The following is a 144,179-nucleotide window of genomic DNA, read 5'->3' on the forward strand; positions in this document are numbered from 1 at the left end:
GTGAAGGAAGATCCACGGCGGAGCTCCTGGTTTCTCAGGGGCACAAACTGGCTGAGAATTGGGGGAAAGGTCACCTCTCTGATTTGGGGAACAAGATGTGAGGACCAATGAGTGGTAAATTGGGAAGAAAATAACATAAGTGCATTTAAATAAAAGTGGGCGGCAGCACGGTGGCACAGTGGTTAGCACCGCTGCCTCACAGCGCCAGGGACCCGGGTTCGATTCCTGGCTTGGGTCACTGTCTATGCAGAGTTTGCACATTCTCCCCGTGTCTGCATGGGTTCCCTCCGGGTGCTCCCAGTTCCCTCCCACAGTCCAAAGATGTGCAGGTTAGGTGGATTGGCCATGCTAAATTGTTCCTTAGTGTCCTGGGATGTGTGGATGAGGGTGATTGGCCATCCTAAATTGACCCTAGACTAAATTGACCCTACTGTCTGGGGGATTAGAAGGGTAAATGTGTGGGGGTATGGGAATAGGGCCTGGTTGGGATTGTTGTCAGTGCAGACTCGATGGGCCGAATGGCCTCCTTCTGCACTGTACAGATTCTATGATTCTACGATTCTAAGTTAATGACTAGAGCTAAACAACTGTCCCTCACCCTTGAATCTATTCAAGGTGGCCCAGAATCTCTCTTTAACATTCCCTTCCACTATCAGTGCCGCACAGTGCCAGCTGCATGCCATCCACAGAAAGCAGCAACTCACCAAACCTCCAACAGCACTTCCTGAACCCGCTGCTTCTACCATCTAACAGGAAGAAGCTCACTAATCTTCAGCTGCATCATCAATGACCTTCCCTCCATCAATCTAGTATCAAGGGTTAATGTTAAATGTGTAAATATATATATATATGAGCACAGTGGCACCATGGGCAGCGTGGTGGCACAGTGGTTAGCACTGCTGCCTCACAACGCCAGGAAGCTGGGTCCGATCCCCGGCTTGGGTCACCATCTGTATGGAGTCTGCACATTCTCCCCATGTCTGCGTGGGTTTCCGCTGGGTGCTCCGGTTTCCTCCCACATTCCAAAGACATGTAGGTTTGTTGGCCATGTTAGATTGTCCCAAGATGTGTAGGTTAGGAGGGTAAATACGTGGGGTTCCGGAGATTGGGCCTGGCTAAGATGGTCTGTCTGAGACGCGATGGGCTGAATGACCTCCTTCTGCACTGTAGGGATTCTATGATATAGTTTACATCAGCAGAAATGTAAGATCCTATGATAACAGAGCATGGTGAGTGATAGTTCTATGTAGAGCCTCGTGCTGAATCTGCACTGTCCATAGTTACTATAATGTTCAATAAAAGGTAGAGTTTAACAACAGAATCACAGAACCAGAATCACAGAATATTACAGTGCAGAAGAGGCCCTTCAGCCCATCGAATCTGCACCGACGCATGAAAGGTCCCGACCTGCCCACCTAATCCCACTTGCCAACACTTGGCCCATAGCCTTGAATGTTATGATGTGCCAAGTACTCACCGGGCACTTTTTAAAGGATGTGAGGCATCCCGCCTCCACCACCCTCCCAGGGGCAGCTCATTCCAGACCCTCACCACCCTCTGAATAAAAAGGTTTTCCCTCAAATCCCCCCTAAACCTCCCACCCCTCACTTTTAACTTGTGTCCCCTCGTAACTGACCTTCAACTAAGAGGAACAGCTGCTCCCTATCCACCCTGTCCATGCCCCTCATAATCTTGAACACCTCAATCAGGTCGCCCCTCAGTCTTCTCTGCTCCAGAGAAAACAACCCAAGCCTATCCAATCTTTCTTTATAACTTAAATGCTCCACCCCAGGCAGCATCCTGGTGAATCTCCTCTGCACCCCCTCCAGTGCGTTCACGTCCTTCCTATAATGTGGCGACGAGAACTGACCATCGTACTCCAGCTGTGACCTCACCAAAGTTCTATACAACTCCATCATGACCTCTCTGCCTGGCCTCCATTAGTATCTGTAAGTCAAGATCATGAACAACTCCATCTAAGGCCCACAACGATAGCAACAGGTGGTGACAGTGGAAAACACAAAAACAACAACGAGTGAAGAGACCAGCAGCTGGAAGAAGCAGCAAGAGAAACAACGGCAGGACAAGAGGCGGCACGGTAGCACAGTGGTTAGCACTGCTGCTTCACAGCTCCAGGGACCTGGGTTCGATTCCCGGCTTGGGTCACTGTCTGTGTGGAGTTTGCACGTTCTCCTCGTGTCTGCGTGGGTTTCCTCCGGGTGCTCCGGTTTCCTCCTACAGTCCAAAGATGTGCGGGTTAGGTTGATTGGCCATGCTAAAATTGCCCCTATGTGTCCTGAGAGGCGTAGATTAGAGGAATTAGCGGGTAAAATATGTAGGGATATTGGGGTAGGGCCTGGGTGGGATTGTGGTCGGTGCAGACTCGATGGGCCGGATGGCCTCTTTCTGCACTGTAGGGATTCTATGATTTCTAAGGAGGGCCTAGGGAAATCTTCAATGGAACTCCAGTCAATGACATGGAACGCTTGGATCAAGCTGAGACCATACTTTCACTGTCGCTGAATCAAAATCCTGGAAATCCCTCCCTAACAGCACTGTGGGTATACATACACAGTAAGGAGTCTAACAACACCAGGTTAAAGTCCAACAGGTTTATTTGATAGCAAACGCCACTAGCTTTCGGAGCGCTGCTCCTTCGTCAGATGGGGGGAAGACTCCTTACTGTGTTTACCCCAGTCCAACGCCGGCATTTCCACATCATGTGTACCTACACCACAGGGACTTCAATAGTTCAAGAAGGCAGCTCACCGCCATCTTCTCCAGGGTAATTAGGGATGGCTGGCCTAGCTACTGATGCCCACATCCTGTAAATGAATTAAAGAAAACTGAATCATAAGGACTGAAGTAGGAATGGTCTCTGATAATTACACAGGTTCAGTCCTGTTCCCATCTCCTTCGACTGTGAGGCAGCCCTGCAGCAAGACCTGGACAAAATTCCCAGCTTGGACTGACAAATCGCAAGTTATAAAAGCTAAGAAGTCTCACAGCACCAGGTTAAAGTCCAACAGGTTTATTTGGAATCACAAGCTTTCGGAGCGCTGCTCCTTCCTCAGGTGAGTCAGTCAGTCTCCTTCCCTCTATCAGTGCCACCAAACTTTTGCCTTCCAGTTTGAAAGCATTGACCAGCTCCCTGACAGTAAGATCCTGCCGGTTGCTCACCTGATGCAATGCCTTTGCCTGAAGTTGGGGCTATTGTGCTGCGCTTTCCCCTTTTGTTAGCTCAGTTGGCTGGACGGCTGGTTCGTGATGCAGGGCGACACCAACAGCGTGGGTTCAATTCCCGTACCGGCCAAGGTTACTCATGAAGGCGCCGCTTCCTCAACCTTGCCCCTTACCTGAGGGTGTGGTGATCCTCAGGTTAAATCACCGCCAGTCAGCTCTCCCCCTCAAAGGGAAGAACTGCCTACAGTCATCTGGGACAATAATGACTTTACCTTTTATCTATTTACTCACTTTGGGCCCATTTCCAATGGGTGAGTGGGGGTTTGAGTGAGTTAAAATCAGGCCCAGAACAAGTCCTGTTGTATGTTGGCCCACAGGGGCTAGCTATCCCTTGGAGTCCCGAACGTGCAGCCACACTGGGCGGCACGATAGCACAGTGGTTAGCACTGCTGCCTCACAGCACCAGGGATCCGGGTTCGATTCCCGGCTTGGGCCACTCTCTGTGTGGAGTCTGCACATCCTCCCCGTGTCTGCGTGGGTTTCCTCCGGGTGCTCTGGTTTCCTCCCACAGTCTGAAAGACGTGCTGGTTAGGTGAATTGGCCGTGCTAAATTCTCCCTCAGTGTACCTGAACAGGTGCCGAAGTGTGGCAAATTGGGGATTTTCACAGTAACTTCATTGTAGTGTTAATGTAAGCATATATGTGACACTAAAAAAAATAAACTAAACACTTAATTTCTGAGTGCAGACAGTGATTACATTCGGGATATTTGACTGTGGATGGCCTCACGAATGAATGGATAAAAATGTCTTCTCAAACTGGGATCCTGGAATAGGGGCTACAGCTAGCAGTTGCTAAAGGAGAAAACCTCTTCACACAGAACACCGGTAGATTGGGCACAGCTGCCTCAGGGGTAAGGTGCAGGATGTACATTTGCCGCCTTAATTCAATGAATCAGGCAACTTGTTGGTTGGGGTAACTGTCAAAGACAGGTGGTCTATTATAAGAAAAATACAAGTGTTCAGTGTCAGCCCTGTTCTGAGTAACTCAGTCAGAAAGTCCCACTCCAAATACTTGAGCACAAAATCTAAGTTGACACTTTCGTGCGGTACTGAGGGAGTGCTGCACTGTTGGAACTGCCGCTGTTTGGATGAGATGTTAAACTGAGGCCCGTTAACCCTGACAGATGGATGTAAAGCAAGATCCCACCACACGGTTCAATGAAGGACATGGAGTTCTCCCGGGGCTTCCTAAACGAGTTTGACCAACACAGATTATATACAGTAAGAAGTCTCACAACACCAGGTTAAAGTACAACAGGTTTATTTGGTAGCACGAGCCACTAGCTTTCGGAGCGCTGCTCCTTCATCAGGTGAGTGGGAGTTGTGTTCACAAACGGGGCACATATAGACACAAACTCAATTTACAAGGTAGTGGTTGGAATGTGGGTTGGAATCATCAGGCAGGAGTGTTCTCTTCCTGTTGGGGAGCACTTCAGCGGTCACGGGCATTCAGCCTCTGATCTTCGGGTAAGCGTTCTCCAAGACGGCTTTCATGACACACGACAGCGCAGAATCGCTGAGCAGAGACTGATAGCCAAGTTCCGCACACATGAGGACGGCATCAACCGGGATGTTGGGTTCATGTCACACTATCTGTAACCTCCATGACTTGCCTGGACTTGCAAAATCTCACTAACTGTCCTGTCTGGAGACAATACACATCTCTTTAACCTGTGCTTAACCCTTTATCCACTCACATTGTCTGCACCTTTAAGACTTGATTACCTGTAAAGACTCGCATTCCAACCATTATCTTGTAAATTGAGTTTGTGTCTATATATGCCCTGTTTGTGAACACAACTCCCACTCCCTTGATGAAGGGGCAGCGCTCCGAAAGCTTGTGCTGCCAAATAAACCTGTTGGACTTTAACCTGGTGTTGTGAGACTTCTTACTGTGCCCACCCCAGTCCAACGCCGGCATCTCCACATCATAGATTATATAATCATGGGGGATCTTGCTGTGGATAAATTGGCTGCCGCATTTCCTACATTCAAACTTTGACCACATTTCAAAAGTAATTAATTGTCTGTAAGGCGCTTTGGGATATCCTGAGGTCATGAAAGGCGCTGTAGAAATGCAAGATCTTTCTGTGTGGAGTCTGCACGTTCTCCCCGTGGCTGCGTGGGTTTCCTCCGGGTGCTCTGGTTTCCTCCCACGGTCCAAAGGTGTGCGGGTTCGGTGGATTGGCCATGATAAATTCTCCCTTAGTGTCCCAAGATGTGTAGATTAGATGGATTAGCCATGGTAAATGTGTGGGGTTATGGGGAGAGGGCAGAGAGAGGGCCTATGTAGGATACACTGCCAGAGAGTTGGTGTAGACATGATGGGCCAAATGGCCTCTACTGCACTGCAGGGATTCTATGATTCTTTATCCCACCATCTGTGTTGCCCACATTACAGGAACAATTTCCTTTTAATCCTGAAAATCCGTTGCTGAACTCAATCACGCCATTTATATGTCAAGAGGCATAAGGGTTGAAGATTCTCTGGTGCTCCAATGCTGAACCCAGAATTGTTTTGTGCACTACATTGGCACAGCCATTAACCAATTTAAACAGAAGCGGCTCAGTCGCGGGGTTCAACTCTGCGGAAACAAAGAGCTGACACCAATCTGTCAGGCAGTGCCCTGCCGAATGAATTCAACTTCCGACGTGACCACTGTGCCAGTTTGAGAATTGAAGACAGATTATTACTGGCAACCCCTCGACTGCACACACATCTCAGGCATCAGCTGTTCTCTTTTGGCTGTTGTGCACCTCACCCGCTCTCGATGCCACACACTTAAAGAGCAGCACGCGAGTCTCATTAGACCAGATGTAAGGGAGAGCTGCCATCCATTTCTCTGCAAGTCCTGTACGGTTACAAGATCTGACACTGGGACATGTAGAGCCGTATAGTATTGGACAGGCAAGAACTGTTTCCCTTTCCCTCTTGTCTAGTGTACACAGGCAGAGATTCGGCACTCAGACAGATACGAGTCTTAGAGTGCCGGATCTGAGAGAGCTGTTATGTTTCATCTTGTCTGTCCCTTTCATTCAACATCCAGCCTCTGACTTAAATTGGTTTTGCGAGATCTTTCGGTTAAGTTTTGTGTTCCTCCCACCGCTTGCACTCCATTTTAATCTTATTTTCTCTATCCGAGTCGCTGCTGCAAAGGTGCATCATCGGGTTTCCATTCACAGAGCCAGGTTAACGAGCTGTCACAGAATTTGCTTCTTGGCTTCCCACGGACAACAAGGATTCTGAAACCCTCTGGTCGCCTCGCATGGCAACATCCCTCGCTAGCTCAGCTTAATATTCCGACCCACCTGAGGAATTATTATCCCCAGGGATTGGAATATTCCAGAACCCATTCTTATTACGTAGGATATCCAGTGCAGAAACAGGCCATTCGGCCCAACCAGTTGACACTGGCATTAATGTTCTGCTTGATCATCCTTCCATCTTTCCTCATCTAAATGTCATGCGGACATTATAGTTAAGAAATTATAGTTCATGTCACACTATCTGTAACCCCCACGACTTGCCTGGGCTTTCAAAATCTCACTAACTGTCCTGTCTGGAGACAATACACATCTCTTTAACCTGTGCTTAACGCTCACTCCACTCACATTGTCTGTACCTCTAAGACTTGATTATCTGTAAAGACTCGCATTCCAACCATTATTTTGTAAGTTGAGTTTGTGTCTTTATATGCCCTGTTTGTGAACAGAACTCCCACTTACCTGACGAAGGAGCAGCGCTCCGAAAGCTAGTGGCTTGTGCTACCAAATAAACCTGTTGGACTTTAACCTGGTATTGTGAGACTTCTTACTGTCAGCTACGACTCTCACCAACTTTTACAGATGCTCCATAGAAAGCATTCTTTCTGGTTGTATCACAGCTTGGTATGGCTCCTGCTCTGCCCAAGACCGCAAGGAACTACAAAAGGTTGTGAATGTAGCCCAATCCATCACGCAAACCAGCCTCCCATCCATTGACGCTGTCTACACTTCCCGCTGCCTCGGAAAAGCAGCCAGCATAATTAAGGAACCCAGGCACCCCGGACATTCTCTCTTCCACCTTCTTCCGTTGGGAAATAGATACAAAAGTCTGAGGTCACGTACCAACCAACTCAAGAACAATTTCTTCCCTGCTGCTGTCAGACTTTTGAATGAACCTACCTCACACTAAGTTGATCTTTCTCTGCACCCTAGCTATGACTGTAACACTACATTCTGCACTCTCTCCTTTCCTTCTCTATGAACGGTATGCTTTGTCTGTATAGCGCGCAAGAAACAATTCTTTTCACTGTATGTTAATACATGTGACAGTAATAAATCAAATCTATTGTTCTAACCCACTATTACCTTTTCCCTCATATGTTTTTCTATCCTCTTAAATGCATCCATACCATTCATTTATACCATTCCACAGGTGGCACGGTGGCACAGTGGTTAGCACTGCTGCCTCACAGCGCCAGGGACCTGAGTTCAATTCCAGCCTCGGGTCACAGTCTGTGTGGAGTTTGCACATTCTCCCCGTGTCTGCGTGGGTTTCCTCCGGGTGCTCCGGTTTCCTCCCACAGTCCAAAGATGTGCGGGTTAGGTTGATTGGCCACGATAAATTGCATAGGGGACTAGTAGGGTAAATATGATGGATTATGGGAATAGGACCTGGGTGGGATTGTGGTTGGTGCAGACTCGATGGGCCGAATGGCCTCCTTCTGCACTGTAGGGATTCTATGACTTCAACTATTCCCAGTGGATCCAGTTCCACATTCTCACCACTCTTTGGGTAAAGAAGATTCTTCTGAATTCCCAATTGATTTCTTGGTGAACGTCTCATACTGATGGCCTCTAATTAGGGTCTTCTCCACAGCAGAAAATATCCTCTCTGTATTCTCTCCATCTAAACCTTTCAGAAGATTCAAGAACTATTTCAGGTCACCCCTCAACCATCCTTTACCAAGACAAAAGAGACCCAGCCAATCAATCCTTTCCTCATACATCTACCCACACATTTCTGATATCGTTCTTGTAAATCTTCTCTCCAGTGCCTTCTTATCCTCTTTACAGCACGGGGGTTAGCACCGCTGCCTCACAGCGCCAGGGACCCAGGTTCAATTATCGCTTGAGTGACAGTCTGTATGGAGTTTACACCTTCTCCCCATGTCAGCGTGGGTTTCCTCCGGGTGCTCCAGTTTCCTCCCACACTCTAAAGATGTGCAGGTTAGGTGGATTGGCTGAGCTGTCCCTTAGTGTCCCAAGATGTGCATGTTAGGGGGATTAGTGGGGTAAATATGTGGAGTTAAGCGAATAGGGCCTGGGTAAGATGCTCTGTCAGAGAGTCGGTGCAGACTCAATGGGCTGAACGGCCTCCTTCTGCACTGTAGGAATTCTATGATACAGAACTGCCAGAACTGCAACAGGACTCTAAGGGTGGTCTAACCGAGGTTCGATGAAGGTTTAATGCAGCTTTCTAATTTTTCAGTTCTCTAATGAGAAAGCAGTGCTTCCAACAATGCAGCACTCCCTCAAAACACTGGAGTGTCAGCCTGATTTTTGTACTCAACTTGTGGAGTTGGATTTGAACTCCATAGCCTTGCAACTCGGAGGTCTTACCAACCAAGGCACAGCTGGCACCCTTCCACATTCATTTACCTTGCTCCACCAGTGGGCCGAGGCATCAGTGCTAAATGTGTCCGCCTCTTTAATCCTCACTTCCTCTAAAACGCCCCTAAAAAAACTATCTCTTTGACCAAGCTTTTCTTACCTTATTCATTATTAATTTGTGGGACATGGGCGTCGTTGGCTGGCCAGCATTTATTGCCCATCCCTAGTTGCCCGAGGGCAGTTAAGAATCAACCACATTGCTGTGGCTCTGGAGTCACATGTAGGCCAGACCAGGTAAGGACGGCAGATTTCCTTCCCTAAAGGAGATTAGTGAACCAGATGGGTTCACTAATTTTGATCTCCTGTCCTAACACCTCCTTACCTGCCTTGGTATCAAAACCTGTTAACACTTCAGCAACCTGCCTTGGAACTGTGCTAAAGGTGCTATACAAATGCAAACTCTTGATTTTGTTAACGCCCAGGTGAGAGACCAATTAAAGTCACCGCTCACTGTGACTCAGTACAAGACTAATCATCTTTCCATCAAATATAAATCACAGCGTCCGCCTCTCACCATTGTAAAGCGCTCAAAACCTCTTGCACAAAGAATAGTAAATAATAGTTATTGTCGATGATTATGCGAACAAAAGATGTTAATTTCTGCATTGCCGTTCCTGTATCCTTCACCCTACGCTGCCACATTACACACTGAACAATGTAAGAATACACGTGGCGTAACTGCAACCAGAGGTGGCAATTCTGGGGGGAATTGCTTTGAACATTAAAGTGCTTTACACTGCGATGAGTTCCTCTGAGTTTTGAAAAGGTTTGTGCGATGGATTTTCTGTTGAGCTTATGTGTTTGACAATGAGCTCCTCTGAGCACCCCCGAGGATTGCCACTGACAAGTCACACAGTAGGGGGGCAGTCACACTGCTTCAATCTCCAAGAACCGCAAGCAAACATTGCTACCATTTAGGTTTAACCACAGTTCTTTTCTGCTGAAGAAAAGCTAAGCAACAAAAGATAGGGAGGAAGTTCGAGATGTTACGATCCCAGTTGATGATACATAGCTTTTTAAAATTTGATTTGATTTATTATTGTCCATTGTTATTGTTTAAGGGGCATTTTAGAAGAAGCGAGGACTAAAGATGCGGACACATTTAGGAAAGGAATTTCTTGTGCTGAGGCCGAGGCACACAGTCCAGAGATGTGCGGGTTAGATGGATTGGCCATACTAAATTGCCCCTTAGTGTCAGGGGGATTAGCAGGGTAAATGCATGGGGTTACGGGAATAGGGCCTGGGATTGTGGTTGGTACAGACACGATGGGCCAAATGGCCTCCTTCTGCACTGTGGGGATTCTATGATTCTATTCATCTATCCTATGATTGTCACATGTATTAGGATGCAGTGAAAAGTATTGTTTCTTGCGCACCATACAGACAAAGCATACCATTCATAGAGTAGATTTGGGCAGAAGGAAAGGAGAAAGTGCAGAATGTAGTGTTACAACCATAGCTAGGGTGGAGAGAAAGATCAACTTAATATAAGGTAGGTCCATTCAAAAGTCTGACGGCAGCAAGGAAGAAGCAGTTCTTCAGTCGGTTGGTACGTGTCCTCAGATTTTTGTATCTTTTTCCCGAAGGAAGCAGGTGGAAGAGAGTATATCCGGGGTGGGTGGGGTCCTTAATTATGCCGGCTGCTTTTTCCGAGGCAGTGGGAAGTGTAGACAGAGTCAATGGATGGGAGGCTGGTTTGTGTGATGGACTGAACTACATTCACGACCCTTTGTAGATTCTTGCGGTCTTGGACAGAGCAGGAGCCATACCGAGCTGTGATACAACCAGAAAGAATGCTTTCTATGGTGAGAGTTGTAGCGGACATGCCAAATTTCCTTAACATCCTGAGAAAATAGAGACATTGGTGGCTTTCTTTACTATAGTGTCGGAGTGGGGGACCAGGACAGGTTGTTGATGATCTGGACACCTAGAAACCTGAAGCTCTCGACCATTTCCACTTCATCCCCGTTGATGTAGACAGGGGCATATTCTCCACCATGCTTCCTGTTATAACTGGATGGGGAGATCCCAGCATGGGAACCCTAACTCAAAAGACTGTAACTTTTACTTTTTTTGGAAAACATGGAGGAACAGATCACTGGACTGCAAATTAGTTTTTAAACATCAAGAAAAAAACATTTATTAAACATGAAAAGTTTAATTATAATACAATACTTCGTAGCTTCACAAACATACACCGACTTTAAGGTTAGCACGGGTTTCAAAGTATATCTTAGGTTATAATGGTCTCAGTCACACAAAGTCCCTTTAAGCACACAGGCTGCCTGTGGTCAGACACATTCTGCTTTGAACCTGAGTGCATTTCTGTGGACTTCTCCTCAAAACCCCCCAGATGATTCTTATACCATGAGCCACTTTGTCTCACTGAACTCTGACTTTCACACGAGTGATTTCAAATTCAGCTTTTAAAAGGACACACTTTCAAATCTTCTTTTGAACAATGTTTTCCTTCAGCTGCTTCCATTGTGTTTCACTTCCAGTTTTTACACCTCCATCTTCAGAGTTTCCTTTGACTTGAGTTGAACAAACTCTTCACAATTGCTTTAACTATTGATTCCCAGAGAGTATTATGATGGCACCAAACTTTTGAGTTACCTCTGAAGTCTGCTTTTCCACTTTAAGTGTGGCTACTGCACCTGTCTCTTTAACTTACAACACTTCACCTGCTTGAATTCCCTTGAATTCTCCTCTGAACAGTACCTTGTTCCACTTCTTGATCTCTGTTCCCTTAACTTCAGTCTTCCTGAAACACCCTGTCCAAATTCCCTGGTTGTCTAGACTGTATCTGGTTGTCTGCACCGACCACAATCCCATCTAGGCCCTATTCCCACAGTCCCTCACATTTATCCTGCTAATCCCCCTGACCCTAGGGTTAATTTAGTATGGCTAATCAACCAACATCTTTGGACTGTGGGAGAAAACCAGAGCACCCAGAGGAAACCCACGCAGACACGGGGAGAACATGCAAACTCCACACAGACAAGGTTTTAGGTGTCCAGATCACCAACAACCTGATCTGGCCCTCCCATGCCGACACTATAGTTAAGAAAGCCCACCAACGCCTCTACTTTCTCAGAAGACTAAGGAAGTTTGGCATGTCAGCTACGATTCTCACCAACTTTTACAGATGCACCATAGAAAACATTCTTTCTGATTGTATCACAGCTTGGTACGGCTCCTGTTCTGCCCAAGACCGCAAGAAACTACAAAAGGTCGTGAATGTAGCCCGATCCATCACGCAAACCAGCCTCCCATCCATTGACTCTGTCTACACATCCCGCTGCCTCGGGGAAAAGCAGCCAGCATAATTAAGGACCCCACACATCCCTGACATTCTCTCTTCCACCTTCTTCTGTCGGGGAAAAGATACAAAAGTCTGAGGTCACTGTGGTCAGACACATTCTGCTCTGAACTGCTTCTTCCCTGCTGCTGTCAGACTTTTGAATGGACCTACCTCGCATTAAGTTGATCTTTCTCTACACCCTAGCTGTGACTATAACACTACATTCTGCACTCTCTCCTTTCCTTCTCTATGAACGGTATGCTTTGTCTGTATAGCGCGCAAGAAACAATACTTTTCACCTTAAGTTAATACATGTGACAATAATAAATCAAATCAAGACAGTGACCCGAGGCCGGAATCGAACCCGGGTCCCTGGCGCTGTGAGGCAGCGGTGCTAACCACTGTGCCACCGTGTCGCCCAGTTTAATGTGCGGCAAAGTCTGGAGCAGGCAGCAAGTGGGTTTACCTCATTACAGGGTCACCTCTTAATGCACCGAAGTTCACCTTTAACCCAACAAAACAGAAAATGCTGGAAATACTCAGCAGGTCAGGCAGCACCTGTGGAGGAAGGAACAGTTACTGCTTTGAATTGATTATGACTGCTTCTGAAGAAGGATTCTGAAGAAGCATCATGTTGTACTTGAACGATGAACTGTTTCTCTCTTCACAGATACGACCTGACCCATGGGGTATCTCCAGCCCTTTCTGCTTTTATTTCAGATTTCTGACACACCAGCATCCACAGGATTTTGCTTTTATTCACTTTTAACCCAGTGAAGACTCAGCTTTAATCCCATCACCATTGGTTACCAGGCCATTGGGAGCTGACTTTTTCCTATTCTTCCTCTTCAACCCCTTTGTCAGGAAACAGTGGTAGTTTTAAAGGATCTGTATTTAAGCTATATTTATATTAAGAAGGCTCGCAACACCAGGTTCGAGTCCGACAGGTTTATTTGGAATCACGAGCTTTCGGAGCGCTGCCCCTTCATCAGGCGAGGCAAGCTCGTGATTCAAAATAAACCTGTTGGACTTTAACCTGGTGTTGTGAGACTTCTTACTGTGCCCCACCCCAGTCCAACGCCAGCGTCTCCACATCATATTTATATTGTTCAGTAGCAGCAATAAGTTTCAGCTTTAAGTGGGTTTAATCTAGTGTTTCTGAGTAAGGAAGAGGAAACCTGTAGTTAGATTCATGCCAGGTTGCACGGTGGCACAGTGGTTAGCACTGCTGCCTCACAGCGCCAGAGACCTGGGTTCAATTCCTGGTTTGGGTCGCTGCCTGTGTGGAGTTTGCACATTCTCCCCATGTCTGCGTGGGTTTCCTCCGGGTGCTCCGGTTTCCTCCCACAATCTGAAAAATGTGCCGGTCAGGTGGATTGGCCATGCTAAATTCTCCCTCAGTGTACCCGAACAGGTGCCGGAGCGTGGCGACTAGGGGATTTTCACAGTAACTTCATTGCGGTGTTAATGTAAGCCTACTTGTGACACTACTAAATAAATTAATAAAATAATTAATTAATAGAATAAAGTGATAGGGAGGGGGTGAGGCTATGGAGGGATTTGAAAACAAGGAAGAGAATATTAAAATCAAGACTTTAGTTAACTCGAAGTCTGTAACAGCAGTGAGAAGCTACAAGGCAGATAAATGAACGGGGGTTTATTTGGGGGAAAATAACTCAATACAGGATAGAGATCAGAATGCTTCCAATCTCCACGACTCCCGAACTCCAAATGCCAGAAAGCCCAAGGTCCCACTTTCAATTCACACGCCTCAGCACGATTGGCCCTCATGAACCCCCCCCCCCCTCCCCCACCCCCGATAACCCTGCCCCTTAAAGGGGCTCGCTCCCACATAGCCAGTGTCAGTCTGCGAGTACAGGGCTGACAGGAGAATGGACCTGGTTCATGTAAATATAACCTGCTACAGATGTTGTTGCTTTTCATGGATTCAGTTTATTTTGCAAGAGGTTGGGACCAATTCCCTTGGTACCCATGCTAAAATTATTTGATTTCTTAACACTCTGTGCGTTTTCCACCCTCGTATCCTGGTAATCACTTTATGATGCAGTTTATAAAAAAAACACGACAATTAAAAGCCCCAAGATGTGTTCGGTGTTTGATTGTAATCGGTAAAATGGAGCAGAGTTTCCAGACTGGCGTTCAGCCCATCAGTGCAAGCAACTGGGAAAACACCACGAATTATCATCAGGACTGAAGCTGCCCGTCCATTACCCTCAGAGATTCACCATCCAGTGCCAGCAGGCAGTTATGAGAAGCCGCCTCTCCCTGACGCACAGACAGTATTGCATCATCGGTCCGCAACAAATAAGCTTTTACCAGACGTCTGGCAGCAGCCAATAGCCTGGCACTATAAGCCAACCAGCAACCAATAGCCTGGCACCAGGACCCAGTCCGCAGCCAATAACCTGCCACTTGAAGTTAATGAGCAGCCAATAGCCTGCCACCTGAAGTTAACGATCAGCCAATAGACTGCCAACTTTTTTTTATTCAATTGTGGGACACGGGCGTCACTGGCTGGCCAGCATTTATTGCCCATCCCTAGTTGCCCTTGAGAAGGTGGTGGTGAGCTGCCTTCTTGAATCGCTGCAGCCCATGTTCTGTGGGTTGACCCACAATGCCGTTAGGGAGGGAATTCCAGGATTTTGACCCAGCGACTGTGAAGGAACGGTGATTTCCAAGTCAGATTGGTGAGTGGCTTGGAGGGGAACTTGCAGGTGATGGTGTTCCCATGTATCTGCTTGTCCTTCTAGATGGGGATGGTAGTGGGTTTGGAAGATGCTGTCTAAGGATCTTTGGTGAATTGCTGCAGTCTTGTAGATGGTACACACTGCTGCTACTGAGCGTCGGTGGTAGCGGGATTGAATGTTTGTTAGTAACCTAAAGTTAATGAGCAGCTAATAGGCCAGCACCTGAAGCCAACCAGCAACTAAGAGGAGCCCATATTCCCTCCCCCTGCAGCATAAATATCTCCCACTTTCTCTGCCTTTTAGCTTTGACAAAGGGTCATCGGGACTCGAAACGTCAGCTCTTTTCTCTCCTTCCAGATGCTGGCAGACCTGCTGAGATTTTCTCTTTTGGTTTCAGATTCCAGCATCCGCAGTAATTTGCTTTTATGAAGAGAAGCCTATTATCCAGCCTATCAAAAACCAGCCACCCTTGCAACAAGCCACAAGAAACCAATCACAGAGGGAGAGAATGATTCTTCTAAACCTGTATTGAAGCCTAGTTAGCACAGGTCACAAGGAGAGAATTTACGCATTCCAGCTTCCATATTACAAAAGAACACAAGAAAAAATACAACAATGGCAAGAATGATTTCAGAATTGATAGGTTCGAGCTTTTCAGAAAGGATGAACAGACTTGGCTTCTTTCCTCTAGGAAAGAGAAGGCTGAGGGTTGACAGGTTGTCGGGCTTTAAGATTATGAAAGGGGCTGACAGGTTAGACACAGAGATGGTTCACTCGTTGGGGAGGGAGCCTGAAGCCGGGGGGGGGGGGGGCCATAAGTATAAGATAATTGCTAATAAATCCAATAACAAATTTGCAAGAAACTTCCTTACCCAGAGAATGGTGAGAATGTGGAACTCCCTGGAAATGTGGAAATCCCATAGAATCGGCACATTTAAGGGGAATTTGGATAAACACATGAAGGGGAACAGGATAAGTTGATGGGATGCGGTGAAATAGGATGGGAGGAGGCTCAGGTAGAGCAAAGTCACTGGCATGGAGCAGTTAAGCCAAATGGCCTGGTTATGTGCTGTCATTACTGTACAATCCCGTGAATGAGCTGGTGGGGGTGGGGGGGGGGATGGGGCTGGACTGGAGGGGGGGAGGGGAAGGAGGGGGGGGAGGGGCTGGAGGGGGGGGAGGGGCTGGAGGGGGGGAGGAGGGGGGAGGAGGGGGGAGGGGGAGAGGCTGGGGGGAGGGGCTGGGTGGAGGGGGAGGGGAGGGGCTGGGGGGAAGGGAAAGGGGAGGGGCTGGTGGGGACGTGGGGAGGGGGAGGGGATGGCGGGGAGGGGCTGGTGGGGAGGGTTGGGGGTGGGGGAGGGGCTGAGGGGGAGGGGATGGTGGGAGGGGAGGGGGAGGGGATGGTGGGGAGGGGGAGGGGATGGTAGGGAGGGGGAGGGGTGCAGGTGGGGGAGGGGAGGGGAGAGATTGGTGGGGAGGGGGAGGGGCTAGTGGGGAGGGGAGGGGTGCAGGTGAGGGAGGGGAGGGGAGAGATTGGTGGGGAGGGGGTGGAAGAGGGGAGGGGGTGGAAGAGGGGAGGGGGAGGGGCTGGTGGGGAGGGCTGGTGGGGAGTGGGAGGGGATGGTGGGGAGGGGTGCAGGAGGGGGAGGGGTGCAGGTGGGGGAGGGGAGGGGAGCGATTGGTGGGGAGGGGGTGGAAGAGGGGAGGGGGAGGGGCTGGTGGGGAGGGGGAGGGGCTGGTGGGGAGGGGAGGGGGTAGAAGAGGGGAGGGGGAGGGGCTGGTGGGGAGGGGGAGGGGCTGGTGGGGAGGGGGAGGGGCTGGTGGGGAGGGGAGGTGGTGGGGAGGGGCTGGTGGGGAGGGAAGGGGCTGATGGGGAGGGGCTGGTGCGGAGGTGCTGGTGGGGAGGAGGAGGGGCTGGTGGTGAGGGGGAGAGGCTTTTGGGGAGGGGGTGGAGTGGGGAGAGGTGGGTGGGGAGGGAGTGGGGGGAGGGGTGGGGCTGGTGGGGAGGGGGTGGGAGAGGTGGGTAGGGAGAGAGTGAGGGGAGGGGTGGGAGAGGGGGTGGGGCTGGTGGGGGAGAGGGTGGGGCTGGTGGGGAGGGGGTGGGGTTGGTGGGGAGGGGCTGGGGCTGGTGGGGAGGGGGTGGGGTTGGTGGGGAGGGGGTGGGGCTGGTGGGGAGGGGGTGGGGCTGGTGGGGAGGGGGTGGGGTTGGTGGGGAGGGGGTGGGGCTGGTGGGGAGGTGGTGGGGTTGGTGGGGAGAGGGTGGGGTTGGTGGGGAGGGGGTGGGGCTGGTGGGGAGGGGGTGGGGTTGGTGGGGAGGGCGTGGGGCTGGTGGGGAGGGGGTGGGGCTGTTGGGGAGGGGGTGGGGCTGGTGGGGAGGGGTTGGGGCTGGTGGGGGAGAGGGTGGGGCTGGTGGGGGAGAGGGTGGGGCTGGTGGGGAGGGGGTGGGGCTGGTGGGGATGGGGTGGGGTTGGTGGGGAGGGGGTGGGGCTGGTGGGGAGGGGGTGGGGTTGGTGGGGAGGGGGTGGGGCTGGTGGGGAGGGGGTGGGGCTGGTGGGGAGGGGGTGGGGCTGGTGGGGAGGGGTTGGGGCTGGTGGGGAGGGGGTGGGGCTGGTGGGGAGGGGGTGGGGCTGGTGGGGAGGGGTTGGGGCTGGTGGGGAGGGGGTGGGGCTGGTGGGGAGGGGGTGGGGCTGGTGGGGTGGGGGAGGGGCTGCAGGGGGAGGGGCTGCACGGGAGGAGGGGGGGAGGGGCGGGGTGGGTTGGGGCTGGAGAGAGTTTGTCCCGTAGGAAGAAAGTGAAGGAGGGAGCATCCAAGAAATAATTAGACTTGCACGGTTAATTGTTCCTGAACGAGGCTGTCGGAAGCGGGCTGGTGGTATTTCCCCAACTGAGTGTTAGACGACCCTTCAACACCGTTACCTGTCGCAACATCTGAGCTTTCACTGCAGAACGCACCCAGGGAACAGGCTGGGCTGGAGTTGCTGCCTTGGTGAAGCCAGCAGCAATAAACGGCAATGTTCCTGGCTCCCCAGAATGAGAATACATACCCATAGAGTGGGATAGGCTCCATATCTGTGCACCGTCCCCCGAATAAGCTACGCATCAGGCATGTGCCCGCCGGGAGATACAGTGATAAGTGGGCACACAAGAATTATAAAGAGACTGAAGAAAACTAGCTGTGCAAGGCAAATACGTTTTAAAGGGAACTTTGTCTATGTGTCCAGCTTTGGAACTACCACCGCCACCCCCCCCAAACCTGTCCTCCTTTAAGAAGCTCCTTAAACTCTACCCCACTAAGCAAGTGTTAATCACACGAGCAAATATCTTCCTATGTGACTTGGTGGCAAAATATTTTCCTAACGCTCCGAAAGAAGCAGCATGGGACGCTTTGTTGCATTAAAGGCACAAAATCATAGAATCCCTAAGTTTAAGTTTATTTATTAGTGTCACAAGTCGGCTTACATTAACACTGCAATGAAGTTACTGTGAAAATCCCGTAGTTGCCGTACTCCGGCGCCTGTTCGGGTACACTGAGGGAGAACTTAGCCTGGCCAATGCACCCTAACCAGCACGTCTTTTAGACTGTGGGAGGAAACCGGAGCACCCGGAGGAAACCCACGCAGACACGGGGAGAATGTGCAAACTCCACACAGACAGTGACCCGAGGCAGGAATCGAACCCGGGTTCCTGGCGCTGTGCGGCAGCAGCGCTAACCACTGTGCCACCATGCCGCCCTCAGAATGAGGCCATTCAGCCCATCGAGCCTGCACCGATAACGATTCTATCCAGGCCTTATCCCCGTAACTCCATGTATTTTACTCTGCTGCTCCCTCTGACACTAAGGGGCAATTTACCATTGCCAATCAACAGAACCCGCACATCTCTGGACTGGTGCCCTCAGTGCAGAATGCAAGTTAGAATCATAGAATCCTACAGTGCAGAAGGAGGCCATTCGGCCCATCGAGTCTGCACCAACCACAATCCCACCCAGGCTCTATCCCCATAACCCTATGCATTTACCCTAGCAAGTCTCCCTGACACTAAAGGGCAATTTAGCATGGCCAATCCACCTAACCCGCACATCTTTGGACTGTGGGAGGAAACCGGAGCACCCGGAGGAAACCCACGCAGACACGGGGAGAACATGCAAACTCCACACAGACAGTGATCCAAGCCGGGATTCGAACCCGGGTCCCTGGCGCTGTGAGGCAGCAGTGCTAACCACCGTGCCGCCCCAAGTTGTTCCTTATATCTCACATTCGCCCGACCGACACCCAGCTGGAATGTAGAGGAAGATAAGAAGGAAAGGGAAGGGAAGGGAGGGAGGGAATTTATTGAGCACATTTCAGGAGGTTCTGAAATGTTTTACAGCCAAAGTATTCTTAAGGTCTTGGCTGGGATTTTCCGACCTCGCCCGCAGCTGGGATTTTCCGGTCCCGCTGCAATGAATGGAGATTTGGTTGAGTGCGAGACCAGAGGATTCTGGCCCGAGTTACTGTTGTAATATAAGAAAAAACTGGGTGCCTAAAGTGAAGAGCATGTTTGCATTTTTGCACTGACAACTCAGAAATCTGCTCAGCTTCCTCCCCCCTCCCCCCTCCAAGAAATTGTTATTCGCAATCATGTTTAAAAACAGCACACGCGTCACTGTGAGATGCGCTTGATGTCTCGAGTCTCCCGTCTCAGGTCTTTCTGTCAATGTGAGAGCTGTTGACAACCCCAGGATCAAACAAATGAATATCTCCGCCGAGCAGAGTTCACTCGCAAACAACCCATCAGTTGTGATAATTAGAATCCACTGCCTTAGTGCCCTGGTTTAGGGTCTCTGGAAATAAGCTGAACTCCCATCTGGTTTACGGAATGCTGGCATTGGAATTAAATTTTAATAATGGAGCGGGGTCACTGGAGAGAGGCAGATAGTTACGCTTGCGTACATTAATGGCTGAGAGACAGACTGTGACCTACATACATGACTACAAAAAGGTACACAACACACAGACAGACACACACACATGTACAGACACACACAAACACAGTCATTCATACACAGATACTCACATAAATACAGACACACACAGATATACACAAACATGTACACACACTCATTCACGTGCAGATACTCATACATACAGACAGAAACATGCACACACAAAACACACTACACACACAGATGGACAGATATACACACTCTCAGACAGACACACACACTGAAACCCATACAGATCCAGACACGTACCTTTATGCAGATACAGCACAAATGCACAGACACACACATGTCCACACAAACTCACACAAATACACACGCAAACAAACTGGCACACAGACAGACAGATAGACACACACACACACAAACACCCACAGACAGACACATTGACACAAACACGCAGATGCCTTCAAATGTCACATATTAACAGAGAGCACTTGACAATAGTGAGCAGCAGAACTGTCCTGAAGTGATTTATTCTCTCCTTATTGCCATCCTGCTCATATAAATAACAACCTGCATTTAAATAGCGTCTTCACTGTAAAACGCCCCAGTGAGTTTTACAGGATAGTTATTAGGCAAAACCTTGACATTAAGCCAAAGGAGACGTCACGCCCAGTGACAGTCCTGTTCTGTACGGTTCAGTATTTCCAATCACCAACTCATACAACAAGGAGGCCATTCAGCCCACTGTACCTGTGTCAGTTCTTTGAAAATATTGTCAAACAAACATGGCCGGAGTCTAGGTTCAGCGGCGGGCGGAGCGGTGAGAGTGGTTTGTGCTGGGGGTTGGGACACGGGTTCTTGCGTTGTGCCACGCATCCACACCGTGTGTAAAGGGCAACCGGACAGTCTGCACCATCCCACCCACCGTGGCCACTGCTCCAGCCTTCCCTGCTAACTCTTCCTTGGTCATCCTCCACCCATCGGGCACTGCCATCGCCTGGCCTCGAGCGCAGGCTGGTATTACTGACAATCCGCCAAGAGGACCATGCAGCCACATGTCACTGTTAATCAGGGACGAAATCTCCCTCGTCTGGGCCGTGCCACTCAGGCGCAGTCGTAAAGGTGAACGTTGTAGTTTCTCACTGGCAGTGAATTTAATATTGAGGGGAAATTAATTCCTGCAAGTGGGTCTTTTAATGAGGATGTTTGATTAGCGAATGTGTGCGAAAGGGTTTCCGCTCACTGTTCATCTGGAAACTCGACCTGACTTTAAAGTTGCGTCAACAGAATTGGAACAGTGAATCCTGGCAGCGGGAAATTGATCAAGATTCCCATTGCCGCTGGATCCGGAAGATTCCACCTGTGGAGAGAGACAGACACTCACTCACTCACTCACACATGCATTCGCTCACTCACTCACTCGCACTCGGACTCACTCACTCACACGCACACACACTCGCACTCACTTACTCATTCACTCACGCACTCACACTCGCACTCGCATTCGCTCACTCACTCACTCGCACTCGGACTCACTCACTCACACACTCGCTCACTCACTCGCTCACTCACTCGCTCACTCACTCGCTCACTCACTCGCTCACACACTCGCTCACTCACTCGCTCACTCACTCGCTCACTCACTCGCTCACTCACTCGTTCACTCACTCGCTCACTCACTCGCTCACTCGCTCACTCACTCGCTCACTCACTCGCTCACACACTCGCTCACTCACTCGCTCACTCACTCGCTCACTCACTCGCTCACTCACTCGCTCACTCACACGCTCACTCACTCGCTCACTCACTCACTCACTCACTCACTCGCTCACTCACTTACTCACTCACTCGCTCACACACGCTCACTCACTCGCTCGCTCACTCGCTCACTCACTCGCTCACTCACTCGCTCACTCACACGCTCACTCACTCGCTCACTCACACGCTCACTCACTCGCTCACTCACTCGCTCACTCACACGCTCACTCACTCGCTCACTCACTCGCTCACTCACACGCTCACTCACTCGCTCACTCACTCGCTCACTCACTCGCTCACTCACTCGCTCACTCACTCGCTCACTCACTCGCTCACACACCCGCTCACTCACTCGCTCACTCACTCGCTCATTCACTCGCTCACTCACTCGCTCACACACTCGATCACTCACTCATGCACTCACTCATTCATGCGCTCGCTCGCTCACACACACACGCAGAGATACATAGACACCATTTCCACCAACTCCAGCATGACATCATCACCAGCTTCCTCTTCCCTCCCCTATCAGCATTCCGAATGGACCACTCCCTCTGCAACACCCTGGCCTATTCCTCTATCACCTCCAAGACGGGCGGCACGGTAGCACAGTGGTTAGCACTGCTGTCTCACAGCGCCAGGGACCCGGGTTCAATACGCGGCTTGGGTCACTGTCTGTGTGGAGTTTGTACGTTCTCCCCGTGTCTGCATGAGTTTCCTCCGGGTGCTCCGGTTTCCGTCCACAGTCCAAATATGTGCGAGTTAGGTGGATTTGCCATGATAAATTGGCCATTAGTGTCAGGGGGATTATTAGGGTAAATATATGGGGTTACAGGGATAGGGCCTGTGTGGGATCGTTGTAGGTGCAGGATAAATGGGCCGAATGGCCTTGTTCTGCACTGTAGGGATTCTATGATTCTAGCACCTCATCCACTTCTCATTGCACCTTCCCATGCAATCACAGGAGGGCTATCACCTGCCCCTCTGCCTCCTCACTGTCCAAGGCCCCAATCACACCTCCCAGGTGAAGCAGTGATTTACTTGTAATTGTTTGAATTGAGCTGCTGTATTCGCTGCTCAGAATGTGGTCTCCTCTACACTGGAGAGATCAAATGGAGATTACATGACTGCTTTACAGAGCACTTCCGTCAGTGACCCCAACCTTACTTACCATTTCAATTCACCATCTTGCTGCCAGCTCAAATCTCTGTCCTTGGCCTGCTACAGTGTTCCAGTGAAGCCCAATACAAACTTGAGGAACTACACCTCATCTTCCGAGTAGGCATTTTACAGCCTTCAGGACTCAACATTGAGCTCAACAACTTCAGACCATGAACACTCTCTTCGGTCTTTTATATCTTTTTCCACTAGTGCCAGTTTGTATCTTGTTCTCATGTTTTGCTTTCAGACAGTGCTGACCTTTATTCTGTTATTAACACATTCTGCTATTTTGCTTTCAGACAGTGCTGACCTTTATTCTGTTATTAACACATTCTGCTATTTTGCTTTCAGACAGTGCTGACCTTTATTCTGCTATTAACACCTACTCTGGACCGATGCTTTGTTCATTCGCTCCTGCCATTCCCACTCATTTTGCCTTTTGTTCCATGGGGATTCTCCGGTCTCATTCACCCCGCCACCGCTGCCAACGCGAACAGAGAATTTGGCGCTCAGCCAAAACTTCATTCACCACGGCGGGATCGGAGAATCCCAGCCACGGGCGAAGTTGGAGAACTCCGGCTGACATCTTTGTAATTTAATCTCTCCTGCCCCCTTACCTATCGCTGACCCTTCACCTTTGCTCATCTAACCCTTCCCCTTCCTCAACATGAACGAACCCACCCTCTTTCTGCCTTTCTTCACTTCTGAAGAAGTCATATTCAACTCAAAACATTAACTCGGGATGGGATGGAACATTTAAGTACAGGGTTTGGAGAGGCTTGGGTTGTTTTCGTTAGAGCAGAGAAGACTGAGGGGCGACCTGATCGAGATGTACAAGATTATGAGGGACATGGACAGAGTGGATAAGGAGCAGCTGTTCCCCTTAGTTGAAGGGTCAGTTACAAGGGGACATAAGTTAAAAGTGAGGGGTGAGAGGTTTGGGGGGATTTGAGGAAACCCTTTTTTACCCAGAGGGTGGTGATGGTCTGGAATGTGCTGCCTAGTTGGTGGGGAGGAGTGGGGGGGTGGTGGAGGAGGGTTGCCTCACATCCTTTAAGAAGTACCTGGATGAGTACTTGGCACACCATAACATTCAAGGCTATGGGCCAAGTGCTGGCAAGTGGGATTAGATGGGCAGGTCAGGGCATTTCATGTGTCGGTGCAGACACGATGGGCCGAAGGGCCTCTTCTGCACTGTAGTGATCCGTGATTCTGTGAACTCTGCCTCTCTCTCGCACAGACACTGACAGACCTGCTGAGTATTTCCAGCACATTGTGTTTTTATGTCAAATCTCCAGCATCTGCGGCATTTTACTTTATAATAAAATTCTACTCTATCTGTGCTTTCAACTGTCTGCGCCCCAAGGCTCTGGAATTCTTCCCTCAATCTTTCCACCTCCCTCTGTCACGATTAAGATGACATTTGATCTTTAGCTCCACCTGCCTTAACATCTGGGGCTCAGTGTCCAATTCTGTCCAATAACACTCTGGAGAGACAGCTTGAGATGTTTTACTATGTTAAACATGTGATGAAAGAAGGGGAAAGAGAGAAGGAAGCAGAGGGGAAAGAGCGAGAGAGAGAAGGGTGGGAGAGGAAGAAACAAAAAGACAGAAGGAAACGATAGAGAAGTGGGCAGGGGGAAGTGAAAGGAGAAGGAGAGCAAGGAAAACAGACACACTGAGAAAGAAAAACCAAGGGAAAAGGAAAAAAGAGATCAGTTTAACTTTATTTATGAGTGTCACAAGTCGGCTTACATTAACACTGCAATGAAGTTACTGTGAAAATCCCCTAGTCGCCACACTCCTGTGCCTGTTCGGGTACACTGAGGGAGAATTTAGCATGGTCAATGTACCCAACCAGCACGTCTTTCAGACTGTGGGAGGAAACCGGAGCACCCGGAGGAAACCCACGCAGACACGGGGAGAATGTGCAGACTCTGCACACCGACAGTGACCCAAGCCAGGAATTGAACCCGGGTCCCTGGCGCTGTGAGGCAGCAGCGCTAACCACTGTGCCCCCCATGAGAAAAGGGGAATGAGAGAGCGAGAAATGGAGACAAAGAGATGAAAAAGGAAATAAAGAGAGGGGAAAGATAGAAAGAGAAAGAAGAAATAAAGAGATAGGAAAAACGAAAGTGCAGAAACATTGAGAGAAAAGGGAAAATGGAAATAGATTGGGAGATGGAGAACCGAAAGGGAGAAGAGTTAATTTGGAAAAAGGAGGGAAAATGAGAGAGTGGGGAAAAGAGGATTGAGAAATGGAAGAAATGGAAATAGAATAAAAGGGGAAAAGGGAAGCAGAGTAATGGAATGAAAGAATGAGAGGAGGAAAGCAAGAGATTGTGTTTCTCCACTCACCGCAGCGGGACTGGAAAATCCCAGCCGTGGGCGAGGTCAGAAAATCCCAGCCCAGAACTCAAAAAGACCTTGGCTGTAAACAGCGCCTTGATACCTGAATAAGGGCCGGAATTTTCCGACCCTCCCCGCCAGTGGGATTTTCCCATCCCGCTGCAGTGAACGGGGATTTGGCTGGCTGTCAAATTCCCCATCTTTGCTGCAGCGGGAGCGTGGCGTGAACGGGCGGGAAGATCGCGCCAGAAGATGCCCAATTTTCTCTCGGCCACGTTTGAACAGTAAAACCCTCACCCAAGGGTGATGGGTATCGTGTCACCCATTCAGCTCTGCTAACTTGTGTCACTGGAGACTTGCTCAACCCGCGTCTCCCCATTCCGATGTCCTCCAGCTAACTTTACCTGCTCAAAGGCAATTTGATAAGTAAAAACAAATGCTGCAGTTTGGGCTTCACAAATTCATGCCTGTGTGTTTCCGTGGCAACAATTAAGAATCTTAATTACAATCATAAAAGAGGGCAATGACCTCATCACTGGAGTCATAATTCATACCATTTATAAACGGACCACATAGTCATCTCTTTTCCAGTAAAAGACTGACTCCTAGTGTTGGAGTATTGTCAGAACACTCATGTTCTCATCAGAGGAGTCTGGTTTCCTGGTACTTAAGTTTAATCTGTGATCGAGTCCTATGTATATATAGGGCCTTTGCCCCAAATCCTTTAATACCCTGGTTAACAAAAATCTATCAATCTCATCTTTAAAAGTGCCAATTCATTCAGCATTAATTGCTAGTTTAAAGTTCATTTATTAGTGTCACAAGTAGGTTTACATTAACACTGCAATGAAGTTACTGTGAAAATCCCCTAGTCACCACACTCCGGCACCTGTTCGGGTACACTGAGGGAGGATTTAGCACGGCCAATGCACCCTAACCAGCACGTCTTTCAGACTGTGGGCGGAAACCAGGACACCCAGAGGAAACCCACGCAGACACGGGGAGAATGTGCAGACTCCGCACAGACAGTGACCCAAGCCGGGAATAGAACCCGGGTCACTGGCGCTGTGAGGCAGCAGTGCTAACCACTGTGCCACCGGTACTTTGGGATAAGACTGGACATACAGATATTATGTGGCGATGCCGGCGTTGGACTGGGGTAAGCACAGTAAGAAGTCTCACAACACCAGGTTAAAGTCCAACAGGTTTATTTGGTAGCAAATACCATAAGCTTTTGGAGCACTGCTCCTTCGTCAGATGGAGTGGATATCTGTTCTCAAACAGTGCACAGACACAGAAATCAAGTTACAGAATACTGATTAGAATGCGAATCTCTACAACCAGCCAGGTCTTAAAGGTACAGACAATGTGGGTGGAGGGAGCATTCAACACAGGTTAAAGAGATGTGTATTGTCTCCAGACAGAACAGCTAGTGAGATTCTGCAAGATCAGGGGGAAAGGGTTACTGATAATGTGACATAAATCCAACATCCCGGTTTAGGCCGTCCTCATGTGTGCGGAACTTGGCTATCAGTTTCTGCTCAGCGACTCTGCGCTGTCGTGTGTCGTGAAGGCCGCCTTGGAGGACGCTTACCTGAAGATCCAAGGCTGAATGCCCGTGACCGCTGAAGTGCTCCCCCACAGGAAGAGAACAGTCTTGCCTGGTGATTGTCGAGCGGTGTTCATTCATCCGTTGTCGTAGCGTCTGCATGGTTTCCCCAATGTACCATGCCTCGGGACATCCTTTCCTGCAGCGTATCAGGTAGACAACGTTGGCCGAGTTGCAAGAGTAGGTACCGTGTACCTGGCAGATGGTGTTCTCACGTGAGATGATGGCATCCGTGTCGATGATCCGGCACGTCTTGCAGAGGTTGCTGAGGCAGGGTTGTGTGGTGTCGTGGTCACTTCTCCTGAAGGCTGGGTAGTTTGCTGCGGACAATGGTCTGTTTGAGGTTGTGCGGTTGTTTGAAGGCAAGAAGTGGGGGTGTGGATATTTACAGGAGTGCAATAGAATTGATAAGATCCACTCTTATCAGTGAATCATCTTTGCAAAGACTTACAACTCCCCGGGCTATCACCTTTCAATCTACAAACAGGTTCAGATTGCCGATCATTAGACCCTGATCTCACCCCCATCGAACAATACAAACACTGATATTGTCAGACACGGTGACATCAGACAGGAACAGCCCATTGTTGGAGGGGGAGGGGAGACTATTTCCATCACTCTGCATCGCTCCCAATATTCCAGACGGCCCGCCCCTCGACCTGTTGACTAAGATCAAGCATCAGACCAAGCCCAAGATGGGCCGCAGTGCCTTATCTTGTCATCTTGGGTCTTGCTTCCCTCTCCTGTGAGGATCATGAATTGAATTCCATTTGAATTTGTTTTTTGGAGGAAGCAAAGAGATGGATTCGGGTTTGCCCGGTCCAACCTGAACATTGGCTTTGGAACTTGAAGAATGGAGTAAAAATTTAAAAAAACACCAGCCTAAGCCTCCTAAATATCACAATCAATTGTAATGATCAGCTGGAGTGTCGATTCTCTCTCTCAGATGCTGTCTGGTCTGCTGAGTGCTTTTTTTCCCCAGCATGTTCTGCTTTTATTTCAGATTTATATAGCGCTTTGCTTTTGCATTAGATTAGATGTCTTGTGTTATTCAGGGTACTTTTAGTTGGAAGGGTGTTGCCTGAATCCCTCCAGCAACGAGGGAGCAGGACACGCTTGCAGCCACTCGAGCGAAACACAGCAAAAAATAATAATAAAAATCATCACCAAATGGAAGCGGGTGATGAGGGAGTTGAACAAAGGCTGCAGACACCTGGAGGAACCGAAAGAAAACCACCAAATATTTGGAAAATAACTTGAGAGGGAAGCTCATCCCGTGCTCCACCCAAAACAAACTGGATAGCCGTGGGCAGCAACTACTAATAGAGGCATACAAGATGATCAGAGGATTAGATCGGCTGGATAGTGAGAGCCTTTTTCCTCGGATGGTGTTGGCTAGCACGAGGGGACATAGCTTTAAATTGAGGGGTGATAGATATAGGACAGATGTCAGAGGTAGGTTCTTCACTCAGAGAGTAGTAAGGGCGTGGAATGCCCTGCCTGCAGCAGTAGTGGACTCGCCAACATTAAGGGCATTTAAATGGTCATTGGATAAACATATGGATGATATTGGAATAGTGTAGGTTAGGTGGGCTTTAGATTGGTTTCACTGGTCGGCGCAACATCGAGGGCCGAAGGGCCTGTACTGCGCTGTAATGTTCTATGTTCTATGTTCTACCCTGCAACAACACAGTTCAAGCTGGGAGCTGCAGTAAAACACAAAAGGTCGGGTTGCGTCTCGATTTGGGAGAAAGGAAGCTAGGTGGTGTTAAAAGTTTGTGGCATGTTGTGCACACGCTGATCCTTCCATAGAAAAAAATGGTGGGAGTGTTTGGTGCCATGGATCCATTGGATGAGAATACAGAGTGTTGGAACTTATACACGGAACGATTTGACTATTTTGTCCAAGCTGACAAGATAACAGAGGATATAAAAGTTCCCATATTCCTGAGCATCTAACCTCCTTAGGGGTCTGGTACAACCAGGCACAAAAACAGGCAAGGAAATGGTAGGATTTTTCCAGGGCTACTATTCACCGAGACCCCTAATCACCGCAGAAAGGCTTAGGTTTCATAAGTACAACTATGGCGGCACGGTGACACAGTGGTTAGCACTGCTGCCTCACAGCTCCAAGGGACCCGGGTTTGATTCCCGGCTTGGGTCACTGCCTGTGTGGAATTTGCATGTTCTCCCCGTGTCTGTGTGAGTTTCCTCCGGGTGCTCCGGTTTCCTCCCACAGTCCAAAGATGTGTGGGTTAGGTTGATTGGCCAAGTTAAATTGCCCCTTAGTGTCCTGGGATGCAGAGGTTAAAGGGATTAGCGGGGTAAAAATGTGGGGTTAATGAGATAGGGTCTGGGTGGGATTGCTGTCGCTGCAGGCTCGATGGGCCGAATGTCCTCCTTCTGTACTGCAGGGATACTATGATTCTATGAAGGCGAATCAATTGCAATGTTTGTCGCTGCACTGATACGATTGGCTGAATTCGGGGCTGTATTGCAGGATACCATCCGAGATAGACTAGTGTGTGGTTTGAGTAACAAGGTCATTCAAAAGTGGTTGTTAATTGAAAGCAGCTTGACTTTGAAGAAAGCTTTGGCAGTTGCAGCGTCAATGATATTAGCAGCCTAAGAGGCTCAACAGTTGAGTTCAAACGCAAGAATTTGCAAGATGTTGGCTGAAACTCGAACGCAAACACAGACTCACAATTGCCTTCGGTATTCTAAAACCGGATACTCCGCAGCAGATTGCTGGCACAAGGGTATCATGTGCAGGAATTGTGCAAGAAAGAGCCACATTGAACGCACTTGTTGGAAAAAGAAACAAGTGCCAGGCAAAAGTTGCAAAAAAATAAGATCCGAATAAAAGAAATGGCAAACAGAATAAAGGAGATTGCGTCCATGTCGACAAAAAGAACATGGGGAAAGACGCGATTCGCAATCCAAAGATGAGTTGTTGTTAAATGTAGTTGTGGTGTAGCAAATCAGTACTGGGTCACTCCAGCTGGTGAAGATGGAGGTGGACATTGGGGTAGCAATCTCGCTGGTTCCAGAGACTGTTTAGAAAGAAAAACTCTGATATATCTCTCTGAAACCCTTGAAAACAGTGTTAAAAACCTCCACTGGAGAGATGGTTCCATTTGAGGGGCCGCATTGGTGTAACAGTGCAATTGAATGATTTGATTTATTATTGTCACATGTATTAACATACAGTGAAAAGTATTGTCTCTTACGCGCTATACAGACAAAGCATACCGTTCATAGAGAAGGAAAGGAGAGATTGCAGAATGTACTGTTACAGTCATAGCTCAGGTGTAGGGTGTAGACAGACAGACAGATGGCAGACCTGTCCTTCCACAGGGTCAAAAGAAATTATTCGGCACTGATAGGAAGAAATTCATTGGAAGAGATCAGATTAAATTGGACCGATGTAAACCTCATGACAGATTCTGAATCAGGCCATACCAAAATCGTAAAGAAACACGCTATTGTATTCAACGGTGGTCTAGGAAACATGAAGAATATCTCAGTAAAGTTAAAGATTAAAGAAGGGACCCAGGCAAAATGCTTGAAGGCAAAGGTCAGTGCCTTACACAATCAGATCTGAGGTCGAGGCAGAATTAGAGTGACGAGTCAAACCCACGAGTCCTAGAACCTGTTAACGGGAGTGAGTGGGCTACACCCATTGTACCAGTAATGGAAAAAGACAAGTACGTATGGATTTGTGGTGATTTCAAAGTAACTATTAATCCTTTGCTCCGTACGGAATAATACCATCGACCCCTGATTGGTGACCTGTTTGCAGCGTTGGCTGGAGGTCAACACTTTTGTAAGCTCGACCTCTGTCAAGCATATCTGCAAATTAACGTGAAGCGGGATTCACAACAGTTCTTGACGAGTGTGACACACAAAGGGTTATTTTGACACAAGAGACCATTTGGCATCATTTCAGCTCCAGCATTGTTCCAATGAGCCCTGGACCATATTTCATGGGGGTAAACAGAGTCCAGTGTTATCTGGATGACATCATGGTGACTGGGAAGAATGAGGAAGAACATCTCCGCAACCTAGATGCTACACTCTAGAGATTAGATTATGGATTAAGAGTCCAAAAAGACAAATGTACATTTTTCCACTCTTCAGTCGAATACCTGGGACATGTCATCGACGCCAAGGGACTGCATAAGTCTTCTTCGTAAGTCAAAGTTATTACCCAGGCATCCACACCTCAGAATGTGAACCAACTTCGATCTTTCTCAGGCTTAATAAATTACCAAGGAATGTTTGTCCCCAATCTGGCAACTATTCAAAACCCTTGCATAATCTACTGTCAAGTATCATCAGTCAAGTCTTCATGGTCAGGCAGATGGGTTTTCCCAAATACCCTTACCAATGAGTTTGTCAATGAGTAGTTTGTGTGGAAACGTACTTTGAGCAGTTAGATAATACTCCCATTACCACAGGGCAAGTGAAGAAATACACCCAAAATGATCCAGAACTTTCCAAGGTAGTGAACATGGTTCTTCAAGGCAAGGCCTCAGGAGTAAACCCTGAGTTAAAACCGTATTCCACTCACAGGCTTGTGTTTCCTGTACAGGCAGGATGTCTCCTCTGGGAAATGCGAGTCATCGTTCCACCACTATTTAAAAAATGCTTTGGTGATGGGGTAGGAGATCCATACTCTTTCAAGGCCTATTGTTCCGGCTGTGGCTTTGGAGACAAGTTGGTCCATTAGAGTGTAGAACATATCATTACAGAATCACAGAATTGTTACCGTGCAGAAGGATTCCATTTGGCCCATCGTGTCTGCACCAGCTCTCCAAACAAGCATCATGACTAAGTGCCATTCTCCTGCCTTTTTCCCCTGTACCTCTGCACATTGTTTCTATTCAAATAATCATCTAACACCCTCTTGAATGCCTCGATTGAACCTGCCTCCACCACACTTCCAGACAGTGCATTCCAGACCCCAAACACTCGCTGTGTAAAAAAACTTTTCTCACATCACATTTGCTTCTTTTGCAAATCAAATAAATCTGTGCCCTCTCATTCTTGATCCTTTTACGAGCGGGAGCAACCTCTCCCTTTCTGCTCTGTCCAAACCCCTCATGATTTTGAATATCTCCACCAAATCTCCTCTTAGCCTTCTTCTCTCTAAGGAGAACAGTCCCAACCTCTCCAATCTATCCTCATAACTGAACAACCTCAATCCTGGAACCATTCTTGTAGACCTCTTTTCCACTCTCTCCAATGTGTTCACATCCTTCATATAGTGTGGCACCCACAATGTACACAATGTACCAGCTGAGGTCTAACTAGCATCTTATATAAGTTCAGCATTACCTGCTTGTTCTTCTACTTTATACCATTAATTAAGCCTAGGATAGTATATGCTTCATTAACTGCTTTCTCCCCTTATTCTGCCACCTTCAGTGACTTATGCATATGTACACCCAGATCCCTCTGCCCCTGCACCCTCTTTAGAGTTGTGTCCCTTATTTTATATCCACATTATATGTTCTTCCTACCAAACTGCATCACCTCACACTTCTCTGGAATGAACTTTACCTGCCACCTATCTGCCCACTCCACCAACTTGTCTATGTTCTTTTGAAGTTCTGCACTGTCCTCTTCACAGTTTACAATACTTCCAAGTTTTGTATAATCTGGAAACTTTCAAATTGTCCCCCACACAACAAGATCTAGATCATTAAAATATATTAGGAAATGCAAGGGTCCCAATAGCGAACCCTGGGAAACATCACTACAAACCTTCCTCCAGCCAGAAATATATCCATTGAGCATTACCGTCTGCTTGCTATTATTCCATGTTTTGTGTCCATGTTGCTGCTGTCCCTTTTATTCCATGAACTACAACCTTTCTCACAAGTCTGTTGTGTGGAACTGTAACAAATGTCTTTTGGAAGTCCATGTACGCCACATCAACAGCATTACCCTCATCAACCCTCTCTGTTACCGCTTCAAAAAACTCCAGCGAGTTAGTTAAACATGATCTTGCCTCAAGAAATCCATGTTGACTCTTTCTAATCCACCCACATTTTTCCATGTGACTATTAATTTCTATCCTAACTCATTCTTTCTAGAAACTTCCCACCACTAACGTTAAACGAACTGGCCTGCGATTCCTAGGGGTATCCTTACATGGTGAGCTGCCTTCTTGAACGGTTGCATTCCATGGGGTGTAGGTACACCCACAGTGCTGTTAGAGAGGGAGTTTCAGGATTTTGACTCAGCAACAGTAAAAAGAACGGCTCCCACATTGGCTTTTGGGAGCTTGCAAATTGGTAGCCATGTTTCCTACATTACAGAATACCCACTTGGCCCATCGAACCCACGCCGACAACAATCCCACCCAAGCCCCACCCTCATAACCCCACATAATTACCCTACTAATCCCCCTGACATCCCCCTAACACTAAAGAGCTATTTAGCCTGCCCAATCAACCTAAAACAAAGGCTATATTTCCAAAATATTCAATTAGTAAGGAAAGGCATTATATAAATAGATTTTCCCTACATAATAGGCTGGAATATGAAGGGAAAAGGAATGCATTGATAGGATTAAAAGAAGTAGAGTTGGAGAAGGCTTGTGTTGAGTACAGATGATGTGGCCACATCATGGCTACCATTGACACCGCAAACTGCCGGCTCCAAGTGGAGAGGATCTCCAAGAAGATCGCGCATATCGACACAGAACTTGCAAAATCTCACTAACTGTCCTGGCTGGAGACAATACACATCTCTTTAACCTGTGCTTAACCCTCTCTCCACTCACATTGCCTGTACCTTTAAGACTTGATTACCTGTAAAGACTCGCATTCCAACCATTATTTTGTAAATTGAGTTTGTGTCTTTATATGCCCTGTTTGTGAACTGAAATCCCACTCACCTGACGAAGGAGCAGTGCTCCGAAAGCTAGTGGCTTTTGCTACCAAATAGACCTGTTGGACTTTAACCTGGTGTTGTGAGACTTCTTATTGAGTATAGATACCAGTGTAGATCAGTTGGGCCTTTGGCCTATTTCTGTGCTATATAAAAATAATTGTCATAAATAATCGTCAGCGATAAATAAATCTGCCATTCCAGAACAGCGCTCTGCTGGGGTTCAGAAGCTATTCAAGCATTACATTCCGCTGTTTACAAAGTCATCACACTCGTTCAACTGGATTGCGCACCATGTCAGAACCGAAGCCTTTTCTGCTCAACAGGTGTTGTCACAATCCAAGCCCAGATGTTGAAGCTCAGCTGTGAGCCAGGGAGATTGTAGGCGAGTGCAAGGCACATTTCTTATGGAAATGCACTGGAGAGAAAGCCAACAGCACCAACTGAGAGTCAGTGCCAGAATCATGAACATCATAAACCCTTGGCCTCGACATAGTGAGCAAATACACATAGAAACATAGAAGATAGGAGCAGGGGGAGGCCATTCAGCCCTTCGAGCCTGCTCCGCCATTCATCACCATCATGGCTGATCATCCAACTCAATAGCCGAATCCTGCTTTCTCCCCATAACCTTTGATCCCATTCACCCCAAGTGCTATATCCAGCCGCTTCTTGAATACATTCAATTTTTGGCATGGTGGCACAGTGGTTATCACTGCTGCCTCACAGCACCAGGGACCTGGGTTTGATTCCCAGCTTGGGTTACTGTCTGTGTGGAGTTCACATGGAGTGCACATTCTTCTCGTGTCTGTGTGGGTTTCCTCCGGGTGTTCTAATTTCCTCCCACAGTGCAAAGATGTGCTGGTTAGGTGCATTGGCCATGCTAAATTCTCCCTCAGTGTGCCTGAACAGGCACCAGAGTGTGGCAACTAGGGGATTTTCACAGTAACTTAATTGCAGCGAAAATGTAAGCCTACTTGTGACACTGATAAATAAACTTTAAACTTGAAACTACTTCCTGTGGTAATGAATTCCACAGGCTCACCACTCTTTGGGTGAAGAAATGTCTCCTCATCTCCGTCCTAAATGGTCTACCCTGAATCCTCAGACTGTGACCCCTGGTTCTGGACACCCCCCACCATCAGGGACATCCTTCCTGCATCTACCCTGTCTCGTCCTGTTAGAATTTTATAAGTCTCTATGAGATCCCCCCTCTTTCATCTGCACTCCAGCGAAAACAATCCTAACCTAGCCAATCTTTCCTCATACGTCAGTCCCGCCATACACCTTGAGAAATCTTTCACAAACTGGACATGTGTGTTAAACTGTGCCCACCCCAGTCCAACGCTGGCATCTCCACCTCGTGTGTGAGAGGCTGTCAATGAGCCAGTATAAACGTCACCCACTGCCCTCTTAAACCATGCCCGCTATGCCAAGAGGGCCAAGTAGGAGGAATGACTTTACGCCCACAATCCGTCAGATATGACTGTATGTGCTAACAGTACCTGCAGTGACTGAGCATTGTGCACGTGTTAGAATAACTCTTTCAATTTCCTTGCACATTATCCCCCCCACCACCAGGGGCAGGCTGCACGGATGTCTCTGACTCAGGCATCTCCTCCTGTACTCGAATGTGGTCCCCTTCACCACATCCTAAACACACACCACATCTCTCCAATGCTTTAGTATCTGTGTTAGCAGAGCGTGGGCTAGTCGGATGTGAAGCTGCCCTCCAGCCCCCCCCCCGGACATCTGGTCCATCTCCTGGTGCCTGGCGGACGACATGGCATTGGGGTGGGGGAGGGGGCAAGTGAGCAATACTGGGACCAGTGTGAGATACACAAAAGGAGGTAAGGAGATTTAGTATTTACATTGTGAGAGCACGCTCTGATACACACCATTGCCTTTAATCTCTAACCACCCAACCTTCGCACTCCCTCTCATAGCAACGTCCCCTTCCACTCAGAGAATGAACTGCATCACCTCCACCAATACCACCATGTTCCAAACTGCCTTTGCCAGCACCTTTACCACCTGTAATGGGTGATTCTCCATCCCTGACCATCAGGCAGACACCAAGCCAACCTCCAAGGCTGTCCCCTCCATTGTTCCTGATCAGCCGTGGCCTGGTGGACCCAGCCCCAGACCGTACTATCTCCCTGGCAACATGGGCCCTCGTGTCCTGGAGACACAACATATGGAGTGACATTAGCCTAATACACTGTGCCACCAGGGACAAATCACAGTCCACATTTCCCCTCCACTATGTGCACCTACAGGGGGCAGCTTGGTACACAAGTCCCCATGCTATAGGACGGGTATGTGCCAAGTCTCCCACCGTCAGTGCAGTATTTGGATGGGGACCATCGCTCAGACCCCTGTGTACTTGTGCGGAACATCTCACCTAGCCAGGTCATGGAACCGCTTCCTACATTGAATCTACGAGCAGCCATAGTCCCCTTTTGCACCCACAGTGGAGACTGTCCTCTTTAATGTCCGCTTGGTCGCTGGGGGCGGGTTCTAAGGTGCTGTGGGGTCTCTGTGTCTCCTCCACCAGGATTTGAAGATCCAGGTCACATATGCACAGTGCAGCCTCTGCTGCCCCTTCCCCACTCATCCTTGAACTTGATTCTCTGCCGCATCAATGCCTAATGTTCAGGGAGGGGCGGTTGGTGTTGGACAAATGCAGGGTGGCTTTTGTTCAACAAAATGAAGGAGATTGTCATCGACTTCAGGAAGCATAAAGAAGAACATGCCCCTGTCTACATCAATGGGGATGAAGTAGAAAGGGTCGAGAGCTTCAAGTTTTTAGGTGTCCAGATCACCAACAACCTGTCCTGGTCCCCCCATGCCGACACTATAGTTAAGAAAGCCCACCAATGCCTCTACTTTCTCAGAAGACTAAGGAAATTTGGCATGTTAGCTATGACTCTCACCAACTTTTACAGATGCACCACAGAAAGCATCCTTTCTGGTTGTATCACAGCTTGGTATGGCTCCTGCTCTGCCCAAGACCACAAGGAACTACAAAAGGTCGTGAATGTAGCCCAATCCATCACGCAAACCAGCCTCCCATCCATTGACTCTGTCTACACTTTCCGCTGCCTCGGCAAAGCAGCCAGCGTAATTAAGGACCCCACGCACCCGGACATTCTCTCTTCCACCTTCTTCCATCGGGAAAAAGATACAAAAGTCTGAGGTCACGTACCAACCGACTCAAGAACAGCTTCTTCCCTGCTGCTGTCAGACTTTTGAATAGACTTAGCTTGCATTAAGTTGATCTTTCTCTACACCCTAGCTATGACTGTAACACTACATTCTGCACTCTCGCATTTCCTTCTCTATGAACGGTATGCTTTGTCTGTATAGCGCGCAAGAAACAATACTTTTCACTGTCTGTTAATACATGTGACAATAATAAATCAAACCAAATCAAATCAAAGTTCGTGTCACCATCAAATGATATAGAATCACTACAGTGAAGAAGGAGGCCATTCGGCCCATTGAGCCTGCCTGCACGGACAGCAAAATCCGGAACTCCTGGCTTGCGGTGAGTGAATGGCTGACTGTCCTATAAATATGGCGGCCAGATCTTCAACCCCGTGAGATAACAGCAGGGATGGAGGCATCCTGAGATTAGGTAAACTCACAAATGCGTAGGAAATTAGCTAAACAGTGCACGATCACATGGGAGGTGATGGCCTAGTAATATTATCGCTAGACTATTAATCCAAAAACTCAGCTAATGTTCTGGGGACCTGGGTTCGAATCCCTGGTGGAATTTAAATTCAATTTTTAAAAATCTGGAATTAAGAATCTACTGTTGGCCAGGAAACCGTTGTAGATTGTCAGAAAAACCCATCTGGTTCACTAATGTCCTTTAGGGAAGGAAATGTCCTGTCCTTACCTGGTCTGGCCATGCATGTGATTCCAGAGCCACAGCAATGTGGTTGACTCTCAACTGTCCTCTGACATGGCCTAGCAAGCCACTCGGTTCAAGGTCAACTAGGGATGGGAAACAAATGCTGGCCCAGCCAGCAAGGGCCATGTCCCACAAATGAATAAAAAACATTAGAAAACATAACAGTATAAAACATAACAGTATAAAAAATAGAAGCAGGAGTAGGCCATTCTGTCTTTGGAGCCTGCTCTGCCATTCAACGGGGAGGTGATGGCCTTGTGGTATTATCGCTAGATTATTAATCCAAAAAACTCAGCTACTGTCGATTGTCGGAAAAACCCATCTGGTTCATTAATGCCCTTGAGGGAAGAAAATCTGCCACCTTGCCTGGTCTGACCTACAAGTGAATCCAGAGCCACAGCAACGTGGTTGACTCTTAACTGCCCTCTGAACAAGGACAACTAGGGATGGGCAATAAATGCTGGCCAGCCAGCGACGCCCATGTCCCACAAATGAATTTTTAAAATGTGATTGGGTTTCCCACCCCACAGAGGGAATCACCAATTTCTGTGGCCACCACCAAGTTTAGATTCCAGAACAGAAGATTCCGGCCATTATGTTTGTACTAGAATTCACAAAGGGTTAACCATGGACTAGTCACAAAGTTAATTATCCAATATATTTCTTAAGAACTCAGCAATCACGAGTTTGGAGCAAAATGCCACTAATTGACTGCCAGTCTTGTGATCAAAACCTTTTTCGATGATTTCAACTCTAAACGCTAGTCATGTGAGTTTAAGTGAATTCAGCTACAAGCTTGGTCAATTAGATCAGATATTAAAGACTTTCAGGCTGAATGCGTTTCAGGAAAGGTTGTGAAGAAGGTGCTTTACTGGAGTAGTTCCAGGGACGAGGAATTGCAGTAACATGAAAAGACTGGAGTGGCAGGGATTGCTCTCCTTAAAAACAGAGAAGGTTAACAGGAGATTTGATGGAGGCGTTTAAAATCATGTCAGGTTTAGATAGAGTAAATAAAGAGAAACTTCTTCCAGCGGCTGGAGGGTCAGTAGCCAAAGGACACAGATTTCATAGAACCAGCGTCAACGTGAGGAAGTTTAAGCAATGATATGGATATGGAATGAACTGCCTGAGTGAGTGGTGGATGTGGATTACAGAGTAGCTCATAGAGTCATAGAGGTTTACAGCAAGGAAAGAGACCCTTTGGCCCAACTTGTCCATGCCGCCCTTTTTTTTTTAAACCACTAAGCTAGTCCCAATTGCCTGCATTTGGTCCATATCCCTCTATAGCCATCTTACCCATGTAACTGTCTAAATGCTTTTTAAAAGACAAAATTGTACCCGCCTCTACTACTACCTCTGACAGCTTGTCCCAGACACTCACCATCCTCTGTGTGAAAAAATTGCCCCTCTGGACCCTTTTGTATCTCTCCCCTCTCACCTTAAACTTATGTCCTCTAGTTTTAGACTCCCCTACCTTTGGGAAAAGATATTGACTATCAAGCTGATCTGTGCCCCTCATTATTTTATAGGCCTCTATAAGATCACCCCTCAGCCTTCTACGCTCCAGAGAAAAAAAAGTCCCAGTCGATCCAGCCTCTCCTAATAACTCAAACCATCAAGTCCCGGTAGCATCCTAGTAAATCTTTTCTGCACTCTTTCTAGTTTAATAGTATCCTTTCTATAATAGGGTGACCAGAACTGTACACAGGATTCCAAGTGTGGCCTTACCAATGTCTTGTACAACTTCAGCAAGACATCCCAACTCCTGTATTCAATGTTCTGACCAATGAAACCAAGCATGCTGAATGCCTTCTTCACCACCCTGTCCACTGTGACTCCACTTTCAAGGAGCTATGAACCTGTACCCCTAGATCTCTTTGACCTGTAACTCTCCCCATCACCCTACCATTAACTGAGTAAGTCCTTTCCTGGTTCAATCTACCAAAATACATCACCTCGCATTTATCTAAATTAAACTCCATCTGCCATTCATCAGCCCACTGGCCCGATTGATCAAGATCCCATTGCAATCCAAGATAAACTTCTTCACTATGCCACCAACCTTGGTGTCATCTGCAAACTTACTAACCATGCCTCTTATATTCTCATCCAAATCATTAATATAAATGACAAATAACAGTGGACCCAGCACCGACCCCTGAGGCACACCGCTGCTCACAGGCCTCCAGTTTGAAAATAACTCTCTACAACCACCCTCTGGCTTCTGTCATCAAGCCAATTTTGTATCCATTTAGTTCCCTCACCCTGGATCCCATGAGATTTAACCTTATGCAACAACCTACGATATCTTGTCAAAGGACAGCTTTAAAAAAGAACTCGATAAATAATTCCAATTCTCTTCCCGCACCTCATGGTGCACTAAGGTAGACTTTCATCTGTTTCCATAGCTAGTAATTCCCGGAACAGGGCGCTAGTCTGTTGCCAGGGGATTATAGCTTGAGAGCCTCAACTCCACATCAAATGTGACTGACCAGGAGTCTCTCCCGCTCCGACCGCCAGCCATTGGCATGTTTGGAAGGATTTTGCAGGTTGACAAACGGTTGCTGTCGGTTTCTTTTTCTGGTATTTTGGTTCTCCCAGAATATTGCGTGACCGCAAGATCAGGGGGAGATGAAGACATGTCTAGTCAGGGGCAGGAGTTTTTTTTATTCACTCATGGAACATGGGTATCATTGGCCGGCTAGCTTTTATTGCCCATCCCTAGTTGCCCTTGAGAAGGTGTTGATGTGGAGATGCCGGCGTTGGACTGGGGTGGGCACAGTAAGAAGTCTCACAACACCAGGTTAAAGTCCAACAGGTTTGTTTGGAATCATGAGCTTTCGGAGCGCTGCTCCTTCATCAGGTAGATTTCAAGAACACTCACCTGACGAAGGGGCAGCGCTCCAAAAGCTGGTGATTCCAAATAAACCTATTGGACTTTAACCTGGTGTTGTAAGAATTCTTACTTGAGAAGTTGAGGGTGAGCTGCCTTCTTGAACCATTGCAGTCCACGGGGAGTGGGCTATTCAGCCCCCGGACCTACTCTGACTTTCAATTAGATCAGGCTGATTGGCATCCCAAATCTGTTTTCCCATCTTTGCTCTGTATATTTTTTTCACTGAAGGGTACTCCAGCCATCGTGAGTGCGAGTCGGATTTAATATGTCAACTGGTCTTTCTCTGCTCATCGTTTTTACATGTTCATGCAGAATGTTCTATCTTTTGATTCTTCAATGGAAAATCTTTACTGTGGGGTCCACAACACAAGAACCAGGCATTGTTCTGGAATAATCTGTTTTCGAGGTTTGATATTTTTCAGTATCAAACAAAATAGATATAATTTTTGTTTCAATATTTTGCTTTATTCACTCAATAACTCGAGATGAAGTAGACTTCAAGAACTCTCACCCAGTAACCCAGTCTCATTGAATATTGGCAGATGAGCTGTCAGAGGCAGTCGTAGAGGGAGGTACAATTTTGTCTTTTAAAAAGCATTTAGACAGTTACATGGGAAAGATGAGTATAGAGGGATATGGGCCAACTGCAGGCAATTGGGACTAGCTTAATGGTAAAAACTGGGCAGCATGGACAAGTTGGGCTGAAGAGCCTGTTTCTATGCTGTAAACCTCTATGACTCTGTACACAAACCTAACACATCCTCTAGAATAGCTTTCTCTGACATTCAACATGTCTAAAGGATTTTCACCCGACAGTTATCTCCTCTTACTCTTATAGTGTTAATACTTTAATCTTTGTCCCCTGATATTTATCATGTTTATCATAGTTTCTGAATCATTTGGCAGCAACGTGTTACTATTTCTTCCAGGAAAGCCTCCTTTACTTTGGCTAGTTAGCATCCTGCACCCTTACAGTTCCAACCCAGCAGGATTCACTCTGAGCGCTCCCATATTGTGATCAACCCTTCCCCGTTCTCCCACAACCTGGCACTGCCACCCCATTAGCAGGTCACCCAGAGCCCATTTGCCAACCAGTGACACCGTCCTGACTTACGCCTTTTATTTACGTTGAGTTATGCTTGGCTTCCACATTTCACTTTCATGTGAGCTCCAGAGAGTATTTTCATGTCCACTAAGTGTATCGTTAGAATTCCAAATAGATCATGTCTGGTTTTATTGACAGATGAAGTTTAAAGTTTATTTATTTTATCCGAGTCACAAGTAGGCTTATATTAACACTGCAATGAAGTTACTGTGAAAATCCCCTAGTTGCCACACTCCGGCGCCTGTTCGGGTACACTGAGGGGGAATTTGACATGGCCAATCCACCTAACTAGCACATCTTTCAGACTGTGGGAGGAAACCGGAGCACCTGGTGGAATAAAAGCAAATTACTGCGGATGCTGGAATCTGAAACCAAAAGAGAAAATGCTGGAAAATCTCAGCAGGTCTGGCAGCATCTGTAAGGAGAGAAAAGAGCTGACGTTTCGAGTCCAGGTGACCCTTTGTCACCTAAAGTTTTGACAAAGGGTCGTCTGGACTTGAAACGTCAGCTCTTTTCTCTCCTTACAGATGCTGCCAGACCTGCTGGGATTTTCCAGTGTTTTCTCTTTTGGCACCCAGAGGAAACCCACACAGACACGAGGAGAACATGCAGACTCCGCACAGGGAGTGACCCAAGCCGGGAATCGAACCCGGGTCCCTGGCGCTGTGGGGCAGCAGTGCTAACCCACTGCGCCACCGTGCCGCTGAAATACAGTATATAATGAATCGGTGCCCAAAACACAAGCAAGGATTGCATCTGAGTTGCTCTTTTGTCCCAGTTCATCGGCTTCTGAGACCCTCATCCCTCAAGAGTACCTCCTGCTGACTGAACACTTGCAACCAATGAAGAACTCATGAAGTCCATTGTATTAATGTGGGAAACATGGCAGCCAATTTGTACACAGCAAGCTCCCACAGCAACATGATAATAGCTAGATAATCTCTCTTAGCAATGCTGGTTGAGGGTTATTGGCCCGGATATGAGGCATAACTCGTCTGTTATCCTTCCAAAAGGTGCCATGTGATCCTTTACATCCTACTGAGGGAAGGTCAGACCAGTTTAATGTCTTCGCTAAAATACAGCATTATTAACAGGGCAGCACTCATTCACTCATCACTGGTGGGGCGGCACGGTGGCACAGTGATTAGCACCACTGCCTGACAGCGCCAGGGACCTCAGTTCAATTCCCGGCTTGTGTCACTGTCTGTGTGGAGTCTGCACGTTCTCCCTGTGTCTGCTTGGGTTTCCTCCGGGTGCTCCGGTTTCCTCCCACAGTCCGAAAGACGTGCTGGTTAGGGTACACTGGCCATGCTTAAATTCTCCCTCAGTGTACCCGAACAGGCGCCGGAGTGTGGCGACCGGGAGATTCTCACAGTAACTTCATTGCAGTGTTAATGTAAGCCTGCTTGTGACACTAATAAATACATTTTCCTAAACCTCGGCCCCCTCTCCCGGGTCAGGTGCCCCACAGCTTGAGCCGCCTCCTGGAAATGCCCTCCGCACGGAGGTATTTCCTGTACGGGCTGCGCTGCACATCTTCCACTACCGCGTTCTCGCCCGTCGCCCGGATACACCTTGGCGGCCTTATTGCCACTGGGCGGCAGAGGTCCCCAGTGGAGGTCCCTCTACGGAGGGATCTACCCCCACTATCTCAGGGACTTGGGATGGAGGGTGCTGCACGCAGCAGTTCCACACAATCGTAGGTTCCTCCGGTTCACGGGCTCCCAAACGTGCCCTTTTTGCAACCTTATAGAGTCCGTGAGCCATGTCGACGTTGCATGTCATTGGCTGCACAACGTTTTTAGTTTCCTTAAAAACCTTTTATTGATGTTTTGTTTGCACTTCAGTTCCACGCTCCTGATTTAGGGGCACCCGGTGCGAAGGGGGGGGGTGCGGGGAAGGAGGAGGACCTCCTCGTGAACCTGCTCCTGGGCCTGGCAAGGCGTTCCATCTACAGGTCCAGCAGCGGGCGACCGAAGGGGTCGTCCATCCTGACTGTCTGCCCCTCGACTGCGGCTATATTCACAGCTGGGTGTCCCTGGAAAGGGAGCATGCGGTGTTCGAGGGTACCGCATGCCTTCCGTGCCCGCTGGGCACCACAGGGGTGGGGGATGCATTATTGACCCCTTTAATCACATTTTAATTTGATGTTTTAAGTTTCCTTTCCGCTTTGTCTTTTATTTCGGGCGGTTCGCCTCCTTTTAGGGAGTTGCCCCTTTTTGAGTTGTCCCTGAGTTAAGTTGATTTTGTTTATTTGATTGGACACTAAAAGATGTCCCTGATTGAGGTAATGATTGCCTGTCCAATCAGGGAGTCTCACCTGTGTATATATTGAGGCGTGTCAGGGCTACTGACACTCTGGATTCTGACTCTGACCCTGAAGCACCTGTAGGAGTGGAGCTAAGTTTGTAAATAAAGGGAATCTGGTGACGGGACGCTGGCCTCTGAGGGGTTATTTCACCATCTCAGCGATTCTGGAGAGGTTTCAACCCTGACTGACTGAATGAATCAGGATGGGAATTTATCCCACACCACGCTTCCCCTGTACTCCTGGCTATCCTTTCCGTCTTTTTCTGTAGTTAATTATGTGTCTTTCCCAGAAATTGTGTGAACAAATGTTCAGGAAAAAAAGCTAATTTTGTAGATGTGTGGAAAAAGAATAATAGTTTGTTTGGACTGAGTCATAGCTAGCTGTTGAAACAGAACGGATCAAGTGATGATGGAGAACACTTGACTACAGCCTGCGGCTCTTCATCCAGATAAAATCTTACTTCTGACTCTTGGGATTTCAATTGTTTGCTACATCTACTCATTGTGGTATTTAGAATCCAGGGAGTATCCCCCATCATTCTATCATCGAATGCCTACAGTGCAGAAAGAGGCAATGCGGACCATCAAGCCCACACTGACAACAATCCCACCCAGGCCCTATCCCCGTAACCCCACATATTTACCCAATTAATCTCCCTGATACTAAGGGGCAATTGAACATGGCCAATCAACCTAACCCGCACATCTTTTGGACTTTTTAAAAATTCATTTGTGGGACATGGGCGTCGCTGGCTGGCCAGATTTATTGCCCATCCCTAGTTGCCTCTGGAGGGCAGTTGAGAGTCAAACACATTGCTGTGGCTTTGGAGTTACATGTAGGCCAAACCAGATAAGGACGGCGGATTTCCTTCCCTAAAGGACATTAGTGAACCAGATGGGTTTTTCTGACAATCGACAATGGCTTCATGGTCATCAGTAGATTTTTAATCCCAGATATTTTTAATTGAATTCAAATTCCACAATCCGCCGTGGTGGGATTCGAACCCGGGTCCCCAGAACATTAGCTGAGTTTCTGGATTAATAGTCTAGTGATTGCCTCCCTATTGTACAATCCCACCAAATCCCAGGAGATAAAATGGTGGTGGACTAATCATTCAGATGACTGTAAGAAATCATAGAAAGAAATCATAGAATCATAGAAACCCTACAGTACAGAAAAAGGCCATTCAGCCCATCGAGTCTGCACCGACCACAATCCCACCCAGGCCCTACCCCCATATCCCTACATATTTACCCACTAATCCCTCTAACCTACGCATCTCAGGACACTAAGGGCAATTTTGAGCATAGCCAATCAACCTAACCCGCACATCTTTGGACTGTGGGAGGAAACCGGAGCACCCGGAGGAAACCCACGCAGACACGAGGAGAATGTGCAAACTCCACACAGACAGTGACCCAAGCCGGGAATCGAATCTAGGTCCCTGGAGCTGTGAAGCAGCAGTGCTAACCACTGTGCTACCGTCAGCTTTCTACATTATTATCTGTGAGGAAATATGAAAATGTTAAACTTCGTGCCACAAAGGGTAAAAGACCTTTTCTGTCTTAACTCACTCAAGGCCATTTACGTTTTGGTCACATGCAGTCAATTTATTACTTGACCCCGACTATCTCCCTGGAAGAAGAAACTTTTATTACATTTAACAATTATTCACTCCACCCTAAAGGGCAGCCAATCATATTTTTACAACAGCTTACATGAACCAATCACTAGGACCATGGTAGGGTGCTAATTTGGAACTCATCATCTCTTTTCTGATATATAACTTGAAAGTCTGGAGCCAGTGAACCAGCAAGAGGTCTCGCAGCAAGCAGTGCCTGTGCTTAGTTAGTGGACTGTGAGAAAATCAACTGAAAGTCTCCTGTCTTTGAAGAGGAAAAGAAGCAGAAAGCAGACTTAATATTTGACATGATGCTGTCTGAAGATTCGATCTGGTGAGTTATCATTTTAATTGACGCATTAGTGAATTGCCCATGGAATTGTTCATGGCAAGACAGCCAGAACATCGAGCATTGTATACATAAGGCAGGTAATACATGCAGTACAGGTTAACTCAGGTAGTACTGGTAGTAGGTACATTAAGCATTGTAGGCATGAGGTAGTATGGTGGCACAGTGGTTAGCACTGCTGCCTCACAGCGCCAGGGACCCCGGGTTTGATTCCCGGCTTGGGGTCACTGTCTGTGCGGAGTCTGCACGTTCTCCCCGTGTCTGCGTGGGTTTCCTCCCACAGTCTAAAGATGTGTGGGTTAGGTTGATTTGGCCATGGAAAATTGACCCTTAGTATCAGGGGGGATTAGCAGGGTAAATACATGGGGGCTAGGGCCTGGGTGGGATAATTGTCGGTGACTCAGGAAGAAATGGTAATAGATGAAGGTGGTTTGCCTTTGAATGCCGGTGGGATCTTCCGGTCCTGTCAATGTCTACGATGTTTTGCATGACCTGCCCGTCCCGCTTACCGGGGAACCCGCTGCAGGGGCAGGGGCTGCTTTCAGCAGGACCGGAAGATTGATGGGGAGGGAAGAGGCACATTGGCATTGTCACTGGATTAGTAATCCAGAGACTCCAGGTAATGCTCTGGGAACCCAGGTTTGAATCCCACCATGGCAGATGACGAAATTTGAAACTAATTATTTAAAAATCTGGAATTAAAAGTCTAATGACGATCATGAAAACATAGTTGATTATCATTAAAAACCCTTCCGGTGCATTAATGTTCTTTGCGGAAGGAAATCTGGCATCCTTAACTGGTTTGGCCTACACGTGACTCCAGACCCACAACAATGTGGCTGACTCTCAACTGCCCTCTGGGCGACACAGTGGTTAGCACTGCGGCCCACAGCGCCAGGGACCCGGGTTCGATTCCTGGCTTGGGTCACTATCTGTGCGGAATTTGCACATTCTCCCCGTGTCTGCGTGGGTTTCCTCCGGGTGCTCTGGTTTCCCCTCACAGTCTGAAAGATGTGGTGGTTAGGTGCATTGGCCGTGCTAAATTCTCCCTCAGTGTACCCGAACAGGCGCCGGAGTGTGGCGACTAGGGGATTTTCACAGTATCTCCATTGCAGTGTTAATGTAAGCCTACTTGTGACACCAATGAATAAAAGAAAATGATCTAGAAAGCCACTCAATTCAAGGCCAATTAGGGACGGGCAATAAATGTTGGCCCAGTGATGCCCACATCCCATGAACAAATAAAAAAGATCCTGTCCTTTGCAAATGTATCTTCTGGTGCAGCTTTGAGTCTGTAGAACTGTTTAACATCCAGACCAAGCAATGGGATGTTATTCCAGGAATGGCACCCATTGAACATTCCAATTTCAGACTGTTTCTACTCCAACAGAATGGGAACTGATCTTTAATGGGGTGGAGATTCCCCCGTACCTGCTCGGATGTACACACTGAGTGCGTGTGAGCAGACCTTACACTTGACAAAACCTACCAGATGGAAGATAACAAACTGGCAGTGCAAAGTCTCCGCAGTGTCCGCGCTGGCTGAACCAAGAGCAGCTAATGGACCTTTAACCCTGCATCTTAAAATGCACTCTGAAAGAATGCAGTTCTGAATTAGCAAGGACGGCAATCGAGAAAAGTCATAGGGGCGGCAGTGGCATAATGGTATTATCACTGGACTAGTAATCCAGAGAGCCAGGATAATGCTCTGGGGACCCGGGTTCGAATCCCGCCACGGCAAATAGTGAAATTTAAATTCAATAAAAATCTTGAATTTCAAGTCTAATGGTGACTGTGAAAGCATTGTCGATTGTTGTAAAAACCCATCTGGTTCACGAGTGTCCTTTAGGGATTTGCAATGATTTCAGTCAGGCCATTGAGGTTGGCCTGTTGGAGTATGAACTCCCTGATTAAGGATCCAATTGATGAGCTAATCAGGGAGTATTTGCCTTGTATTTAACTGGGAGTGTCAGTTCCTCTGACCCCCGGGAGTAGACTGCTGACTGATGGCACTCTGTGTACTGCTGTTAGAGTTTGTAATTAAAGGGATTTTGGTGAAGGGACTTCTGCCTCCGAAGACCTCTTATAGGAAGGAAATCTGCCGTCCTTACCTGGTCTGGCCTACATGTGACTCTCAAATGCCCTCTGATATGAATGGCAATAGGGATGGACAATAAATGCCAGGCCAGCCAGTGACAGCCACATCCTGTAAAATTTATATTTTAAAAATCAGAAGGAATCTTCCATCTATTCACTTCAACTTTCAATGAGGGTCAGCCACATTTAACTAGGGTTCAAACTCATTGTTATCACAGCTGGAATTCTGGGCGTCTTTTCAGAAACCATACTGTTGCAAACTAGAAACCCTACAGTGCAAAAGGAGGCCATTCGGCCCATCGAGTTTGCACCGACAACAATCCCACCCAAGCCCTATCCCCGTAACCCCACATATTTACCTGCTAATCCCTCTAACCTACACATCCCAGGACACTAAGGGGCAATTCAGCATGGCCAATGCACCTAACCCACACATCTTTGGACGGAAACCGGAGCACCCGGAGGAAGCCCACGCAGATATGGGGAGAATGTGCAAACTCCACACAGACAGTGACCCAAGCCGGGAATCGAACCCAGGTCACGGGCGCTGTGAGGCAGCAGTGTTAACCACTGTGCCACCGTGCCGTCCCTAGAACATTCAGAACTAGAACATTCATTGAATATTTACATCATTTAGAGAAACAGACTTTGACAAGACTCCAACAGAAACTTTTTCCTTCAGGTTCAATTACACGTGATCACCTTTGATGCACCAGCTATTAATCCTTTATCGTACACCAACCTTCCAACTTTGTTCTGAAGCCTGCAGGAACTGGAAATTAACCTCCGGGACACCGTCTGAGGATCACACGGGGGGAAAGTCATAGGGGCTTAAAAAATATTGTGATTTGCTTTGCATTTTTTGCTTACTAAAATAAATTTGTTCCTAAAAATATAGGAGTTGGGGGTAAAGGCTGCTTTTGATGACCAATTGTGTCGGTTTGCATCCCCGTTGGCTGGGTTAAAGCGGGGCGTCACAAGGATTGCTGCGTCGAGTGACAAATGGCAGGTTGGAGGCAGGAGGTTGTGTGATGAATCCTCCAGGCAAACCTCCAACTGGAGTTGGCAACACTACTACTTTCATTTGATTTATTATTGTCACATGTATTAGTATACAGTGAAACGTATTGTTTCTTGCGCACTATACAGACACACCGTTCATAGAGAACATAGGGGAGAAGGAAAGGAGAGAGTGCAGAATGTAGTGTTACAGTCATAGCTAGGATGCCGAAAAGGATCAACTTAGTGCGAGGTAGGTCCATTCAAAGGTCTGATGGCAGCAGGGAAGAAGCTGTTTTTGAGTCGGTCGGTATGTGTTTTCAGACTTTAGTACCTTTTTCCCAATGGAAGAAGGTGGAAAAGAGAATGTCCGGGGTGAGTGGGGTCCTTGATTATGCTGACTGATTTTCTGAGGTAGCGGGAAGTGTAGACGGAGTCAATGGATGGGAGGCTCCTTCGTGTGATGGACTGGGTTTCGTTCATGACCCTTTGTAGTTACTTGCGGTCTTGGGCAGAGCAGGAGCCATACCAAGCTGTGATACAACCAGAAAGAATGCTTTCTATGGTGCATCTGTAAAGGTTGGTGAGAGTCCATAGCAGACATGCCAAATTTCCTTAATCCCTGGAAAAGTAGAGGCGTTGGAGGGCTTTCTTAACTATCACTGCACCGGTGTCAAGTTTGGATTTCTCAGACTGGATGAGGCAGGGTAAATCAATTTACAATTTTTATTACACGGCAGGGAATTTGTTACTTCAGAAGCATCAATGAAGAATGGGCGGCACGGTAGCACAGTGGTTAGCACTGCTGCTTCACAGCTCCAGGGTCCCGGGTTCGATTCCCAGCTCGGGTCACTGTCTGTGTGGAGTTTGCACATTCTCCTCGTGTCTGCGTGGGTTAGCTAATGGGGCAGCAAAGACCTTTTCCATTTTTAATGGGAGAAGGAGTTGGCAACTCTTAGGTTAGCTATGGATTTGTTTGCTTGTCATATAATTAATTTCCTAAGACAGTTCTTGTCCTTTTCATGCCTGCCTTCCTTTTAAAGAAAGGTTTTCTCCTGGGTTGTGGCAGTGTACAGCATTTATTGTCCATCCCCAGTTACCCAGAGAAGATGCTAATGATGGTCCTGCCTTGTCAGATTCAGAAAGAATGTTCCCAATGGTGGGGGAGCCCAGAACTAGGGGTTATAGTTTGAGGATAAGGGGTAACCTTTTAGAACTAAAGTGAGGAGAAATTTCTTCACCCAGAGGGTGGTGAATGTGTGGAATTCACTCCCACAGAAAGTAATTGAGGCCAAAACGTTGCCTGATTTCAAGAAGAAATTAGATTTGCTCTTGGGACTAAATGGATCAAGGGATATGGGAGGAAGGGGGGGATCAGGACATTGAATTCCATGATCAACCAAGATCAAACTGAATGGTGGAGCAGGCTCGAAGGGCTGAATGGCCTCCTCCTGCTTCTGGTTTCTTTGTTTGTATGCTTTCAGCAATTGTATCTATAACTGAGTGGTTTGAGGGACTATTTTCTGTGGGTATGAAAAGATGGAATGGATGGATGGACAGATAGATGGGCATGCAAGTGCGTGGATGTGCATGGGTGAACATGTGGATGGAAGGATGGATTCACGGACAGACGGACATCAAGACAACATGTGCCAAATTCTGACGACCACATGAGTAAAATGAGTAATCATAATTCAGAACATAATTATAGGCAATCATTGAAATAATAAAAGAATCGCACAATTATGAATATCAGAGTATCCAAACAATTACAAAATTGCAGGTCTTAATTTAGAGAATAATAATGAAAGATCGACTGCACTCTGCATTTTCAATGAAAGATCATTGATCACATGTCGTTAGGTTGCGTTCATTAAACTTTCAATCATTTACATAATGGGCGGGATTTTACGGTCTTGATCGGGCGAGACCGGAGATTCCCACCCAAGGTCAACAGCGATTTCCGTTGTTGGAGCCTCGCCCGCGCCGGGCGTGTTGATAGAGTTCCGGCCAATATTTATTTTTGTAACAGAGTGGAGTCACGTGTAGTTCGGAATGGCTTGGCTTCTTTCCCTGAAGGATGTTTTTGAACCAATGGAGTTTTTACAAGAACAGCTCCCATTACATTACACAGAGCGTGCAGCACAGAGGTGGCCATTGGGCCCAATGGGTCGATTCTGCTGCCCCACATGAGCCTCCTCCCAGCTCCATTTCAGCTAAGCTCACCAGCGTACCCTTCTGCTCCTTTCTGCCTCGTGTGTTTATCGAGATTATCAATGTGACAGTTTGTACGATTATGTCCCAGCTCACACATTACCCCCCTCACTGAAATCCAGTCTTCAAAATGAGATTGGAACTCGCAATCACATGACCAAACCATGGCTCAATAGTTGCAAAGAACCATTTGAAAGATATGTATTTTTAAGCAAGTCGCTACCTTTCACACTCATTATCAGATTGTTTCTTTTAGCTGAAAGATGCCCTGCAACTATTGAGTGTCTGATAGCCCAGGGGCTCAGGTACTGGACACACTGGTGTTCCAAGTTTCCTATCATCTCATGGGAAGTTGCAAAAGCGAAATGATGAATGTAGTGGGGAATTTCTATTAAAAAGGTGTCCAATGTCTAAAAACTTAGTCTCTATTCAAAAAACTCGCAAAAGGCAAAGTCTCTGTTCAAAAGACGTAACCAAAATTTATTTTAAACAGAAAAATCAAACAGGACAAAACAATACACTAACGTACGGCTGTTCAGAGGTCTCCAGAGGGTCAGACAGCTCGGGTTCAGAGCCGAGAAACCTTTCCAAAGATCAGTTACTCAGCCAAAATGCAGAGCGATTATACCTTTTGTTATCTAGGATACACCTCTTCATTAGCTTAGAATCAATTTCATTTAATGTTCACATGGCAGTCCAGGTTTTGACAAAGTATCTCAGTTAATTGCATTATGCCACTCAGTGCAATGACATTTCATTTGTCCATTTAATTCCGGACATCTTCCCATTTTGGCTAAGCCCACTTCCTGGTTGCTATGTGACCTTTCCCACAGGCACATCGCCAAGGCAGAGATACGTGATTTCTGGCCTCTAGAAATGCCCTCTTCTGCCTGGACAATGTACGCCGCAATAATGTTACAACATTTGTCCCGAAAACTTAAAGCTTCTAATGCTTACTTTTGCTGATTAATAGATGCCCAGCTCTAACCTTCTGACCTTCCCATTATACTTTGCAGCATCTTCTCTTTCTGACTGAGACGAACAATACATTTTATGTATTAAAATACATTCAATACTTTGGTATATATACTTTAAAATCATATTCATTTGTTTTAATACTGTCATTGCATTCACATATGTGCAAACTGTCCACATTAGCTTGTTATAAAGAGTCATTTAATTCCTCTCGCTATCCTATCACTGAAAAGACTATATCTGTCTGTGAATCTTTTGATTTGATTTGATTTATTATTGTCACACGTATTAACATACAGTGAAAAGTATTGTTTCTGGCGCACTATACAGACAAAGCATACCGTTCATAGAGAAGGAAACGAGAGGGTGCAGTATGTAGTGTTACAGTCATAGCTAGGGTGTAGAGAAAGATCAACTTAATGCAAGGTAGGTCCATTCAAAAGTCTGACAGCAGCAGAGAAGAAGCTGTTCTTGAGTCGGTTGGTACGTGACCTCAGACTTTTGTATCTTTTTCCCAAAGGAAGAAGATGGAAGAGAGAATGTCCGGGGTGCGTGGGGTCCTTAATTATGTTGGCTGCTTTGCCGAGGCAACGGGAAGTGTAGACAGTGTCAATGGATGGGAGGCTGGTTTGCGTGATGGATTGGGCTACATTCACGACCTTTTGTAGTTTCTTGCGGTCTTGGGCAGAGCAGGAGTCATTCCAAGCTGTGATACAACCAGAAAGAATGCTTTCTATGATGCATCTGTAAAAGTTAGTGAGAGTCGTAACTGACATGCCAAATTTCCTTAGTCTTCTGAGAAAGTAGAGGCGTTGGTGGGCTTTCTTAACTATAGTGTCGGCATGGGGGGACCAGGACAATTTGTTGGTGATCTGGACACCTAAAAAGCTTTCGACCCTTTCTACTTTGTCTCTGTTGATGTAGGCAGGGACTACAATCTCACTAGCTGCTTTACAATTCCCTTCTATAATGAATGTGGTCTTTTGTGTGTTGGCAACAACATGACAGCTGTTGGATTGTCGGAAATGCTCAACTGATTCACTAGTGCCAAATGGAGAGGGATTTGATCTAACCGACCTCTGACTCTTATGCAAAACTTCATTTGACTCTTCACATCTGCAGGGGAGAACAATGAACAGTTCTGTCAGTCTTGACTATGTTGCCAAAACATTTAAAACCTAACTCCCCTGGATGTTTTCAGGGAGTTTTTTCAAGAAATGTTGCCAATCTGAGGGTCACGGACCACATTCTTGCAAACTCCCTGGCAGTGCAGCCAATGCTAACATTATCCCTGGACCCTGGCTAAAATTTCTGACACAATTTCCTGAAGTTCGATGGAAGGAACCAAAAGGAAAATAATGCAACGAGTAGATCATTGGATGATGAAATGTTGCAACAGAAATAATGTCCAGAAACGGTTGGGGTTAATGGTAGTTTTACTCATGGTCATCTGTGTGTAGGAAACCCGGCATCTAAGAGGAGATAGATTGTGAATTGACACAGTTGCTGAATAGTTCACCATTAGCCTTGCCACACTCCCAGTAATTTGTGAGGCTATTTGATTTAGGCTTGAAGGATGAGGGAATGATTAGATTCTCTGACGTTTAGAAGAATGAGAGGTGATCTCATTGAAATATTGAGATTCCAAAGGGATTCAGTGGGGTAGACTTAGGCCTGGATTCGCGCTTCCAAGTTGCTTGCGCAGAGTTGGGAGATTTCCTGAGACCTACTCGGGAGAACATGTCCCAAGCTGCCGGACTTTCACTTGGGTCGGGGTGGTGGGGTGGGGTGGGGGAAGGACAGGGGTGTGATGGAAGTGCCCGCTGATCGAAGCAGTGCCGATGCAGAGGCAGGTCCAGGGTGGCTAATGCGACTCGGTCAGGGTTTATAAGGAGGGGTGGTCAGGACTTCCTGCTGTGATGCAAGAAATGGATGCCCGTGTTATTGTTGCTCGGGGAGATGGGGTGACAGAAACAAAAGCCAGGCCATCCTGCACCCTCCCATAGGGGTGGCGATGGCCTAGTGGTATTAGGCTATTAATCCAGAAACTCAGCTAACGTTCTGGGGACCTGGGTTCGAATCCTGCCACGGCAGATGGTTGATTTTGAATTCAATTTTAAAAAGCTGGAATTAAGAATCTACTGATGACCATGAAACCATTGTCGATTGTCGTTAAAAACCCATCTGGTTCACTAATGTCCTTTAGGGAAGGAAATCTGCCGTCCTTACCCTGGTCTGGCCTACATGTGACTCCAGAGCCACAGCAATGTGGTTGATTCTCAACTGCCCTCCAAGGGCAACTAGGGATGGGCAATAAATGCTGGCCCAGCCAGCAATGCCCATGTCCCACAAATGAATTTTTTAAAAATTGGCCAGCTCCAATGACCTCTCTCCCCAACATTAGGCATTGATGAGACAGAGAATCTAGTTTGTGAACCTAGGCAGATGTATGTGTGAGACCATTTGAAGCTGGAAGATTTATCTATAGCTATCAGCCTATCTGCCCGACCAATCAATACACACAAACCACACAAAAATCACGAAAGTGACTTTTAAGCGGTGTCTTGACAAATACAGTAAGTAGTCTCACAACACCAGGCTAAAGTCCAACAGGTTTATTTGGTAGCACGAGCTTTCGGAGCACCGCTCCTTCACTCACCTGATGAAGCAGCAACGCTCTGAAAGCTCGTGCTACCAAATAAACCTGTTGGACTTTAACTTGGTGTTGTGAGACTACTTACTGTGCCCACCCCAGTCCAACACCGGCATCTCCACATCTTGACAAATACATGAATAGGATGGGAAAAGAGGGATACAGTCCCCGGAAGGGTAGGGGGTTTTAGTTCAGTCGGGCAGCATGGTCGGTGCAGACTTGGAGGGCTGAAGGGCCTGTTCCTGTGCTGTAATTTTCTTTGTTCTTTGTTCTTTGCTCTAATACAATACACTCAGATAGACCGCCTGACTTCAGATGATAAAAATCTAACTGCCCTGCACATTTCTTGAGATCCCAGTTTGCAAGGTTGACTTCATCCTGTTTGTGGTTATTTAAACATGAATCTTATTCCAGTTACGAAACCTACCAGGAGACAGCAGACTGGCTGCTATCGAGGACCAAGCAACGTCCAAGGGTGGCAATAATCTGTGGCTCTGGACTTGGGATGCTTGCTGAGGCACTTGCAAACCAGGAGGTCTTTAAATACACCGACGTTCCCAACTTTCCGCAGAGCACAGGTATGGAACCTGGCTCACTGAGGACTAACGAGAGGCTGTCAAAGCCTTGAAGTGATTCAATATAGTAGATAAGGGTCACAGAAGCCTCAGTAACAAAAGGACAATTATTTAAGATAATTGGCAAATGTACCAGATGTGAAATGAGGAAGAAAACATTTGACGCCAGCAAACTTGTTATGATCTGGAATACATTGACGGCACGGTGGCACAGTGGTTAGCACTGCCGCCTCACATCACCAGGGACCCAAGTTCGATTCCCGGCTTGGGTCACTGTCTGTGCAGAGTCTGCACATTCTCCCCGTGTCTGTGTGGGTTTCCTCCGGGTGCTCCGGTTTCCTCCCACAGTCCAAAGATGTGTGGGTTAGGGGGATTGGCCATGCTAAATTGACCCTTAGTGTCAGGGAGACTAGTTAGGGTAAATGTGCGAAGTTATGGGGCTAGGGCATGGGTGGGATTGTTGTCAGTGCCGGCTCGATGGGCTGTATAGCCTCCTTGTGCACTGAGGGATTCTATAAGTCCATGATTCTACGATTCTATGAACGCTGAGGGTGCTATATCAATAGTTGTTGTTGATGTAGTTTCAGGAGAAGTTGCTAACTTTCTCGTTGCTCATTCTTCTCTCTTTCTCTATCCAGTCCAGGGGCATGCTGGTCAGCTGGTATTCGGAGAGCTGAAGGGGAAGGCATGTGTTTGTATGCAGGGCCGTTTCCATAAGTTCGAAGGATACCCACTCATAAAGGTAATGGTTACATATCCTGATTCCTGAAGGATACTGTATAAAATGTATCGCTTGTAGTGGGCATCTTGCCAGACATGGGCAATGGACAGCGCACGGGGCTAAGTGGCAGCTACAGGACAGGCATTCCTGGAAGAAAAGGATCATTTCTCAGAAATGAGTGTTCTTGCAATCTCACCTCGCTCAGTTGAAGCTCATTCAAAACATCAGGCAAAGCAATTCCTGTGTCGTATTTTACAACTCCAACACATCCCAAAGGGCTCAATAAACAAGGGCATACTCTTCAAATACTGCCGTTGTTGTAACTAAGACATTTAGCAGCCATACGCACACAGCAATCCCCCACAAACAGCAACGATGACCAGAAAACCAGGGTTTAGTAATGTTTGTTGAGGGATGAATTTAAATACCGGCTTTATATCAAATCTTTTCAGGCCAACTATCCTGCCTACTGATCCAGTGACCAGGCTGATATTCTGGGGATGAGATTCAAATCCCACCAGAGCAGCTGGTGATCTTTAAATTCAATTAATAATCTGGAATTGAGAATCTAGTCTCAGTAATGATGACCACGAAACCATTGTCGATTGTCGGAAAAACCCATCTGGTTCACTAATGTCCTTTAGGGAAGGAAATCTGCCATCCTTACCCGGTCTGGCCTACATGTGACTCCAGAGCCGCAGCAATGTGGTTGACTCAACTGCCCTCTGAAATGGCCTAGCAAGCCACTCAGTTCAAGGGCAACTAGGGATGGGCAATAAATGCTGGCCTTGCCATCAACACACATTCCAGGAGAGAATTTAAAAAAACAAAATGCATTACTTTTCTGAGTGGTCAGGCTAAAGGCACAGAAGGCCAACCACAATAAGTCATTGGGTGGAATTTTACCAGCTCACCCTGTCCACCAATGGGCGGAGCAGGCCGGTAAAACCAAGAGCAAGAGCCAGGAAACCAGGACCACGCCCGATTTCTCGGATCTTGCAATTTTACGTGGGTCGGATTTCCAGTGAGGTCAGGCTCTTGCCGGAAATGGGCGAGAGGCTGAATAAATTATCCAAATGTATGAAAATACTCATTTACATCTGCTTAGCGAGCTCGGCGCTCTATCGTCTGGGCTCACTCACCTTGATGGCCTCGCCAGGAGAGGATCTCTCCGGCCAGGAAAACACCTGCTCCCCATGAACGGAGAACAGTCGTGTTGGCCTCGCCGGTGGAACTGGAGGCCATTGAGGCCCCGTGGGGAGGTGGAGGGTAAGGGGGTGTCCCTGGGGTGGTGCCAGCCTGGCACCTAGGCAGTGCCATCCAGGCACCTGGGCATTGCCCAATGGGAAACTTGGCACGACCAACCGGGCAGTGCTGGGGGTGGGGCCAATGAGGCGGGGCCTTGGTGGACTATGGGGGAAGGGCTTATGGGGCCAGGGCGTGAAGGGGTGGCCCGATTGGGGGTAGACCCGCTGCGCACTCTGCAACAGGATCAGATCAGTTGGCACTCTGCAGTTGTAATCGGATCAGGGAGGGGGGAGCAATCGGTCTGGGAGGTGGGGGTGGGGGCGGTTGTGGGGGTTGGATGCCCATGCGTTGTGGGGCTTGCGATCGGCCGTGGGCCACTGTGATTGCTGTGTGGGTAGTTGGTTGAGGCTGCCTGCAGTATCTCTCTCTCTCTGTCTGTCAGACCCCTGGAGTTGCTATTGAGTGTTGTGCCTGCCACATGGTCTGTTTTAACCCTTATAAGATGAACAAAGAATTGCGAATCACTTCTTGTTAGTACAACCAATATTTATTTAAAACACACAATCAATAATCACCCACCCAACCAACAATATGTTATCTTACAGAAATACTAAAGTTCAAGTCCAATACTAGACCTTGACTTAACTTTACATGACTGGCAAGTACCCAAGCAGATATTGGCCTTTATCTGTGCGCTGGTCTCGGTCGTCCTCTGTGCAGTCTGGTCCTTTGGTCTGGTCTGGCACTCTGGCTCTGGTCTTCCTTCCTTCTCAGGTGTGGTGGCTCTCCTTGTGCTGGTCGTTGCTGGCGATGTTCACTGTCGTTGTAGCTCGTTTGTGGAGCCAGAGAGAGAGAGCGATTCTTGGCTGCACAGCACCCTTTATACCCCGTTGGGTTTCGCGCTCCTTTTGGCCATTGCCAATCAATCGATCAGGACTTGATCACCCTGATCGATAAAGTCCAATCGGGTGCTGCCACACCGATCTCTGGGTGTGGCTCCAACGGCCATGTCTGTAGGTGCTGGAGGCACATAGGTCACATACCTCCCTCCCAAATAAGGGGTTACGGCGCCCCTATGTCTGGTAAACAACCCAGTTTGACCAGAAAGTCCCTTTGTCCTGGAGATGACCCATATCCTGTGGATTCACTCGTCTGAGCTGCAGCCTGTTTGTCTCTGTCTTTTAGGCGGCAGCCTGTCATTTTAGTTCTTGTCCAATTGTCCCAGAGTGCTTTACACATCGCCATTTTAGATGGCCCATTTGGCCACAGTCCCCCCTTTGATCCTGAACGTGAAGCGTGATGGATCACAAACTCAGGACCAGTATCTGTCAGGAATTCCCCAGTCACTCAACAGTCAAGCAAGGCCCAGGCATTGGCATGTACAGTAATAATACATCCCTACAACATATTGACATTCCAGAAGCTACAGACAGCAACACTCTACAAGTACAAACAATCACATATTCTAAACACCATTATTACAATAAGCTAATTATAAACCAACATTCAAACAAACGTTACAATAAAGTATTCGCAGATCTGAGGCACATTTTGGTAGTAGGATTTCCAACGGTTTATTTGTACAAATCGTAAAATGGCAGGCTTCCTGTAAACATTGCTCTACTGAATTAGAGGGGACCATGATTCAAGGGCGGACCCTACGTCCTGCCTCTGGGTGATCCACTTTTTCCATCGGCTGAATCGGACTGTGAGGATGATTAGACACACCAGGGTGAACAAAATCAGTAATACTGCCAGGTGTGACATGATGCGGACAAATGGATGGATTTGGATGTTTGAGCCCCAGTTCCAAAGGTCATCCCACCAAGAGGTGACTTTAATTTCTTTAATTCCCCTTTCCACCTCTTGGGTCTGCTGTACTACTTTGGTGAAGGTTCTGTGGGCTGTAGCCAATTTTACCCGAATCTGGTTCAACTGCTCCAGCAGGAGTTTTAGGCTTGTGTCATATTTCTCATGGAACTCCCCTCGAGTCTGTCGGAGCTCGTCAGTGGCGTTCAAATCTACCCTCTCCCTCTTATGGATGTCTATTAGTTGAATGAGGCCCACCCTGGCTGGTATGTCTGGTTTGAAGCAGAATGTAGTGTCAGTAATGTTACAATGCGTCGCGCCATACTGATACTGTTTCAGGGAGGTGGCGAGACAGTATCTCCCTGCTCCCTTGTAAGCCACCCGAGTTATGTCTGTGTCCAGGCTACGAGCGTCTACTGAGCAATTTAGGCGAGTGTTTGTTCTGAAGCCACACAGCGCGTGCTCGTTTAAGTAAACTGGGTACAGACATGCGATTATTTCGTCAGTTTGCTGACATCTGTCCAGAGTAGTGCCGATGAGCCTCCCTTCCTTCTCCACTGCGTACGGTAAAGTGCCATCGTGCCCTATCCAGATATCCTCATGGATAGTCCCTATATTCTCCACTTCAAAGACCCTCAGTCCGACCCGGTCGTCAGTGATTATGGGAAGCCCTAATATCATTCCCAGGGCTTTCCCTGGAGTCCCTTTGCAGTCATTGAACCAGACTTTGGTCAACTGTCACATCTGGCAGCCAGATAACTCGGGGTGTTTCTTACCCGTAACTAGGTGTTCCATCTGTTCGTCACTAATCCAAGATGGAACCTGTCCACTGCGTACCTGCTCTAGGTTTTCCCTTAGCTGTTCTATCATCCACTGTCCATACACTACATAAAGTCCGGTTCTGTTGTCGGTCATCGTCCTCTAATTTTTCCCTGATAATTTGATTGTCTTGGTGTGTCCTTTTAGTACAGCTACCATGTGGCTGCTGGCTGTGTTCCCAGTCAGTTCACCATCAGCATCTTGCTGATTGTCCTCATTGATAGAACTCAGTGTCTGTTTAACCTGTTGGGTCAGAATCCTAAATTTATTGTCCAGTTCGGCTAAATCAAGGGCGTTGATGGTTGCTCCCCCTGCCCCGTATGCTGTGGCCATGTCATTGATTAACTCCCTCTTGGATCTTTCCTGTCTTTCATCCATTCCTATCTTCTGTCCTAACAGTCTGCGAGTTAAATGAAGGTATAATCTCTTAAATTGGGGAGAGCACCACTCTGGCAGTTGGGTCCCAGCTATATCCACTACCACGGGTACCAATTCGTGGTGGATGTTGTCACACAGGGTTTTCCCTGTGTGTTTCAGTATCAATCCATTCTGTGGTCCGGGGCTGGCTTCAGGACAAATCGAGTGGGATGGGTCTGGGGTTGGCTTCAGCCCAGTTCTTACTTCATACAATGCAAAGTTCCCTCTGAGTGTCCCGGGGCATTTCTGCCCGAGCTCTAATCCTTTTTCTGGGCTGTTGGCCAGACATAGGGGCGCCGTAATCCCTTATTTGGGAGGGAGGTGTGTGTCCTACCTGCCCCCAGCACCTACAGACATGGCTGTTGAGGACACACCCAGAGATTGATGTGGCAGCACCCGATTGGACTTTATTGATCAGGTCCTGATCGATTGATTGGCAATGGCCAAAAGGGGCGCGAAACCCAACGGGGTATAAAGGGTGCTGCGCAACCAAGAATCGCCTTCTCTCTCTCTCTCTGGCACCACGAATGAGCTACAACAACGGTGACCGTCGCCAGCAACGACCAGCACGAGGAGAGCCACCATACCCGAGAAGGAAGGAAGACCAGAGCCAGCGTGCCAGACCAGACTACGCAGAGGGCGACAGAGACCAGCGCACAGATAAAGGCCAATATCTGCTTGGGTACTTGCCAGTCACGCAAAGTTAAGTCAAGGTCTAGTATTGGACTTGAATTTTAGTATTTTCTGTGTGATAATTTATTGTTGGTTGGGAGGGTGATTATTGATTGTGTGTTTCAAATAAATATTGGTTGTATTAACAAGAAGTGATTCGCAATTCTTTGTCCACTGTATAAAGGTGAAAACAGATTGTGCGGCAGGCACAACAATTGGCAAATCAGAGGCTGGCACATGCGCAGTAGCTCCCTCTACAGGCTGGCTGGCAAATTAAGCCCAGCCCACTGCCTGCAGCTAGAAATGGTCTAGACCATTTTTTTAGTGACTAAATGCATAAGATTGGGTGTGAAAACTCATCCAAAAAATTGATCAGGAACTCTCCCATTTTCACGCTAGCTGGACGCTTAGAATCAATCTCGTAAAATTCCGCCCACTGAATCATTTTACAGCACAGAAAGAGGCCCTTCGGCCGACCGTGTCTGCATTGGCCATCAAGCACCTAGCTATTCTCATCTCATTTTCCAGCAGTTGTTCCCTAGCCTTGTCTGCCTTGGCATTTCAAGAGCTCATCTAAATGCTCCTTAAATGTGGTGAGGTTTCCCTCATCCATCACCCTTTCAGACAGTGAGTTCCAGTTTCCCACCGCCCTCTGGATGTAAATGTTTTCCTTCAAATCCCCCCAAAATCTCCTGCCCCCCTTCCCTTAAATCAATGCCCCCTTTTTATTGACCCCTCTACTGAGAGGAAAGGTTTCTTCCTATCTACCCTACCTGTGACCTTCATAATTTTGTACACCTTGATCAGGTCCTTTCTCAACCTTCTCTGCTCTGAGGAAAAACAACCCCAGCCGAACCAGCCTCTCTTCGTAGCTGAAACGTTCCAGCCCAGGAAACATCCTGGTGAATCTCCCCGCACCCTTTCTCTAGTGTGGTGACCAGAACCGCACACAGTGCTTTAGCTGTGGCCGAACCAGCGTTTTATACAACTCCATCATAACATCCCTGCTCTATATTCTATGCCTTGGCTAATAAAGGCAGGTAACCCATAACCATCTTAACCACCCTATCTACCTGTCCTGCGGCCGTCCCGGACCTATGGACATGCACCATCTGGTCCTCTGTAAAATAACTTGCACTTATGTAGCACCTGTAACACATCGTCCCAAGCTGCTTCACATGAGCTGTTATCAAACGTATCATGAAGGCCGATAGTGGGTCTCTCCGGACAATATTAAATTGTATTTTCTTTCCGTGTTTCCAAGGTGACGTTCCCTGTCCGAGTTTTCCGACTACTGGGTGTTGAAGTCCTGATCGTGACCAATGCTGCAGGATCGATTGCCGATGGTTACAACATAGGAGACCTCATGATCATTAAGGATCACATTAATCTGCCAGGTCTCGCTGGGCAGCACCCCCTCTGTGGACCCAATGATGAACGGTACAGAGCCATGCAGGTTTTATACAGTCAAACTTTTATAAGACCACAAAAGATAGGGGCAGAATTAGGCCACTCGAGTCTGCTCCGCCATTCAATCATGGCTGATATTTTTTTCATCCCCGTTCTCCTGCCTTTACCCCATAACCCCTGATCCCCTTATTAATCAAGAACCTATCTATCTCTGTCTTAAAGACAGGGCGGCACGGTAGCACAGTGGTTAGCGCTGCTGCTTCACAGCGCCAGGGACCCGGGTTCAATTCCTGGCTTGGGTCACTGGCTGTGTGGAGTTTGCACGTTCTCCCCGTGTCTGCGTGGGTTTCCTCCGGGTGCTCCGGTTTCCTCCCACATTCTGAAAGACATGCAGGTTAGGTGCATTGACCCGAACAGGGCAATTTCACAGTAACTTCATAGCAGTGTTAATGTAAGCCTTACTTGTGACTAATAAATAAACTTTAAACTCAACGACCTGGCCTCCACAGCCTTCTGCAGCAAAGAGTTCCACAGATTCTCCACTCTCTGGCTGAAGAAATTCTTCCTCATCTCTGTTTTAAAGGATCGTCCCTTTAGCCTGAGGTTGTGCCCTCTGGTTCTAGTTTTTCCTACGAGTGGAAACATCCTCTCCATGTCCACTCTATCCAGGCCTTGCAGTATCCTGTAAGTTTCAATAAGATCCCCCCTCATCGTTCTAAACTCCAATGAGCACAAACCCAGAGTCCTCAACCGTTCCTCATACGACAAACTCTTCATTCCAGAGATCATTCTTGTGAACCTCCTCTGGACCCTTTATACCCCCCCCCCCCCCACCCCCCCACTCCTTTTCAGTTTTTCTTCTGCGTAGACTTGCATAGAATGTGTTGAACAGTAACAGGCTCTACAATCCAACAGGATTGCCCCAGTTAATGCTCCACAGGGGCCTCCTCCTACCCTACCTCATTTAACTCGATCAGAGAATATCCTTCAATGCCATATACCTTCTTAATCACCTTGGCCACCTGTGTTGCCCCTTTTAGGGAACTGTGGACCTGCACGCCCAGATCCCTCTGGAGGTTAGTGTTCCTAAGGGTTCTGCCATTTACAGACTAATTCATACCTAAATTTGATCCTCCAAAATGCATCACGTCGCATTTGTCCGGATTAAACTCCATCTGCCATTTCTGTGCCCAAGTCTCCAATCTATCCTGTTGTATCCTCTGATAATCCTCGACACTATTAGCAACTCCACCAATCTTTGTGTCATCTGCAGACTTACGAATCAGAACACCTATATTTTCCTCCAGATCATTTATATGTATACTACAAACAACAGAGGTCCCAGCACTGATCCCTGCGGAACACCACTAGCTACAGATCTCCATTCTGAAAAACACCCTTCCATCACCACTCGCTGTCTCCTATAACTAAGCCAGTTCTGTATCCATCTAGCCAGCCCATCCCAAATCCCATGTGATTTTAGTTTTTGTACCAGTCTGCCATGTGGAATCTTGTCAAATGTCTTACTAAAGTCCATATAAACTACATCCACAGCCTTTCTCTCATCAATTGTCTTTGTCCCCTCTTCAAAAAACTCAATCAAGTTGGTGAAACATGACCTTCCCCATACAAAACCATGCTGTCCATTTTCCTCCAAACGTGCATATATCCTGTCCCTCAGTATCTTCTCCAAAAGCTTCCCCACCACTGACGTCAGGCCTATACTTTCCCGGATTATCTCTGCTTCCTTTCTAAAACAAGGGAACAACATTGGCCATTCTCCAGTCCTCTGGAACCTCGCCTGTGGTCAAAGAGGATGTGAAGATATCTGTTAAGGCCTCAGCTATTTCTTCTCTTGCCTCCAGAAGTAATCTAGGATAGATCCCATCCGGCCCTGGGGACCTGTCTACTTTAATGCAATTTAGGATACTCAACACTTCCTCCTTAGACATATTGACATTCTCTAGAGCGTTCAAACACCTATCCCTGACCTCAACATCCATCATGTCCTTCTCCTTGGTGAATACCGATACAAAGTACTCAATAAGGATCTCACCCACTTCCTGTGGCTCCACACATATCTTCCCTCCATTGTCCTTGAGTGGGCCTACTCTTTCTCTTGCTACCCTCTTGCTCCTAATATATGCAGAAAAAGCCTTGGGATTCTCCTTGACCCTGATTGCTAAAGATATTTCATGGCATCTTTTAGCCCTCCTAATTCCACGTTTAAGCTCCTTCCTACTTTCACTGTACTTCTCAAGGACTTTGTCAGTTTTTAGATGTCTAGGAGGTATGCTTCCTTTTGCCTTATGACTAACCTTGCAATTTCCCTTGTCATCCATGGTTCCTGAATCCTGCCATTTCTGTCCTTCACTTTTGCGGGGACACGGTTATAATTTCAATCAAGATGTTCATAGTAAGGATGATCAATGAAGATTACTTGTAGCAAGGAGAACTTCCAATGTAGATACACAAAAACACAGACATAGAAGACAGGCATACAGTTCCAACAACACTCAAGAAGCTTGACATCATCCAGGACAAAGCAGCCCACTTGATTGGCACCACATCGACAAACATTCAATCCCTCCACCACCGACGCTCAGTAGCAGCAGTGTGTACTATCTACAAGATGCACTGCAGCAATTCACCAAAGATCCTTAGACAGAACCTTCCAAACCCACAACCACTTCCATCTAGAAGGACAAGGGCAGCAGATACATAGGAGTGGCACCACATCTACAGGGCAGCACGATGGCACAGTGGTTAGCACTGCTGCCTCACAGTGCCAGGGACGCTGGTTCGATTCCTGGCTTGCGTCACTGTGTGGAGTTTGCTCATTCTCGCTGTGTCTGCATGGGTTTCCTCCGGGTGCTCCGGTTTCCTCCCACAGTCCAAAGATGTGCGGGTAGGTGGTTTGGCCATGCTAAATTGCCCCTTAGTATCAGGGGACTAGCAAGGGTAAATGCATAGGGTTATGGGGAAAGGGCCTGGGTGGGATTGTGGTCGGTGCAGACTCGAATGGGCCGAATGGCCTCCTTCTGCACTGTAGATTCTATGTCACACGAATGAATAACAATTGATGATTGAACAAATTAATAACTAGCAAACTATAACTGGCCATTGCTTCTCCTGTCCACTGGAGCAATATCAGTGTCAGAGTTTAGTGTCTGTTCACCCAATCTAATTAAAGGGAAAACTATAACACATTTTGATTTGTTGATGATAGAGAGATTCTCCTCTTTCAGATCAGATTGTTCTTTCAGGCTTGCTCTGCGTGTAACTCCCCAACCCCAGAGCCTGCTTTTCATTCTTGTTTCTGTTACATCTGATTGAGAGATATCAGCACAGTGCAATCCTCTGCTGGCAAAACTGTTCAGACAGCGCTGCAGTACAACCATTCCGAGACAACTTATTTCCCCTGGCCTCCACCCCCGCCCCTCTCCCACTTTCACCTCGAGGAGTCCTGCCTCGTTGAGGTGTAGGTTGAGGGGTGGGCGAATAGTATTCATTAAAATGAATAGGGAAAGTGTGGAGCGAAGTTTCCGCTAGTGCGGAAGACTAAAACTGAGCATCTGAAATATAACATAGTCATCAACAAATCCAATTGGCAACTTGGGGGAAATTATTTTATCCGTAGCGTGGCTAAAATGTGGAGCTCACTGCCACAAAGAGTGGTTGTGATGATAGATGCATTTAAGGGAGCAGTAGATAAACAGATAAAGGTGAAAAGAATAGAAGGAATGTTCAGTTGTAGCGACTGAGTGGCTTCTCCCAGACTACTCTCTGTTGGATGCTCTTCCTCCTGTTTATCACAGGGGGGGTGGTTTCTTCCATGACCCACTGTTCAGTCGAGGTGACTGAGCTGACTTCTCCTCTGCTGCCTCTTTTAGAATCATAGAAACCCTACAGTACAGAAGGAGGCCATTCGGCCCATCGAGTCTGCACCGACCACAATCCCACCCAGGCCCTACCCCCACATATTTACCCGCTAATCCCACTAACCTACGCATCTCAGGACTCTAAGGGTCAATTTTTTTTTTTTAACCTGGCCAATCAACCTGACCCGCACATCTTTGGACTGTGGGAGGAAACCGGAGCACCCGGAGGAAACCCACGCAGACACGGGGAGAACGTGCAAACTCCACACAGACAGTCGCCTGAGGCCGGAATTGAACCCGGGTCCCTGGTGCTGTGAGGCAGTCGTGCTAACCACTGTGCCACCGTGCCGACTTCTCCCAGAGTACTCCTCTGGTGCCTCTGTTCAATGCTGTTCCTCCTGTTTATCATTTGAAGGGGGGTGGGGGGGGCGGGGGGCAGTTTCTTGCGCGACCCAACTGTTGAGTCGTGGTGACTGTGTCGACTTTTCCCAGAATGCTCCTCTGCTGCCTCTGGGATGTCCTGGCGTTTGCTGGAAGCGGCGATATATTTCCAAGTCAGGATGGTGTGCAGCTTGGAAGGAAATGTACAATTTGTGGGATTATTATCATAGAATCATAGAAACCCTACAGTACAGAAAGAGGCCATTCGGCCCATCGAGTCTGCACCGACCACAATCCCACCCAGGCCCTACCCCCATATCCCTACATATTTTACCCACTAATCCCTCTAACCTACACATCCCAGGACACTAAGGGGCAATTTAAGCATGGCCAATCAACCTAACCCGCACATCTTTGGAATGTTGCACATATTTGGAACTATGCACCTGCTGCTCTTGTCCTCCTAGATGGTGGAAGTTGTGGTTTCAGAAGGTGTTTGCGAAGGAAACTGCATACACTATATAACCTTCCAGCAAAATTATTTTTGTAAAAAATCTTTGAAGTATAAAAGGGGAAGAAAATATATAAAATATAATGATGTTCTTATTGATAGGTTTGGCTCGCGTTTTCCCTGTATGTCTGATGCATATGACGGGGACCTCTGTAAGCTGGCCCTGAATATAAGCAGGGAACTGGATTGCTCTGATTATATGCACGAAGGCGTCTATTGCATGGTTGGAGGTCCCAGTTTTGAGACGATCGCTGAAGCACGGCTTCTTCACACACTTGGAGTCGACGCTGTGGGTAAGATATTTCATACCAATCAATGTCTTTGGCAGATTCCAGAATGATAGATAAACTCAGTGCTTCTCACAAGCCCAGGATGTTCCAAAACGCTTACAGCCAATTAAGTACCTTTGAAGTCTGTTCAATGCTGTTCCTCCTGGGGGGCAGTTTCTTGCGCGGCCCAACTGTTGAGTCGTGGTGACTGTGTCGACTTTTCCCAGAATGCTCCTCTGCCACCTCTGGGATGTCCTGGGGTTTGCTGGAAGGAGCGGCGATGTATTTACAAGTCAGGATGGTGTGCAGCTTGGAAGGAAATATACAATTTGTGGGATTACTATCATAGAAACCCTACAGTACAGAAAGAGGCCATTCGGCCCATCGAGTCTGCACCAACCACAATCCCACCCAAGCCCTACCCCCATATCCCTACATATTTTACCCACTAATCCCTCTAACCTACACATCTCAGGACACTAAGGGGGTGATCACTGTCGTAAGTTTAAAAAAACGCAGCAGCCAATTTATGCATAACAAGATCCCATAAACAACAATGAAGGAAATGAACAGGTCATCTGTTCTCAGTGTTGCCGGGGCAGCATGGTGGCACAGTGGTTAGCACTGCTGCCTCACAGCGCCAGGGACCTGGGTTCGATTCCCAGCTTGGGTCACTGTCTGTGCGGAGTTTGCACGTTCTCCCCGTGTCTGCGTGGGTTTCCCCGGGTGCTTCGGTTTCCTCCCACAGTCCAAAGATGTGCAGGTTAGGTGGATTGGACGTGCTAAATTGCCCCTTAGTGTCAGGGGGACTAGCTAGGGTAAATGAGGATAGGGCCTGGGTGGGATTGTGGTTGGTGCAGACTTGATGGGCTGAATGGCCTCCTTCTGCACTGTAGGGATTCTATGATAAATATTGCCCAGAATATATAGAGAATTCCTCTGCTCTGATTAAAATAGTGCCATAGAATCTTTTACATCCTCCCAACAATGCAGCACCCTCTGTGCTGCACTGGGGTGCAGAGTGAGACTTGAATCCCCAACCTGCTTACTCGGAAAGGAGAGAGCCTGAACCAAAGTTGGCAGCTAAGAGGTGCCAATATGAGTTAAGCAGCATTAGAGTATCAGTGCACTGTGACAGTCAACTTGATTCCACTCACACTTACATTACCACCACAATACAACATGTTAATTACGTCTCCTCAAGCCTTGATGTCGACAAATGTATTTTCATTACACACGTTTTTGTTTTATTACATACAATAAATACAGAAGTCCTTCATCTGTTTGATATTCTTTCTTTATTATTTCATGGGATGTGGGTGTCACTGTCGAAGCTTGCATTTATTGCCCATCCCAAATTGCCCTTGAACTGAAGGCAGTTAAGATTCACATATAGGCCAGACTGCATAAGGACAGCAAGTTTCCTCCCTAAAGGGTGTGAGTGAACCGGATGAGTCTTTACGGAAATTAGAATCATAGAATCCCTGCAGTGCAGAAGGAGGCCATTCGGCCCACCGAGTCTGCACCAACAACAATCCCACCCAGACCCTATTCCCCTAACCCCACATATATACCTTACCAATCCCCTGACACTGGGGTCTTTTTTGCATGGCCAATCAACCTAACCCGCGCATCTTTGGACTGTGGGAGGAAACCGGAGCACCCGGAGGAAACCCACGCAGGCACGGGGAGAATGTGCAGACTCCGCACAGACAATGACCCAAGCCGGGAATCGAACCCAGGTCCCTGGCACCGTGAGGCAGCAGTGCTAACCACTGTGCCACCGAGCTGTCTTATCAATTGACGATAATTTGACCATTTCATGATCATCATCACTGAGACGAGAATTCAATTCCAGATGAACCAATTGAATCTGAATTCCACCAGCTGCGGTGGTGGGATTTGAACCCATGTCACCAGACCATTAGCCTGGATCTCTGGATTACTCGTCCAATGAATTTACCACTCTGCCACCATTCTTCTGAATTTCCTGCTGGAGTTTTAATGGTTATTTTATATTTATGGCCCTTACTTCTAGTCTCTGACAAGTGAAAATACCTTCTGTACATCTACCCAATCCAATCCTTTCATAATCTTAAAGACCTCTATCAGATCATCAATTTCTCAAGCAAACTGGCAATGGTCAACTTTGTGCTCCACAAATTATCAAAATTCATTTTCACAACTTGCTACAGTGGGACTGGAACTCAAAAACTTTGGATTATTAATCTCGAACTTTTAGGTTACTAAACCACAACCTCTGGATTACCTCTGGGTTACTAGTCCACAATCTCATAGAACCCCTACAGTGTAGAAGGAGGCCATTCGGCCCATCAACTCTGCACCGACCACAATCCCACCCAGGACCTATCCCCATAACGCCATGCATTTACCCTGCTAGCCCCCTGACACTAAGGGACAATTTTAGCATGGTCAATCCACCAAACCTGCACATCTTTGGACTGTGGGAGGAAACCGGAGCACCTGGAGGAAACCCACGCAGACATGGGGAGAATGTGCAAACTCCACACAGACAGTGACCCGAGGCCAGAATCAGACCCGGGTCCCTGGCACTGTGAGGGAGCAGTGCTAACCACTGTGTCACCATGCCGCCCTCAAAGACAATCTCTGGATTACCTCTGGGTTACTAGTCCACAATCTGTGGATTATCTCTGGGTTACTAGTCCACAATCTCTGGATTACCTCCAGATTACTAGTCCACAACCTGAGGATTATCTCTGGGTTACTAGTCCACAATCTCTGGCTTGTTATCATCTTCAACAGAGTGATGCCAATTTTGTTCCTCTAATTCTCTCAATGTAGATTCTTCATACCCCCTGCAGTTCGATTCAATAGTCACTAGCCCTGTTCTTTCAGACTCTGACATGTTGGCCTCGCAGTTTCCTTTGGGTTTAAATTAATCATTCACAGATCGAACATTCTGAAAACTGCCTCCCAGAAGTTTGGCTTTCCCTCATTGTCAAACGCTTTGGTTCTGAATGGTCCATAACTCAACAGGAAATCTATCCAAGGCTTGAATACTACTCCCACATCTGAAGAAAGAAACATAGATACTAGAAGCAGGAACAGGAATCTGTTCTGCCATTCATTATGATCATGGCTGATCATCAAATTCAATATCCTGATCCCCCATTCCCCCCCATATCCCTTGATCCCATTAGCCCCAAGAGCTATATAGAATCATAGAATCTACAGTGCAGTAGGAGGCCATTTTACCCATCCAGCTTGTACCGACAACAATCCTACCCAGGTCCTGTCCTATCCCCGTAACCCCACATATCTACTCTGCTAATCCCCCTAACACTAAGGGACATATTACCATGGCCAATCAGCCTAACCCACACATCTTTGGACTGTGGGAGGAAACCGGAGCACCCGGAGGAAACCCACGCAGACACGGGGAGAAGGTGCAAATTCCACACAGTCACCCGAGGCTGGAATTGAACCCGGGTCCCTGGCGCTGTGAGGCAGCAGTGCTAACCACTGTGCCACCGCACTGCCCCTTTGCATGGTCCATCACACTCGCTACGAATCCTGTGCTGGGCAGGATGGGAAAACTCCACCCTCGGACTCTCCTCTCCGGTGATTAAAACCGGTCCATGGAAATGTTATGTGCTTGTGGCATACTTGTACTGCTAATTAAAGTTTCTTAACACACTTCTCTTGCTGCCTACCGTTCTGCAGGAATGAGTACTGTTCCTGAGGTCACTCTTGCCAGACACTGTGGCTTGAGGGTCTTTGGACTTTCGCTGATCACCAATAAAGTGACGAAGGAGTATGACAGCAATGAGGTGGTGGACCATGAAGCTGTCCTGGGTATTGGGAAGAGGCGGGCAGGATTGCTGCAGAGTTTTGTGACAGAGCTGGTGGCACGCATGGAATTCAACGCTGGCTGCTAATGTGCCGACCAGGAAATGAAATGGATGTCAGAGCCAACAAGGAAGCAAAGATCTCTGAATTTTTGGAACATAATTTTGGAGCACATTCCATTTGATTGTTAAAATATCACCCCGGTGGCTGTATCGGCACATCCCTTCACATTGTGGATTACAATAAAAATCTACTTGAAACCAGCTCATTATCAGACTTGATGAATTAAATACATAAATTCACCCATGCCAATAGTCCCTCATGCCCCCTGTGTCAAGCCCCTTCCGTCCATGCCCATAGCTCGTCATGTCATCATGTCCATTTCTGCCCATCTGCCCACACTCATGGACCCTCACGCCCACATGTCAAGGAATGCCCCTCCATCCACCCCTGTGGCCCCTCATGCCTCCTGTGCCAAGCTACAGCAGTCACTTGCCCGTTGATCTAATAGACACTGTATGGAACTAATGAACCATGTCCTGAGTGTGGGACGTGCATAAATAAACTCCTTTCAACTTTCATTCATTCATCACTTTCCGCCATGTTGGTAAAAGTCACTTCACTACAGGACAAAAGAAGTGTCAATCTTCCAGACCCATTAAAGTATCAATAACAGAAACCCCAAGCCTTTGAAAACACTTAACCTTGTATAAATAAACAGTGTGAAATTGACAGCAGAGATCAGTGTGCCTGAGCTGTCAATCAAGCAATGTTTTCTCTGCAGCTCAGAGATTTCAACAGGAGGAATGGATTTCTGGGTTGCAGATGAGATTTTGGCAGACTATGAGGTGACTAAAAAGGCTATTCTAGAAGCTTCTAGAGTTGGTGCCTGGAGCATACCGTCATGTATTCCAAAGCCTTCGAAAGCAGCCCGAGCCAACTTACGTCAAGTTTGAACGGGTCAAGCAATTTGCTTTTGACCAATGTAAAGGAGAGTTTAAGATAGATTCCACCTGTGATAGCCTCAGAGACGTCATTTTCCTTGAGGATTTAAAGAAACTCACTCTCCCTTTCTATGAAATTCCATGTGGAAGAACTAAGGGTGCGATCTTACCGGCCGTTCACACCACTCCTGCACGAAGAATTTGGCGCTCAGCCAAATCCGCATTAACTGCAGCGGGATGGGAAAAACCCGCCGGTGTGAATAGCGCGTAACATTCCAGCCTCAGAGTTTCCAAAGCTGGGCAGGCAACTCCAGTAACAGGTGTCTGAGTTAACCCACAGAACCCTGACCCAAAGTAAACTGGGATCCGGTAATTCTCTCAGACTAAGGAGAGACAGAAGAGTTAGACAAAGACAAGCAAACTGCAGAGGAAAGGGGAAGGATGAAGGAAAGGCGGATCACAATCAAACAAAAACAGAAATGGAAAATGCAGGAACAACTCAGCAAGTCCAGCAGCATCTGTGGAGAGAGAGAGACAGAGGGCGGAATTTTACAGCCCCATCACAGCGAGGGTGGAACCATAAGACCTAGTGAGGCGTTCAAACATCCATCGACTTCGACAGGACCATAAGATTCTGCCAGGGTAAAATTCCGCTCAGAGTTATTAGGGATGATCTTAACATTGCGCTCAGCCAGTCAATGGGCAGAGCGAGCGGGTAGAATCGCGCAAGAGCTGAGAAATCAGGTTCACGCCCTGTTTCCCACCTCGCGCGATCTTACCCGCACCGGATATCCGGCAAGGTCAGCCTCGCACCCATTTCTTGCGAGAGGCTGAATAAATTATTTAAATATATTTAAAACGTATTTTACATAGATTTAATGAGCCCGGGGCGCTATCGTCTGGGCTTACTTGCCTCTGTGGCCTCACTGGGAGAGGTTCTCTCTGGTGAGGATCTCAGCTGGTCCCCAGCAACATGGGCCAGTTGTGATGGCCTCGCTGGTAGAGCCAGAGGGCGTGGCCTACTGGTGGGGCAGGGGGCCGCTGCACACCCTGCAGTATGGGGTGGGAGGGCAGACCCGCTGCCACTCTGCATTGGGATTGGTGGTGGAGGGAGGGAGATGGTCAGTGGGGGGGAGGGTCGGGCAGCTAATTGCGGAGACGGTCGTTCGCAGGAGTTGAGGTGTCAGGCAGGTGATCACGAGGGGGTTGGGCATCTGATTGCAGGGGGGTCAGGCAGGCGATCACGGTGGGGAGGGAGGGGTGGATCAGTCTGTGTGGGTGGGGGATCACAACAGGCCATGGGCCGCTGCAGTCACTGAGGGGCAGATGGGGGTGTCTATATTTGTCAGGCTGGGTGCTTTGTTGGGGCTACGGCAGCAAGCTGAGAGCAGCAGAGACTGAGTGACTGGTCTCTGCTGCTAAGGACCTCCACATGCGCAATAACTGCCTCTGCTACTCTCAGTCAGCATTCAGGTGACCTAAGCCCTATCCCCTACAGGTGAGAAACTGCTGTTTCTTCATGCATTGAGTGCATACGACAGCAGCTTTGAACTCGCCCAGAAATGGATCTGAAACTCTCCCGTTTTTCTGCCCATTCTGGAATTTGTGGTAAGATCGACCCCAATGTTTCAAGCCCAATATTGATTCTGAAGAAGGCATTAAATCGCGACCAACCCAGCAGTGTGGCTGCAAAGTCCACAGGACACCAGGGGAAGACCCAGACTCCTTGTGGGGTTTAAAAGCCAGTTACAATCCATTGATACCATAGAGATAAGATTTATCAATACACCCAAAACGAAGCTATTAGACCATGAATTGTAAACATGGCCATTGGAGGGTGAAGAACTATGAGAGCGAACCAGGTCAGCAGTCAGGGGCATTGCATCGTACAGGCAATTCTATGCAGCAGCCTATGGGCATTGACTATTGTGACGACAGAGATAGCCAGCTGGTTTGGGAAGAAGAGAAAGACAACTGGAGTGCTAAACCTAAATGTCAGAGAGCAGCAATTCCCACCCACTGACCTTTAGCATGTCCGTCAAATTCTCTGTCCTGCCAATGGCGACTCCTGCAGTGGGCGGGACAGGAGGATTTCAGCCTAAAACATTTATTAAACATGAAAAGATTGACTATAATACAATACTCCTTCACCCCGCCTATATCTTCACAGATGGAAACAGATTTTTAAGCAAGTTACAAAATGTATTCCCGGCTTGGGTCACTGTCTGTGTGGAGTTTGCACATTCTCCTCGTGTCTGCGTGGGTTTCCTCCGGTGCTCCAGTTTCCTCCCACAGTCCAAAGATGTGCGGGTTAGGTTGATTGGCCATGCTAAAAAATTGCCCCTTAGTGTCCTGGGATGCGTAGGTTAGAGGGATTAGTGGGTAAAGTATGTAGGGATATGGGGATAGGGCCTGGGTGGGATTGTGGTCGGTGCAGACTCGATGGGCCGAATGGCCTCTTTCTGTACTGTAGGGTTTCTATGTTTCTATGTATGTTATACTATAATGTTGTCAGTACACAGTCCATGTAAACTAATAGACGAAACGTGATCAGACACCCCACAATCTGAAAGCAAGTGGCCACTCAATACAACTTTTGTGGATTTATCATTAACTCCCCCCAGGTGCTTGGCACATTGTGTGTGAGCCAACTCTCTGCCCTGGAAGGCCCTTTGTAAGAGCTGGGGTCCAGATTCAAAACGTTAGCTCTGATCTTTCTCCACAGGTGCTGTCAGACCTGCTAAGATTTTCCAACATTTTCTGTTCTTGCTTCAGATTCAGGCATCCGCATTAATTTGCTTTTTGCTCACACTGCCACAAGAACCCTCACGTTTTTCACATTTTCACAGTAACTTCACTGCAGTGTTAATGTAAGCCTGCTTGTGACACTAATAAACTTTTTAAAGACTTTTTTTGAATACTTCTATTGAATCTGATGTGGCGATGTCGGCATTGGACTGGGGTGGGAATAGAATAGAGATTCTATTGAATCTTTATCAGGCTGACTCTTGTCAGCTATTCCTCAGTGAGTGTGATCATCAGCCATTGTGCAACATAACACATTGGGGGAAAAGTAACTCTCAAGGTCGGGTGGCACAGTGGTTAGCACTGTTGCTTCACAGCGCCAAGGGCCCGGGTTCGATTCCCGCCTCGGGTCACTGTCTGAATGGAGTCTGCATGTCCTCCCCGTGTCTGCGTGGGTTTCCTCCGGGTGCTCCGGTTTCCTCCCACAGTCCAAAAGATGTGCTGAGTAGGTGGATTGGCCGTGCTAAATTCTCCCTCAGTGTACCCGAACAGGTGCCGGAGTGTGGCAACTTGGGGATTTTCAGAGTAACTTCATTGCAGTGTTAATGTAAGCCTACTTGTGACACGAATAATAAATAAACTCTCAGTGACAGAACTGCTGGTTAGGTGCATGACCCAAACAGGTGCCGGAGTGTGGCGACTAGGGGAATTTCACAGTAACTTCATTGCAGTGTTAATGTGAGCCTACTTGTGACACTAATAAATAAACTTTAACTTGCATTCTCAGATTGATACTCCAAGTAGGCTGCGCATGCGTACGGGAGAGCCGGCAGAGCGGTGGGCTCGTAACGCGCCTGCGCGGCGCGGGGTCTGATAACGCATGCGCAGGCGTAACAATAGCTGACCCGGCCGTCGGCGGGCGCGCATGCGCGGTGACTGAGCAGCCGGCGGGCGGACGGAGGCTGCAGCGATTGTCGGAGGCCCGGGGCCCGGAGGCGGTGAGTGATCCGGGCCGGAGCTCCGTGAGGACAGGCCGGCTCCTTATGGTGCTATCAGGCGGGGCGGACTGGGGTTTTTGTTTTACTGGAAGATCCTAGTCAGTTTCTGCTCCTAGGCCGCAGGCTTGTGTGAGGGTTTCCATAGCAACCAGCAACAGCAGGGCTCCTGAGGCAGTGAGTGCACTCACACTGGCTGCACTGTGACCCCCCAGGGGCCGCGCTGTGACCCCTCAGGGACCGCGCTGTGACCCCCAGGGGCTGTGCTGCACTGCTGAAAGGTGCAAATGCACTTTTTATAAATGCAACTTTTTCTGGTTGCATTGCTTTGCAGCCAATAGATTGATTGTGGCGCAGAAGGAGGTCATTCAGCCCATCAAGTCTACACCAATGATAGCCCTTTTTTTGATGTGTGGTTACTGTCAATGTGGAGCAGATGCTGCAGCCAATTTGTGCGCAGCAAGCTCCCTCATACGGCTATGAAATAAATGACTTGATTATTTGCTATACAGATGTTGGTTGAAGCAGATATATTGGTTAGGGGGCGGCACGGTGGCACAGAGCACTGCTGCCTCACAACGCCAGGGACCCAGGTTTAATTCTGGCCTCAGGTGACTATGTGGAGTTTGTATGTTCTCCTCATGTGAACCTACCTCCCAATGGCATGGTGGCACAATGATTAGCACTGCTGCCTCACAACATTAGGGACCTGGGTTCAATTCCGGCCTTGGGTCACTATCTGCGTGGAGTTTGCATGTTCTCCCTGTGTCTGCGTGGGTTTCCTCCAGGTGCTCTGGTTCCCTCCCACAGTCCAAAGGTTAAGTGGATTGGCTGTGCTAAATTGCCCCTTAGTATCCCAAAATGTTTAGGTTAGATGGGATTAGCCCTGGTAGATGTGTGTGGTTATGGGGATAAGGTGGGGGAGAGGGCATGGGTAAGCTACTCTGTTAGAGAGTTGGTGCAGTCTTGAAGGGTCAAATGGCCTCTTCTGCACTACACGGATTCTTGGTCTTTTCAAAGCATCCTTTCCGGATGTATCACAGCTTGGTATGGCTCCTGCTCTGACCAAGACCACAATAAACTACAAAGGGTTTGAACGAAACCCAATCCATCTCGCAAACTAGCTTCCCATTCATTGATTCTATCTACACTTCCCACTGCCTGGAAAAGCAGCCAGCATAATCAATGACCCCAGGCACCCAAGCCTGACTCTCTTCCACCTTCTGTCGGGAAAATGATACAAAAGTCTGAGATTACATACCAACCTACTCTTTCTCAGGAGGCTATGGAAATTTGGCACGTCTGCTATGACTCTCACCAACGTTAATCAATGCACCATAGAAAGCTTTCTTTCTGGTTGTATCACAGCTTGGTATGACTCTTGCTCTGCCCAAGACCACAAGGAACTACAAAAGGTCTTGAATGTAGCCCAATCCATCACGCAAACCTGCCTCCCATCCATTGACTCTGTCTACACTTCCTGTTGCCTCGGCAAAGCAGCCAGCATGATTAAGGACCCCACGCACCCCGGATATTCTCTCTTCCACCTTCTTTCTTTGGGAAAAAGATACAAAAGTCTGAAGTCACGTACCAACCGACTCAAGAACAGCTTCTTCCCTGCTGCTGTCAGACTTTTGAATGGACTTGCATTAAGTTGATATTTCTCTACACCCTAGCTATGACTGTAACACTACATTCTGCACTCTCTCATTTCCTTCTCTATGAACGGTATGTTTTGTCTGTATAGCGCGCAAGAAACAATACTTTTCACTGTATGTTAATATATGTGACAATAATAAATCAAAAACAATACTTTTCATTGTATACCAATACACATGACAATAATAAATCAAATCTTTTACGTCGATACTAACTTATGTGCGGATATATGAATCAGGAGCAGCAGTAGACCATTCAGCCCCTTATGCCTGCTGCACCATTTAATAAGGTATCTGATCTGATTGCTGCTGCTGCTGCTTGGCCCCTCCAAGTAGGCTGTTGGAGATCTTCAACTTGGGAAGGGTTATGATAGCTGATGCCTATTACAAGCCCATTGACAATCACAGCAATCTTAATTATACTTCCACCTACTGTAGGGACTAAATGTGACATGAGGTCTTTGTCCATCCTGCCAACTCAGCTCATCTAAACCCTCTAGTGCAAAAACACTACAAGAAAAGTGGCTCAACCATGGCTTACAAAAGAAGTTCGGGATCATGTTAGATCCAAAGAGGAGTCATCTAGAGTTACTTGAAAAAGTAGCAAGCTTGAGGATTGAGAGCAGTTCAAATTTCAGCAAAGGAGGACCAGATATGATCCATGGAGAATCATCAAAGTTGCCAAGAGACAGTACTGGGCTAAGCTAGAGCCCAAGGCGAGCCACAGGAATACCCACCGATTATCATAGAAACCCTACAGTGCAGAAAGAGACCATTTGGCCCATCGAGTCTGTACCGACCACAATCCCACCCAGGCCCTACTCCCATATCCCTACATATTTACCCGCTAAGCCCTCTAACCTACGCATCTCAGGACTCTAAGGGGCAATTTTTAGCATAGCCAATCAACCTAACCCGCACATCTTTGGACTGTGGGAGAAAACCGGAGCACCCGGAGGAAATCCACGCAGTCACAAGGAGAATGTGCAAACTCCACACAGACAGTGACGGGAATCGAACCCAGGTCCCTGGAGCTGTGAAGCAGCAGTGCTTACCACTGTGCTACCGTGCCGCCCATTATGGTAAAGATTATGGTAAAGTCTACATGACATAGGAGGCTACAAGGTGAAAATGTGTAGAATGGCCGGCAGCAATGCATGCCTCCCCGATGAACTCAAGGCGTTCTATGCCCGTTTTGAGCAAGAGGTCAGCGAGAGGACATTATCCATCCCGGATGTCTATTCGAGGTCACCATCAACAGCAAATAAATCATCAATTCAAGGCTGGGGGTAATGCTCTGCACACAGTACCAGACAGATAATGACTTTAAAATTGCCACACATTATACCAAACCACCTTTCTTCAGAGGCATGGCCCAATCACTTGCATTAATGGATTTGAGAATCCCTGTCTTGACCAGTCTCTTTAATTCTGCTGCAACCTTAGGCACTGTCCTAGCCTTTAAACATGCTTGGCTTTTGTCATTAATCTTTAGCTTGAATGGGATCTCTTTCATGCTTCTCAGCTCTCCATTGAAGACAATGGGATATTTCTTTAAAGTATTCAGTAGAGCTGTTTCGGACTCCAGCATGAGATTCGCTTCGATCCAGTTTAGCTTGACTGTAATGAATAATGGATCATCTGAACCAACTGTGATGGTGCTTTCTTGTCTCTTTCTGTGTGCATGTATAGACAAATGATAATGTTGTACTGTACTAATCCTTGAGGGTTTGCTGCATTCATAAAAATGGGAAAAATCTTCAATAAAAATATATTTAAAACAAAAATTCTCCACCTCATTTTCAAACCTTCAATTGGCTCAACCCTCCCTGTCTCTTTAATTGTCATGATGTGGAGATGCTGGCATTGGACTGGGGTAAGCACAGTAAGTAGTCTCACAACACCAGGTTAAAGTCACCTGAAGAAGGAATGACACTCCGAAAGCTTGTGCTGTCAAATAAACCTTTCAGACTTTAACCTGGTGTTGTGAGACTACTTACTGTCTTTAATTGTCTCCAGATCCCTACTGCACTCCGAGATATCTGTCCTCTGCTAATTCTGGCCTCTTGCCCAATTGTAATTGTTCACTGGCTGTACTTTCGGTTGCACAGGCCCCAAGCTCTAGAATTTCCTCTCTAAACCTCTCTTTACCTCCTTTTATCATCCTTTAAGATGTCCCTTAAAACCTGTCTCTTAGAACAAGCTTTTGGTCAACTAACCTAACATCTCTTTTTATGTAGCTCAGTGTCATCCTTTGTTTAATTATGCTCCTGTGAAGTGTTTTTTGGAAATTTTACAGCGATTATTACTGTATAAATGCAAATGTTGGTGGTACCAGCAGCATTGTCAGAGGGCCAGCAGCAAAGACAAACCTGGTGACAGTGAAGGCCTTGAGTCTGTAAACCTGCAATGTACTGTTTTATCATTTGCTTTAATATCCACAGGATCTTTGGGCCAAGATGGCGACAGTGACAGAAAGCAATATCTGTCTTGTGAAATCCTTAGAAAAGGAATTTGAAATGGTAGTAAGTATCAGGAGTAAGAATGTTGTCATTTGTTAACATATTTTACATCAATCTAATAATTAAAACTAAAATTTGACATCACCAAGACTTTGAAAGGCTGGATATAGCAATACCCATTGGAACTACTTCAGAGAAATAGATGGCTGATTACAATCAAGTGTCCCAGAAGCTGATTCCGATTTTCACCATCCATTTGGTGACTGAATGTGTGACTAACAGCTCATAGCATCTCGGGCTCTCGCTGACCACATCTTTTGTGTGGTGTGGCAGCTTTCTCAACCAATAGACAATTTACATGGAACTTGAACTTTCAAACTACTTTCCCTGATTCTCTGCCCATTGAAGCAGTGGAGGCTACCTCGTTAAATATGTTTCAGTCGCAGGTAGATAGATTTCTGATCAATAAGGGAATTAAGGGTTATGGGGAGCGGGCGGGTAAGTGGAACTAAACCACTATCAGATCAGATCAGCCATGATCTTATTGAATGGCGGGGCAGGCTTGAGGGGCTAGATGGCCTACTCCTGCTCCTATTTCTTATGTTCTTATCTTATTATTGAAACTGGGATCTAAATAGTAAGTCCAGTTGCAGATCTGAAAGAAGAAAAGACTTGTGTTTATGAAGCAACTTTCACAATCACAGGACATAGCGAGGTGCTTTAAATCCCAATTACGTACTTTTCAAGGGAAGTCACTGTTCTAATGTGCATAAATCGAAATGTGATGATGATCAGATGAGCTACATTTGTGATGTTGGCTGAGGGATAGATATTGGCCAAGACATCAGAGATAACTCCTATGCTTTTCCTTTGAGAAAATGCTATTGGATATTTTACGTACTGTACTGATTTTAGTGTTTTGAATGCTGAAATTTGGATGTGGCTGTTTGGCATTCTGAATTCTTTCATTTGTGAGGCAGCTGTAACCATTCGAGTGAGAGATATAATTAGTTCTTTTACTGTCACCATAGCAGTTCCCACTCTCAGATCAAGTCTCCACTTCGCTGTCTTTGTACCCAGTACAAAAAAAGGATACAAGGTTTTTTTTAAGCTGCTGTTATTATGCTTTGCATCTGTAAATGCCATGCACAATATTTCCCCATGGAATAATTCCATGTATGAGCAAGTCGAGGAAATCCTATATTTCACTTTTGTAGCCAACTGAACAGAAAAACTGAGCCTGAAATTATTAATTCTCATCTCCTTCAATAATGCAGCACTCTCTTAACACTGCAATCGAGTCAGTGCCTGCCTAGTTTATGCACCCAAGCACAGATAAGAGGTTTGAACCTTCTAACTCAGATCAGAGTAAGCCAATATCATACAGGATCACGTTAAAATTCACCTGTTTAAGCGCCTTTGTAAGTGCTTTACTTTCTGTTTTTGTTGAGGATTATAGTCAGTGGGAGAGAACAAACAGACATGGAAGGAGTCGCAGTGCACAGACTTCTTCACTTCCACCTATCAAGTGGTCGCCGGAAGCTTTAGGAAATCACTGGACGATTGTGAAGAAAGACAGGGAAAAATCAGCAGCACATCGTGCTACCCAACCACAGATTAAGTCAGAAGGTATTCTTCCCACTTCTTTGGCCTCTGATGGATCTGTTCCGAGGATTCCACATTGGCGCTTCTGACATGTCTGTCTTTTTCCTCAACTGAGAATTTTCCCCACTGCTCCCTGAGCTGTGGTTGACATGGCCCTCAGCCGTGCCTGACCCATTTCTCTCAGATTTGGCGACTGTCTACACTTCCCGCTGCCTCGGAAAAGCAGCCAGCATAATCAAGGACCCCCCACGCACCCCGGACATTCTCTCGCCAACCTTCTTCCTCCCGTCGGGAAAAAGATACAAAAGTCTGAGGTCACTTACCAACCGGCTCAAGAACAGCTTCTTCCCTGCTGCTGTCAGACTTTTGAATGGACCTACCTCGTATTAAATTGATCTTTCTCTACACCCTGGCTCTGACTGTAACACTACATTCTGCACTCTCTCCTTTTCTTCTCTATGAACGGTATGCTTTGTCTGTATAGCGCGCAAGAAACAATACTTTTCACTGTATGTTAATACATGTGACAATAATAAATCAAATCACTTCAGTTCACCCGTTTGCTATGGCAACAGCAAAAGAAAACCTCTCTTCAGCAAGCTTGCCATCGCTGGTTTTGCTACTCCTCCAGTCAAAGATTGGTTCACTTCCACATTATCAGCAGCAAGCACAGGAGAGGAATGGCCTATGATTGGAGGACAAACATTTGATAATTTGTCACTGTGGTAGCACTGCTGCCTCACAGCGCCAGGGACCTGGGTTCGATTCCCGGCTTGGGTCACTGCCTGTGTGGAGTCTGCATGTTCTCCCCGTGTCTACGTGGGTTTCCTCCAGGCGTTCCGGTTTCCTTCCACAGTCCGAAAGACATGCTGGTTAGGTGGATTGGCCATGCTAAATTCTCCCTCCAAACAGGCGCTGGAGTGTGGCAATTAGGGTATTTTCACAGTAACTTCATTGCAGTGTTAATGTAAGCCTTACTTGTGACACTAATAAATTGACCTGTTTATAACTGCAGTACAATAGCAAGTTTATGTGCGTATCCTACAAAATAACCCAAAGGCCTTGGTCTGTTTTAGGTCCATACCGGCTGAATACAGATCATCCTCATCCAACCAAATGTGATCACCCCTGGCAGAAAAGAATGGTTATAAGGGATGATGATGCCTGTTACGTTGAAATGCAAAAGAAAATGGCTATACTTAAGGTAGTTATTAATAATGCCATTACTGTTACGGTTTCTATAGAGCTAGTGCTAAAAGTGTATAATGGATGTGAAAGAAAGTCTTGGATATCTTTGCTTAACATCTTTCCTCATGAGACACGTGTGCATGTCTGCCCCACAGGTGATTCCACTATGAAGCATATCAGTCAGTCTGTTACTGTCTATACCCACCATTCAGCTGCATTACCATGTAGCATCACTGACCATTGATGCTACATTGCTGCCCAATCTTAATTTTGTCAAAGCAAAACGTACTGATGCCAATCAGCACAGATAGTTAGGAAAGTCTTTGGTTTGATGTCATGTTGTGTGTCTTAACTACTCCATGGAAATCCACTGAACTAGAAGGAACTTTTGAAATTATTTAAAAATAAAGCTCTGTTCCCAACTCTATTCAATATACTCCCATGGTATAAAATTCTATTCGTCTAACTTGTGATCTGTACATTAACTTTCCAGCAATACTACTAACTCTTATATCCGTTCCACATTGAAATGTTACATTCAATATTTCCTAAGTTTATTAAGCTACATTTTACCCAGGTGAAAGGGGGAGCCTCTAATTGATGCACATCAAGATGCATAAATTGGCTCTATGAGAGAGGTGCTTTCTTCCTTGGAAATAAATCTTAAAGATTTTCCTCTGCTTTTCTCACAAGCTGTGCTCAAGAAATCCATTCAATGCAAAGGAAAATTTGTTCATCTTTTGCAGCATGCAGATCTCTTCCTTGGCTTTCTGGTGTCAGCATCTGAAGAGTTTTCTAACCGTGTAACTTTCACACAGATGATTGCCAAAATTTCTTCGCCATTTAAACTCCTCCCCCCCCCCCCCCCCCCCTGCTTGTCTAAGCCCCATGTATCTGTTTCTCTAAAGTAGGAAACCCTATTTCTTTGCCATTACCTTGGGCGGCACAGTGACACAGTGGTTAGCACTGTTGCCTTACAGCCCCAGGGACCCGGGTTCGATTCCCAGCTTGGGAATGTGTGGAGTTTGCACATTCCCCCCCCCATATCTGTGTGGGTTTCCTCCGGCTGCTCCAGTTTCCTCCCAAAGTCCAAAGATGTGCGGGTTAGGTGCATTGGCCATGCTAAATTCTCCCTTAGTGTTCTATTAGATGCATAGGTTAGAGGGATTAGCAGGGTAAATATGTGGGGTTACGGGGATAAAGCCTCGGTAGGATTATGGCCAGTGCAGACTCGATGGGCTGAATGGCCTCCTTCTGCACTGTACGGATTCTGTGATTTCTACAGCCACTGCCTGCAGGCTGATACAATAAAGTAAACCAGGAAAGCAGAGACATCCAATTTTAACTCCCCAGTCTGGGAAAAATACATTTTGGTACATCAAAATATAAATCTGCTGCTGATCAATGCATGCAAGTTGAATCATTTCACTCCCAGAATTCTGAGCAATCAGCACATCCATTTCCCTTAGAAAAGAAAAATACTGCTGCTAGGCAAAAGATAGCTGAACAAATTGACTAATGATGTGCATTCTCGCTGAGCACCAGGCAAGGAAAGCAGGAGAGGTCCTGACCCCCTCACTGCAGTTGTGCCATTTCCATATCGCACTCGATTCAACCATCAGGATTCTCTTTGTGCTAGTTTCAGGGCACCAGATAGCACGTTCACCTAAATTACTTTCCTGTGCATTTTAACGTGTGGCTCACTCTGTGATGAAGTTGCTGCTGCGGTATTCGGAGCCCTAAAGCTCTGCAAAATCATCATTTCCTTCCACATAAATCATAAATCACTCGACAAAATAATTCTCAAAGCTCTTTGAAATGTTCCTGGGAAGCTTAATAAGGTGCTATATGAACACAAACTATTCCTTCTCCTCTTCAGCAGTGTTCTAAAATCTGCATAAAATCATTCTGAGCAAATCACTGCTTCATTGAATCATACAGTGCAGAAGAGGTCCTTCGGCCCATTGAGTCTGCACCGACACGAGAGAAATGCCTGACCTCCCACCTAATCCCATTTACCGGCACTTGGCCCATAACCTTGAGTGTTATGACATACCAAATACTTTTTAAAGGACATGAGGGAACTTGCCTCTACGACCCTTCCAGGCAGCGCATTCCTGACCATCGCCACCCTCTGGGTAAAAAGGTTTTTCCTCACATTCCCCCCCCCCCCCCCAAACCTCCTGCCCCTCACCTTGAACCTATGTCCCCTCGTGACTGACCCTTCAACTACCGGGAACAGCTGCTCCTTATCCACTTTGTCCATGTCCCTCATAATCTTGTGCACCTCGATCAGGTCGCCCCCTCGGTCTTCTCTGCTCCAACAAAAACAACCCCAGCTTCATTCTTTCTGGAGAAGTAGGCATCATGACACACTGCCTTACCTAGGCTGAGGAAGATTCCCTAACAAGGCAAACACTTCCACACAATAAAGGAGGGGAATTTGGAAGGTGAGTTACATCTGGGCTGCTTTTGTGCACCTCAAAAGCATCCAGTTGTGAGAAGGCATTGGCAAGCTGCTTGCATCAGTGATCTTGGTTTACTGTGCAGCATCACTTGGATCAATCACATATGATAGAAGCAAAAGAAATAAAAGCACTTCAAGTAATAAGGAATGCACACGGCTTTTCTAATGCTTTGCAACCATAAGTGCTTTGGAATTCACATAGGGAAATCTGTGTTCAGGACATTAACAGTGTGGGGGAAGGGGGTGGACACATGGGTTATAGAAGTCCATTACACCCTCTGCAGCTTGTCACCTTTTAGATTTCAGCTCTTCATCTGAACATCCAGTTGCAGCTTGAAAGCCTCATGTTTAAGGGTGGCACAGTGGTTAGCACTGCTGCCTCACAGCACTAGGGACCCAGGTTCGATTTCCGGCTTGGGTCACTGTGTGGAGTTTGCACTTTCTCCCCGTGTCTGCGTGGGTTTCCTCCGGGTGCTCCGGTTTCCGCCCACGGTCCTGGTTAGGTATACGGACCCGAACAGGCGCCGGAGACTGGCGACTAGGGGAATTTCATTGCAGTGTTAATGTAAGCCTTTGTGACTAATAAATAAAAAGAACTTTAACCGCACTGCTTCACAGTATCTGATAACAGCAAAGAAGAAGCAGATAGATGAGTGCGAGGAATACAGCAAGAACCTCCTGGAAATGAACATGAAACTGGCAAAGGAAATGAAAGAGATGGATGAAGTTGCCATGAAAGAGTCCAGAAACCTCCTGGTTCAGTACAGCAAGTTTAGGGTATGTGACCGACAGTGTGCCATGTGACATCCATCTGAGTGCTTTTCTCAGCTATGATCTGTATCTTCCTCCCGCTGGAACTGAGATAGATTTTCCCATCCACTTTTAGCCTTTCTGTACCTTTTTGCAACTTCTTGCTGTCGTTTCCAGAGTCAATGTGGAAGGCCGGGCAAACCTAACCTTTCTATTGCAAGTCGTTGAAGAATGAGATTGGCAAAGACTAGGAGGTGGTTACTGACCTGTGGGCCTTCAGTGAGAGACTGGCAAGAGAATAGGGACAAAAGAAGTAGGTCATGCATATGACTGGAAAATGTGAGCTCTTAAAGAATCGCAGCACATGTGATTTTAAAGAGCTGGGAAAATAAGAGAACCAAACCCTTTTAATCGATCTGATGGATTCCCATGCAAACTGGTGTACAAAATTGATGTGAAATTAATATCCCAATAACTGTTTAGACCATAAAACCATAAGACATAGGAGCAGAATTAGGCCACTCGGCCCATTGAGTCTGCTCCGCCATTTAATCATGGCTGATATTTTTCTCATCCCCATTCTCCTGCCTTTTCCTCATAACCCCTGATCCACTTATTAATCAAGAACCTATCTATCTCTGTCTTAAAGACACTCAGTGACCTGGCCTCCACAGCCTTCTGCGGCAAAGAGTTCCAAAATTCACCATTCTCTGGCTGAAGAAATTCCTCCTCATCTCTGTTTTAAAGGATCGTCCTTTTAGCCTGAGGTTGTGCCCTCTGGTTCTAGTTTTTCCTACTAGTGGAAACATCCTCTCCAAGTCCACTCTATCCAGGCCTCGCAGTATCCTGTAAGTTTCAATAAGATCCCTCCCCTCATCCTTCTAAACTCCAATGAGTACAGACCCAGAGTCCTCAACCGCTCCTCATAAAACAAGCTCTTCATTCCAGGGATCATTCTTGTGAACCTCCTCTGGACCCTTTCCAAGGCCAGCACATCCTTCCTTAGATATGGGGCCCAAAACTGCTCACAATACTCCAAATGGGGTCTGACCAGAGCCTTATACAACCTCAGAAGTACATCCCTGCTCTTGTATTCTGGCCCTCTCGACATGAATGCTAACATTGCATTTGCCTTCCTAACTGCCGACTGAACCTGCACATTAACCTTAAGAGAATCTTGAACAATGACTCCCAAGTCCCTTTGTGTTTCTGATTTCCTAAGCATTTTCCCATTTAGAAAATAGTCTATGCCTCCATTCCTCCTTCCAAAGTGCATGACCTCACACTTTTCCACATTGTATTCCATCTGCCACTTCATTGCCCACTCTCCTAACCTGTCCAAGTCCTTCTGCAGCGCCCCCCCGCTTCCTCAATTCTACATGTCCCTCTACATTATCTTTGTATCATCTGCAAACTTAGCAACAGTGCCTTCAGTTCCTTCCTCCAAATCGTGAATGAATATTGTGAAAAGTTGTGATCCCAGCAGCTGAGTAAAGGTAGGGTTGGCACGCAAGACTCCCAAGCCAGGAGAATCGGCTGACTTGATAGTATCAAACGGAACAGTGTGCCCTCGGCCCCAGGATTAACTTTGACACATCACCTTTCCAGCATGTTGCAGAATGAGAGCGATGGTTTGTTTGTAACAGCATCTTTTACAACAAGAAACTGAACAGAATGGAGCAGAAATGAGTGTGGATAAATTGTAATCTGTAGTCTCAATTCTGACATTACTCTTTTCAATCTGCTCCCTCATTTTGTATGTAAGAAAGGAATTTCTGGTGTAAACGAATGGAAGCGACAGGAGATTGAAGCAGCAAAAAACGGCTTGAAAGATGCTGAGGAAATAGTGGGGCAAAAATCTGAAGGTCAGTGAAGAACCAGTTGTATTTTGTGAATGTATTCCTTTTGTCAGCATGTGCAGAGCAATCTCCTTCATTTCCCTTTGATAGAGAACGGAAATCAGCCAAGGCTGCACTTCTGCTTGCTACACAGTAAGAGTTTTAACAACACCAGGTTAAAGTCCAACAGGTTTATTTGGTAGCAAATACCATTAGTTTTTGGAGCGCTGCTCCTTCCGCTTGCTATCCAGAGCTTCTGGAAAACCGGTAAGGATCTACTGGATTCTTGTTCATAATTGAGTTCTGTGCAGCTACTTGGGGAAACTGCCATCGAAGAGTTGCTAAGCCCAGTGGCATGATGAAACTAAAGCAATAGAATTGACCTTCAAAGGTTTCTCTTGTAGTAGCATATCATTTAAAATCTATGTTCATCATAAAATCTTTACCTATTTGATCCAAAAAGGGTTTTATATTAATTTTGATTTTAATGTTACTATGAGGGGGTGGCACATTTGGACAATGCACTGCTTCCTCACAGCATCAGGCATCCAAGTTCAATTCCGGCCTTGGGTAACTGTGTGGCATTCTCCCTGTGTCTGCGTGGGTTTCCTCCGGGTTTCCTTCCACAGTAACAAGATGTGCAGGTTGGGTGGATTGGCCATGCTAAATTTCCCCTTGGTGTCCAAAGATGTGTATTTTGGGTGGATTGGCCATGGTAAACATTCAGGATTATGGAGATTAGGGACGTTCCTGGGTGGGATGCTGGATGGTCTCCTTCTGCACGGTAGGACCGTAGGGATTCTGATTCTATGGAAGTTAAATTCAACTCCAAGGGCTTGAATCACAGGAATAGCCAATGGATTCAGGATGTGGGTTGAGGTCACTAACAGGGGAGTCAGGTGGGTCATTTACAGAATTGTATTCCTTGCAAATCAGCTTAGTGTGGTTTGAGGACCAATGGTTGCCTCCATGAAACGCTTACACCGGTAATGACACGCCTGTAATGTTAGACTGTATTTTAAAATGGAGCGATGGGCAGGATAATGGGGGAAAGGGGGGAGAGTAAATTGCTCATTCAGACCTGATGGGCTGAATGGTGGCCTTCTGCTCCATAAAAAGCCTGTGAAACTTTGAGTTAGTTATGACTCTTCAAGCTCTAAAGTTATATCAGATTTGAAAAGTTTTTCCTTTCTACAGGGATGCTGTCAGTCCTGCTGAGTATTTCCAGAACTCTTTTTTTAAATTTTATTTTTCCAGCATCTGCTGTATTTTGTTTTTATTTTAACAAAATGGAGTACCAGACAAACCTGTCGTCATTTTTGTTTTATATATTCCAAGAGTTGCATCGTCAGCTGGAAGAAGTTAACACCAGCATTCAAAATGCGCAGGCGGAACTTAACATGTTGAAGGACTTCCGAGACAAAGATTTTCCTGTATACTCTTTGAAAATTGCGGAGCTGCAGAGAGAAATTGGGAAACTCCCGGAAGAGCACCAGGTAAGGGGAGCTGCTCGTGTCCCTGACAAGAATCCGTCATTAAACAATTGAGGGGCCTGTTACATTGCAGCTGTAACTCCGTGATAGCCCAAGCTTCAGAACAGCGCTGTAATGCGAGATGAGGAGGGGTTCAGCATTCCATTACTCTTCCACACTTGTTGTACGTAATGGTGTTGCCTGTGCCTGTGCATGGCTTTGGAGGAAATGTCCCAGAGGCAATGCAGCTACTACTCACGGGTAATTGTTATAACTTAATCTTCCTTTGGTACCAAACAGGCTGAGCTGGATGACATGGAGCAGATTGCACATGAAGAAAAGAAGAAATTGGAAAGTGCTTTGAAGGAGAAAGAACAAGAGATATTACAGAAGATCGCAGAGGTTAGTAACTCTAACAAGGTAGCAGGTAACTGCATCAGATAGGATAGATTAGTGGAAATATGGAATGCCTTCCTGGTCTCCCCAATCCTTTAAAAAAGATGAAGAAGTAGGGATGGTGGGGAGTTCAATTTTATTTTTTTTATTCATTTGTGGGACATGGGCGTCGCTGGCTAGGCCAGCATTTATTGCCCATCCCTAGTTGCCCTTGAGAAGGTGGTGGTGAGCTGCCTTCTTGAATCGCTGCAGTCCATGTGCCATTTACCCACAATGCTGTTAGGGAGGGAATTCCAGGATTTTGACCCAGCGACAGTGAAGGAACGGCGATTATATTTCCAAATCAGGATGGTGATTAACTTGGGGGGGAGCTTGCAGGCGGTGGTGTTCCCAATCGACCATTTCAGAATTGAGATTGAAAGATTTCAGTTAAGTAAGGGTATTACGGGTCACAGAACCAAAGCAGGCAATTAGATTTAAAGTGCAAATCAGCCAGGATCTAACTGAGTTTAGGCACAGGCTCAAGAGGCTGGATGACCTATTTGGAGAGTCAGTTCTTCCTTAGCCACAAGTTTGGTAAATTGCTGAAGTGTAACTTGCTCTTTACAAGAAAAGTTCCAAGAATGCATTAACAGAGTTCAAGTGGGTTACTACTTCCACTCTTGGTGGAATTGCTCATGGAGCAGATGAAAACAAATTAGTTTATGTGGGCAGGAACCTACAGTATAATACTTGGTTTCAACTTAACATTCTCACTTTCTGTGCCAAAAATTCATAAGTCCCAAGGAAAGGTGGGGGAAGGAGAAAATGCTGGAAAAACTCAGCAGTTCTGGCACCATCTGTGGAGAGAGAAACAAAGTTAACGTTTCGAGTCCAATACCATAAAACCATTGTTGGAAAACCCATCTGGTTCACTAATGTCCTTTTAGGGAAGGAAATCTGCAATCCTTACCCAGTCTGGCCTACATGTAACTCCAGAGCCACAGCAATCTGGTTGACGCTCAACTGCCCTCCAAGGGCAACAAGGAATGGGCAGTAAATGCTATGATGTGGAGATGCCGGTGTTGGACGAGGGTAAGCACAGTAAGAAGTCTCTCAACACCAGGTTAAAGTCCAACAGGTTTATTTGGTAGCACAAGCCACTAGCTTTCGGAGCGCTGCTCCTTCACCTGATGAAGGAGCAGCACTCGGAAAGCTAGTGGCTTGTGCTACCAAATAAACCTGTTGGACTTTAACCTGGTGTTGTGAGACTTCTTGCAGTAAATGCTGGCCAGCCAGCGACGCCCATATCCCACGAGTGAATCAAAGAAACGGCGACTCTTCAGCATTTTGTGTTTTTATTCCTATTGCTTGTTAAGCATTATTGGTCATTGTTCTCTTTTCGGTGTACTATATAAATGCAATTGGTTGTTGTCAATGCTGAAACTTAAAAGATTTTGGTCCTTGCTGGACAGATAATTAGTAGAAACCAGGACAATTATAAAGAATGTGGGAAACTAGAAAAGGAGAGTTAATTGGCAAAGACCGAATGGGAGATGAGATTTATTTCAATGCAGCAAATTATGACCTGGAATGTAGGGGTAGGGGGAAAGAATGTCGGGGAACCAAATTCAGTTGTAATTTTCAGGTGGAATTTGACAAATAAAATGAAAAGGAAAATTTTGTTATGGAGAAAGAGCAGGGGAATGGGACTAATTGGATAGCATTTTCGAAGAGCTGCCAGGGGAATGTTGGACCAAATGGCCTCCTTTACTGTATTTTCAACAGTTGTAGAGTAATGGTGCTTTAATTGTGCAACCCTTCCTGGGCGGCACGGTGGCACAGTGGTTAGCACTGCTGCTTCACAGCGCCAGGGACCTGGGTTCGATTCCCGGCTTGGGTCACTGTCTGTGCGGAGTTTGCACGTTCTCCCCATGTCTGCGTGGGTTTCCTCCGGGTGCTCCGGTTTCCTCCCACAGTCTGAAAGATGTGCTGGTTAGGTGCATTGACCCGAATGGGCGCCGGAGTGTGGCGACTCGGGGATTTTCACAGTAACTTCACTGCAGTGTTAATGTAAGCCTTACTTGTGACTAATAAAAATAAAGTTTACTTTTTTATTGGTAGGTTCCTTTTGAAAGGGTCCAGTATTGATCATCTACCACCAGGTGTCACCAACACTTCATAAATACCGCATCACCAAATTTGCTGAGGAGGCTTTGAAGGCTGACATTTTCTTCATTTTGTTTTTTTTTTAACTTCCACCGCTGAGGTCCTGATATTTGGAGCAGAGGAAGGTGGAGGGGCTCCAAGGAGACGGCGGGGCAGTGAGATTAGTTTCCCATTGCTGTAGCAAAGAGTTAGGACCTACACAATGGAGCCAGTCTTTGTCTTCACCGCTGAACTGTCTTCTTCTACAAAGTAGAACTTGCCCTTCATGAAATCAGCCCAATTTTAATTCCATCGGCTCTGTAACGGACAGGCAGTCGCCTACGCTCACTAGTCATGCCTCAAATTACTTGTATACTGTATCCCAAAATGATGGACTCTTAGAAACTTAAATGTGGAAAAGATTCCTCATTTTAAAATTCCTGATATAACTGTGATGCCAAATTTAAAAACCCATCTTTAGAAAAGTAATTAGTGTGCAGGGCTGTTGCCTGTGGAACATCTCCACTGGGACTTGTCACACAGTCAGTACTTGTAAAGAGCAGGAAATAATTGCTAGCAATTTGGCAAGAACTCCTCAATCATGATTGCACGCAATTGGATCATAATCAGAACTCTGAAGCAAAACAATTGCTATGGTGCAACACTGCCAATGTATTTTTCTTATTCAGTGCTGGGGTCTAGGTGCTGTGACTGGTTTGCATTTATTGCCCATTCTTAGGTGCCCTGAAAATATTTTGTAGTTTAGCTGATAATCTGCATTTATATATCTTAAACTTAGTAAAGCACCCCAAGAGGCTTCACAGGAGCATTAACAAACAAATGTTGACACCAAGTGGCTTACTGAACTCCTACAGTTAAGTTTCTCTACCTTTTATTTCTTCATTGTCTATCTTTATTTTTCTTCCTTCCCCCTATTTTCTCCCCCTTTGCTTCCTCTTTCTCCCTTTTTCCTTAATTTTACCTCTCTCCCACCCATCTCCCCCTCTCTTCCCCCCACATCTTCATCTGTCCCAGTTTACCCTCTGATTTCAGCTTCTCTGCCATTTGGCCATTCACACCTTCTATTCTCTCTGTGGGCTGCCATCAGCAGCCTTTCCCCTTGTTTCTGTGGCTATGACTCATCTTTCATTCCCCCGCCCCCCCCTGCAGTATGAATATCTCCCACTTTTTCTACGCCTTTTAGCTTTGACAAAGGGTCATCTGGACTCGAAACGTCAGCTCTTTTCTCTCCTTACAGATGCTGCCAGACCTGAGATTTTTCAGCATTTTCTCTTTTGGTTTCAGATTCCAGCATCTGCAGTAATTTTCTTTTATTTGGGCAGTTAAGAATTAGCCATATTGGTACGGAGCTGGAGATCCATTTTGACCAGATCAGTCGTACATCAGCAGGTTTTTTTCTCTAATGGGATGTTAGTGGGCGGCACGGTGGCACAGTGGTTAGCACTAATAAATAAACTTTTTTTTTAGTGAGCCAGTTAGATTTTTACAACAATCCCATGGCTTTGTTGTCATTTGGACGTGGAGAGGATGTTTCCACTAGTAGGAAAAACTAGAACCGGGGGCACAACCTCAGGCTAAAGGGACGATCCTTTAAAACAGAGATGAGGAGGAATTTCTTCAGCCAGAGAGCGGTGAATCTGTGGAACTCTGCCGCAGAAGGCTGTGGAGGGACCAAGAGGATGGAAGTTTAATTGAGTGTCTTTAAGACAGAGATAGATAGGTTCTTGATTAATAAGGGGATCAGGGGTTATGGGGAAAAGGCAGGAGAATGGGGATGAGAAAAAGATCAGCCATGATTGAATAGTGGAGCAGACTCGATGGGCCGAGTGGCCTAATTCTGCTCCTATGTCTTATGGTTTTATTTTCTCTGATACCAGCTTTTAATTTCCTTGTTAACCATTTAAATTCTCAAACTGCCATGATGGGAATTAAACTTCCATCCTCTTGGTCCCTCCAATAACATAACCATTATACTAATATACCCTCCCAACTTCAGCGAGAGTGCAGGTTTACGGCACTTGAAGGTGACGTCACAGGTGGAGAAGGTGGTGAAGAAGGCATATGGCATGCTTGCCTTTATAGGACGGGGCATAGAGTATAAAAGTTGGGGTCTGATGTTGCAGATGTATAGAACGTTGGTTCGGCTGCATTTGGAATACTGCGTCCAGTTCTGGTCGCCACACTACCAGAAGGACGTGGAGGCTTTGGAGAGAGTACAGAGGAGGTTTACCAGGGTGTTGCCTGGTATGGAGGGGCTTAGTTATGAGGAGAGATTGGGTAAACTGGGGTTGTTCTCCCTGGAAAGACGGAGGATGAGGGGAGACTTAATAGAGGTGTATAAAATTATGAAAGGCATAGATAGGGTGAACGGTGGGAAGCTTTTCCCCAGGTCGGTGGTGACGTTCATGAGGGGTCATAGGTTCAAGGTGAAGGGGGGGAGGTTTAACACAGATATCAGAAGGACATATTTTACACAGAGGGTGGTGGGGGCCTGGAATGCGCTGCCAGGCAAGGTGGTGGAGGCGGACACACTGGGAACGTTTAAGACTTATCTAGATAGCCATATGAACGGAGTGGGAATGGAGGGATACAAAAGAATGGTCTAGTTTGGACCAGGGAGCGGCACGGGCTTGGAGGGCCGAAGGGCCTGTTCCTGTGCTGTATTGTTCTTTGTTCTTTGTTCACTATTGAGCAGTGATTTGTTTTTTAAAATGGTTATTTTATACTGGCAGGAACAATTCCGTTTCATCCCTCCAGGATTGCAAGAGCTAATGTTTCATAATACAGTGATGAAGAAGGAAATAGAAGTTCACAGAGAGGTTAGTCCTGAGAACCGTGATAACTTGGAATAATTTCTGATCTGTCTAAACGCACATGCACATCATTGGTTCCGGTTTCCAGGCATTATGTGGATATATCTATCCCTGGACAGTGGTTTGAACAGAGTGGTTGCACCACATCTGGTTGCTAATGCAGGACTGGGGCCACAGTTGAGCCTGAACTGTGCTGAGTACTTTGTTTTTGGCAGCGCCTTCCAAATCCACAACCACTACCATCTGATTTGTAACTATATCGCTGTTCCTTCACTGTCGTTGGATCAAAGTCCTGGAACTCCCTCCCTGATGACACCGTGGGTGTACCTACGCCTCAGGGACTGCAGTGGTTCAAAAAGGCAACTCACCAACACCTTCTCAAGGACAACTAGCCAGTAATGCCTAAATCCCGTAAATGAATTTTTAAAAAATTACAGTCCATCTGAGAACTGTCTTTGCCCCATAACACAATTCCGCAGCTCCTGATGCCCTGGGAGGGGTTAGGGACTACTGCAATTTAAATTTTACTTATTAGTGTCACAAATAGCCTTGCAGTAACTTCATTGCAGTGTTAATGTGAAAATCCCTCAGTCGCCACACTCCGGCGCCTGTTTGGGTACACTGAGGGAGAATTTAGCATGGCCAATGCACCTAACCAGCACGTCTCTCGGACTGTGGGAGGAAACCCATGCAGACACGGGGAGAACGCGCAGGCTCCGCACAGACAGTGACCCAAGGCGGGAATCGAACCCGAGTCCCTGGTGCTGTGAGGCAGCAGTGCTAACCACTGTGCCACCGTGCCGCCCTGATGGTGAGTAAAGCCTCCTGTCTTTAAGTGAAATGTCCCTGCTACTGTAAAAGGTTGTGGCACCATCAGCTGTGGCTGATGGAAGTGTCTGCGTTGCCACATTGGTTTGCCAGTCTAGTCGTATGTGTTCGCAGAGACCAGGGAGTCAATCTCCAGCTACTTCCTGGTCCTCCTGGAACTGGCGGGATAGGATGCAGCACGGTTTTACGCCCCTCCCCATTTTCCTGTCCATTGAAGTCACCGGATACCGATATTGTCTGTGGTGTGAAACCAGCATTTCCTTACATCCTATGAGTTGCGCAACCTTCAAGTCAGATTAAAATTGCCTGCTCGCCACCTTTCCCCGTCCCCCTTGATCTTGATACAGAGTATGCTTTAAATTAAACTGTGGGAACAAAACCAGGGTACAAACTAGAGAAGGGTCCTTTCAGTACATTTATCAGGAAATTGTTTGCTATTCTAGAGTGATCGATAACAACATTAGAAATAGGAGCAGGATTGGGCCACCAGGCCCCTTGAGCCAGTTCCAGCATTCAATAAGATCATATGACAGACCTGACTGTGGCTTTCACTCCACTTTCCTGCCTGCCCCTCACAACCCCTGACTCTCTCATCAATCAAATGCCTGTCTAACTCTGCCACAAATATATTCAATGACTCAGCCTCCACTGCTTGTTGGGGAAGAGAATTCTAAAGACCAACCACCCGCTGAGAGAAGAAATTCCTCCTCATTTTCATCTTAAATGGGAGACTTAAATGAGATTCCTTATTTTGAAACTCTGCCACCAGGTCCAGTTTCCCCCTCTAGGGTGGCAGTGTTTAGCACTGCTGTCTCACAGCTCCAGGGACCTGAGTTCAATTCCCGGTTTGCGTCGCTGTCTGTGTGGAGTCTGCACATTCTCCCCGTGTCTAGGTGGGTTTCCTCCGGGTGCTCCAGTTTCCTCCCACCGTCCAAAAGACGTGCTGGTTAGGTGCATTGGCTATGCTAAATTGCCCCTTAGTGTCCCAGGATGCTTAGGTTAGAGGAATTAATGGGGTAAATATGTGGGGTTACAGGGATAGGGCCTAAGTGGGGTTGTATTCGGTGCAGACTCGATGGGCCTAATGGCCTCCTTCTGCACTGTAGGGATTCTAAACTTTCAGTATCCACCTTGTCAAGTCCCCTCAGAATCGTGTGGTTCAATTCTTCTAAATTCCCTTGAGTATCGGTCCAAACTGCTCAACTTTTCCTCATAAAACAAAACCCCTCATCCCAGAAATCAGCCAAATAAACTTTCTCTGAACTGCTTCAACACTGAATAAGCTTCAAGATGGAGTCGTGAAGACAAAAACCCCTCAGTTATTTGAACAGCAATCCGATTTCTGAATTAGTGCCAGCGAGGTAGAGAATTAACTTCACTAACTTTGTTAACTTTTTCTTAATCTGCAGCTGAACAAAAATATGGAAAGAAATAACTTGGTGTTACAACAGAAACTGTTACAACTACTGAAAGCAAAGAGAGATTCTAGAGAGGAAATCTTCGCAGATATTCTTAAAAAGCAGCCAAAGTATGTACCCTCACTGCTCAGAAACAGTTGATAGACTGAAACTGTTGTAAGGGTTTTATTAAAAGTACAAGTGAATTGGATCTGCCCAGTGGCGCATAAATGGTAATTAATTGACCAGAATCTGAACTAGCCATATAAATACTGTGGCTACCAGAGTAGATCAAAGGCTAGGAATCCTGCGGTGAGTATCCCGCCTCATGACCCCCCCTCCAAAGCCTGTCCACCACCTTCAAGGCACAAGTCAGAAGTGTATTGGAATACTCTTCTGAGTGTAGCTCCAGCAACACTCAAAATGCTCAACACCATCTAAGACAAAGCAGTCCACTTGATTGGCACCTATAACATTCAATCCCTCCACCACCCACAAACAGTGGCAGCCATGTGTACCGTCTACAGGATGCACTGCAGGAACTCACCGAGGTTCCTCAGGCAGCACCTTCTAAACCTGTGACTGCTACTATCTAGAAGGACAAGAGCAGCAGATACTGGGAACACCATCAGCTGGAAACTTCCCCTCCAAGTCACTCACCATCCTGACTTGGAAATAAATCATTGGTCCTTCACTGTTACTGGGTCAAAATCCTGGAATTCCCTCCCTAACAGCACTGTGAGTGTATCTACACCTTGGGGACTGCAGCAGTTCACAAAGTCAGCCCACCACCACCTTCTGAAGGGCAACTAGGCATGAGCAATAAATGCTGGTCTATCCAGCGACATTTTGGTAGATTGAACCAGGGCAAAACTTACTCAGTTAATGGTGGGGCGTTGGGGAGAGTTACAGAACAAAGAGATCTAGGGGTACATGCTCATAGCTCCTTGAAAGTAGAGTCACAAGTGGACAGAGTGGTGAAGAAGACATTCGGCACGCTTGGTTTCATCGGTCAGAACATTGAATACAGGAGTTGGGACGTCTTGTTGAAGTTGTACAAGACATTGGTAAGGCCACACTTGGAATACTGTGTGCAGTTCTGGTCACCCTATTATAGAAAGGATACTATTAAACTAGAAAGAGTGCAGAAAAGATTTACTAGGATGCTACCGGGACTTGATGGTTTGAGTTATAAGGAGAGGCTGGATAGGCTGGGACTTTTTTCTCTGGAGTGTAGGAGGCTGAGGGGTGACCTTATTAGAGGTCTATAAGATAATGAGGGGCATAGAGAAGGTAGATAGTCAATATCTTTTCCCAAAGGTAGGGGAGTCTAAAACTAGAGGGCATAGGTTTAAGGTGAGAGGGGAGAGATACAAAAGTGTCCAGAGGGGCAATATTTTCACAGAGGGTGGTGAGTGTCTGGAACAAGCTGCCAGAGGTAGTAGCAGAGGCAGGTACAATTTTGTCTTTTAAAAAGCATTTAGGTAGTTACCTGGATAAGATGGGTATAGAGGGATATGGGCCAAATGCGGGCAATTGGGATTAGCTTAGTGGCTAAAAAAAAAAGACAGCATAGACAAGTTGGGCCGAAGGGCCTGTTTCCATGCTGTAAACCTCTATGACTCTATCTATGACTCTATGATCCACACCCTGTACATGAATAAAAAAAATATAGGCTGTGAAGCTTCGCTGATGCTTCATATAGTTTATCTGGCACTCAGTCTGGCAGTACAGAGAGGTCCCAGGTCTACGCTGCGTTAGCTGAACTTAGCCAGATTGAGGGGAGGATGACTCCAGCTGGTCTGTGCCATTAACTTAGACAGGGAAGGAAAATATCACATTGGATTTCTGTCCCATCCATTGGACATCAACTTTGCCCAGGCTTTGGGCACCAGGTGAGCACTGGACGTGGAATTTGCATCTCAGTCCTTTGCAGGATAGAGGATTTAGTATTGCTGGGGCCACCAGAATGAGTAAAGTTAAGTTTATTTATTAGTCACAACTAGGCTCACATTAACACTGCAATGAAGTTATTGTGAAATTTCCCCAGTCGCCACAGTCCGGCACCTGGACGGGTCAATGCACCCTAACCAGCACGTCTTTCAGAATGTGGGAGGAAACCGGAGCACCCGGAGGAAACCCATGCAGACACTGGGAGAACGTGCAAACTCCACACAGACAGTCACCCAAGCCGGGAATTGAACCTGGGTCCCTGGTGCTGTGAAGCAGCAGTGCTAACCACTGTGCTACCGTGCCGGCCCATGAGGTAAATGCGAGGAGAAACCGCCATCCCAACTGCTGATGAGACAACCTGGCTTCACTTTGGTCGGCTGGTTTAAGGGTGGCAAAGCTACAACAACAGCTTGCATTTGTGTAGCATCTTCAACATTGTAGAACTTCTCGCATTTTTTCACAAGAGCGTTTTCAAACAAAACTTGGCATTGATTCACATAATAGGATATTAGGTGACCCAAAGCTTAATCAAATAGAAGCATTGAGAGCTTCAAGTTTCAAGGTGTCCAGATCACCAAAACCTTTCCTGGTCCCACCACGCTGATGCTATAGTTAAGAAAGCCCACCAACGCCTCTACTTTTTCAGGAGGCTAAGGAAATTTGACATGTTAGCTACGACTCTCACCAATGTTTACAGATGCACAACAGAAAGCATCCTTTCTGGATGTATCACATCTCGGTATGGTTCCTGCTTTGATCAAGACCGCAAGAAATTACAAAGGGTCGAGAACGTAGCCCAGTCCATTACGCAAACCAGCCTCCCATCCATTGACTCTGTCTACACTTCCCACTGCCGAGGAAAAGCAGCCAGGATAATGTGCAGCTAGTCGGAGACCACACGAAGTGCATCCTCCAGGTGTGTGCAAGGTTCCCGGGAATGTTCACGCTTCCTACGGCCTGAGCTGACCTCGGACTCCTGATGTTTTTGGGAGACCACAGCAGCTACAGGGCTGGCTTCTCAAGGACAGGGGATACCCGCTGAGAACGTGGCTAATGACTCCTGTGCAGAGTGCAGCTGAGACCAGATACAATGAGGCTTATGCTGCAACTCGCACTTTGATGGAGCAGACCATTGGGATGCTGAAAACGAGGTTGCGGTGCCTGGACTAGTCTGGTGAAGCCCTGCAGTGCAGCCCGCAGAGGGTCTCGCACATTGCGGTCATCTGCTGTGCCTTTCACAACCTGAGTGAGGAACTGCCTGAGGAGGAGATGGAGAAACAGCACATTTCCTCTGATGCAGAAGATGTTGAGGTGAACGAGGACGAGGCGGTCCTGGAGGGTGAGGAGGTTGGCCAGGAGGCAGTGGCATTGGCCAGAAGGGGCCAAAGAGCTTGGGACGTGCTTATGACCACCGAGTTAATGGATGGTGATGATTAGGGCCAATGATAACACCCCATCTTGAAGTCCCTTCCATGTGCTGTGCTCTCCAGTCCGACTGAGCTCACACCCTTGCTGATAAGGGGAGGGAGCGTTTGCAGTACGTTGAAGGAAGGTAATGCTGACTTGCAGTGGGGGCAGTGCATTGTTCCTCAAAGAGCTACTCCGAAAATCTGACTCCCGTCTGACTGAAGGCAGCTCGCTCAGTCTCGGTAACTAGGGTCATACCGGGGCGATGGAATTGTTTTTTGTCAGGTTAGGGGGGTTAAGGACTATGGAACAAATGAGAATCTATCGTGCTAATGTGTAGATCACCTGTGATGGCATTAATTGGAGGATCTGGCTCAAGAGGCTGAATGATCCATATTCAATGCAGCAAGGTCTCTTAAAATTGAGTGGAATGGGCATTGGTAATAGTCATTCTTCACAATGCTTCCCTCTCAGTTCATTAATAATCCTCACAACACCAGGTTAAAGTCCAACAGGGTTATTTGGAATCTCGAGATTTCGGAGCGCTGCTCCTTCCTCAGGTGAGTGTTGGATTTTAACCTGGTGTGAGACTTCTTACTGTGCCCATCCCAGTCCAACGCTGGCATCTCCACATCGTTAATAATCCATCTATGACTTCCTCCAATTGCAGTACGTAACAATCTTACCTGGTACCTTGAGTTAAATTGTGAGTGCAGTGAAAACTCAGCAATGCTGCTGTGTGCATTGATTGAGGATTGTGTAACTCCTGGTGTGGAGTTAGTATTGAACATGACTGGATTTCTGCCCTAGCTGCACCCAACATGAAGTGAGTTGGCTGATGCAACGACATGTATTGGGATCATTTGTTTCCAATCAGCACTAACTCTGCATAGTGAGACTAAATCCTTTTACATTATTCATATGTGCCTATCTAATAAATGAATAAAACATCCCCCACAGCACGCTGCCTACAACTGACAACTGATAAAAGCGCACGTTCGTTATGATTTCTTCACAGACGAGCTAACCATATAAAGCAACTTCTCTGTTAAAAGAAAATTTACTACATGCATTTTTCTGCTAATTTTAGTAGTTTTCCTAAATATAGCATACAGATGGCAGCTGTCACCCAGCACAGCTCAGTCTCCTGCTACTTTCCCTTAGCTGTCAGTCTCTTAGAAGGATCGCATGAATAATATACCATAGAACCACAGAATCCTACAGTGCAGAAAGAGGCCATTTGACCCATCAAGTCTGCAGCAACCACAATCCCACCCAGTCCTATCCCCATAACCCCATATATTTATGGAGAGGGAGCTCGGTCAAGACCGAGGGAGCTCAGTCTTTTCTCCTTGGAGAGACGAAGGATGAGAGGAGACCTAATAGAGGTGTATAAGATGTTGAGAGGCATAGATCGGGTGGACTCTGAGGCTTTTTCCCAGGGTGGAAATGTCTGCTACGAGAGGACACAGGTTTAGGGTGCTGGGGGGTAGGTACAGGGGAGATGTTAGGGGTAAGTTTTTCACACAGAGGGTGGTGGGCGAGTGGAATCGGCTGCCGTCAGTGGTGGTGGAGGCGAACTCAATAGGGTCTTTTAAGAGACTCCTGGATGAGTACATGGAGCGTAATAGGATGGAGGGTTATAGGTAGGTCTAGAAGGTAGGGATGTGTTCGGCACAACTTGTGGGCCGAAGGGCCTGTTTGTGCTGTAGTTTTTCTATGTTTCTATGTTTCATTTTACCTTAGCTAGTCCCCCTGACACTAAGAGTCAATTTAGCATGGTCACTCAACCTAACTCGCACATCTTTGGACTGTGGGAGAATGTGCAATCCCCACACAGACAGTCACCCGAGGCCGGAACTCAACCCGGGTCCCTGGTGCTGTGAGGCATCAGTGCTAGCCACTGTGACACCGTGCCGCCCACGTTAAAAAGATGTGCATTATTTAAACAAACTGATTTTATTTCACTCATTGCTTTTCAACTAAAAAAAAATAGACTTGTATTTACACCTATGCTGACCTCAGACGTTCGAAAGCATTTCATTAAAAATGTATTGGAAATGAGGCAAGCACATTGTGCACAGCAAGCTCCCACACTCACAATTAAACAAAGGACCAAGTTATCTGTTTGTTGTGAGTGTGAGGGATGAGTGCTGGTCAAGATACCAGGGAGAACCCGCTTGCTTTTCTTGAAGCAGTGTCTAAAAGATCTTATTGTGTTTGCCTCACAGTAGATGGTACGTCAGTTTAACACCTCTGAAAGGTGGCACCTCGACATTGCAGCCACAGGCTAATGTTATGTAGCTAACGGAAAGACAAAGAAACTTTTTTTAAATGTCAGTGTCCCTAATACTCCTACCCCAGTTTAAATGTTTTGAGAGTCTCCTTGTCATGTCTGATATGGTCCCCATGTGAAACATAGAGTGATGCAGTCCAGCGCAGGGTGGATATATATAATATGGGGCAACACGGTGGCACAGTGGTTAGTAATGCTGCCTCACAGTGCCAGGGACCCGGGTTCAATTCCGACCTCGGCTCACTGTCTCTGTGCAGTTTGCACATTCTCCCCGTGTCTGCGTGGGTTTCCTCCCACAGTCCAAAAATGTGCGGGTTAGGTGGATTGGCCGTGCTAAATTGACCCTTAGTGTTAGGGGGATTAGCAGGGTAAATGTGTGGTGTTGCGGCAGTGGGCCCTGGGTGGGATTGTGGTCGACGCAGACTCAATGGGCCGAATGGCCTCCTTCTGCATTGTAGGAATTCTATAATATATACATGTATGTGTATGTATCTTGGATTTATGTAGGGCCTTTTATGCCCCAAGGCAGTTCACAGGAGCATTCTTGAACAAAATTTGAAGTCCAACTACATCGGAGATATTGGGGCAAGTAACCTAAAGAGGTTGGTTTTAAGGAGCTTCTTGAAGAAGAGAAAGATGGAGAGGTTTATGAAGGGAATTGCAGAACTCGAGGCCTCAACAGCTGAAGGCAATAAAGAGACAAGCCGAACATATTGGGACACATGGTTTAAGAAAGCTGTCGAGAGATTAATTGTGTTTCTTATCAGCGTTCTTGACCAAGATACAGTCTTCAGTCTTTTAAGACGTTCCTTTAGCCTACCTCTTCAAACAAGTAACTGTTCAAGTGGGTAAATCTCCCATGTGGAAGTTACATCAACCCTCAGCCCTCAATGTAGCCCGGTGTTGAATTATATTTGACCACATTCCTCTTTGGAAGTGCCTTGGGACATTTCACGACATCAATGCATCACACAAATGTTGTTCAAGTACATTTTGATGTTTGTGAAGGAACAGGGAGCTTGAAGGATAAGAAGCAGATCAGATGCTGCTGTTTGTCTCTCTTGTCGAGCAGCCTGTGGGTTTCTAGTCCAGTTTATCCAGAGTTCCTGGTGCGGTCGTCTACACCTCAGAGCAGTGGAACTGCACGATATTAGCTTCACGTTGAACAGCAGAGAGGAAAATGAAGCCAGATTTTCTGATTATTTTTAAATTTTAAATATATTTATCTGTTCAACTTTCCCATGGGAAAATGTCCCATTCGCACAAAATTATGTTGCCAAGGGTTGCCTATCGGGGGGAAAGAGGGAAATAAATAACAGATCTCAGAAAAGGAGAGATGTTAATACATTGGGATTCCCCATCGCCAGCCAGGTTTAACCCGTTTATTGACATAATTACAGTGATTGTTGTACCAGTGTAGATGGCGCTCCTCTATACTAGGAGAGACCCTGTTGATGTATAATGGTAAGCGCTGGAAGAGCCTCCCCCCCCCCCCCCCCCCCCCCCCCACTCCCAACATGAGCCATGCCATAAGTAGGAAAGATGTTTGCCCATAAGAGTGAAATATATGTAGAATATCTCATTTGCAACACACTTACAAGCCATTTGTTGTCCCACTTTCTTTAGCTGGTGTTTATGCTCCATCCTCACCTCCTCCCACCCTACATCATTCCACCCTATCAGCAAATCCTTCTAACTTTTCCTTCCCCTTATACATATTGAGCTTCACCTTAATTGAATTCGATGCTATTTGCCTCAGGTAATAATGTTGCCTTGTGGTAATAATGTTCAACATTCTAACTACCCCTTGAGTTAAGAAATTTCTCCTGAATTCTCTACTGGATTTACAATGACTACCTTACGTTGCTATCCCTTATTCCTGGCCTTCCCACAAGTGATAAGATCCCCCCTCTCTTCGCCCCCCCCACCCCCCAATCTATCAAACCTCTATTATTTTAAAAATCTCCAGCAGTCCAACTCTTTAGAACATAGAACATAGAAAGTCACAGCACAAACAGGCCCTTCGGCCCACAAGTTGCGCCGATCACATCCCCACCTCTAGGCCTATCTATAGCCCTCAATCCCATTAAATCCCATGTACTCATCCAGAAGTCTCTTAAAAGACCCCAACGAGTTTGCCTCCACCACCACCGACGTCAGCCGATTCCACTCACCCACCACCCTCTGAGTGAAAAACTTACCCCTGACATCCCCCCTGTACCTACCCCCCAGCACCTTAAACCTGTGTCCTCTCGTAGCAACCATTTCAGCCCTTGGAAATAGCCTCTGAGAGTCCACCCTATCCAGACCCCTCAACATCTTGTAAACCTCTATCAGGTCACCTCTCATCCTTCGTCTCTCCAGGGAGAAGAGACCAAGCTCCCTCAACCTATCCTCATAAGGCATGCCCCCCAATCCAGGCAACATCCTTGTAAATCTCCTCTGCACCCTTTCAATGGCTTCAACATCTTTCCTGTAATGAGGTGACCAGAACTGCGCGCAGTACTCCAAGTGGGGTCTAACCAGGGTCCTATAAAGCTGCAGCATTATCTCCCGACTCCTAAACTCAATCCCTCGATTAATGAAGGCTAGTACGCCATACGCCTTCTTGACCGCATCCTCCACCTGCGAAGCCGATTTAAGAGTCCTATGGACCCGGACCCCAAGGTCCTTCTGATCCTCTACACTGCTAAGAATGGTACCCTTCATTTTATACTGCTGCTCCATCCCATTGGATCTGCCAAAATGGATCACTACACACTTATCCGGGTTGAAGTCCATCTGCCACTTCTCCGCCCAGTCTTGCATTCTATCTATGTCTCGCTGCAACTTCTGACATCCCTCCAAACTATCCACAACACCACCTACCTTGGTGTCGTCAGCAAACTTACCAACCCATCCCTCCACTTCCTCATCCAGGTCATTTATGAAAATGACAAACAGCAAGGGTCCCAGAACACTCCCTTTACTCCACTCCCAACCACCAGGAAGCAACTGACTGAGGGCAAAGATAAAGGTGTGGGATTTTTGTTTTGATTTGATTTATTATCACATGTATTAATATACAATGAAAAGTATTATTTCTTGCGTGCTGTACAGACAAAGTATACCGTTCACAGAGAAGGAAACGAGGCAGCGCAGAATGTAGTGTTACAGTAAGAGAGTTGGAATTAAGTTTTAGAAGCATAGAACGAGAGTAAAAGATAGAATTAGAAGATATTCTGGGCACAACTTGCCCGAAGTCGCCTCACTCCGGCGCCATCTTGGAAAAAAATCAAATCAAACTTTGGGCGGTATTTTCCAGCCACGCTAGCCCCTAAACCGGAAAATCCCACCCGAGGTCAACGGACTTGTCCGTGGTCCGCCCCTCGCCCACTCCGATTCCCGGGGCGGGCAAGGTGGTAAAATTCACTCCCCTTGAGCCGAATACCATAAGGTTAAAATTCAATCTAGTATTGCTGCCTTGTTTAAATCGGGATGGCCGGTCGCATCACTGCTGGTCCCTCTGCTTTGTGATACATTCCAGATAAATTTGTGTAGTATGTTGGAGTGCAGTAGCATTGTAGTTCTGTTACTGCGCTAGTCAGCCAGATCTGGCAATGAGTTCAAATCCCACCACAGCAGCTGGGGAATTTAAATTAAAAATGATTCTAAAAAAGAACCTCGTAACTGTAAGGGCAATCATGAAACTACTGGACTGCTGTTAAAACCCATTTGGTTCATTCATATCCTTTAGGAAAGGAAATCTGCCTTCCTTCCTTGATCTGGCCTACATGTGACACAAGCCCTCTGAAATGGCCACTCAGTTGTATTCAAGACAGCGGTTCACCAATCTTAAGTTGCGTTTATTTAATCTTTAGAGGTTTTCCCTTTGGTGCATGTTAAAGTACTGGCTGCAAGTACCAACTTCAGTTAACTGCAGTCATTGAGAAAGGCATTGATCCAGATTCTCTGATTCACTCACTATCGTAATTCTCCTTTTCCTCGATCCTACAGATGCACACCAGATATGGATGTTGTGTTGAACATCCGGAGAGAAGAATGCCTTCCCATTTAACACCAGGTCCTTGTCCTTTTCTGAACACTGACCTGGTCTTTATAATGACGCATTCTTGAGAGACATGTCTCCGCTGAATGGTCTGAACTGGAATTATTAAGTATACAGAAGCTACAGAGAAAGACTGGATAACAATCGTGCAGAAATAAAACTTTTTTCCAAACCTTAACCTGTGTTGCAGTTATTTCTTTATTAAAATTACCCACTCAACTAATTTTCCCCTCCATTCCCCCAAATCAACTCTGCCCAATCACCACCCCAGCAGTCCACTTCCAATCATCAGTAAAAGAGGGGAGGGATCATCAACAGTGCTTTTTAGCAGCACTTGCTGAGCAATAGCCTGCTCACTGATGCCTAGTTTGGGTACTGCAAATAAAGTTTATTTAATAGTTACCACTGCAATGAAGTTAGGGTGAAATTTCCCTAGTCGCCACAGTCCGACGCCTGTTCGGGTAAATGCACCTAACCAGCATGTCTTTCAGACTGTTGGAGGAAACCCACGCAAACACGGGGAGAATGTGGAAACTCCACACAGACAGTGACCCAAGGCCGGAATTGAACCCAGGTCCCTGGCCCTGTGAGGCAGCAGTGCTAACCACTGTGCCACCCAAGGGTCACTCAGCTCCTGATGTCATTACAGCCTTGGTTCAAACATGAACAAAATGAACTCCAGAGGTGAGGTGAGAGTGACTGCCCTTGATATCGAGACCATATTTGACCGAGTAGGGAATCGAGGAGCTCGAGCAAGTCTGGAGTCAACTGCAATCAGGGAAACTCTCCACTTGTCTCCAACAAGAGAGAACCTGACTATCGCCCTTTGACATTCAATGGCATTACCATCCCTGAATTGGCTGAATGCAAGCCAATCAGCATCCTGGGGGTTATCGTTGACCAGAAACTGAACTGGACTCGCCATATAAATACTGTGGCTACCAGATCAGGTCAGTGGCTTGAAATCCTGTGCTGAGTAACTCACCTCCTGATTCCCTAAATCCACAATCTACAAGGTACAAGTCAGGACTGTATTGGAATACTCTCCACTTGCCTGGGTGAGTGCAGCTCCAATAGCACTCAAGAAGCTGTACACCATCCAGGACAAAGCAGCCCGCTTTATTGGTACCCCATCCACCAACATTCACTCCCTCCACCATTAAGCACAGTGGCAGCAGTGTGTACCATCTACAAGATGCACAGCAATGTTTCTTAGACAGCATCTGTGAAACCCATGATCATTACCACTTAGAAGGACAAGGGTAGCAGATAACCTGAAATCCCCATCACCTGTAGTTGCCCTCCATGTCACTCACCATCCTTACTTGGAAATGCATCGCCATTCCTTTACTGTCGCTGGGACTCCCTCCCTAACAGCACTGTGGATGTACCTACACAGTATGGACTGCAGCGATACAAAGAACAATACAGCACAGGAACAGGCCCTTCGGCCCTCCAAGCCCGCGCCGCTCCCTGGTCCAAACTAGACCATTCTTTTGTATCCCTCCATTCCCACTCCGTTCTTGTGGCTATCTAGATAAGTATTAAACGTTCCCACTCCGTTCTTGTGGCTATCTAGATAAGTCTTAAACGTTCCCAGTGTGTCTGCCTCCACCTTGCTCGGCAGCGCATTCCAGGCCCCCACCACCCTCTGTGTAAAATACGTCCTTCTGATATCCGTGTTAAACCTCCCCCCCCCCTCACCTTGAACCTATGACCCCTCGTGAACGTCACCACCGATCTGGGAAAAAGCTTCCCACCGTTCACCCTATCTATGCCTTTCATAATTTTATACACCTCTATTAGGTCACCCTTCATCCTCCGTCTTTCCAGGGAGAACAACCCCAGTTTACCCAATCTCTCCTCGTAACTAAGCCCTTCCATACCAGGCAACATCCTGGTAAACCTCCTCTGCACTCTCTCTAAAGCCTCCACGTCCTTCTGGTAGTGTGGCGACCAGAACTGGGCGCAGTATTCCAAATGCGGCCGAACCAATGTTCTATACAACTGCAACATCAGACCCCAACTTTTATACTCTATGCCCCGTCCTATAAAGGCAAGCATGCCATATGCCTTATTCACTACCTTTTCCACCTGTGACGACACCTTCAAGGATCTGTGGACTTGCACACCCAGGTCCCTCTGCGTATCTACACCCTTTATGGTTCTGCCATTTATCGTATAGCTCCCCCCTATGTTAGTTCTACTAAAATGCATCACTTCAAGATGTGAAGATGCCGGCGTTGGACTGGGGTAAACACAGTAAGAAGTCTCACAACACCAGGTTAAAATCCAACTTTAACCAGGTTAAAGTTTATTTGTTGCACAAGCCACTAGCTTTCGGAGCACTGCTCCTTCATCAGGTGAGTGGGATTTCAGTTCACAAACAGGGCATATAAAGACACAAACTCAATTTACAAAATAATGGTTGGAATGCGAGTCTTTACAGGTAATCAAGTCTTAAAGGCACAGACAATGTGAGTGGAGAGAGGGTTAAGCACAGGTTAAAGAGATGTGTATTGTCTCCAAACAGGACAGTTAGTGAGATTATGCAAGACCGGGCAAGTCGCGGGGGTTACAGATAGTGTGACATGAACCCAAGATCCCGGTTGAGGCCGTCCTCATGTGTGCGGAACTTGGCTATCAGTCTCTGCTCAGCGTTGTCGCGTGTCGTGAAGGCCGCCTTGGAGAAAGCTTACCCGAAGATCAGAGGCTGAATGCCCGTGACTGCTGAAGTGCTCCCCAACAGGAAGAGAACAGTCTTGCCTGGTGATTGTCGAGCAGTGTTCATTCGTCCGTTGTCGTAGCGTCTGCATGGTCTCCCCAATGTACCATGCCTCGGGACATCCTTTCCTGCAGCGTATCAGGTAGACAACGTTGGCCGAGTTGCAAGAGTATGTACCGTGTACCTGGTGGATGGTGTTCTCACGTGAGATGATGGTATCCGTGTCGATGTTAACAACCACACAACCTCAAACAGACCATTGTCCGCAGCAAACTACCCAGCCTTTAGGAGAACAGTAACCACGACACCACACAACCCTGCCACAGCAACCTCTGCAAGACATGCCGGACAAGTTGACTATCAACTTGTAAATCCTTCCAATACATGGTAATGGCAGGCAGTGTGCTCAAGAGAGACTCCTGGCCAGCCATGCAAGGGAAATAAGTTGGAGCCTCTACCATCATAATCCATTGCTCCAGGCTACAACATGCATGAACAAGTGTACGTCGCCATGGCAACCTGGAGCCCTAGTGGGGGCCAGTTGGCTGGATAGTCAGTGTGGACCAGGTTGATGCCAACAGGGTTTGAGCCCTGTTCTAGCTGGGGTGGATTCAGAATCTGCCTCCTTGCCCTCCCCACAGTGGAGATCGCAGCCTACACAGTGGCGGTCAGGCCTACCTTCGACCAGAAAAGTTTTTAAAAATTCATTCCTGGGACATGGGTGTCACTGGCTGGTCAGCATTTATTGTCCATCCCTAGTTGTCCTTGGAGGGCAGTTGAGAGTCAACCACATTGCTGTGGCTCTGGAGTCACATGTAGGCCAGACCAGGTAAGGACAGCAGATTTCCTTCCCTAAAGGGCAGTGAACCAGATGGGTTTTTCCGACAATCGACAATGGCTTCATGGTCATCAGTAGGTTCTTAATTCCATATATTGTTTATTGAATTCATATTCCACCACCTGCCGTGGTGGGATTCAAACCCGGGTCCCTCGAACATTAGCTGAGTTTCTGGATTAATAGTCAAGTGATAACACCACTGGGCCATCGCCTACCCAAAAGTCAAAAGCAAGAAGAATTCTGAGTATTTTTTTTCGAGGGCCATGGGGAAATGGCACAGAACAGGGGTTGAGGCTGGCATAAAAACACAGCCATAACATAACCATGATCGTATTGACTGGCAGGGTAGGCTTGAAGGACCTGGTGTCCTACTCCTGCCTCCATTCCTCATGTTCTTGTGTAACACTTGAGAAAGTCAGTACCATTCGACATGTTGGATAGATTCATATCAGAGTTCACAACTCACGAGATCCTAATGGACGATGAAAACCCTTTTAACGATTTGGTCTTGCCTTGCCAGATTCCAAAATTATCATAGAATCATAGAAACCCTACAGTGCAGAAGGAGGCCATTCGGCCCATCGAGTCTGCACCGACCACAATCCCACCCAGACCCTACCCCCATATCCCTACATTTTTACCCGCTAATCCCTCTAACCTACGCATCTCAGAACACTAAGGGGCAATTTTTTTTAGCATGGCCAATCAACCTAACCCACACATCTTTGGACTGTGGGAGGAAACCGGAGCACCCGGAGGAAACCCACGCAGACACGAGGAGAATGTGCAAACTCCACACAGACAGTGACCCAAGCCGAGAATCGAACCCAGGTCCCTGGAGCTGTGAAGCAGCAGTGCTAACCACTGTGCTACCGTGCCGCCCCTAATTATTGTCTTCGTATTTACGGCATTCACCTGAACAGGTGCACCCGACCCTGGTTTTACATCTCAAATGAGGGACAGGACGTCTAATAGCACGCCAAGTGCCTCTGTAACATTTAGATCCTGCTTCTTAAAAATAAATGTAGTTCCACATTTAAAAACTAGAGTGGAGTTGATGTACCACAAATATAAGATAAATAATGTAGATAAAACTTGTGGCCTTGTATATGTTTTACCAGCCATGGTGCCAGAGGCAGAAGCATGGGCTACCAGAGAGAGACGTGGAGGTGGGATTTTCCAACCGCACTCGCCCCAAGACCGGAAAATCCTGCCCGAGGTCAACGGACCTGTGCATAGTCCACGTCCTGCCTGCTATGATTCCCGTGGTGGGCCGCACAGGAAAATTCTGCCCTGGGTCTGTAATTGGAGTTCATAGAATCCCTACAGTGCAGAAGGAGGCCATTTGGCCCATCGAGTCTGCACCGACCACAATCCCACCCAGGCCCTATCCCCGTAATTCCATAATTCCATGTATTTACCCTGCTAATCCCCCTGACACGAAGGGGCAATTTAGCATAGCCAATCAACCTAACCCGCACATCTTTGGACTGTGGCAGGAAACCGGAGCACCCAGAGGAAACCCATGCAGACACGGGGAGAACGTGCAGACTTCGCACAGACAGTGACCCGAGCCGGAAATCGAACTCGGGTCGCTGGCGCTTTTGGAACAGGTTGGTAACAATATTGGGCCTAAAAAGGTTAAATTATGAGGACAGGTTGAATAGACTAGCCTTGTAATCCTTCGAGTATGGAAGATTAGTAAGTGATCTGGTGGGGATGTTTAAGATGATTAAAGGATTCGATACGGTCGACAGAATCTCTCCCTTGGGGTTGGGGGGGCGGCACGATGGCACAGTGGTTAGCACCGCTGCCTCACAGCGCCAGGGACCCAGATTTGTATTTTAGACTTGGGTCACTGTCTGTGTGGAGTTTGCACATTCTCCCCATGTCTGTGTGGGTTTCCTCCGGGTGCTCCGGTTTTCACCCACAGTCTGAAAGACGTGCTGGTTAGGGTGCATTGAGCCGAACAGGCGCCGGAATGTGGCGACTAGGGGAATTTCACAGTAACTTCATTGCAGTGTTAATGTCAGCCTTACTTGTGACTAATAAATAAACTTTATTTTAAATAAACATTTTACTTTGTCCTTTGGTCTTTGCGTTCAGGCAAATTTGAAATTCCGAACCGGCCCAAATGGAAATGAGATTGGAGGTTTCCAGAAAGAACATTAAAATATCCTAATCTCTCACCTCAGGTGGGGCTGGTCAATTTAAAATTGGCTCCTGCTTTCTGAAAATAAATATATTCATTTTCATACACATTCACCCCCCCCCCACCCCCCCCCCCCCCCCCCCCCCCCCCCGCCCCCCTCAGCAGCACACTCCCCGAATTCTTAAATTAAATCATGGAGAAACCAGACTTTTAAAAGAATGTCTCGGCCTTGGGCACAGAGTGGGGGTCACTCGAATGGTACAAGAGATGAGGGGCTTTACTTATTCAGGTGAGATCAGAGATAGTGGGGTTATTCTCCTCAGAGCAGAGAAGGATAAGAGGAGATTTAACAAGAGGTGTTCAAAATGGTAGATCATAGAATCCTTACAGTGCAGAAGGAGGCCATTTGGCCCATCGAGTCTGCATTGACCACAATCCCACCCAGCCCCTATCCCCGTAACCCCATGCATTTACCCGAGCTAGTCCCCCTAACATCAAACGGCACTTTATCATGGCTTCTCCACCTAACCTGCACTTCGTTGGACTGTGGGAGGAAACTGGAGCACCCGGAGGAAACCCACGCAGTCACGGGGAGAACGTGCAAACTCCACACAGACAGTGACCCAAGCTGGGAATCGAATTCAGGTCCCTGGCGCTGAGGCAGTAGTGCTAACCACTGTGCCACCGTGCCGCCCCAAAATTTGGAGAGGGAGAAACCTTTTCTGCTTGCTATCGGCCGGGTCAGTGACCAGAGGACATAGAATCACAGAACAGTATAGCACTGAAACAGGCCCTTCGGCCCAACAGTCCATGCCAACCATGGCGCCTTCCCAGCTAGTTCCTATTTCCTGTGTTTGGCCCATATCCCTCTAATCCTTCCCATCCATGCACTTATCCAAAAGCTTTTTAAATGTTGCTATTGTACCCGCCTCAACCACTTTCTCTGGCATCTCATTCCATATACACACCATCCTCTGTGTGAAGAAGTTGCCCTCTGTGGATTGAAAATAATTGGCAAAAATCTCAGGGTGGGTTGATGAGAATTGTTTATAAATGGTGAGTTGTTCTGATCTGGAAGCAGCTTTCTAAAGGGGTTGAATGCGAACCTAAAAATTTTAAATAAAAATGCAAGGCTTGGGGAAAGAGCAAGAGGATGGAACTAATTGGATAACTAGAGCCAGCACAAGCGGAGTGGGCCCAATAGCCTCTTTCTGTGCTGTATAATTCCATAAAGCTGCTTCACAGTAGCAAAGGTTGCCTGGGGGTACGGCTAAAGCTTTGTGTTGTAATTGAAATCACTTATGGAAAGTTGGCCGTGTGAAGATTATCCAACTCTGGATATTTATGCAACTTTTATTAAGTGTTGACTGACTGACACAGCGTCAAATGTTCTTGACAATAATAAGCCTGTTCCCCAGATCCGCAACCCCTGTGGTGGAAAAAGCAGCTCCAATGTCCAATCTCGGCTGAGCCGTGTGGGCTTTAAAAGCTGCACCCTCTAGTTTTACACTCGCAGGAAGCTGTTGTCCCGGGGAGAACCTGAGACGTCGACCAGTCCTAGGCAAGCTGCTGAATTATTGACAATGGTTTTGGAACCGGATACCATCACCATGGCAAAACCATTTGTTTACGAGGGTCAGTGGAAATTCCAATGGAAATTGACAATTCTGATGGAACGTCTCGTTTGCATCATACGCATTTCCCTTTTGTCAACTGAGAAATGGACACCTTGGGTAGTTTAGGCAGGAAAGCATGGACATTTCAGGCACTGGGCAAAATTAATGATGTTTTGGAATGGGGAATGAATGGGGAATGGGGAATTCTATGGAATGGGGACTGAAAAACTCCAACTTCCTTTCCCATGGAGTTAATATTGGTAACTGCGGTAAGTTTGAAATCGTGGCTTCAACAAGGAATGGTATATTAACTAATATAATATCTACAAGATAAGGGGCCGACAGAACTAACGCACACCTCTTCTCTCTTCTCCTTCCTGGCTCCAACTGAGGTTCCTCCCCTTCCCAGGCTGCGCGCCCTCACTCCCGATTTGGCTCATCTTCCCATGCCGCCTTTCCATAGGGTCTGGCCCGATCACATGACCCGCAAAGGATCCCCCCCACCCCCCCCCCACCACCCCCCACCACCCCCACCACCCCCCCACCACCCCCCCAAACCCCCCCACCCCCCCAACCCCCCCCCCCCACCCCCCACTCCCCCACCCCCCCACCCCCCACCTCTGGAGTTCAGCTCTTTTGGCCATGTTTGAGCCAAGGCAGTGAGTCCCTCGAGGTAATGTCCCAGGCCCAAACATCTTCAGCTGCTCCACCAATGACCTCCCTTCCACCAGAAGTGGGGATGTTTGCTAACGACTGCGCAATGTTCAGCGCCACCAGAAACTCTGCTGATACTGAAGAGTCCATGTCCAAGTGTAGCAAGACCTGAAAACATTCAGGCTTGGGCTGCTAATGGCAGCTAACATTCACACCACAAGGTTGTAATGGAGTCAGGAGCCAAGTGTCCCTAGTGGAACCCAAGCTGAGCAATTATCTCCTAACATAACTCAGTGTAAAATTCTGGTTGATGATATTTCAACGATGCACCTGGAATGCCTTATCCTGTTAAAGGCGCTATATAAAGGCAAGTTGTTGTTTACCATTTATCTACTAGTCTCATAATTTACAAAAAATGATTTTAATGGTTACTGTAACAGATTGGAATGTGGAGGATGCTGTCTGCAAGGTGTCAAGGATATATGGGTACTTAAAATCTTAGCACGACTCACATCTGCTGGCAATTCGACAGAAAAATCTGCTCAAAATAAGTCAGAAACAAAAATGTTGCCGCAAAAGGGGCAGCATGTCACTAACTGGAGCTCCAAATGTATTAATTTAGCAAAGTTCCCCTACATGCCAATACAAGTTTAAAGTTTATTTATTAGTGTCACAAGTAGGGTGGCACAGTGGTTAGCACTGCTGCCTCACAGCGCCAGGGACCCAGGCTCGATTCCTGTCTTGGGTCACTGTCTATGTGGAGTCTGCACGTTCTCCCCGTGTCTGTGTGGGTTTCCTCCGGGTGCTCCGGTTTCCTCCCACAGTCTGAAAGATGTGCTGGTTAGGTACATTGGCCATTCTGAATTCTCCCTCAGTGTACCCGAATAGGCACCGGAGTGTGGCGACTAGGAGATTTTGACAGTAACTTCATTGCAGTGTTAATGTAAGTTTCCATTTGTGACACTAATAAATAAACTTTAAAACTTAAGTCGGCTAACGTTAACACTGCGATGAAGTTACTGTGAAAATCCCCTAGTCACCACACTCTAGCACCTGTTCGGGTACACTGCGGAGTTATTTCACCATTCGCCATTGGTGGCTGTGCTTCCAGATACATTAGAAGAGTCCTCTGGAATCCCCTCCCTAAATCCTGCTGTCTCTTTCCTTCTCTCTCCTCCTTTAAGACGCTCCTTAAAGCCTCCCTCAATCACCAAGCATCTGGTCATCTGTCCCAAAATCCTTCTGTGTGGCTTTGTGTCAAATTATCTTTGATAACTTTCCTGTGAAGCACCTTGAGATATTTTACTTGTCAAAGGCGCTATATAAATGCAAGTTGTCGTTAAGTACGGGAAGAAATGTTAACAATTGCCTGGAATTACTAAATTAGGAGTGACTTTTTGATTCCCTCCAAGATTTAACTTTGCTTTCTGCCTTAGGCAAGGTCGAACATTAAATCTGAAAAATATAAGCAAAGTAACCTGAAGGTTTCTCAGAGGCACAAAGTTCCATCCTACACGAATATTGGCAGCTTTTGTGCCTGTTATTCCTGAATACCCACCAGAGGGCACCACCAACCCTCAAGTAATTTCAGTTGGATTCTTGTAATTTACAAGGATTAAATTCACCGGGAAATAGTTCTTCTGTCTGTCTATCTTGGACTGCAGCTATACTGCATGCTTCAGGTTGCCTGCGCTGTATTTCCATGTGACAACTGCCATGATGCCACTCAGACGCGGTAACTGACCGTTTGTGACATGTCATAGAATATCATAGAATCATAGAAACCCTACAGTACAGAAAGAGGCCATTCGGCCCATCGAGTCTGCACCAATCACAATCCCACCCAGGCCCTACCCCCATATCTCTACACATTTACCCGCTAATCCCTCTAACCTACGCATCTCAGGACACTAAGGGGCGATTTTAGCATGGCCAATCAACCTAACCCGCACATCTTTGGACTGTGGGAGGAAACCGGAGCACCCGGAGGAAACCCACGCAGACACGAGGAGAATGTGCAAACTCCACACAGACTGTGACCCAAGCCGGGAATCGAACCCAGGTCCCCGGAGCTGTGAAGCAATAGTGCTAACCACTGTGCTACCGTGCCACCCTGTCCATTTGGTAAATGATACGGTGGGTCCTGTTCCATTGTAACCATCTCCCAAACTAGCCAAGCAAACAGAGCTGCAGGAGGCAACTTGAAGTTGCAGTGTTTAACTCGGGTTTCATTAACTGTGATTCACAGTATAACGTCCTGGGACTGAGAGTCATAGAGGTTTACAGCATGGAAACAGGCCCTTCGGCCCAATTTACTACTGCTAATGTTCTCATTCTTGTTTTCCAATCCCACCATGGCCTCACCCACTCCTGTCTCTTTAACCTCCTTGAGCTTTATCTCCCTATCAGATCCCCGCGGTCTCTGCACTCCTCCAACTCTGACCTCCTGCCCAGCCCCAATTGTAATCACTCCACCATTGGCAGCCATGTCTCCAGCTGACATGGACCCTAAGCTCTGCGATTGCCTCCCCGAGCCTCTCCCCTTCCCTCTGCCTTCATTAAAACTATCTCTTCGACTGAGATTTTAGACACCTGCCCCAATATCTCTTTGTGTTGGCTTGTGTGTCCAATTGTGAAGCGCTTTGGGACGTTTTTACTATATTGAGGGCACTACACAAATGCAAGTTGCTGTTGTTGTTGTTGTTGTTGTGTTGTCCGAATGCACTCCTGCAACTCATCCCTCCATTGCATCTCATAAGAACATAAGAACTAGGAGCAGGAGGAGGCCATCTGGCCCCTCGGGCCTGCTCCACCATTCAATAAGATCATGGCTGATCTTTTCATGGACTCAGCTCCACTTACCCGCCCGCTCACCATAACCCTTAATTCCTTTACTGTTCAAAAATCTATCTATCCTTGCCTTAAAAACATTCAATGAGGTAGCCTCAACTGCTTCACTGGGCAGGGAATTCCACAGATTAATAATCCTTTGGGTGAAGAAGTTCCTCCTCAACTCAGTCCTAAATCTGCTCCCCCTTGAATACAGGAGTTGGGACGTCTTGTTGAAGTTGTACAAGACATTGGTAAGGCCACACTTGGAATACTGTGTACAGTTCTGGTCACCCTATTATAGAAAGGATATTATTAAACTAGAAAAAGTGCAGAAAAGATTTACTAGGATGATACCGGGACTTGATGGTTTGAGTTATAAGGAGAGGCTGGATGGATTGGAACTTTTTTCTCTGGAGCGTAGGCTTAGGGGTGATCTTATAGAGGTTTATAAAATAATGAGGGGCATAGATCAGCTCGATAGTCAATATCTTTTCTCAAAAGTAGGGGAATCTAAAATTAGAGGGCATAGGTTTAAGGTGAGAGGGGAGAAACACAAAAGTGTCCAGAGGGGCAATTCTTTCTCACAGAGGGTGGTGAGTGTCTGGGACAAGCTGCCAGAGGAAGTAGTAGAGACGGATACAATTTTGTCTTTTAAAAAGCATTTAGACAGTTACATGGATAAGATGGGTATAGAGGGATATGGGCCAAATGCGGGCAATTGGGATTAGTTTAGGGGTTTAAAAAAAAAGGGTGGCATGGACAAGTTGGGCCGAAGGGCCTGTTTCCATGCTGTAAACATCTATGACTCTATTTTGAGGCCATGCCCCCTAGTTCGAGTTTCACCTGCCAGTGGAAACAATCTTCCTGCTTCTATCTTATCGATTCCCTTCGTAATCTTATATGTTTCTATAAGATCTCCCCTCAGTCTTCTGAATTCCAATGAGTATAGCCCCAGTCTACTCAGCCTCTCCTCATAAGCCAACCCTCTCAACTCCGGAATCAACCTAGTGAATCTCCTCTGCACCCCCTCCAGTGCCTTCCTCAAGTAAGGAGACCAAAACTGTTCACAGTACTCCAGGTGTGGCCTCACCAGCACCTTAGACAGCTGCAACATCTCACTTACAGCTCCACCTCAGCAGCCCTGACACATCTTCCTGGGATATCTGACTTCATCTGTCCCCATAAACCTCGGGGCCGGATTCTCCAACCTCGCCTGTGGCTGGGATTCTCCGGTCCCGCTGCAGTGAACGGATTTGGCGTTCGCTGGCAGTGGGATGTGTACAGCTGGAGCATTCAGGCCCCTCATTCGAGTTCACTCATTCCTGCTGTGGCTTACGCCTATCATGGAAATTTTAACCTATCCAGGCGGACGGGTGGAACGTTCATTGTGCTCCCTGCCCAGTATTGCTGCCCTGTGAACTCTGTGCCCCCAATCCCACACATTTCCCCGCTTGTGGCTTAGGTTAACACTGCAGCTCCAGTTTGTCTAAGTCTTTACATTGTGTTTTTTCCAAGATGGCGCTGGAGCGAGGCTACTTCTCGCCAGCTGTGCCCAGCAAACCCTCTAATTCTATCTTTTACTCTCATTCTATGCTTCTAAAACTTCATTCTAACCCTTTTAAACTCTCTAACAATGCTTCATTAAGTTGAACTTTCTCTACACCCTAGCTGTGACTGTAACGCTACGTTCTATACTCTCTCCTTTCCTTCTCTATGAACGGTATGCTTTGTCTGTATAGCACGCAAGAAACAATACTTTTCACTGTATGTTAATACATGTGACAATAATAAACCAAATCAGAATCAAATATATGTAAATATATAAAAAATATATGTAAATATATATGTAAATATATAAAAAATATATGTAAATATAACAGCATGGAAACAGGCCCTTCGGCCCAACTTGTCCATGCCGCCCTTTTTTTTAAACCCCTAAGCTAATCGCAAGCAGATATGTGAGAAGAAATATTTTTATATAACACCTTTATAACTCGTGGGAAGTCAGCACATTCTCCCCGTGCCTGTGTTCACCGGAGGAAACCGGGTGCTCCGGTTTCCCACAGTCCAAAGATGTACGGGTTAGGTGGATTGGCCGTGCTAAGTTGCTCCTTGGTGTCAAGTGGACTAGCTAGGGTAAATGGGGATTGGGCCTGGGTGGGATTGTGGTTGGTGCAGACTCGATGGGCCGAAGGGCCTCCTTCTGCACTGTAGGGATTCTATGATTCTATGATTCTACATCCTTTGACCAAGCTTTTAGCTACCTGCCCCGATATTCTTTCTGGTTCACAGTCAAATTTTGAGAACATTCCAGTGAGGCAGTAGGGAATGTTTTACCATGTTGAAGGCTTTATATAAACACAAGTTGTTGTTCTTCATAACTTCAGGACATTCCAACGTGTTTCACAGCTAGTAGAATACTTCTTGAAATGTAGTCACTGTTGTGATTGTAGGCGACAGTAGCACGGTGGTTAGCACTGCTGCCTCACAGCGCCATGGACCCGGGTTCGATTCCCGGCTTGGGTCACTGTCTGTGTGAAGTCTGCACATTCTCCCCGTGTCTCTGTGGGTTTCCTCCGGGTGCTCCGGTTTCCTCCCACAGTCCGAAAGATGTGCTGGTTAGGGTGCATTGGCCATGCTAAATTCTCCCTCAGTGTACCCGAACAGGTGCCGGAGTGTGGCGACGAGGGGATTTTCACAGTAACTTCATTGCAGTGTTAATGTAAGCCGACTTGTGACACTAATAAACAAACTTTAGTCGGCTTTCCGGTTGTAAGGGGATTAAAGGACTTGAGCACAAAAGCTGGCTGATATCCGACTTGAGCACAAAAGCTGGCTGATATCCAGTGCACTACTGAGGGAGTGCCGCACTGTCAGAGGGTCAGTGCTGAGGGAGTGCCGCACTGTCAGAGAGTCAGTAGTGAGGGAGTGCTGCACTGTCAGAGGGTCAGTACTGAGGGAGTGCCGCACTGTCAGAGGGTCAGTGCTGAGGGAGTGCCGCACTGTCAGAGGGTCAGTGCTGAGGGAGTGCCGCACTGTCAGAGGGTCAGTAGTGAGGGAGTGCTGCACTGTCAGAGGGTCAGTACTGAGGGAGTGCTGCACTGTCAGAGGGTCAGTACTGAGGGAGTGCTGCACTGTCAGAGGGTCAGTAGTGAGGGAGTGCTGCACTGTCAGAGGGTCAGTACTGAGGGAGTGCTGCACTATCAGAGGGTCAGTACTGAGGGAGTGCTGCACTGTCAGAGGGTCAATACTGAGGGAGTGCTGCACTGTCAGAGGGTCAGTGCTGAGGGAGTGCCGCACTGTCAGAGGGTCAGTACTGAGGGAGTGCTGCACTGTCAGAGGGTCAGTACTGAGGGAGTGCTGCACTGTCAGAGGGTCAGTACTGAGGGAGTGCTGCATTATCAGAGGGTCAGTAGTGAGGGAGTGCTGCACTGTCAGAGGGTCAGTACTGAGGGAGTGCCGCACTGTCAGAGGGTCAGTACTGAGGGAGTGCTGCACTGTCAGAGGGTCAGTACTGAGGGAGTGCTGCACTGTCAGAGGGTCAGTGCTGAGGGAGTGCTGCACTGTCAGAGAGTCAGTGCTGAGGGAGTGCAGCACTGTCAGAGGATCAGTCCTGAGGGAGTGCTGGACTGTCAGAGGATCAGTACTGAGGGAGTGCCGCACTGTCAGAGGGTCAGTACTGAGGGAGTGCTGCACTGTCAGAGGATCAGTACTGAGGGAGTGCCGCACTGTCAGAGGGTCAGTACTGAGGGAGTGCTGCACTGTCAGAGGGTCAGTACTGAGGGAGTGCTGCACTATCAGAGGGTCAGTACTGAGGGAGTGCTGCACTGTCAGAGGGTCAGTACTGAGGGAGTGCTGCACTGTCAGAGGGTCAGTGCTGAGGGAGTGCCGCACTGTCAGAGGGTCAGTACTGAGGGAGTGCTGCACTGTCAGAGGGTCAGTACTGAGGGAGTGCTGCACTATCAGAGGGTCAGTACTGAGGGAGTGCTGCATTATCAGAGGGTCAGTAGTGAGGGAGTGCTGCACTGTCAGAGGGTCAGTACTGAGGGAGTGCCGCACTGTCAGAGGGTCAGTACTGAGGGAGTGCTGCACTGTCAGCGGGTCAGTACTGAGGGAGTGCTGCACTGTCAGAGGGTCAGTGCTGAGGGAGTGCTGCACTGTCAGAGAGTCAGTACTGAGGGAGTGCTGCACTGTCAGAGAGTCAGTGCTGAGGGAGTGCCGCACTGTCAGAGGGTCAGTAGTGAGGGAGTGCTGCACTGTCAGAGGGTCAGTAGTGAGGGAGTGCTGCACTGTCAGAGAGTCAGTGCTGAGGGAGTGCAGCACTGTCAGAGGATCAGTCCTGAGGGAGTGCTGGACTGTCAGAGGATCAGTACTGAGGGAGTGCCGCACTGTCAGAGGGTCAGTACTGAGGGAGTGCTGCACTGTCAGAGGATCAGTCCTGAGGGAGTGCCGCACTGTCAGAGGTCACATCGTTTGGATGAGGCATTCCAGTGAGGCCCTGCCTTCCCTCTCAGGTGAACATCAATGCTGCTGTTAAAATAGTTATGGGTGGGTGGAGGGGTGGCGGGGGCGAAAGGGGGAGTGTGGATGGGGGGTGGAATATGTTCACCAATATCACATGCTGCAAACTCCAAATTTGTACTCAGCTGGATCATGGATAATTCCTTTTTTCAGCTTGGCAGGAAGCGAGATGATTGCTGCCTAAAATAGAACGATTAAAACCTCTTGGAACATCCTCGAATATTATTTGTTTAGTTTTGTTAGAGTAACAAGGAGATCTTATTGGAAAAGTTTGTCTCCGTGATGGGACAGTGTAAAGATGCACTATCACAGACTTCATTCACAAACACAACAAGGATTTATTAGTAAGAATTGTTCCAGAGCCTCATAAGAACTAGGAGCAGGAGTAGGCCATCTGGCCCCTCGAGCCTGCTCCGCCATTCAATAAGATCATGGCTGATCTTTTTGTGGATTCAGCTCCACTTACCCACCCGCTCACCATAACCCTTAATTCCTTTACTGTTCAAAAATTTATCTATCCTTGCCTTAAAAACATTCAGTGAGGTAGCCTCAACTGCTTCACTGGGCAGGGAATTCCACAGATTCACAACACTTTGTGTGAAGAAGTTCCTCCTCAACTCAGTCCTAAATCTGCTCCCCCTTATTTTGAGGCCATGCCCCCTAGTTCTTGTTTCACCCGCCAGTGGAAACAACTTCTCTGCTTCAATCTTATCTATTCCCTTCATAATCTTATCTGTTTCTATAAGATCTCCCCTCATTCTTCTGAATTCCAATGAGTATAGCTCCAGTCTACTCAGTCTCTCCTCATTAGCCAACCCTCTCAACTCCAGAATCAACCTAGTGAATCTCCTCTGCACTCCCTCCAGTGCCAGTATATCCTTTCTCAAGTAAGGAGACCAAAACTGTACACAGTACTCCAGGTGTGGCCTCACCAGCACCCTACACAGCTACAACATAACCTCGCTGTTTTTAAACTCCAGCCTTCTAGCAATGAAGGACAAAATTCCATTTGCCTTCTTAATTACCTGCTGCACCTGCAAACCAATTCCTTGAGATTCCTGCACAAGGACACCCAGGTCCCTCTGCACAGCAGCATGCTGCAATTTTTTACCATTTAAATAATAGTCCATTATTCCTACCAAAATGGATGACCTCACACTTTCCAACATTGTACTCCATCTGCCAGACCCTCACCCACTCAGTTAGACTATCTATCAGCCTTTGCAGACTTTCAGTGACCTCTGCGCACTTTGCTCTGCCACTCATCTTAGTGTCAGCTGCGGATTTTGACACACTACACTTGATCCCCAACTCCAAATCATCTATGTAAATTGTAAACAATTGCAGTTCCAACACTGATCCTTGAGGCATACCACTAGTCACTAATCGCCAACCAGAAAAACACCCATTTACCCCCATGGCTGCAGCAAGCTCCCTACTTGTTTAAAAGTTTATTTATTAGTGTCATAAGTAGGCTTACATTAACACTGCAATGAAGTTACTGTGAAAACCCCCTAGTCGCCACACTCCGGCGCTTGTTCGGGTACACTGAGGGAGAATTTAGCACGGCCAACGCACCTAACCAGCACGTCTTTTGGACTGTGGGAGGAAACTGGAGCACCCAGAGGAAACCCATGCAGACACGGGGAGAACGTACAGACTCCACACAGACAGTGAACCAAGCCAGGAATCAAACCCAGGTCCCTGGCGCTGTGAAGCAGCGATGCTAACCACTGTGCCCCGCCCCTAGTGGTTAACCGCTTTCTTGAACAGCTGCTGTACTTGTGGTATAGGTACACCAACAGCGCTGAACCTTAACTATCATCCACCTGGACGTTCATTCCTCATGACTGAAGTTGCTGGTTCCATCTCCCTGAGAGGTTTGATTTGATTTATTATTGTCACACGTATTAACATACAGTGAAAAGTATTGTTTCTTGCACGCTATACAGACAAAGCATACCATTCACAGAGAAGGAAAGGAGAGCGTGCAGAATGTAGTGTTACAGTCAGAGCTAGGGTGTAGAGAAAGATCAACTTAATGCAAGGTAAGTCCATTCAAAAATCTGACAGCAGCAGGGAAGAAGCTGTATTTGAGTCGGGGGTTGGTACGTGACCTCAGACATCTGTATTTTTTCCCCCGATGGAAGAAGGTTGAAGAGAGAATGTCTGGGGTGGGTGGGGTCTTTGATTATGCTGGCTGCTTTTCCAAGGCAGCGGGAAGCATAGATGGAGTCACTGGATGGTGAGGCTGGTTTGAGTGATGGACTGCGCTTGGTTCACAGCTCTTTGCAGTTTCTCGCGGTCTTGATCAGAGCAGGAGCCAGACCAAGCTGTGAAACATCGGGAAAGGATCCTTTCTATGGTGCATCTGTAAAAGTTGGGATACTGACACACTCCCTTCACCCTTTTGATCTGGTCAACACGCAGTGAATTGGGACAATGGGTCTTTTAAAAGGAGGGAGACAGTGGCCTCTGGAGGGTCAGAGGAGCAGTTGACAGCACACACACACATGTGTTTGCATTGCCGAGGAACTGACGTTCAGTGGGTCCTGATGTCATGGACAGCAGGGCTGGCTTTATAAAGGGGAGCTGCCTGGCTCCGATATCTCCCAGACTGACACCAGTATGAGGGAGCAGAGACCTGCTGGGACAGCCTGGAATGAAAAGCGAAGCAGCTGTATTGAGCAGTCCCGACTGAAAACAAACAGGATTAAAACCCCGGGTAAGTCTTGACTCTCACACTTTACAAACGCAACTTTTTCCACTTTGTGCAAACCGTCCCAGCAGCAAAGGTTTTCCTGAAATACGCGAAAGGATTAGAATGTGGGGGGAAAGTTGGGAGTCTGACAATAGAGGACGTTGTATCTCTCTCAGCAGCACTGAGGATTTGATTAACTTCTTCCCACTTTTCAAGTCCCTTGCTAAGTGTGTAATATCAGGACAGGCAACAGGCATGAGGAGGGAGTGAGCCTTTCGATTCTCACTGTGTGGCCGATTGCAAAGTTTTAAACATGTTCTTTTCCCCCACATTCCTGAACGATTTGGGGACAGACGGAGTGAGTCCTAGTGGGAGAAAATGGTCGGGTTTCAAAAGTGCAACTTTTAATATAATTTCAGTAACTTTTTCACTGAAGATTAATGTTTATTACAGTGACTTTAATGTATTAATGATGGGGATTGATAAATACTTGCAGCGGATGTCAATAATGGCAGGAACATTGCTGCTTGCTGTATTTTTTTTAAAAAACTCGAGATGAAACTGGATGAATTAATTCACCATGGGTCAGTTACAAAATGACACCTGGAAAACTGCCAGTTCTGGGAGTAACTTATAACACATCCAGCTTGTGAGCAGAGAAATTAATTATTCAAATATTGTGGCTCAGTCATAAGTGGCATTTTTGTTTAATTGTTCAACCATGCGAAAACTGACAGGGGAAAAAAACCAACCTGTCTTTTTAGTTTAGGTGGAACTTGTCCTTTGGATAGTGGGGAGGTTATAAGATGCAGACAGGGTTGACTTTTTAGAAATGGATTCTATCTAATGTCCCGGTCGCTGTTCCGAGACCAGGAACTCAATAGACAGACGAGGGATTTCCAATGAGTGCAATTTACTCCCGTTTTAAAGTTTGTTTATTAGTGTCACAAGTAGGCTTACATTAACACTGCAATGGAGTTACTGTGAAAGTCCCCTAGTTGCCACACTCCGGCGCCTGTTCAGGTACACTGAGGGAGAATTTAGCACGGCCAATGCACCCTAACCAGCACGGCGTTCGGACTGTGGGAGGAAACTGGAGCACCCGGAGGAAACCCACGCAGACACGGGGAGAACGTGCGGACTCCACACAGACAGTGATAGAAGCCTGGAATCGAACCTGGTGAGGCAGCAGTGCTAGCCACTGTGCCACCCACAGCCGCGGAAAACTTTCAGTGAAGTTCTACATATGAGACTTCAAACGTCTGAAAATACTGGTAATTTTGGGGTGCAGGTTGAGGCAATGATTAGTTACTAATCATGGTCTCAACCCGCACCCCAAAATTACCAGTATTTTCAGACTGGATTGACAATTGGAAGCGGAGAGTGGTGATAAATGGGAAAGCCTGTGTCTTAAGGGTAGCGGGGATAGGTTTTTCTTAACGTTGAGTCTCAGAGGGCTCCAAGCCTCCAAAATTTAATTTATAACAATTTATAATTTACTAAAAGAGATGGCGGGGGAAATAGCAAATGCACTAGTGGTAATTTACCAAAATTCGCTGGACTCTGGGGTGGTTCCCACAGATTGGAAAACAGCAAATGTGACGCCACTGTTTAAAAAAGGAGGTAGACAAAAGGCAGGTAACTATAGGCCGGTTAGCTTAACTTCTGTAGTAGGGAAAATGCTTGAATCTACCATCAAGGAAGAAATAGTGAGACATCTGGATATAAATTGTCCCATTGGGAAGACGCAGCATGGGTTCATGAAGGGCAGGTCATGTTTGACTAATTTGGTGGAATTCTTTGAGAACATTACATGTGCAGTGGACATTGGGGAACCTGTGGATGTGGCGTATCTGGATTTCCAGAAGGCATTGACAAGGTGCCGCACCAAAGACTGCTGCATAAGATAAAGGTGCACGGTATTACGAGTAATGTATTAGCATGGAAAGAGGATTGGTTAACTAACAGAAAGCAAAGAGTGGGGGTAAATGGGTGTTTTTCTGGTTGGCGATCAGTGACTAGTGGTGTGCCTCAAGGATTAGTGTTGGGACCGCAATTGTTCACAATTTACATAGATGATTTGGAGTTGGGGACCAAATGTAGTGTGTTAAAATTCACAAATGACACTAAGATGAGTGGTAGAGCAAAGTGTGCAGAGGACGCTGAAAGTTTACAAAGGGATATAGATAGTCTAAGTGAGTGGACGAGGGTCTGGCAGATGGAGTACAATGTTGGTAAATGTGAGGTCATCCATTTTGGTAGGAATAACAGCAAAATGGATTATTATTTAAATGGTAAAAAATTGCAGCATGCTGCTGTGCAGAGGGACCTGGGTGTCCTTGTGCAAGAATCACAAGGAGTTGGTTTGCAGGTGCAGCAGGTAATTAAGAAGCCAAATGGAGTTTTGTCCTTCATTGCTAGAGGGATGGAGTTTAAAAACAGCGAGGTTATGTTGCAGCTATATAAGGTGCTGGTGAGGCCACACCTGGAGGACTGTGTACAGTTTTGGTCTTCTTACTTGAGAAAGGATATACTGGCACTGGAGGGGGTGCAGAGGAGATTCACTAGGTTGATTCCGGAGTTGAGAGGATTGGCTTATGAAGAGAGACTGAGTAGACTGGGGCTATACTCATTGGAATTCAGAAGAATGAGGGGAGATCTTATAGAAACATATAAGATTACGAAAGGAATCGATAAGATTGAAGCAGGGAAGTTGTTTCCACTGGCGGGTGAAACAGAACTAGGGAGCATGGCCTCAAAATAAGGGGGAGCAGATTTAGGACTGAGTTGAGGAGGAACTTCCTCACACAAAGGGTTGTGAATCTGTGGAATTCCCTGCCCAGTGAAGCAGTTGAGGCTACCTCATTGAATGTTTTTAAGGCAAGGATAGATAAATTTTTGAACACTAAAGGAATTAAGGGTTATGGTGGGAGGGCGGGTAAGTGGAGCTGAGTCCACAAAAAGATCAGCCATGATCTTGTTGAATGGCGGAGCAGGCTCGAGGGGCCAGATGGCCACCTCCTGCTCCTAGTTCTTATGTTCTTATGGACAATATTAGAGCTTCTCATATCAGAAAGTTTGCTGGTGACCTCAATTCAAAAGAAGTTATCAGAGGAAAGGAGAATGAAACAAATCATGTAGAGAGAGGCAAATGTGTTCCAATGAATCTAAAGTTTGACATATTGAATAACAATCTTGAAATGAAGTTACATAATAACTGACTGCCCATTGGTGAAGAAAGGAGATTAAATGTGTATAATTTTTTTAAGGTTTGAAGTTTATTTATTAGGCTTACAGTAACACTGTGAGTACTATGAAATATTAGGAAGGTTATTCAGTAAAAGAATATTAAAAATACATTATGAAAAATGATTTCAAACAAATCTGAAACTTCCAGACAGCAGCATAGGTTCAGAATTTAGAAATGTACGGGTGTAAATTGTTTGGTACGATTGGTTGTTTAATGACCCCCTTCCACCAAAAGATCCTCTTACTCATCGTCAGCGACCCCAGGGCTGTCGTCGCATTTCTCACCTTCATTCACTGGACTGCATCTTTCCTCATTTTAGCACAAATTCACTAACTTTAAACAGCAATGGCCATGGGCTTGCTCAGTGCACGAATAATAAGTGAAAATCCCCTCGTCACCACACTCCGGCACCTGTTCGGGTACACTGAGGGAGAATTTAGCCATGGCCAATGCGCCTAACCAGCACGTCTTTCGGATGGTGGGAGGAAACCGGAGGAAACCCACGGCAGACACGGGGAGAACGTGCAGACTCCGCACAGACAGTGACCCAAGCCGGGAATCGAACCTGGGTCCCTGGCGCTGTGAGGCAGCAGTGCTAACCACTATGCCATCATGCCACCCAATCATTGAATTATTGCCGCTGAGTTAGTGAGAGAGAGCAGCCAGTTCAACACGTCTGGAAGTGTGGTCACTATTGCAAGGAAGCTGGATCGGAAAAGCAGGAATGGTTTGAGGACCATGAAGAGAGTCTCTTGGAGCAACATTCCTTGCTGAAGATGAGATTGACGATTAACTTGGGTTCAATCAGGCTATTTAACTTGAACTGTGAGGATAGAATCAATCACACTGTACAGAATATATAAATCTTTAACTAGAACACAAATGAGAGAATTTTTTTCTAGGTGAAATATATAATAACTTGTTGACCCATTACCCATCTGCCCGTGGACCTACATTGATTGGCTACTGGTCCAGTTTTTAACTTCTCATCAAATTCCACCATGATTTCACCACTTCCCTATTTCTGTATCCGATTTGGATTTATTCATGGGATATGGGCATCACTGACAGGGCCAGCATTTATTGCCCATCCCTAATTGCCCATGAGGGGGCATCCCTGCGGGTCTGGAGTCACATGTAGGCTGGTTAAGAATGACAGATTTCCTTCCCTAAAGGACATGAGTGAACCAGATGGGTTTTTACAACAATTGGCAGTGGTGATCGTTAAATTTTTAATTCCAGATTTTTATTGAATTCAACTTTCACCACCTGCCGTGGTGGGATTCAAACTTATGACTCCCAGAGCATTACCCTGGATTTCTGGATTAGTAGTCCATTGACAATACCACTACACCACCACCTCCTGCTGCAAACTCTCCAAGCTCACTGTGCTCATCCAGTTTTGGCCTCTTGTGCATCCTCAAGTTTCGCCACTCCACCATTAGTGACTGTGCCCAAAGCTGCCCAGAGAATTTGTCTCCCTAAACCTCTGGATCTCTCTCCGTCTCTCAGCTTCTTAAAGAATCCCATTGAAATCTCCCTCTATCTTCAAGCCTTTTGTTCCATGTCCCATTTTGTTTAATAATATTCCTGTGAAGTTACTTGGAATATTTTATTAGCAGTAAAAATGTGTTGGGGTACCAGATCAGAAACCCGAAAATAAATTTTGAAGCCAGATTAGACCACAACAATTTTTTTATTTTGGCATCAGTGTGAGATCAAGATGTTTCACTCCAGGTGTGACTCTACTGACAAACCGGGGAGCTTTTATCAAAACACACTTTAATTAACAACACAGTTTAACTAACAAATGAATTAGCTTAACATTTAACAATTAAGCAATACCTAAACATGACAAGATACAATTCTTAACTGCTAACCTATCACTATTAGTTCCAATCAAGCAATATTTCTCTTACAGACTTAAACCCCTCTTTAAAATGAATTAGCAAAACACAGGCCTACTTGCTAGGTTAACAGTAAGCTTTCCAAAAGCTTTAAAAAAAGAGAGAGAGAGACACTTCTTTCTTCCATCAGCCCCAGACGGCAACTCCTCTATTTTAAGATGAAAACGAAACTGTTTTCCTTGCAAGCTTAATTCCTCCCATTAACCACATGACTGTCAATCCACCTAACTAAAACTCACATGACTCTGCCTACTTAGTCAAAGATCCCAGGAGAACCTAAATAAACAAAATTTTACAAAGTAACACATTCCTAACTAAATCAGTTATCATCCTGCATTCTCAGTATTTGAGCTACATGGTTTCCCAGACAAAATGACTCTGGTACAAAATACTGCCGTTTAAAGCAGCCCCACCTTGAACATACAATATATTAATATAGCACAGTATCGTCACAAATGCATCTTGTTGCTGTTTATGTGGAATCTTCTTTCAATTACTGCAAGGATATTATTAAACTAGAAAGAGTGCAGAAGAGATTTACTAGGATGCTACCAGGACTTGATGGATTGAGTTATAACTTAGGCTGGATAGACTGGGACTTTTTTCTCTGGAGCGTAGGAGGCTGAGGGGTGATCTTATAGTGGTCTATAAAATAATGAGGGGCACAGATCAGCTAGTTAGTCAATATCTTTCCCCAAAGGTAGGGGAATCTAAAACGAGAGGACATAGGTTTAAGGTGAGAGGGAAGAGGTACAAAAGGGTCCAGAGGGGCAATTCTTTCATACAGAGGGTGGTGAGTGTCTGGAACGAGCTGCCAGAGGTAGTAGTCGAGGCGGGTACAATTCTGTCTTTCAAAAAGCATTTAGACAGTTACATGGGTAAGATGGGTATAGAGGGATATGGGCCAAATGCGGGCAATTGAGACTAGCTTAGGGGTTTAAAAAAAGAAGGGCTGCATGGACAAGTTGGGCCGAAGGGCCTGTTTCCATGCTGTAAACCTCTCTGACTCTATGCCGATCACCTCATTTGAGAATGGTTGGATTAATTGGGATTGGAGAGAACTGCAGCCTCATTAAACCAGTCTTGATACTCAGCTGGAGTAGCTCTTAACCCCAAAGATAGATCGATCATCTCACAGTGCCATGAGTCCAAAACCCTGTACACTCTCTATCACTCAAACCACTTTTACCAGGGGACTTCAGACAACTATAGGAATCTTTTAGTCAGCTGCACTGGTTTAATATGGAAACATGGGATGATCCGGTTTTCCTGGCTGGATGGTTTCCTTGCTCATGGCAGTAACACTCTCTCTCTCTCCAGAGTCTGAAGGCTTTGGGTTCAAGTCCCACTCCAGAACATGTAATCCCGCCTGACACTCCAGTGCAGTACCGAGGGAGTGCTGCTCTGTCGGAGGTGCCAGTCTTCAGATAAGACATTAAACCTTATTAAAAGATTCCGTGGCATATTTCAAAGAAGGGCAGCAAAGTTTACCCCTCAATCCTGGTCAAAATTTATCATTCAAGTAGCATCAGCAAAAACAGATTATCTGGTCATCGTCACAATTCTGTGCACATTGGCTGCCATCTTTCCTTCCTCACAACAGTGACTGGACTTCCAAAAATTACCTCATTGGCTGTAAAGCACTTTGGCATGTCCTGTGGTCATGAAAGGTGCTATATAAATGCCAATCTTTCTTTCTCTGTTCTCCTGACACTTGGAGTGTGGGACAATAGGACTGAATACTCGATTCTAGACTGTCTGGAACAGGGTGGATTGTGTGTGCAATGGAATGGAAGTGTATTTTAGCATCCTGTGGGGAGAGGGGAGACAGCGGCATGGTGGTAATGTCAGCAGACTAGTAATCCCAAGACCCAGGCTAATGCCTGGGGAGCACGGGTTCAAATCCCACCATGGCAGTTGGTGGAATTTAAATTCAATTATAAAATCTGGAATTGGAATTGGAACGGTGACCGTGACAACTATCATAAAACCCCACCTAGTTCACTAATGTTGCTGAGGGAAGGAAATCCCATCCTGGCTTCCCTGTGGCTCAAAGGTCCGAACTGCCCTCTGAAATCTTCCAGCCAGACATTTCAAGGGGCAATTAGGGATGGGCAACAAGTGCTGGCCTTCCCTGCGACTATCACATCCCACAAAAGGATACGAAAGATGAGAGTAAAGGAGTTATTTGAAATGTGATATGGATTTGCTGTGGACTCATTGCTAGGAGATGGATAGCTGCGATTAGTCAACAATTCCATTATCATTGTATCATTGCACTACCAGGATCATAGGACGGGAATGAAATGGACCTTGATCTTTCTCGTCTAGAAATTTCTATGTCATTGTGTTTCGGAGAGGAGATGTGGATATTGAAGAGGGAAATGATGACCGGATTAAACACTGGAAATTGGTTTGAAAAAGACAGGGTTTAATGGTGGAAATCCCGCGTCAGGAGACGGTTAATATTTGATTTGACTTATTATTGTCACATGTATTGGGCTACAGTGGATTGTTTCTTGCATGGTATACAGACAAAGCATACCGTTCATAGAGTACATAGGGGAGTACGAAATGAGAGGGTGCAGAATGTAGTATTACAGTCATTGCTAGGGTGTAAAGAAAGATCAACTTAACATGAGGTAGGTCCATTCAAAAGTCTGACGGCAGCAGAGAAGAAGCTGCACGGTGGCACAGTGGTTAGCACTGCTGCCTCACATCGCCAGAGACCCAGGTTCAATTCCCAGCTTGGGTCACTGTCTGTGTGGAGTTTGCACGTTCTCCCCGTGTCTGCGTGGGTTTCCTCCGGGTGCTCCGGTTTCCTCCCACTGACCAAAGATGTGCAGGTTAGGTTGATTGGCCATGCAAAATTGCCCCTTCGTGTCCTGGGATGTATAGGTTAGAGGGATTAGTGGGGTGAATGTGTGGGGTTGTGGTGTTAGGGCCTGGGTGGGATTGTTGTCGATGCAGACTCGATGGGCAGAATGGCCTCCTTCTGCACTTTAGGGATTCTATGATAATCTAAGATTAAGTCGGTTGGTGCATGACCTCAGGTATTTGTATCTTTTTACCAATGGAAGAAGGTGGAAGAGAGAATGTCTGGGGTCCTTGATTATGCAGGCTGCTTTGCCGAGGCAGCGGGAAGTGTAGACAGAGTCAATGGATGGGAGGCTGGTTTGTGTGATGGACTGGGCTACATTCACGACCCTTTGTAGTTGTTTGCGGTCTTGGTCAGAGCAGGAGACATACCGAGCTGTGATAAGCTACTGACCAGATCTCCTATTTACTCCTCCTGTCTCTCTTTCTCTAGCGTCGCTGATATGACTCTGAACACGCAGAGGACTGACAGCCATGACAAGCTGCAGAGACGCGCCAGCTCTCCGATGCCCTCAGCTCACCATCACCCCCATCCTCGCGCCCACCCTGTCCGCAGCCTCACCACTGAGAGGGAGCTGCTGGCCCACCCCGCCCAGTGGCAACCAAGACCCAACTTTGGCCACTCGGTTTCGTACCAGTCAGCGGAGAGGGAGCGTGGCAGCTGGTCATCGGACTCGGCGGAATCTGACGGCTCCAGCGACTCCAGCGAGGGTCTGTTCCGGGTGCTGCTACTCGGAGACTCCGGAGTGGGGAAGTCCAGCCTGACCAATATCTTTGCAGGGATCCAAGATGCACATGGCGAGCACTCGGGAGGTAAGAATGGGAGAGCGGGGGAAAGGGAGGGCCATTCAGCCCCTCCAATGCACAATGGAACAGAAGAAGGCCACTCAGCCCCTCGAGTCATTTCCACCATTATATAAGCTTATGTGCACAAACTCCTGCACCCTGTCCCTCACCTCCCTATCCATCCAGCCCCAGTCAAAATCCATCAATACAAGAGCTGGAAAATTAAAATCCAAACAGAAAAACGCTGGAAATATTCAGCAGCGGAGAGAGAAAGGGATAAACATTTCAGGCCGATGACCTATTTAATGTTCCTCTGTCCACAGATGTTGACAGATCTGCTGATTTGAATTGATTCGGGTTTCAATGACTTTGCGAGCAGAAGGAGTTCCGGATTTCCTCCACCCTTTGTGTGATGGATTACTTTCTGATATCCTGCCTGAGCAACCTGGCTCTAATTTTAAGGAAAGGTTCTCTCTCTCTCTCTCTCTCTCTCTCCCCTCCCCCCTCCCCCCTCCCCCCGCCCCCCCCCCCCCCTGCCGCAACAACACCAGAGGAAATAGTTTCTCATTCAATATTTTTACTGATTAATGAGGACACTTTTTGCTCTTCTGTACTCAAGGAAATACAGGCCTAATCCATGCAAACATCCCTCTTAACTTAATCCTTTCAACCACTGGCATCATCTTGGTGAATGGGTGTTTGTACCTCTGGTCAGAAAGCTTATTAAATGGCTAGAAACACAGATGAAGAATATCTTCACCTGATCTTATGATCTATGGTGAGGAACTACAGGGTAGCCAACTTAAAGTTAAGTTAAAGTTTATTTTTGAGCCACAAGTAAGGCTTACATTAACACTGCAATGAAGTTACTGTGAAATTCCGCTAGTCGCCACACTCTGGCACCTGTTTGGGTCAACGCACCTAACCAGCACATCTTTCAGAATGTGGGAGGAAACCGGAGCGCCCGGAGGACGCCCACGCAGACACCGGGAGAACTTGCAGACTCCGCACAGACAGTGACCCAAGCCGGGAATCAAACCCAGGTCCTGGTGCTGTGAGGCAGCAGTGCTAACCACTGTGCCAGCGTGCTGCCTTAACTTCCAAGTAGCTGATCTCCGACACGTTTCAGCACACGAGAGAAAGGTCTGGCTAAGTGCACACACTATGGAAAAACAATCCACAACAGATTGAGAGACAGCTAGCAATGCAACAGCAGCAACATATCACAATGATACCACAGCTGGCTTGGTGGCTCAGTGGTTAGCACTGCTGCCTCACAGCACCAGGGACCCGGGTTCAATTCCAGCCTTGGGTGATTGTCTGTGGAGTCTGCACATTCTCCCCATGTCTGCATGGGTTTCCTCCCACTGTGCAAAGATGTGTGGGTTAGTTGGGCTGGCCATGCTAAATTAGTGTCAGGGGGGTTAGCAGGGTAAATACATGGAGTCATGGGGATAGGGCCTGGGTGGGATTGTTGTCGATGGGCCGAATGGTCTCATTCTGCAGTTAAAGTTAAAGTTTATTTATTAGTCACAAATAAGGTTTACATTAACACTGCAATGAAGTTACTGTGAAAATCCCCTAGTCGCCACACTCCAGCGCCTGTTTGGTTCAATGCACCTAACCAGGACGTCTTTCAGACTGTGGGAGGAAACCGGAGCACCCGGAGGAAACCCACACAGACACGGGGAGAACGTGCAAACTCCACACAGACAGTGACCCAAGCTGGGAATTGAACCGGGGTTCCCTGGCGCCGTGAAGCAGCAGCGCTAACCACTGTGCCACCGTGCCATCCACATGCACTGTCGGGATTCTATGATGACATTTAACATTGAAAAAATAAAATTCCAAAGCGGTTCATGGTGACACAATTAAAGACGATAGGATGAGTTGAGAAAGGGTCCAATGGGTTTTAAGAAGGATTTTGATGCCGAGAGGTCTAAGGGAAGGAAGTCCCGAGTTGGGAGCGTTAGCAGTTGAAGACACAGCCAGCAATGATTGGGGCGGTGGGAGAGGAGAGAGCGAGAGTTGGCTTAGATAAAAGCTTTGAGGAATAACACAGTGGGAGAGCTTGGCCTGACTGCATATTTCCTGAAATCTGCTGCTGCTTTTTCTCGGTACAAAAGGTCAGGGTTTGCTCTGACCTTGTGGCACCAGGAAAACTGAAACTGGGAGCGACAAGGCAATTAATAACCGCGGGGGCCCTTTTCCAACCCTAATTCCAGGCCAGAGTTATGGAAAATGTTTGAGTGCGTTAGTTTTTGACACAGGCTGCATTCTGTATTAACAAGCCATACCATTGGACAGTCCACAGGGAAATTTGGAATTTGAACTACGTGCTTCTGTGTGTTAAGCACAAATAATTCTGCTCCTTGGGAAGTAAAGGCTTTAGTGACTTGGTTTCTAATGAATCAATAAAATAAATAAAGCACTGGAAATATCAGAAATGCTACCTTTTATCAATCGAGTTAAAAACATGTGGAGGATTATTCCTTTTTGTAGGTTTTCTACAGGCCAGAGAGAGATAGAACTAAAAAAGGGAAGCTTGTTCTAATGTAACAAGACAATTCAGACTTTCACCAAAGCCTTATAGCTTCGATCATCTACCCATTGAACGATAGAATGGTACAGCACAGGAGAAGGCCATTTGGCCCATTGTGTTCATACCAAAGGAACTATCTAATTAATCACACTCTCCTGATTCATAGACTCTCTACAGTGCAGAAGGAGGCCATTTGGACCATCAAGCCCGCATCGACAACAATCCCATCCAGACCCTATCCCCATTACCCCACATATTTACCCTCCTAGTCCCTCTGACACTAAGGGGCAATTTAGCACGGCCAATCAACCTAACCCGCACATCTTTGGAATGTGGGAGGAAACCGGAGCACCCGGAGGAAACCCATGGGGAGAACATGCAAACCCCGCACAGACAATGCCCTGAGGCTGGAATTGAACCTAGGTCCCTGGTGCTGTGAGGCAGCAGTGCTAACCACTGTGCCACCGTGATTAATCTCAAGATTCCTGTATTTTTTTTCGCTTTAAGTATTTATTAGTTCTCTTTTCAGAGTTATTATTGAACCTGCTTCCATAGAAGCAGGAGGAGGCCATTCGGCCCTTCGAGCCTGCTCCGCCATTCATTTTGATCATGGCTGATCATCGAATTCAATATCCTGATTCCCCCTACCCCTGTATCCCTTGATCCCTTTAGCCCCAAGAGCTATATCTAGTTTATTCTTGAAATCAGACAACGTTTTGGCCTCAACTACTTTCTGTGGTAGTGAATTCCACACATTCACCACTCTCTGGGTGAATAAATTTCTCCTCACCTCAGTTCTAAAAGGTTTACCCCTTATCCTCAAACTATGACCCCTAGTTCTGGACTCCCCCCACCATCGGGAACATTCTTTCTGAATCTACCCTGCCTAATCCTGTTAGAATTTTATAAGTTTCTATGAGATTCCCTCTCACTCTTCTAAACTCCAGTGGACATAATCCTAACCGACTTAGTCTCTCCTCATATGACAGACCTGCCATCCCAGGAATCAGCTTGGTAAACATTTACTCTACTCCCGCTATAGCAAAGACATCCTTCAGTCAGTGCATTCCAGATCACAATCAGGAGGTGATAAAACCTAGAAGGAACTTTGAGCTTGTAAGAGAGCAGACATTAGCCAGCAAGACAATGGTTTGAACCCAGAAGGGGTTGAGTGTTCAATGTGAAATCAGTTTGGCTAGTGTCAATCCAAGGTCCGGAATTCCCTCCCTAAACCATTTGGCTTCTCCACCTGTCTCCCGTTAAGACGTTCTTCCAAATCTACCTCTTTAGCCAAGCTTTTGGTCACCTGTCCAAAGTATTGCCCAGTATGGTTGGGTGTCAAGTTTTATAATTGCTCTGTGCAGTGCCTTGGATAACTTTGATAGGTTAAAGGTGCTAGATAAATGCAAGTTATTGTTGCTGATATCAGTGGACGCAGATCCACCGGGAAAAACCATCCCTCATTTGTAAGATTGGTTTTGTGCCATTGCATTGAGGGTGTTGTTCATAGAATCATGGAATCCCTACAGTGCAGAAGGAGGTCATTCAGCCCATCGAGTCTGCACCGAACACAATCTCACCCAGGCCCCATTTCCATAACCCCATACATTTACCCTAGCTAGCCCCCCTGACACTAAGGGGCAATTTAGCATGGCCAATCCACCTAACCCGCACATCTTTGGACTGTGGGAGGAAACTGGAGTCTCTGAAGGAAACCCATGGGGAGAAGGTGCAAACTCCGCACAGTCACCCAAGCCGAGAATTGATCCCGGATCCCTGGCGCTGTGAGGCAGCAATGCAACTGTGCCACTGTGCCGCCCAGTAAGACCTGTGAAATACAGTAATAGAAAAAATTGCATTAATGTAGCACCTTTCATAACTTCAGGGTGTGTCAAACTCCTTCATGTCCAGATAAGTACTCAAGTATTGTCGAAACTGCAACAGTCAATATTGGACATACCAAGGTGACAATGTGATGATGACCAGGCGAGGTGGTCTGAGGGATAATATTACACAATGCCTAAGGGAGAATTCCCAAACTCTCCTTCCAAATAATGCAAAGGTGATACTTTACATTCCCATGAGAGGGCAGTCATCAAGAAAACAGCACCCTCGGCAATGCAGCACCCCCACACTACTGCACCCGAGAATCAGCATAGACTTGCTGCTAAAATCTGTGCATGGGTCTTGAATCCACAATCTGTAGCTGGGATGCGGTGGCACTCCCACTGGAGCCACGGCTGACACTCCAACACCAAGGCACTGGGAGACTTTCTCAACCGTCGACACCATGACTGAACCTAAGTTAGATTTGCCAAGTTTCATTGAATATATTCCTCGAGGTTTCACTTTGTAACTGTCCCAGACCCACACCCTCACCATTGATAGCCCGACATTAAGCTCGTCCCTCTGTTCTGGGGAGGAACCAACTATACCTGCCATTTACTAATGTCCATTAGGGAAGGAAATCTGCCGGCCTTACCTGGTCTGGCCTACATGTGACTCCAGAGCCACAGCAATGTGGATAGGTTCTTGATTGATAAGGGGATCAGGGGTTATGGGGAAAAGGCAGAAGAATGGGGATGAGAAAAAAATCAGCCATGACTAGATGGGCCAAGTGGCCTAATTCTGCTCCTATGCCTTATGGTCTTATGGACTCTCAATTGCCCTCCAAGGGCAACTGGAAATGGGCAATAAATGCTGGCCAACCAGCGACACCCACGTCCCACAAATGAATAAATTTTAAAAATGCCCGTACCTCAGCACCATGGTCCCTGAAAGCAAGTGGTTCTGTCTGAGGGCTATCGAGCATGTGCGATTGTTGGATTTGAAGCAGTGAGGCTGTGCGGCGGAACAGCTCTGGAAGTGAGTAAAGAGATTACTAGAGACCGCCGGATTCACTGCCTCTTCCACCCACAGGGACAAATCACCTTTCTTTTCCACAATGTCCCTCACAGCCTTCATTATTCTATGTTGCTCCTTTGTTTCAGAGGACACCTACGAACGAACGTTAACTGTTGATGGAGAAGATACAACTTTATTAGTGATGGATACGTGGGGAACTGAGGTAATGTCATTTGCTTTTTTTACTTATAGGACGTGATCGTCGCTGGCTGGGCCAGGATTTATTGCCCATCCCTAGTTGCCCCTTGGGAAGGTGGTGGTGAGCTGCCTTCTTGAACTGCTGCAGTCCATGTGGTGTAGGTACACTCGCAGTGCTGTAGGGAGGGTGTCCCAGGATTTTGACCCAGCGACTGTGAAGGAATGGTGATATATTTCCAAATAGGGATGGCATGCGGATTAGAGGGGAATGTTCAGGTGGTGCCATTCCAATGCATCTGCTGACAATTACTCTTCTATGTGGTAGAGGGTTTGGAAGGTGCTGCCAAATGGTGAGTTCCTGCAGTGCATCTTGTAGATGGTACACACGGCTGCCACCGTGCATTCTTGGTGAAGGTAATAGACGCTTAATGTGTTGGATAGGGTGCCAATCAAACAGCTTGCTTTGACCTGGATGGAATCGAGCTTCTTGAGTGTAGTTGGAGCTGCACCCATCCAGGCAAGTGGAGAATATTCCATCACACTCCAGATGTGCTTAAACCCCCCAAGAGATTTTCTCTTCCTCAAATTGAGTTTTATTCACACAACTTTATCTTTCCCCAAACATTACTGTCTGACTCGGTTAGTTAATTGCTTTTGAATATCCTTGATAATTGCTGTTTTGAGATAGTTGAACAGTTGGTGCTCACCTGCACTGAGCAAATTAAGCAACTTTCTTACTTTTCCCTCCATGTCCCCGATAAATATATTCCCTCCCCACCTGCACTTCCCGCTAACGTCTCCGCTTGGGTAAGGTCATTAATTCTCTGCCCCATTATTAGCCCATTTGTTACTATGTTCACATAGGTTCCTGACTGTACTCTTTTGATGCAAGCACTAAGGAAGCGAAATTGGGCCCCATCATGTCCACTCTTTAGAGTAAAATATTAGCATTAGGAGATTTGAACATTGCTGAAAAAGACACTTTGTCGAAGCTTTTCATTTTGTACCCATCAGGACAATTGCAAGAGCACCAATGTCAAATAAACAATTACTTTATACTGTATGAGAAGAGGGTGCTGATTGATTGGCAAGCGGACTCTGATTCATCAGGGCGTTGCCTTGGAGAATGCACCAGTTGATGGTGACTGGCAGTTAACTGCCAAGCATTGTTTGAAATTTAAACTAGGCAGCTTATGAGCATACAAACAAGGAGCGGGAATAGGCCATTCGGCCCTTCGAACATGCTCCACCATTTAAGAAAATCATGGCTGATCTGATAGTAAGTTTGTATGTTGTATATTTGTAACCTCAAATCTTCCCCTAATAATCTATCACCCCCTTGCTTATCAAGAATCTATCCACCGCTGCCTTATAAATATTCAAAGACTCTGCTTCCACCATCTTTTCAGGAAGAGAGTTCCAGAGACTCACAACCCCTTGAGTGAAAAGATTCCACCTCATCTCTGTTTTAAATGGGTGACTCCTAGTTCTAGGTTCTCCCACGAGCAGAAACATCCTCTCCACATCCACCCTGTCAGTGCCCCCTCCGGATCAAGAGAGGGTTGGCTTATGAGGAGAGACTGGGTAGACTGGGATTATACTCATTGGAATTCAGAAGAATGAGAGGAGATTGTATAGAAACATACAAGATTATTGAAGGGAATAGATAAGATAGAAGATGTTGTTTCCACTGGCAGGTGAAACTAGAACTAGGGGGCATGGCCTCAAAATAAGGGGGAGCAGATTTAGGACTGAGTTGAGGAGGAACTTCTTCACCCAAAGGGTTGTGAATCTCTGGAATTCCCTGCCCAGTGAAGCAGTTGAGGCTACCTCATTGAATGTTTTTAAGGCAAGGATAGATAGATTTTTGAACAGTAAAGGAATTAAGGGTTATGGTGAGCGGGCGGGTAAGTGGAGCTGAGTCCATGAAAAGATCAGCCATGATCTTATTGAATGGCGGAGCAGGCTCGAGGGGCCAGATGGCCTACTCCTGCTCCTAGTTCCTGTATTCTCTAAATTGGTTGTCAGTGTAATTTTTAGCACATTGAGGATTATTTAGCATCAGTTGCACTGAAATTCATATACACTCATCTGAGTGATAGGCAGAGTGTCCTTTTTACTGGGAATGGATGGTGGTCCAATCATGTCGCAATGCGACAGAGCCCCTGCCTCACGGGTATAGGATAGAGATACTGATCGAGTAGATAGGACAAAGCTTTCCACTGCTGGAAGGGTCAGTAACCAGAGGGCTCAGATTTAAGATAATTGGCGAGAGAACCAGAAGGTAGGTCAAAGGTAGGGTTCTGAAGACTGTGGAGGAACAGAGAGATCTTGGGGTCCATATCCACAGATCTCTAAAGGTTGCCACTCAAGTGGATAGAGCTGTGAAGAAGGCCTATAGTGTGTTAGCTTTTATTAACAGGGGGCTGCAACTGTACAGGACCTTGGTGAGACCACATTTGGAATATTGTGTGCAGTTCTGGTCACCTCACTATAAGTAGGATGTGAAAGCGCTGGAAAGAGTGCAGAGGAGATTTACCAGGATGCTGCCTGGCTTGGAGGGTAGGTCTTATGAGGAAAGGTTGAGGGAGCTAGGGCTGTTCTCTCTGGAGCGGAGGAGGCTGAGGGGAGACTTAATAGAGGTTTATAAAATGATGAAGGGGATAGATAGAGTGAACGTTCAAAGACTATTTCCTCGGGTGGATGGAGCTATTACAAGGGGGCATAACTATAGGGTTCATGGTGGGAGATACAGGAAGGATATCAGAGGTAGGTTCTTTACGCAGAGAGTGGTTGGGGTGTGGAATGGACTGCCTGCAGTGATAGTGGAGTCAGACACTTTAGGAACATTTAAGTGGTTGTTGGATAGGCACATGGAGCACACCAGGATGATAGGGAGTGGGATAGCTTGATCTTGGTTTCAGATAAAGCTCGGCACAACATCGTGGGCCGAAGGGCCTGTTCTGTGCTGTACTGTTCTATGTTCTATGTAAGGGGTGAGGAGGAAACATTTGCCATAAAGAGTGAGTTGTTGAGATCAAAATGCAAAGCTTGAAAAAGCAGTCAGTGCGAATAAAATAATGACTATCAGAAAGGAATTGGGTAAATTGGCATCGCGAATTGTTGAGTGAAGGCTGACCGCCTGATCCCTTCCCTCTCCAGGGTGATGAGCCATGGGTTCAGGATTACTGCATGCAGGTGGGAAACGCCTACATCATCGTCTACTCCATCACTGACCGTTCCAGCTTCGAAAGCGCGTCCGAACTTCGCATCCAGCTTCGGAGAATGAGACAAGCCGAAAACATCCCGATCATCTTAGTGGGGAACAAGACTGACTTGGTTCGGTGTCGAGAGGTCTCCGTCGAGGGTAATTTGTACATTCAGTTTGTGCACTTTGGGAGGGAACAGTAACCAGTACCGCCGTGTCCCACCTTAACTCAACCCATTAGTAAATCCAGATACACTCATCGTCTGAGCAGAATTCAATTAAACTGTCCAATTGTGATTGGGCAGCTACTCCCCATTTGTTCCATGTGGCTGGAATTCCAATGGATCCATTCCATTCCTACTCACTCCCATTTTGTGGAACTCTATTTCCGTTTACAGCAATAATTTGCATTTATATAGCACCTTTTAATGTAGTAAAAATGTCTCGTGCATTAGGAACAGTGGATGCTGGGACGGTGAGTAAATTTAAGGAGGAGTTAGACAGATTTTTAATCGGGAATGGGGCTGAAGGGTTATGGGGAGAAGGCAGGAAAATGGGGATGAGGAGCATATCAGCCACGATCGAATGGCGGAGCAGACTCGATGGGCCGAATGGCCTAATTCTGCTCCTAGATCTTATTTTATGAACTTATTGTCAAACAGAATTTGACACCAAGCCACACATACGTGTTCCTATTCGCACAGGTGACCAAAAGCTCAGTCAAAGAGGTAGCCTTTAAGGAGTTTCTAACAGGAGGAGCGAACAGAGTGAAATTGGGCAATGTTATGGAAATGGAAATAGGTGGTCTTTGTGATTGTACATGTCTGTGGTCAGGGTCAAATTTATGATTGTCACATGTATTAGTATACAGTGAAAAGTATTGTTTCTTGCGCACAAAGCATACCGTTCATAGAGAAGGAAATGAGAGAGTGCAGAATGTAGTGATACAGACATAGCTAGGGTGTAGAGAAAGATCAACTTAGTGCGAGGTAGGTCCATTCAAAAGTCTGACAGCAGCAGGGAAGAAGCTGTTCTTGAGTCGGTTGGTACGTGACCTCAGACTTTTGTATCTTTTTCCCAACGGAAGAAGGTGGAAGAGAGAATGTCCGGGATGCGTGGGGTCCTTGATTATGCTGGCTGCTTTGCCGAGGCGGCGGGAAGTGTAGACAGAGTCAATGGATGGGAAGCTGGTTTGCGGGATGGATTGGGCTACATTCATGACCTGTGACACCAAGGTTGCGAACAAACTGGTTTCATTTCAAACTGTGGCAAGGGAGAGGGCTGGAGTCAGTCAGGAGAGAACAAACCAAAAACAATGGCTTCAATCTTCCCAATATTTAATCAGAGGAAATTTCTGCTCCTCCGGGACTAGATACCGGACAAGCAGTCTGACAATTTAGGGAAATTGGTGGAGTTGAGGGAGGTAGCAGTGAGATAGAATTGGCTCTCCCACTACACTCACTGATTGGGATATAAACTGGTAGCTTTGAATATTGCACACCACACCACATGTCTTCAAAGGCAGCGTGTCTGATCCCACGTCTCATTGTTCTGTTGCAGAGGGCCGGGCCTGTGCTGTGGTCTTTGACTGCAAGTTTATCGAGACCTCTGCTGCTCTGCATCACAACGTGAAGGAGCTTTTCGAAGGCATCGTGCGGCAAATACGGCTGAGGAGGGACAGCAAGGAGGCCAACGAGAGGAGGATGGCCACTCACAAGAGGAAGGAAAGCATCACCAAGAAAGCCCGTCGGTTTCTGGACAAGTTTGTGGCAAAAAACAACAAGAAGATGGCCTTAAGAGCAAGGTCAAAATCCTG

At 46.9% G+C, this 144,179-nt stretch overlaps 3 protein-coding genes across 3 annotated transcripts in view; all 3 read left to right on the forward strand.

Annotated features, from left to right (window-relative positions):
• The first annotated feature begins 45,656 nt into the window (after nucleotides 1-45,656).
• Nucleotides 45,657-71,564, forward strand: LOC144508338 (purine nucleoside phosphorylase-like). Its single transcript, XM_078236174.1, has 6 exons — nucleotides 45,657-45,805; nucleotides 55,173-55,336; nucleotides 55,972-56,075; nucleotides 62,284-62,459; nucleotides 67,305-67,495; nucleotides 71,177-71,564. Exons 1-6 carry the CDS (start codon nucleotides 45,780-45,782, stop codon nucleotides 71,389-71,391), a joined length of 876 nt encoding a protein of 291 aa, XP_078092300.1. The 5' UTR covers nucleotides 45,657-45,779; the 3' UTR covers nucleotides 71,392-71,564.
• A 4,340-nt stretch (nucleotides 71,565-75,904) lies between these two features.
• Nucleotides 75,905-106,888, forward strand: LOC144508339 (uncharacterized protein C20orf96-like). Its single transcript, XM_078236175.1, has 11 exons — nucleotides 75,905-75,989; nucleotides 80,089-80,169; nucleotides 81,558-81,735; nucleotides 82,788-82,915; nucleotides 85,985-86,143; nucleotides 87,882-87,981; nucleotides 89,293-89,450; nucleotides 89,727-89,828; nucleotides 94,703-94,789; nucleotides 97,021-97,139; nucleotides 106,661-106,888. The coding sequence occupies exons 2-11, from the start codon at nucleotides 80,104-80,106 to the stop codon at nucleotides 106,719-106,721; spliced, it is 1,158 nt and encodes a 385-aa protein (XP_078092301.1). The 5' UTR covers nucleotides 75,905-75,989; nucleotides 80,089-80,103; the 3' UTR covers nucleotides 106,722-106,888.
• A 17,769-nt stretch (nucleotides 106,889-124,657) lies between these two features.
• rem1 (RAS (RAD and GEM)-like GTP-binding 1) overlaps nucleotides 124,658-144,179 on the forward strand; it is a 21,254-nt gene continuing 1,732 nt past the window's right edge. The window contains exons 1-5 of the mRNA XM_078236872.1: nucleotides 124,658-124,775; nucleotides 133,219-133,598; nucleotides 139,104-139,180; nucleotides 142,318-142,522; nucleotides 143,924-144,179. The exon at nucleotides 143,924-144,179 is cut by the window's right edge and continues 1,732 nt beyond it. Coding sequence (XP_078092998.1) covers nucleotides 133,229-133,598; nucleotides 139,104-139,180; nucleotides 142,318-142,522; nucleotides 143,924-144,179 — 908 coding nt within the window. The 5' untranslated portion in view covers nucleotides 124,658-124,775; nucleotides 133,219-133,228. The remainder of the gene's footprint in view (nucleotides 124,776-133,218; nucleotides 133,599-139,103; nucleotides 139,181-142,317; nucleotides 142,523-143,923) is intronic.

The sequence above is a fragment of the Mustelus asterias genome, chromosome 20, assembly GCF_964213995.1.
Source record: "Mustelus asterias chromosome 20, sMusAst1.hap1.1, whole genome shotgun sequence".
NCBI lineage: Eukaryota > Metazoa > Chordata > Chondrichthyes > Carcharhiniformes > Triakidae > Mustelus > Mustelus asterias.

What these genes read in the sequence shown, in the direction of transcription:
- LOC144508338 (XM_078236174.1), top strand. Translation starts at nt 45,780, where the DNA reads ATGATGCTGTCTGAAGATTCGATCTG. An exon ending in TGTGGACCCAATGATGAACG is followed by an intron (nt 62,460 to 67,304) that starts GTACAGAGCCAT and finishes TCTTATTGATAG; the next exon opens with GTTTGGCTCGCGTTTTCCCT. An exon ending in ACTTGGAGTCGACGCTGTGG is followed by an intron (nt 67,496 to 71,176) that starts GTAAGATATTTC and finishes ACCGTTCTGCAG; the next exon opens with GAATGAGTACTGTTCCTGAG.
- LOC144508339 (XM_078236175.1), top strand. Translation starts at nt 80,104, where the DNA reads ATGGCGACAGTGACAGAAAGCAATATCTGTCTTGTGAAATCCTTAGAA. An exon ending in AAAAGGAATTTGAAATGGTA is followed by an intron (nt 80,170 to 81,557) that starts GTAAGTATCAGG and finishes GTTTTTGTTGAG; the next exon opens with GATTATAGTCAGTGGGAGAG. An exon ending in TTCAGTACAGCAAGTTTAGG is followed by an intron (nt 86,144 to 87,881) that starts GTATGTGACCGA and finishes TTTGTATGTAAG; the next exon opens with AAAGGAATTTCTGGTGTAAA.